The sequence below is a fragment of the Sorghum bicolor genome, chromosome 1, assembly GCF_000003195.3.
Source record: "Sorghum bicolor cultivar BTx623 chromosome 1, Sorghum_bicolor_NCBIv3, whole genome shotgun sequence".
Lineage (NCBI taxonomy): Eukaryota > Viridiplantae > Streptophyta > Magnoliopsida > Poales > Poaceae > Sorghum > Sorghum bicolor.
Window position 1 is genome coordinate 62,960,074 of NC_012870.2, and position 136,714 is coordinate 63,096,787.

General features: G+C 41.1%; 11 protein-coding genes and 1 long non-coding RNA gene across 23 annotated transcripts; 1 reads left to right on the top strand and 11 right to left on the bottom strand.

The window, feature by feature from the left end:
* LOC8077061 (SPX domain-containing protein 5) lies at positions 8,415 to 9,767 on the bottom strand. The gene has a single exon (XM_002467662.2). The coding sequence runs from the start codon at positions 9,557 to 9,559 to the stop codon at positions 8,750 to 8,752; it is 810 nt and encodes a 269-aa protein (XP_002467707.1). The 5' UTR covers positions 9,560 to 9,767; the 3' UTR covers positions 8,415 to 8,749.
* LOC8077062 (probable nucleoredoxin 1-1) lies at positions 22,559 to 28,285 on the bottom strand. The gene is made up of 3 exons (XM_021453940.1): positions 28,193 to 28,285; positions 23,490 to 24,470; positions 22,559 to 23,372 (listed from the first exon to the last, which is right to left on the bottom strand). Exons 1-3 carry the CDS (start codon positions 28,283 to 28,285, stop codon positions 22,686 to 22,688), a joined length of 1,761 nt encoding a protein of 586 aa, XP_021309615.1. The 3' UTR covers positions 22,559 to 22,685.
* LOC8080431 (probable nucleoredoxin 1-1) lies at positions 29,886 to 33,882 on the bottom strand. The gene is made up of 4 exons (XM_002467664.2): positions 33,605 to 33,882; positions 31,834 to 32,319; positions 31,254 to 31,742; positions 29,886 to 30,799 (listed from the first exon to the last, which is right to left on the bottom strand). Exons 1-4 carry the CDS (start codon positions 33,716 to 33,718, stop codon positions 30,134 to 30,136), a joined length of 1,755 nt encoding a protein of 584 aa, XP_002467709.1. The 5' UTR covers positions 33,719 to 33,882; the 3' UTR covers positions 29,886 to 30,133.
* On the bottom strand, positions 37,320 to 39,850 carry LOC110432374 (probable protein phosphatase 2C 33; the record flags this gene model as incomplete). The annotated part of the gene is made up of 3 exons (XM_021452642.1): positions 37,320 to 38,222; positions 39,394 to 39,626; positions 39,725 to 39,850. Coding segments are annotated over 3 exons (378 nt in total), but the record flags the coding sequence as incomplete, so codon positions are not given.
* Positions 39,901 to 41,233, bottom strand: LOC8077065. The gene is made up of 4 exons (XM_002467666.2): positions 40,918 to 41,233; positions 40,602 to 40,823; positions 40,338 to 40,506; positions 39,901 to 40,258 (listed from the first exon to the last, which is right to left on the bottom strand). The coding sequence occupies exons 1-4, from the start codon at positions 41,231 to 41,233 to the stop codon at positions 39,916 to 39,918; spliced, it is 1,050 nt and encodes a 349-aa protein (XP_002467711.2). The 3' UTR covers positions 39,901 to 39,915.
* Positions 46,159 to 50,792, top strand: LOC110431316. 6 transcript variants are annotated; one of them, XR_002448798.1, is made up of 3 exons: positions 46,159 to 46,648; positions 46,797 to 47,499; positions 47,656 to 50,792. It is a non-coding gene; the product is annotated as an uncharacterized LOC110431316 (long non-coding RNA). The 6 variants fall into 6 exon arrangements; XR_002448800.1 differs by having other exon boundaries at positions 46,159 to 46,609; XR_002448806.1 differs by having other exon boundaries at positions 46,160 to 46,882; positions 47,370 to 47,499.
* Positions 52,261 to 55,117, bottom strand: LOC8077066 (glutamic acid-rich protein). Of its 4 annotated transcripts, XM_021450312.1 has the most exons (3): positions 53,479 to 55,117; positions 53,008 to 53,180; positions 52,810 to 52,942 (listed from the first exon to the last, which is right to left on the bottom strand). In XM_021450312.1, exon 1 carries the CDS (start codon positions 54,812 to 54,814, stop codon positions 54,191 to 54,193), a length of 624 nt encoding a protein of 207 aa, XP_021305987.1. In that variant the 5' UTR covers positions 54,815 to 55,117; the 3' UTR covers positions 52,810 to 52,942; positions 53,008 to 53,180; positions 53,479 to 54,190. The 4 variants fall into 4 exon arrangements, with proteins under 4 accessions (XP_021305983.1, XP_021305992.1, XP_021305987.1 ...); XM_021450308.1 differs by having other exon boundaries at positions 52,261 to 53,180; positions 54,014 to 55,117; XM_021450317.1 differs by having other exon boundaries at positions 52,261 to 53,180; positions 54,011 to 55,117.
* On the bottom strand, positions 56,494 to 65,208 carry LOC8077067 (ubiquinone biosynthesis protein COQ9, mitochondrial). The gene is made up of 6 exons (XM_002467668.2): positions 64,740 to 65,208; positions 64,516 to 64,623; positions 57,923 to 58,090; positions 57,669 to 57,840; positions 57,078 to 57,151; positions 56,494 to 56,953 (listed from the first exon to the last, which is right to left on the bottom strand). The coding sequence occupies exons 1-6, from the start codon at positions 65,076 to 65,078 to the stop codon at positions 56,864 to 56,866; spliced, it is 951 nt and encodes a 316-aa protein (XP_002467713.1). The 5' UTR covers positions 65,079 to 65,208; the 3' UTR covers positions 56,494 to 56,863.
* On the bottom strand, positions 69,015 to 74,027 carry LOC110431804 (3beta-hydroxysteroid-dehydrogenase/decarboxylase-like). Its single transcript, XM_021451421.1, has 12 exons — positions 73,620 to 74,027; positions 72,437 to 72,526; positions 72,107 to 72,240; positions 71,848 to 72,018; positions 71,508 to 71,630; positions 71,326 to 71,405; positions 70,549 to 70,747; positions 70,322 to 70,418; positions 70,039 to 70,213; positions 69,745 to 69,901; positions 69,536 to 69,602; positions 69,015 to 69,443 (listed from the first exon to the last, which is right to left on the bottom strand). Exons 1-12 carry the CDS (start codon positions 73,858 to 73,860, stop codon positions 69,313 to 69,315), a joined length of 1,665 nt encoding a protein of 554 aa, XP_021307096.1. The 5' UTR covers positions 73,861 to 74,027; the 3' UTR covers positions 69,015 to 69,312.
* Positions 79,482 to 90,576, bottom strand: LOC8077068 (3beta-hydroxysteroid-dehydrogenase/decarboxylase). Its single transcript, XM_021452651.1, has 8 exons — positions 90,312 to 90,576; positions 82,839 to 82,928; positions 82,549 to 82,682; positions 82,120 to 82,278; positions 80,954 to 81,076; positions 80,795 to 80,874; positions 79,659 to 79,866; positions 79,482 to 79,550 (listed from the first exon to the last, which is right to left on the bottom strand). Exons 1-8 carry the CDS (start codon positions 90,574 to 90,576, stop codon positions 79,482 to 79,484), a joined length of 1,128 nt encoding a protein of 375 aa, XP_021308326.1.
* LOC8077069 (3beta-hydroxysteroid-dehydrogenase/decarboxylase) lies at positions 103,430 to 111,728 on the bottom strand. Of its 2 annotated transcripts, XR_002454037.1 has the most exons (10): positions 111,433 to 111,728; positions 111,114 to 111,203; positions 110,819 to 110,952; positions 110,390 to 110,548; positions 106,168 to 106,290; positions 106,009 to 106,088; positions 104,944 to 105,151; positions 104,766 to 104,836; positions 104,060 to 104,139; positions 103,430 to 103,626 (listed from the first exon to the last, which is right to left on the bottom strand). XR_002454037.1 is itself a non-coding variant. In XM_002467670.2 (9 exons), the coding sequence occupies exons 1-8, from the start codon at positions 111,689 to 111,691 to the stop codon at positions 104,768 to 104,770; spliced, it is 1,122 nt and encodes a 373-aa protein (XP_002467715.2). In that variant the 5' UTR covers positions 111,692 to 111,728; the 3' UTR covers positions 103,643 to 104,139; positions 104,766 to 104,767. The 2 variants fall into 2 exon arrangements, 1 of the variants encoding a protein (XP_002467715.2); XM_002467670.2 differs by lacking the exon at positions 103,430 to 103,626 and having other exon boundaries at positions 103,643 to 104,139.
* Positions 130,500 to 135,247, bottom strand: LOC8077070 (3beta-hydroxysteroid-dehydrogenase/decarboxylase). 3 transcript variants are annotated; one of them, XM_021461727.1, is made up of 9 exons: positions 134,944 to 135,247; positions 134,625 to 134,714; positions 134,342 to 134,475; positions 133,908 to 134,069; positions 132,736 to 132,858; positions 132,579 to 132,658; positions 131,539 to 131,746; positions 131,366 to 131,423; positions 130,500 to 130,742 (listed from the first exon to the last, which is right to left on the bottom strand). In XM_021461727.1, the coding sequence occupies exons 1-8, from the start codon at positions 135,200 to 135,202 to the stop codon at positions 131,367 to 131,369; spliced, it is 1,113 nt and encodes a 370-aa protein (XP_021317402.1). In that variant the 5' UTR covers positions 135,203 to 135,247; the 3' UTR covers positions 130,500 to 130,742; position 131,366. The 3 variants fall into 3 exon arrangements, with proteins under 3 accessions (XP_021317402.1, XP_021317397.1, XP_021317413.1); XM_021461722.1 differs by having other exon boundaries at positions 131,366 to 131,435; XM_021461738.1 differs by lacking the exon at positions 132,736 to 132,858 and having other exon boundaries at positions 131,366 to 131,435.

Here is a 136,714-nt window from a genome sequence, read left to right on the forward strand (position 1 = left end):
AATCCAATCATTTCTGGCCTTCCATATCGTCCAACACATTATAACAACGATCTCCATTGAGAAAGGTAAACGCAGTTGGGATCTTAGGGAATGTATGATTTGAAAAGGATCTAACTCATGGTCGATCTGAGGACTGAGCCAGCCCCAACATTGAGCAGCAAAGGGACATTCCAAAAAAAGATGCAAGGGAGGATTCATCCACTGATCTTGTGCATAAGACGCAGTTGTAATCCTGAAGCACCATACGCTTTCTTCTCATGAGTTCCCTTGTGCTTAGCCTGTCTTTGATCAACACCCAGAAAAAACACCTTGTGTTTGCTCTGACAAGAGGATTTCCATAACAATTTATGTGCTGGGTGTATGTCTCCATGTCCCTTCAACTGCCTATACACTCTCTTAACTGAAAAGGTGAACGACAACACCACAAGCTCGACCAAGCAAGCAACTTTTAACAATTCGGGGACATGAGATTCTAATAATCATCTAACAATCCATCTGCCACCAAGTTACAGTAGATCATCAATCACTAAAACACCAAAATATCTATTGGATATTTTGACAAATTGATTATCTTTACCATGAAACTACCCCACGTACGCCCAAGCCAAGCCTACATTCTAGTGATTAAGGGCAAGCAAGAGCTAGAAATCATCTAGTTAGGGATGGTAGCGGGTTGAGTAGGGTGCGGGTGGAGTAAATACCTGCCCTTGCCAAATTGTTAATGGGTAACACCCGTACTCACACCCGCAGGAATTTGCAGTTAATTTGGATTACCTTCAAAATAGATGGAATCCCTTGCACTTCAAGCACCAACCAGTGAAGCAACGTATATGCACCCACATCTATGAGTAGAATTTTATAGCCGCATCGATCTCCTCCCCCTCTATTTAGGGGGGAGTTGGATGCTTTTTTTAGTGATCACCAATTAATGGGGATGGGATAGAAAAACTGGTGAAGCCAATTCCACCAATATGACAGTTAGTTGGATTGGGGATAAGGGAGCTGCTCTAAAGCTGGCCTTGTTTAGATGCAAAAAGTTTTTGAATTTTGACATTGTAGCATTTTCGTTTTTATTTGACAAACATTGTCTAATCATAGAGTAACTAGGTTTAAAAGATTCGTCTCGTGATTTACAGATAAACTGTGCAATTAGTTATTCTTTTAATCTATATTTAATACTTCATGCATGTACCGCAAGATTCGATGTGACGAGAAATTTTGTAAAGTTTTTGGTTTTTGGGTGTATGCCTAAGGCCTTGTTTAGTTCCAAAAATTTTACAAAATTTTTCAGATTCCCCGTCACATCAAATCTTTAAACGTATGCATAGAGTATTAAATATAGACGAAATAAAAACTAATTGCACAGTTTGATCGGAATTGATGAGACGAATCTTTTGAGCCTAGTTAGTTCATGATTGGACAATATTTATCAAATACAAACGAAAGTGCTACTGTTTCTATTTTGCAAAAATTTTTGGAACTAAACAAGGCCTAAGCTATCTGCCCGCAATTGTCAGGTGGCGCCAGAGGGTAGTGCAGTGGAGCGAGATCAATTGGCCGCATATGCTCTATGTAATTCGCTGCTTTACAGAAAAAAGGAATACAGGATAAGATGGGCTCACTGGTAGTTATATATAACTAATCAATCAGGAGACGCCACTGTCTTTCTTACACTATCCATCTGTGTCAACAAGAGAGAAAAAAACGGGTAATCGCCTCGGCACGGCATAAACATAAGCATATGCCCCGCCGTCTTTGTTGGCGACTTGACCATGCATGCTTTTGCGTTTAACATAACACCTCGCCTTTTCATTTGGTGAACCTAATAATGAGACGGGATCTCATCTCTAAAGCGCTTCTGAGAACGTGCTTACTAGTCAGTAGATAGACTGCATATATTGCTGAAGGTGACTTGTGGTGACCATGCATGGCACAAGCACAAAGATCTGAAAGATATTATTTTCAGTTCAAGCAAGTAGGATTTCAGATGTTAAATATGTTTTGGAGGATCATAGCATCCGATTACATATGTATTGTTAGAATCATCAACTGTTGTCTTTATTTCTAATGGGCTACCTACTCTTCAAGAGTATGTATAGTCCACCCTCAAATGTTTTATGTTTAGCAATATAAATAATGCATACACTAATAACTTTATTCTCTACTATGTCGTATCACTACGCCACAATGGATTTTTAGAGGCGGCTCCACGGCATACCAAACTATTGCTAGAAATGGTGGATTTTTGTAGGGGTAGTTGGTTAGCCTTCCTTACAAATCTGATTTGCAGGAGTGGCCAGTAATTTGTAGGGGCAAGAAATCACGATTCCGGATCAAAAATGGGCAAAAAGTAGAGAAAAAATAATCTGGGAGGCTCCCACTGGTCAGCCACCGCTACAAATCATTTTCTAGAAGTCACAGTATTTTTCGTGCAAAAATCACGCGCATCCTCCTCTACCACTGCACCTTACACTCACTTATGTCTATATTAGATTTTGGTTCCCCACATATTATCCTAACCTAAGTTTAAATTGATTGTTCGAGACACTAAACGAATTCAAATAAAAACATTACCAACTACAAAGTTTTATAACTTTTTGAGATCTAGAAATTTTATTTCAGCAGTTTCTTCTTCTGAGGTCCTTTATAAAATTTAAATTTCAAATTTGATAAATTCAAACATAGTTTTTCTTAGTAAGATGAGTTCAAATAAAAAAGTTGTCAACTAGAAAGTTTTATAACTTTGTGAGATCTACAACTTTTGTTTTAGTGATTTCTTCATCTGAGGTCATTTAAAAAATTCAAATTTCAAATTTTAGAAATTCACTCATAGTTTTTCTTGACAAAATAATTTCAAATAAAAATATTGTCAACTACAAAGTTCTATAACTTTTCTAGATCTACAACTACTATTTTGATTGTTTCTCCATCTAGGTCATTTGAAACATTCAAATTTGAGAAATTCAAACTTAATTTTCCTTGACAAAATTATCTCAAATGAAAAAATTGTCAACTACAAAGTTGTATAACTTTCCGGGATCTACATCTTTTACTTTAGTCATCTTTTTATGTGACTATGTTTGAATAATTCAAAATTTGAATTTTAAAAAAATGTTAACTTGAAACAACATTTTGAAAGAGTAAACGATTTCAGCTAAAGCAGTTATCAACAACATAGTTGTAGAACTCATCAAGATGTACAACTTTTATTTTGGTTATTTCTTCATCTGACAAAATGGTAGTAACATTGTTCACAAATTTTACATACCTCTCATACGGTTTCATAAACTACAAGAGGTGTAAATTTTGTGAACAATGTTATTATCATTTTGTCGGATAAAGTAATGACGAAATAAATGTTGTACATCTTGATGAGTTCTATAACTTTTATGTTCATGACTTTTCAGTTGTAATCATTTGCTGCTCCAAAATATTGTTTGAAATTGCCATTTTTTGAAATTCAAATTTTCAATTGATAAAAAAAGTTACATGAAAAGTTGACTAAAATAATAGCTGTAAGAACACAATAAATTGATAGAGCATGGTTTAAAAATTATAGGAAAAAAATCATTAGATTTGAAGTTAGTATGAGGAAGAAATACTATTTATAAGTTTTATACAGAGATTACAAAGAGAAATCAGTGTTCTTCAATGATCTAAAAATTTAATTCCAACAATATTTTGATGCAGTAAATGATTTTAAATGAGAAAAGTTGTAAATAGCAAAGTAGTAATACTTTTCAAGATCGATAACTTTTATTTTGGTCATTTAACAAAAATCGAATGTTAATGCTTATTTTTTTTTACCGTAAAGGCGGTTCATAACATCAGCAAGCCCCTACAAATGGATTTGTAGGGGGGCGGCTCATTTGGACACCATTTGTAGGGACGGTTTGCCCCTATAAAGAAAGGGAGCGTTGCTATAAATTTTTTCAATAGTGGTGTATCATGACTTGAGATTTTAATCTTAGGATACAAAGCGTACTCATAGTCTATCCCCAGCATGTCTGCCCTCAGGAGATCAATCTGTCCATCATCTTCGATGACATGGGTTCATGCCGCAAAGCAAAAGCATGCATGTTGATCCACCACCCAATGCAAGAGAGTGTTTTTATTGTTAGTTGATGGGGTTTGTTCTACTCTTTCTCTGTCATTATTAGTTGCTTCAGGAGCGACTGAGTGAGGGGCTGAGAAGCCTGCATACAAGCTACATCAGGAACTGGAAGGTGATGGACATGTTGCCTCTCTCGTATTGACGACGACCGACAACACGCTCTGTCTGCATTTGGTACCACCACCAAAAGCAACCACTGTCCTTTTCTAGGAGTAGCGCTCAAAACCACATGCTCTACCTACCTTTTTCCCCAGTTCAGTTTCGGCATTTCGCGAGGAATATCCATCCAGGCCGTGTTTAGTTCCGAAAAATTTTGGAAAATGGACACCGTAGTATTTTCGTTTGTATTTGACAAATATTGTCCAATCATGGACTAACTAGGCTCAAAAGATTTGTCTCGTCAATTTCGACCAAACTGTGCAATTAGTTTTTATTTTCGTCTATATTTAATACTCCATGCATGCGTCTAAAGATTCGATGTGACGGAGAATGTGAAAAATTTTGCAAAATTTTCTGGGAAGTAAACAAGGCCCCAGTGCCCATTATCAGAGCAGCAGCGATGCCCACATCGCCATCTCACCGTCTCTCTCTCTCTCTGTGTCCACGTCTGTTGTTCTGTTAGGCACCTTTCTGAAAGAATATTCTTGTCATCTTCCATACGAGAAAAAAAGCCATGAAAACCAAAGGAAGGAACTGCAACTGCTGATATACACGCATGTCTCGATCTGGCATCCATGGACTTGTTAGACATAGCTCAACTTTACGAGTAACTTTTTAGATAAAGCTAAGCTGTTTTGAAAAAAAATGTTTGATAAAATAGCTTCACTAACTGCTTTATGCATAGATGAGAGAGAAATGAAGAAGAGAGTTAAAATAAACTACTTTTTTTAGTTTCATCCTAACTCATGTCTTTGTGATAAAAGAAGAAAAACAACTTCATCCATGAAGCTATTTTAGAAATAAGTATTTGGTAAAAAAAAAAACTCACAACAATGTACCAAACAGGTCCTATATATATCTTTTGAACAAATTAAACGCCACCTTGTTTGTTGAGAGTTCACCAGTATGGCAGCATGCATGAATTTCTTCTTGTTCAAACATACCTACCACCACGTACGTACGGTATATTCGTTCTGTGTGGATGGAGCGGATCCTCTACTCTTATTAGTGACGCGCTGCCTGCCTGCCTATACTTACACGCATAACCATCGTTTGGGATAGAATATTTGTCATCAGGCACTAGTTACTGAAGAAATGGCGGGTTGACTTATCGGAAATAGCGTGACCACTTCAACAGTGGTGTCGTCGTTCAAAGTTTTTTTTTTTTTTGTTTCGTCACCACTCGATGCCTGTCGGCTGTCGTCGTCCTCCAACCTCCTTGCACTTGCACTGCCACCTTTTGACTCGTCTGGAGCCCAAGTTGAACGATTTCTTCTTTCCCAAAACGCACTAGGGCCTTAGTTTAGTTTCGAAAAGTGAAAAGTTTTCGGTACTGTAGCACTTTTGTTTGTTTGTGACAAATATTATCCAATCATGGACTAACTAGGATCAAAAAATCCGTCTCGTGATTTACAGCTAAACTGTATAATTAGTTTTTGTTTTTGTCTATATTTAATGTTTCATACATGTGTCACAAGATTCGATGTGACGGAGAATCTTGAAAACTTTTTGGTTTTTAGGGTGAACTAAACAAGGCCAGATCTAGTGGCGGAGGATGTATTAAACTTGAGGTGTGGCGGATCAAAAGCTTGCTACGATTCCATCTGCCAATGGTCGTAGTTAGAGATACCAGACAGATGTTGTATACCACTATTGACTAGGCCTACTATTGTCTTGCTTTGATAATCTAGAGACCTTTTCTATAAGTAGCAAAATAGAAATTGAAAGAAAAATAAGTAGTAAAAGGTACATGTATTACTAGAAGTCGTTCTAGAGAATCGAAGGACCGATCTGAACCAAAAGAAGTCGTTCTAGCCTCTAACGTGTTAACTTTGGACGATGCTACCTCTCGCGCTTTGGCTCCCGCGCCGCACGTTAATAGCCCGCAAACGATCTCTTCGCTTCTCCATGCAAAATCTGCAAAATCCACGTATAGGTCCAAAAAATAGTGTGGCCGAGGGGTTGAAACACCATGCAAAATCCATGTATAGGTCCAAAAAATAATGTGGCCGAGGGGTTGAAACATGGGACATCTAGCCTCAAGTTGTGCAGTGCTTACCACTTGGACTACAAAGAATCATTGTATAGAAAACACCTGTGTAGGTCTATTTAATACGGGCAAAGAAAGAAAACTTCCCTAATTAATCACTCTTGGTATATACAATGCTGTACTAAACGACTTCTAATTGCGATATGACGGAGTACTGTACATACCAGCATTATGCACCACGACATTAGTCCTTGCTAGCACCACCAGTCACAGTGTCGATTTTTAGAGACAGGTGCCTAAATTATCAGAGACAGAAAGTAACGGTACGTGCTGCCTCTGGGAATGGAGAGGCGTGCTCATAGAAAATACTCTGTCTTAACCATTATCAAAGACGGACATGTTACTCATTAATAGAGACAGTGTGTTCCAGTTTCTGTTGATACTATTCCATTAAGGCCTTGTTTAGTTCACCCCAAAAATTAAAAAAATTCAAGATTCCTCGACACAGCACATGACTGAAGCATTAAATATAGACGAAAAGAAAAACTAATTGTATGTAAATTACAAGACGAATCTTTTAAGCCTAGTTACTCCATGATTGGACAATGTTTGTCAAATAAAAACGAAAGTACTACAACGTCAAAATCCAAAAACTTTTCGGAACTAAACAAGGCCCATAAATGGTCATGTTAAAGTCTACCTCGTATAACAAATTAACATACTAGCTAGGCTCAAGTTGACCTGCTGGATATCTGATTGCAGTTTTGCTATTAGCTCTTTGTTAAGCCTAACTGTCTACTTTTATTTTTCCAACACCAGAAATCCATGAGATGTGTTGCTCAAGTCATGTCAAGGCCACAAGGCTGCAGTATTTGTTGCCTGAAGGACAGAGACACAATCACACACGTTTCTTTGCTCACAATTTTTATATATGTTTTCTTGTTCTTCCTGAAAGTAACCAAATCAAGTACATATTTTTTTTGACAAATAATCAAGTACATATTTGAATCAGCTAGCGCAGAACAGCTGTGAACATCCAAGATGCCATTAGGTGACTGCTTATGGAAGAGAATGGAAATAATCATAGAGGATTTGATCAGGGAGCGCGAGCGTCTTTGATCTGCCAGCAGCTTGGTCTTAATTTGCCGGTAAAATTACACAGCAAGATCTCTTGCTTGTTAGGCCAGTCTTGATGCAGTGTTTCATCTCCCGGTTTCCAAGATGTGAAACTTTAGCATGAAATAGATCTCTTTCTCAATGTATAATTTCATTGCACGAATTCATAGATTATTTATCTATTTTGGGTCCCACCAATATCTCACATCCTTTACTTTCCCGTTCGTGCGCCGGAGCGAGCAAAACAGAGGACGGTGGCTCGTAGCCGGCGGCCTGCTCACGACGGCATAGGCGGACTCGCTCGCGCCATGGCAACCTTCCGTATGGAATCGAATACTGTATGTATGCACTCTAGTGTACTAGTATACGCGGCGGACGGCCTCGCCCACCGCGGACAGGCCCTGCAGTCTCGCCTGTACCTAGCGGCTCCTAGGACCGCAAGAACAATGGAGGAGCCCTCGTCAGGGCCCGTGCGCGGCGGAGCTGCGACCGAGGCCAACGGCACCCGCGCCCGGCATCTCTTCTCACACCCGCGCCCAGCATCGCTCCTGCAGCGCACGGCCGAGCCAGCGGTGGGGCTCCCGCTCGCGCGCGCTCTTGCAGCCTGGCGGATCTCTGGTGCCCGCCGATGGAGTCACGGTGGGCGGACGGGTAGACTCGCAGCGATGGACGATGCGCCGGCGGCGGCCGAGCCGCGCCCGCGCTGGCAAGGGACGGCTGCGCTCTATGTCGTGCCGACTCTGTCTACGCGAACCACACCACCGTGAAACGCGACGAGGGCCTCAGTGCAGATTTCATTCAGTTTCACGGTGTTGGACGAAGTCGTGTCGTAGGGATGAAACGATCTCCTTCTCTCTCCTCTTCGTTTCATGCAAAAACATCCAAATTGCTGATGTGGTGGCCTAATTAATGTGCATGACACCTCCATGAAACCCCCATTGAGACTGGCCTTACAGTACATATATAGTACTCTACATTATTTACTCCTACTAGTCCTAGTACTAATTATTATTACTAGGTAAAAAGATGGCAAAATAAGACCAGAAAGGACACCTCATCAAAATAAAAAAATAAAAAAAAACTACAGACTGATAATTACACATCAGCCGCATTGCAGTACCACTGCGGCATGAATTTCGATCGTGACAGAAAAGGAAAAGGAATCAAAATTCAAAACGGTAGCCTGCAGTTAATTTAATTTACACCAGAGTAGTAATTATTAGTGTGGTGCGTTCTTGCATACACTTTGCACAGTGTAGTTCTGCAGTGGCATGGACCATGGTGATGGCCATGGCGAGGACCGACCGACAGGTACTCAGGATGAGCACAGCAAGCTGGAAAGCAACAAGTGAGAGGAGCCCGGCAGGCAGTCACTGCGTGGGGATGAGGGGCGACGCCGTCGGCGTGTTCCTGACGGACTCGACGAGCCAGTCTGACTCCGGCAGCGGCTGCATGGGCGGCAGCGAGAAGTGCCCGACGGTGGAGCTCCCGCTGCGGACCTCCTGCATGGTGAGCAGCGCGGCGACGGTGTTGCGGAAGATGCTCTGCTCGGCGACGGCGACCGCGTGGCGCCGCTCGTGGAGGAGGTCCCTGCTGGCGGCGGAGACGGCGGCGGGCGGGAACGGGAAGACGGCCTCCATCATGGCCTCGCAGTCCCTGACGAGCTCGGAGACGAGGTCGGTGTTGGTGAAGAAGGGCTGGCGCAGGACGCCGGCGATGACGGGGAGGCGGAGCCCGAGCACGCCGCCCGTGCGCTTGTCGAACTTCTTGAGGATCTTGGCGAGCCCCGTGTAGTTGACGCTGCTGTAGTTGAGCAGCAGCACCATCTCGCCGTGGAAGTCCACCACCTCGCGCTGGATGCCGCGCGCCATGGTGGCGTCGGAGGCCGAGGCCCGGCGGATGCGCTCCTGGAGCTCCCTCTGCCGGATGACGAACTCCTCCTCCCGCTCCAGGAAGAAGGCGTTGAACTTGTCGATCTCGGCGTCCAGGAGCGTCAGGAAGTCGGCCTCCGCGGCCCGGGACGACGATGGCGATGGAGAAGCCGATGCCGCCGCCGCCGCCGGGGAGGAGGAGGAGACGGCGTTGACGCGGCGCTTGAGCTCCTTGTAGTTGAGGAAGTGGCTCCGCCACTCCGGCAGGCTCTCCTCGATCTGCTTCTTGAGCCGCTTGCCGAACTTCATCGGTCGGTCCGGTCTTGCTAAAAGAACTTGTTTGATCGAGATCGTGGCAGTAGATCAATTTGATCTCTCTCTAATCTTTGTTTGTGTGTAATCGAATGAGAATGAGAGGAGGGTGAATCAGCAGCGACGGCGAGGTTAATATAGGGAGGGGGAGGTGGGTGTTGGTTGGAGCAGCAGCAGCAGAGGAGGGAGGAGGAGGGAAGGCGAGAAGCGAATATGTGGGAGCATATGCGATGCGTTGCGTGTAATAAGGGGAGGATCACATCAAACTTTGGAGATCGGGTGTGGGGTGCTAGCTGCCCACTCTGCTAATCTGCTGGGGACACCAACGGCTTCCGGATATAACTCTTATTCTATTATTAATGAGATTAAGCTTGTTTACTTGAGTTATCAGTCGAATCAACCAGCCTTTCAACAGTATTTTTCTCTAAAAAAATCAACTAACAATGCTTTTTACCACGACTTATGAGCCAAACGAACAAGACTGTATCATACTTATTTGCTCCTGCACACCAGTATTTTTTATCCTCTCTATCGATTTCACCGGTGCTTTTAATTTGCCCTATTAGTTGTACCATTCTCTAACTCTCTCTCATATTTTTTTCTCCTTTTGGTGTAAAGATAAAGAAAAACATTCTACTAAATGGAACTGTTGTTGTTTAGGGTCTTTGGAATACAGGACATCTAAAACACAAACAATGAAAACACAGGTAGGATGTATAAAAGCTTATAATGAATTATTTGGATACATCACATGAAAAACATAAGAATTAGAAGAGACATATGGACACAAAGGAATTTGTCCAAGATGTTGGACCTGAAAGAGCATCTAGGCCCCTAGTGATTTCGGTGATTAATGACATTATTGATTACTATGACTAACGTGTGTTTTGCAGAGGCAAAGTCATAGGTAAGGTCATGGTATATAGGTACTCGATGGACAGGGACGTACATGCCTACTTAATAGTTGAAATCGTTTTCGGTTTTCAAAGGATGGATGGACATCGTCAAGACTAGACTAGGTCTAAGTGCCATATGGTGAAGAAGGGCACTTAGAGTAGTTTAGGACTTTGTTTTCCTTTGACCGTACTATTAAGAGGGGCTTTGATCTAGTAGCTTGACTTAGGCAAGGCTTTAGGTTTAGGTGTGGTGCACACTTGGTAAACCTAGCACTAGGCAGCTCAGAGATAGTCCTTAGATCGAGAGAAACCAACTTCGTTTTGGAGCGATCGCGTTTCGACGAAGTTTGGGTGCCCAAAGGGGCACCGGACGCTCTGTGAGTGCGTCCGGTGAGGTCCTTAGCCGTTAGAACAGTGCCGTGCTTAGGGTTAGGCAGCGGACGCACCGGGTAGCGTCCGGTCCCTTACCCAGGAAGGTTGCAAGCCTTCCCTGAGCACCGGACGCACCGGGTAGCGTCCGGTCCCATGCGCAGAGAGCATGTAAAGTTTTCCCGAGCACCGGACGGTGCACCGGACGCTGAGAGTTAGCGTCCGGTGACCTGTCAGAGAAAAGTGCAGCTAGCCGTTATGTCACACCGGACGCTCGGTGCAGTGCGTCCGGTGCAACATAATGTGCGTCCGGTGACCCCGTTTTCAGTGGAAAACGGTTGGCCGACCTTTGGACTTGGTGGATAGTATTTATACTCCTCCACCTCGTCCATGAGATCTCTCTTGCCCATTTGAACATCAGAGAACCCTGTTGTGGAGCAAGAGAGTTGCAAGAGCTTAAAGAGGATTGAGTTTTGAGTGAATTCTTGAGAGAATCCTCCTCTAGTGAGTTCCAAGAGTCAAGTGTGCATCCACCACTCTCTAGAGCCTTGTTTGGGTCAAGTGAGAGTTCTTTGCTTGTTACTCTTGGTGATCGCCATCACCTAGACGGTTCGGTGGTGATTGGAGGCACGAAGATCACCCGGAGTTCTTGTGGGTGGCTCGTGTCAAGCTTGTGAGCGGTTTTGGGCGATTCACCGCGACGGAGTGTCGAAGAATCAGCCCGTAGAGAGCACTTGGTCCTTGCGCGGACCAAGGTGGAGCAAGACCCTTGCGCGGGTGCTTCAACGAGGACTAGTGGAGAGTGGCGACTCTCCGATACCTCGGCAAAACATCGCCGAGCACTTTCTTCCACTACTCCTTTACTTTCTAGCATTTACTTTGCGCTTTTACATTCTTAGAATTGCCATGCTAGAATAGGATTGGAACTAGGTTGCAAAACTTTCATCCGGTAGCTCTCTAAGTCACACTAGGCACAAGGGGTTGAATTGGAGCTTATAGGTTGCTTAAATTTTTAGAGAAGCCCAATTCACCCCCCCTCTTGGGCATCTTGATCCTTTCAATTGGTATCAAAGCCTAGTGCTCATTATTTAGGCTTCACCGCCTAGAGAAAGATGTCTAACGGGGATGGACCGCCACCCATGTTCGATGGGGATGACTTCCCGTATTGGAAAATACGGATGGAGTCATACCTTGAGGCATGCGATGTAAAGTGCCTAAAAGCCGCGACCGAAGGGTTTGCCCCTCCGGAAAGAGACAGCGCTCTTACTCCACAAGAGCAAGAAAACGAGAAGTGAAATGCAAAGGCCAAAAACCACATCTTTAGAGGTCTTTGCAAAGAGGTGTTCAACCGTGTTCGGAGCCACAAAACTGCCAATGAACTTTGGAAGGAACTTTGTGCGCTCCATGAGGGAACTAAGAGTGAATGCGAGGAACGCTATCACCTAGTGATGAACAAGCTTAATACATTTGAAATGCTTCCTAAAGAAAATGCTAATGAAATGTATTCTCGCTTGAATGTCATTGTAGAGGAGCTAAATGGACTTGGGCTTACACAAATGAGTACGACGGATGTAGCAAGGAAGATACTATGTGTGCTTCCCATTGAGAAATATGGGCACATAGTAACCGTGCTTCATCAAGGCGATCTTTCCACCGCTACACCAACCACCATATTGGGGAAGATCAATGCTCATGAGATGTACATGCACATGAACCCTCAAGATGGCTCCTCGTCGGCCAAGAAAGAAAAGAAGGACTTGGCTCTCAGAGCTTCTCACAAGGGCAAAGCCAAGAAGATTGAAGTTGAGTCATCCACTTCAAGTGATGATGATACATCTATTGCCCTCTTGGTGAGAAGAACCACCAAGATGTTGAAGAAGCTCAACAAGAATGGAGTCAACTTTGACTCCAAGAAGAAGAAGTTCTTCACAAGTAGCAAGAGGAAGCCCATCTCCGAGATGGATTGCTACAATTGTGGTGAGCTTGGTCCTCTTGCTCATCAATGTCCAAAGCCCAAGAAGGACAAGTATAAGAAGAAGAACAAAGAGCAAGATGACTCAAGTGATGATGAGAAAAATGAAAAGAAGCAATACAAGAAGAAAGGTGGCAAGAAGAAGGAGCACTACAAGAAGAAGAATGGCAAGGCTTATATTGTTGGTGATTGGCTCACCGACATTGAAAGCTCAAGTGGTGACTCCTCCGGCAATGAAAGTGATGATGAGAAGGTTGCCGCTATCGCCATCGATGCTCCATCACCATCATCTTCACCACCATCTACATCCTCTACACACCTATGCCTTATGGCCAAAGGTGACCGGAAGGTACAAAGTGAGGATGAGAGTAGTGGAAGTGATAGTGAATATGAATCACCCTCTTATGATGAACTTGTAAAATTGCTAAACAAATACACAAAAGTCATAAGAAAGACTAGAAGTGAAAATGAAAAGCTTGAACTTGAAAATGATACACTTCTAGCAAAGCTTAACTCTAGTGATGAGCTTAGAGAACAAAATGAGATCATGACCACTAAGCTCAAGGAGCTCAAACTCTCTCTAAAAGAGCTCAAAGAAAAACACGATAAACTTGAGAGTGTTCATGATGAGCTTATCACTAGATATAGAGCAATGAAAGAAGAACTAACAACTCTAAAAGCAAACTATGACAACCTTGAGATTGCTTATAAACTTGCAATTGATGAAACACATGTTGCTACTAACAATGTTGCTAAGCTTGATGTAGCCACATCTTGTGATGACTTACTTGTGGAGAGCACAAGCAAATGTGTTGATTGCAAGGGCAAGAAAGTGGTAGTGGCCGAGAGTTATGAGGACACTATCAAGCTCAAGAATGAAATTGTCATGCTCAAGAAAGAGTTGCAAGAACAAGCCAAGCACAAGACCATTGTGATTGAGTCACTTGATCAAGACAAGAAGCTTGCATATGAGAACAAGTTGCTCAAGGAAGAAAATCAATATCTCAAGCTTGGTTTGATGTATGACAAGCAAGAAGAATATGAGACATTCATCTTGGATGAGTTAGCTAGCAACAATGACCCAATCATCAAGATGCTAACTCAAGAGAACAACAAGCTCAAGAAAGAGAAGGAACACCTAACCATGGGGTTAGCAAAGTTCACAAAGGGGAAGGACCTTCAAAGTGAGCTTTTTATGAACACCGTCATGAAGATGGACAAGAGTGGGATTGGCTATAAGGCTCATCAAACAAAGCTCATCAAGTCTCTAGTCACTCATGATCAAGCAAGCAAGCCCAAGCCAAAAAGATGTTTTGAGTGTGGTCAAGAAGGACACTTTGCTCATGAGTGTAAGGCACCACTACCACCACCCTTGCCCAAGCATGCAAGACCATTTGCCTTCAATGCTCATTACATTGTAAGGAAAGACAAGTGTGGCAAGGTCAAGGTTAGCTTCATGGGGCCACCAAACAAGCAAAGGCCAAAGAAGATTTGGGTGCCAAAGCAACTAGTAGAGAAGGTCAAGGGCCCTAAGCAAATGTGGGTCCCTAAATCTCAAGCTTGATCTCTTGTGTGTAGGTGAACTACAAGACCAGTGGATCACATTGGGTAATTGATAGTGGTTGCACTCAACATATGACCGAAGATCCCCGGATGTTCACCTCTCTTGATGAAGATGTTGACAACCAAGAGAAGATCACATTTGGTGACAATTCAAAAGGGAAAGTCAAGGGACTAGGAAAGGTTGCTATATCAAATGACAACTCCATCACCAATGTGCTCTATGTGCAATCTTTGAGTTTCAATTTGCTCTCGGTTGGACAATTATGTGACCTTGGATTTGAATGCCTATTCAAGAAGAAGGAAGTAATTGTGACCAAGGAAGATGACAATGAAGTGATATTCAAAGGCTTCCGGCACAACAACTTATATGTGGTTGACTTCTCATCCAATGAAGTTAATGTCAAGACTTGCTTATTCACCAAGACTTCACTTGGGTGGTTGTGGCATAGAAGGTTAGCACATGTTGGAATGGGCACACTCAAGAAGTTGATGAAGAAAGAATTGATTAGAGGCTTGAAGGATGTGACATTTGAAAAGGACAAGCTTTGTAGTGCATGTCAAGCGGGCAAACAAGTTGCAAACACTCATCCAACCAAAGCCTATCTCTCTACTTCAAGAGTGCTTGAGCTACTTCACATGGATTTGTTTGGACCAACCACATATGCTAGTCTTGGAGGCAACAAATATTGCTTGGTCATAGTTGATGATTTCTCCCGGTACACTTGGACATTCTTCTTGCAAGACAAGGCCGAAGTTGCATCAATATTCAAGAAGTTTGCAAAGAATGCCCAAAATCAATTTGATGTGAAGATCAAGAAAATAAGAAGTGACAATGGCAAAGAGTTTGATAACACCAACATTGAAGAATATTGTGATGAAGTGGGAATCAAGCATGAGTTCTCCTCAACATACACACCACAACAAAATGGGGTTGTAGAAAGAAAGAACCGGACATTGATCACCTTGGCAAGAACAATGCTAGATGAGTACAACACTTCGGAGAAGATGTGGGCCGAGGCAATCAACACGGCATGCTATGCTTCAAACCGGCTCTTTCCTCACAAGTTCCTAGAGAAGACACCATATGAGTTGCTCAATGGGAAGAAGCCCGATGTCTCATTCTTTAGAGTGTTTGGATGCAAGTGCTACATTTACAAGAAGCGCCAACACTTGTGAAAATTCCAAAGAAGATGTGACATTGGCTACTTGGTTGGCTATTCATCAAAGTCCAAAGCATATAGGGTCTCTAACCATGCTACAAACATGGTTGAAGAAACATTTGATGTTGAATTTGATGAAACTAATGGCTCCCAAGGAGCAAGTGATAATCTTGATGATGTAGGTGGTGAACCATTGAGGGATGCCATGAAGAACATGCCCGTGGGAGACATCAAGCCTAAAGAAGATGATGATGATGTGCAAGTCATTGAGCCACCATCCACCTCACAAGGTCCACAAGATGAAGACAAGGATGTGAGAGATGCTCATGAAGACACCCAAGTCACTCATGAGCAAGCAGTGGCACAAGCACAAGATGTTGATGCTCCCTAACCAACCCCTCAAGTGGCACCAAGAAGAACATCACATCTCCTCCAAGATCACTCTCAAGATCTCATCATCGGGAGTCCATCACGTGGTGTAACTACTCGTTCTAGACATGATTTATTTATTGAACATCACGCTTTTGTGTCTCTTGAAGATGAACCAAAGACTATAGAGGAAGCTCTTCGTGATGCGGATTGGATCATGGCCATGCAAGAGGAGTTGAACAACTTCTCTCGCAACCAAGTATGGACACTTGAAGAGCGACCCAAAGATGCAAGAGTGATTGGAACAAAGTGGGTCTTCCGGAACAAGAAGGATGATCAAGGCAAAGTGGTGCGCAACAAGGCAAGACTTGTGGCAAAAGGCTTTTCACAAGTGGAAGGTCTTGACTTCGGTGAAACCTTTGCACCGGTGGCAAGACTTGAAGCAATCCGTATCCTACTTGCATATGCATCTAGTCATAACATCAAGTTATTTCAAATGGATGTGAAAAGTGCCTTTTTAAATGGTTATATTAATGAGCTTGTCTATGTTGAGCAACCCCCCGGTTTTGAAGACCCTAGGTACCCCAAGCATGTCTACCGGTTGTCCAAGGCTCTCTATGGTCTCAAGCAAGCTCCTAGAGCTTGGTATGAGAGGCTTAGGGACTTCCTCATTGAGAAGGGCTTCAAGATTGGGAAAGTTGACACAACACTCTTCACCAAGAAAATGAATGGGGAAATCTTCATTTGCCAAGTTTATGTTGATGATATTATTTTTGGCTCTACTAATGAAGATTTTTGCAAGGAATTTGGTAATTTGATGTCCAAGGAGTTTGAGATGTCCATGATTGGCGAGCTATCCTTCTTCTTTGGATTTCAAGTCAAGCAAATGAAGGAAGGGGTCTTCATCTCTCAAGAGAAGTACACTCAAGATCTTCTCAAGAGGTTCAAGATGATGGATTGCAAGCCAATCAAGACTCCCATGGCATCAAATGGGCATCTCGACTTGGATGAGGGAGGTAACCCTATTGACAAGACTCTCTATCGCTCCATGATAGGAAGTATATCTCGCTCCATGATCAGCCCCGAGCTTCCAGAAAGCCAGCCCCGCGCGCCGAGACTGACGCCAATCGAAAAGGCGCAACGGGCGTGGGACTGGCTTCAGCAGTTCGTGAAGGACGCCGGGGAGTTTGCTGGTGCGTATGTCCTCAGCATGTTGCGCGCCCACTACCCCCTAGTCGACTTGTTCAGGCTAGAGAAGGGGTACCCCAAGGAAGTCGGCCCGCAGGAGGCGGACGAGCTTCGGGCTAGTCTGCTAGACTTGTCGTCGACAGTGATCGGCGACATCAATCTATGCGGGGCGGCCACTCCCCCCGACCAGCCGGGTTCGGACAGGTCAGCCAGGGAGTTGTCGGGGGCGTCCCTTGCCGGAGATGGGCGGTCGACGCCTGCGGTCTCGACCAGCCAGGCGCCGGTGGCCCCGACCCCTTCGTCCGGGCAGCAAGGCCAGGCGGGTGATCAGCCCGAGCAGTAGGCCTAGTAGAATAGTCTGTAGGAGTAGACTAGTGGCCGCCCTTCAGGGTGTTTTATTGTAAACTTTGTATGTAAAGTTTGTAATAAAGTTTGATTTTGTCATGACCATGATTTTGAGTGCTGTAAAGTTATCTGAGTGATGTATCACTGTGTTTGATTGGTAGTCGTTAAGAATTTCCGTCGCAGAGGACATTGTTGTTCTCGTCGAAAGCTCTGCGTGTAAACAAAGTATAGCCAAAAAGAAAAACTTTTATTATTGCAAATTACTAGAAACTTACAAACAAAAGTTATTGGAACTTATGGATAAAAACGGCGCAGTTTGTCTATGTGCCAAGAGTTAGGCACGCGTGTCCCGTCTGGATGCGCCAATCTGTAGGATGTGGGACGTGTGACTTCGGCGACCACAAAGGGTCCTTCCCAGGGAGTGGACAGTTTGTGCATTCCTTCCTGGTTTGTTTTCCACCGGAGTACCAGATCGCCGACCACGAAAGAACGGTCCTTGACGTTCCTGTTGTGGTACCGTCTGATGGCTGCAAGATACCTTGCTGTTCGAAGGCATGAATTTAGACGCTTTTCTTCTATGCAGTTGATTTCGAGCTCCCTAGTGTTGTCGGCCATTGACTGGTCAAAGTTTTCAATTCTTGAAGACCCGAAGGTTATATCAGACGGCAGCACTGCCTCGGTGCCGTAAACCATGAAGTAGGGTGACACCCCGGTGTTCCGACTAGCCTGTGTTCGGAGACCCCAGACCACGGCCGGCAACTCTTTCATCCATCGACCAGGTGCTCTGCCTCGGTTCTTGTTGTAGTCTTCTTGATAGTCCCGCCGCCCGTTGGGGCGCTTGACTGTATTCACTTCGTGATCATGGTCGCGGAGGCGCTTTCCTCTGAAATCGTCGCGATTGTCGCGCCGCCTATCCCAACCTTCCCTGTGATCGCGGTTATCGGGGCGACGGTGGTTCCTGTTGTCGAAGCGACCGCGACTATCATCTCGTCGAGGAGGCTGGTCGGGACCTCTCGCATCGTCCCAGATGAGTTTTTCTGCGGCGTCGGCGTCGGCGTAATTTTTAGCCGTGGCGAGGAGTTCGGCCATCGTTGTTGGCCTTTTGCGCAACAGCTTGTTTCTCAGTGCTTCATGGAAGCGCAGCCCCTTGATGAAAGCAGATATGGCCTTGTCATGGGAAATCTTCGGGATCTTAAGGCGCATATCCTAGAATCGTCGGATGTAATCGCGCAGAGGCTCGTTTTTCCTGTCCCTTATCCTTTCGAGATCGTACTTGTTCCCGGGCTGCTCGCATGTGGCGATGAAGTTGTCGATGAAAGCCTGGCGTAGCTCTTCCCAAGAATCGAAAGAGTCCTCGGGGAGGCCAAGGAGCCACTGGTGACCAGCTTGGTCGAGGACTACTGGGAAGTAGTTGGCCATGACGTGCTCGTCTCCTGCTGCTGATCGGACGGCGATCTCATAAAGAGTGATCCAGTTTTCTGGATTTTCCTTGCCGTCGTATTTTTTGAGTTTTTCGAGCTTGAAATTGCGGGGCCATACGACCTGGCGGAGGTGTGAAGAAAACTGCCTCAGGCCCGGGGGGCCGTGTGTTGCATCGTATTCAATACGACGCAGGTTTTCGTGGACTGCTCTCTCCGTGGCGCGCCTGTTGATGCGGTCTCGGGCGTCTTTAGGAGGGATGTTGTATCGAAGATCCCTGTGCTGGTTTACTTCCTGACCACGCCCATGATTCTGCTCGCGACGACCGCCAGCATCTCGACCGTCATCGACACGCCGTGAGTCTTTTCGATGATTGTTGGGGGAACGGTTGCGATGGTGCCCGCTAGGCTGTGGTGAGGTCCGGCTGCGGTGGGTCTGGTCGGAGGAGGCCTCTGTATAGGAGACGGCTTGGACTCTTTTGAGCAGAGTGGCTGTTTGTCCCATCGCGGCGATCAGATGTGCTCGAACGCTGGATCGGACGCCCTGGCACTCGGGAGTATCAGAGAGTCGATCTAAATTGGCCATGGCGACAGCCACATTGGCGCTTGGCGTTTTGTAGACTGGCTGATCCCCGACCATGTCGAAAGCGTCGCTGAGATTATGTGGCGGGAGTTGGCGTTCCTCATCCGCGCGTCGTCGGGCGCGGTCGGCGTTGCGCTGCTCACGGAGCTGCCTCTGCTCGTCTGTTTCTCCATCAACGGCCGGCTCGTCGGCGCTGACGTTGAAAACGATGTCTCCTCGTCGGGGTGGGAAGACCGGGAAACGAGAGAAACCCGGAGGATATGGAGGCAAATCCAGGTCGTAGTCCTCGTCCTCGGAGTTTATGACTTCAGTGGGAACGGAACCAGTGCTCGAATTTGTGCTGGAAGCCTGGTCGTCCCGTAGTTCTCGGACCGTCACCATGTTGACGTAGTGACGAGCTGGTCGACCGTTCCACTTTGGCAGCCAACCCGCCTCGTTGAAAAGGGATTGGACATGCCGTGAGTAGAGAGAGGCCGAGTTGTTCAGACCGCAAGGATACCTTTCCTCCGGATCAGCCTTGATCTTGACGGACCGTCCCGAGGGGGTGGAGGTTATCGTCAGAGTTGTGCCCAGCTGTTCGTGTGTGACGACACGAGTTGGCCGGTAGGAGTTGAAAAAATCCGTTGGTGCGGCTTGATCAGGTCGACGCAAGATCCCATCTACTAGTCGGGAAGCTTCGAGAAGCTTAGAATCAGCGCGATCAAGTGCTCGGAGAAGATCCGAGCCGTCGATCTTCTTTCCCTTGTAGCGTGGGAGCGGTGGTCGGGTGCTCGGTGCCAGCATCCGTGTGGTCGGAACCGACGCCACCATCATCCCAGATTGGATCTGGGTTCCTTCTGAAACCGTGGTCGCGAGACCGCCGCCGTGCGTCGTCCACGTGATCTGGCCGACGGTGAGCGTGAGGCCTTCAGGCACGGCCGCGGAAGCTGGAACGACGACCATCTTGTTCGCCGGAGAAGTTGTACGCACACCCCATACCTGGCGCGCCACTGTCGACGAAAGCTAGTCGGCAGTCTACCTTGGGGTATACCCACGGTAGTAGTTTATCGGTAGACGGTGCGCAAACTACGAACTCGATGGTGACGCAAGACACGGACAAGCTTTTTATCCAGGTTCGGCCGCCGAATTGGCGTAATACCTACGTCCTGCGTCTGGTTGTACTGATTTGTGTTGAGAGAATAATGTGTCCTAGAGGGGTCCCTTGCCTCTCCTTATATAGTCCGGAGGGCAGGGTTACAGATCTGGAAACTAATCCTAGTCGGTTACAATTGCCATAGATAGTTCGATATCAATTCCTATTCTAACCGACTAGAATCCTGCTTGATCTCCACGTCTTGTTTCCTTGCGCGAAACTCCGAGCTGTCGGATCAAGCCTTGAACTTGTCTCGTAATGGGCCAAGCCTCCTGGCCCAAGTCTAGCCGTAAGGGTATAGGGGTTTATACCCCCACACCTTGGAAACCGATTGGTTTCCATGCCTGCTAACACATTGGCCGCCACGGCGCCATACGTCTCCGCTCCATCAAAAGCTCCGAAGTGCTTCACTTCTATAGCAATTTTCAATTTGGTTACCAATGAAGCTGTAAGGCAAGTCTCAATGGGGGTTTCACCAGGATATCATGCATATTTATTAGAGCGTCATGTCAGCAAAATTACATATTTTGCATGAAACGAAGAGGAGAGAGAAGGAAGTAGTTTCACCATGGTGAAACTCCACGGGCGTTGTTTCCCACGCGGTGAAACGGGATAAAATCCCAACTGAGGGCCAAATCGTTTCACCATCTTGCATGTGATCCAATCATTTTGCAGCAATTAAATGCTTTGCTTAGTCTTGGAAACAACAAAGTGAAATGCTCCATTGCTGGAGTTATTTCATAGATGGTTTCATTTCAATTTCGATGACGTGTTGCTATGTGAAACCGTGCAATGACACTGTCCATTGAGATGCTCCATTTCATGTCAGTTTTAGGGCGCTCACAATGCAAGACTCTATCACAGAGTCCAAGACACTTAATTACATATTATTTATGGTATTTTGTTGATGTGGCAGCATATTTATTGAAGAAAGAGTTAGAAAAAATAAGACTCCAAGTCTTATTTAGACTCCAAGTCCACATTGTTCGAGGTAATAAATAACTTTAGACTCTATGATAGAGTCCGCATTGTGAGTGCCCTTATTGCAGCATTTGTCACCTTGTAGTGCATGTTAAGAAGATAAAAATTGTACTGTACAAGGTTTTCATGTGAGTTTTATTCCCATTTAATAGGATAACACATCAACAAAAAATGATGACATGGCATAGAAATTATGAGGGTAATATTTGTAATACCAGGTTGGAAATAGATAGTGTTGATTTGGAACTTCAAATAAATGTTTAATGTTGGTTTAAGATATGATGACTTGAGGATGGTTGGATAGGGCGAACATAGCAAAGAAAATGTTTCAAGGAACTAAGCAAAGGTGAAGGGCATTGGAGTAGGGCTAGAGGTGGTACACATCGTCGAAGTAGTACCGAGACGCCGCAGGTGCACACGTCGGTGTCATGTGACGGGTCCCGCCTTCCAGGAGGCTGCCGCTGGAGCTGTAGAGAAGGGGCCCGAGGATGGCTAACCACCGGTTGGCAGACCGCGATCCACGAGCGAGGCTGCAACCGGATCCTTTAGCATCGGTTCCTCCGGAACTACGGTGTGTGTGGCGTTCAGGTACGAGTACACAACTTTATATTCATAACGGAAAATTGCGTATACAGACTAAGAGCCCGTTTGGATCCATGAAATTTAATTTATTCTAATAATTATAATTTAGGTATAAATTAATTAAGCTAATATAGTTGTATATGGAATATATTTATATATTTATTATTAGGTATATAAGGGACATACTTATATGTTGTGTTTCTATTATATGGAAGTGAAGTGAGTTGAAGAATGTGCTATAAATTAGATATAATAATAATATATAGAATCCATTTCTATCTTGCACCATATTATGAAAATAGTGTTATTTGTGAGTTTGGAAAAATTATGAAATATTAAATTCTAAGTCAAAATAGTCTAATTCATTACCTACAAAATAAAGGGATCCAAACGGATTGTAAGACAAATTTAACACATGCCATCTCAATTGCACCCAAATAAGCCATCGTATGTATGTATTAACTAATGTACATATGACTATAATATCTTGTCACACCACACATCATCCTGGTAAAAACAAATTCTAAACCGCTCGCACGACGACTCAGGGCAGGGAAAAACAACTCTAGGCCTTTCTGCAGACACCTCCCTCGCACACATACGCAGCCGCCTGCAGGAGTTGCTCGATACCCGCCTCGGCTTCTTCTTCCTCCTCCTCCTTCCCGAGCGCGCACTTAGGGTGAAGATCGAAGTCGCACCGATCGCACCTGTACGACCACAAGCTGCCCAGCCCTTCGCACTCGTCGCAGGTGTAGGTGACGGCAGCGTCACGCCGCGTGAGGGCAAGCTCGTGCAGCTCATGCAGCTCGTGCCTCATCACCTTCCCAGGCCACGCCCTGGCCTCCTCGTCCAGCTTCCTCCCCAGCTCCTCCAGCACCTCCTCGGTGAACGGGAACGCGTCGGCGCCGTGCGCCACGATGTGGGACTGGGCGTCCGTGGTGAGCGTCGCGCCGGAACTGCCGACGGCGACGAGCGAAGGGATCGCCCGGATTCTGAACTTGTTCATCAGTGTCTGCTTCCGTTCGTCCTCCAAGGGGAGAGCGAGCCATGGCATGCCGGAGAAGTACTCGTCGTAGGCGCTCTGGTCCTTGTCGACGGAGACGAAGACGATCTCCAAGTCGTCGCCGCCGCTTCTCTCCTTCATCTTGCCGTACTCCTTGACCAGCGTCGGCAGGAAAGCTCGGCATGGCGCGCACCATTCCGCTGAGAAGTAGAGCATGACAGTCTTGCCGACAAGATCTGCCACAGGAACCTGTAATAACCATCTTAATTTCAGTCTCTTATCATCCCAAAAGAAAAAAAACATCACAAAATTAATTAGAGAAGTCGTTAAACCCATCAAAAGTTCATTAGAAACAAGCATACGTGCCTTTGCTCCATCTTTTCCGACAACATAGTCCAAATCTCCACTGACAAGAAGAGACTCCAAGGTCTGCGTGGCAGCTTTGGCCTTAGACCTCCTGATCAAAACCTCCATCTTATCCTCATCATCGAAAGGGAACCCTTCCCAAGCATCCACTCCATGCTCTTCAACCACATCGGCGATGTTGCTGTTCATCGTTTTGCCATCAGGCCCAACCAGGACAAGCGTGGGAAGCGCCCTGAGGTCAAAGTACCTCACGAGCTTCTCGCACATGCTGTCGCCATGAGGAATCGCGAGCCAAGGCATGCTCGCGAAGCTCTCCTGGAACACCGACTCGTCGCAGCGGAAGTAGACAGCCACGACCTCAAATCTCACTCCAATTTCTTTCAGTTTCTCGTAGACCTCAGCGAGCTTCGCGGTGAACTCGCCCATCGGCCTCGCCAGGAAGCACAGGGCGACGTGCTTCCCTTCGAGCTCGGAAATGGGCACCCGGTCGCCGTTGCTCGAGATCAGGTGGTCACGAGTGGGCGTGCCAAGGATGCTGTGGATCGTCTGGCTGGCCTTGTCTGCTCGCTCCTGCGCCTCCAGCTCGCCGATCCTCGCCGGCGTGAACGGGGAGGCCCCTGCACCGTACTCGCTGATGAATTTGACGCCCTCCTTCGTGTAGATCTCGCCTGTCTCTGCGCCGAGGACGACGAGGTTCGGGATGCCGTTCACCTTGAACCGGCTCATGAGGCGCTTGATGGATTCCGAGTCGGAGAACGGCACCGCCAGCCATGGCATCTTGGCGAAGTAGGCGTCGAATGACTCCTCGTCCCTGTCGCGTGAGACAAAGACGACCTCGAGGAGACTCTTCTTGCTCTGCTGCTGAAGCTCCAGTTCTTGGTATGTTTGAATGAGCTTGGGTGTGAAGAGCCTGCATGGTGGGCACCATGAGGCGGAGAAGTAGAGCGCCACGGTGTTTGCCTCGATGCTGCAAATCTTCACCTGCAGGATGATGAGCAAAGGAATAAGGTGCGAAGGTTGAGGGGAACAAGAACAAGTCGATCGATTATATTCATGAACATGCAACTTTTTCTTCCTCGATCTCTTTTCTCATTACTGTATATCTTATCGAGAGCTATAATTTTAATATAAAAATCATCTTTGTAGGTTTTTTTTTGAAAGAAACTAGAGAGGTTTACACCCTACAGTAATCATCTTTGTAGCTGTATGAAAAATTACGGCCTTCTTTTATTTTTTAAAAAGGTACTGTATGAAACAAGTAAATAGTTGCCCTGGCTGATCATGGGGGACTTTAATCTCATTTACAAAGCTGATGACAAAAGCAACCTCAACCTCAATCGGAGACTGATGGGGAAATTTAGGTCAGCGCTGGATGATTGCGAGCTGCTTGAGATCTGTCTCCAAAATAGAAGATTCACATGGTCAAATGAAAGGGAGCACCCGACGATGGTCCGCCTGGATAGGGCCTTCTGCAACTCTGAATGGGAGCTCATCTTCCCAAACCTTGCTCTACTTGCACTGTCCACTGGAGTTTCGGATCACACCCCAATACTGCTCACCCGTCAGGACAGAATGCCAAGGAAGGCAAGTTTCAGGTTCGAGGACCATTGGCTGCGCACAGATGGTTTTATGGAAGTTGTTCTACAGGCTTGGTCCAAACAACAGTTCGGATCTGCTCTCAGTGTGATCAGGAAGAAGCTAACTGAGACAGCAAGGGCGCTGCGTAAGTGGAGCAAACCGCTCTTCAGCAATGCGCGAATGCAACTGCACATAGCGAATGAAATTATCATGCGCCTCGAGGTGGCGCAGGAAATAAGGCCACTCTCTGACTCTGAATTTGCTCTTAGAAATGAACTCAAACTGAGATCACTTGGCCTTGCAGCACTTGAACGTTCCAGAAGAAGGCAGGCATCTAGGTTCATTTGGCTCAAGGCGGGGGATGCGTGCACTAAGTTTTTTCACCTCAAGATGAACGCCAGAAAAAGGTATAAATATATTGCCTCTCTTAGGCGAAATGATGGAACCACAGCATGGAACCACAACGAAAAAGAAACACTGTTGTATGACTACTTTTCGGGTATCATGGGGATGAAAATGCAGCGATCTAGGACCTTTAACTGGAACCGTCTTGACATGAGCAGAATTCAGGAACTGCAGGGGCTCGAGCTTGATAGGGCCTTCAGTGAGGAGGAATTAGAGCACGCAGTGAAGTGCTTGCCGAATGACAAGGCTCCTGGGCCAGATGGGTTCACAAATAATTTCTACAAACGCTGCTGGCCAATCATCAAGCTAGATGTGCTGAGCGCTTTTCACAGTTTCCACATTCAGCACTGCGGCGCTTTAGAGCATATAAATGGTGCCCAACTGGTACTCCTTGCGAAGGCAGAGGTTGTTGTGACCCCAAAAGATTTTAGACCTATTAGCCTCATCCACTCCTTTGGCAAGCTCCTCTCAAAAGTTCTAGCACTAAGGCTGGGGATTTACATTGATGGGCTGATTGCCTCAGCCCAAAGTGCTTTCATCAAGAAGCGCTGTATACAGGATAACTATGTATACGTCCGCGGCCTGGCTAGACATTACCATCGAACAAAGACCCCTGCATGTCTCCTCAAATTGGACATTAGCAAGGCTTTCGACACAGTGTCATGGGAATATCTGCTGGAGATGTTGGCACAAAGAGGGTTTAGTAATAGATGGTCTGACTGGCTATCAGCCATTTTCAGATCATCATCTTCAACTGTGCTATTGAATGGATGCTCAGGCCCTAACATTGATCATCGTAGAGGCCTCCGCCAGGGGGACCCGCTATCACCCTACCTGTTCATTCTAGCCATGGATGTTCTAAACCGGATCTTCGACATTGCAACTGAGGATGGTTTCCTTAGTCCATTAAAAGGACGCCAAGCAAAACTTAGGTTGTCACTGTATGCAGACGATGCTGTGATCTTCACTAACCCTAAAAAGAAAGATATCGCCTGTATTATGCAGATCATGGAAGCTTTTGGAGACGCCACTGGTCTGCGAATCAACATGACCAAAAGCACGGTGGCCACAATCAGATGCACAGGTGTCGATCTTGACGAGGTACTCAGAGAATTCCCAAGTGTTAGGGTGAACTTCCCAGTTCAGTACTTGGGATTGCCGCTAAATCTGGGGAGGTTGCGTATGGTGCATATACAGTATATCCAAGACAGGGCAAAGAACAAAGTCGCTGGCTGGCAGGGTAAAATGATCACGGTGGCAGGTAGAAAGGAGCTAATAAAATCAGTGGTCACCTCCTTACCAGTATACTTATTCACTGCAATCAAACCACCGAAGAAATTCTTCAAAGACATGGATAAGCTCTGTCGTCGCTTCCTCTGGGCTGGTGATGGCCAGTTAACTAGGGGGAAATGTAAGGTAGCCTAGTCTAGGGTCTGTTCTCCAACTGTGAATGGCGGTCTGGGCATCAAACATTTGGAGTTCTTTAGCAGATCCCTACGTCTACGTTGGCTGTGGTATGCCTGGGATGCTACAGATCGGCCATGGAAGGAGCTGCAACTTCCTGTTGATGGAGGTGACAGAAATCTTTTCTATGCAGCGACCAGGGTTGAACTGGGCAATGGCTGCAGGGCATCCTTCTGGCACTCGCGGTGGCTAGATGGTGATGCCCCTGCTGCCCTGTTCCCTGAACTGTTTAAGCACAGCAAAAGAAAAAACCGATTGGTAGTGGATGCACTAACAAACAACGTCTGGGTCAGAGATGTTGATCACAACATGAGTCAGCAAGTCATTGCGGAATACCTGCATCTTTCGGACAGACTGCAAAATGTTGCTCTAGCACCTACGCAGGAAGACAAAATAATCTGGGTTCATTCTGCTAATGGCCAATACTCCGCACGATCAGCATACAAGATGCAATTTGAAGGTTTGGGCAACTGTAATATGGCTGGTTTTACATGGGAGACCAAAGCTCCTCCAAAATGCAGGTTCTTCACCTGGCTTCTTCTACAAAATAGAATCTGGACAGCAGCAAGGCTACAAATTAGGCAGTGGCCGAATGAGTATTTCTGCCAACTTTGTATCCGGAACCTGGAGACGGCCTTCCATCTGTTCGTGGAATGCCCGGTTGTGAGATCAATCTGGGACAGAGTGGCTATCTGGGTGAGATCGTCGAATCTTGCACCAGTAAACTGGGGCCGTGCAAATAACATGAAAGATTGGCTACTCCAGCTAATCAATAGCTTACCACCAGCAGCTACGCAAGGCTTGAGATCCTTAATTATGTTGGTACTCTGGGAGGTGTGGCGGGAAAGGAATGCTAGAGTGTTCAGGAAGGAATGTCGGCAAGTTCAGAGGATAATGGCTGGGATATATGATGAAGCCAAGATGTGGGCTTACGCAGGAATCAAGGGGCTGCAGATGATCTTGCCGCAGTTAGATGAACTCCAACTCCATAGCGAGGCGCTGGGCCTTGAGGCAAATGGCCTGCAGAATGTAGTTTTTTTCCAGTCTGTAAATTAGTGTTTATGTAATCTAGGGGTGGCCAGGTTACTCGCTTCCCGAGGACCGGCAAATGGAGTGGGCGCAGCTAGCACTGTCAGCAACTATGTAAATGTAAATGTAACTATTTGCTCCCTGTTCTTATAAATGAAAGCATCTTTCGAAAAAAGAAATATGCAGGGAAAAAAAACAAGAAATTCCTCCCGGATATTTGGGCTAACCTGCTCGCCGGAGTTGCGGACGAGGAAGTCCCGATCGCCGGTGCCGAGGATGGCCCCGATGCCACCGCGCCTGGTGATCGCCCGCTCCGCCATACGCCGCGCGTACAGCTCGATCGATCAATGCAACTCGATCGTGTGCTAGGCTGCTAGCTAGGGGTTCGGAGTTGGAAGAGAGGAGGGCCAATAGGAGGCGACAGCAAGTTTGTATACGACCAAAGTGATGCCAGCGTGCCGCGGCGGTCTCCGCCCAGTGACTTGGCGTCCGGGTAGCTGACAATTGCCGGCCATTCCATTCCAAACACCAGCTAAAGGCTGTCAATGTTACAAACTATTAATTAATTTCTATCTATATTATGTATACAAACTATGGCCCCAATAGATAGTTTTTATACAGTAATTTTTTATCCAATCACATTCATTCTATCTCTATTCTCAACCAATCATATTACTACACTGTTCATGTTGCCTGATAAACCATGGCAGAAAGTACTGTTGGCTTATTTATTGTGAGAAAAAACCATTGTTGAATAGGTGGCAAATTCGGCTGATAAGCTCAAGCGTGTCTTGAATCCCATGTAGACATGGTTTCTAACTTGGATCCGGTTTCTATGATTTTTTTTTCTCTCTTCTATAACTATCTTATCACATCAGCAAAATACTTAAGTGACACTATAATTAATATCTATAAAAACTATAATAATTTCTACATTGAAAATATTCTAACATACCGAGGCACACAAAAAGATGAAGCTGACAACCACACGATTCCTCGATCCTCCAAAGCCAAGGGTTTATTTATTATTCCTATGACCTTGTTTAATTCCTTTGGTGAAAATTTTTTGGTTACACTAGGACTTTTATTTGTATTTGATAATTATTGTCTAACTATGAATTAACTAGACTTAAAAGATTTATCTCGTAAATTACAGATTAATTATGTAATTAGTTATTTTTTATCTAAATTTAATGCTCTATGCATGTGCCACAAAATTTAATATATTGAAAAATTTTGATTTTTTTTGAATTTTAAGTGCAACTAAATAAGGCCTATGTATATGATGCACCACCTCGCTCGAAAAGTCTGGAAGCAACTTGTGTTCTCAGAGCAGAGCAGGAGTCTGAGTGGCCCAGACAAGGTCTCGTGTTCCCCTTCGTACCCTCCCCTAGTGGGCTGCAAAGGTTTACATTACAGACCCAGTCTGGCCCACTCACTCTTCCGATTGGGCCTAGTGCGAGTACTCCTCCTGGGCTGTGGCTTGGCCAGGGCGCTGCCTGGATGTGGACTGTGTTCTGTGGAGTGGTAACAAACATGCCATCAATCCATAGTTAGGAGCAGCAACTAGTCACAAATCGCAACAGAAGTGCAGTTTTATATCCCTGCCATGCCAAAGAACCAAACAAAACCGCGTTTCAAGTTGTTCCCCCAAATTTTTACATTCACACAATGGCTGACAGCTTCGACAAACAACCGACCATGCATGCATATCACCAGATGTGGATCTATAATCTGAACCTGGCAAGGATGCAGAAGACCTTCACAGAACAAGTCAAACAATGCGATTTGGAATACTAACACCACCAAACTACTCACCTCATCCTTGACCATGCTTCGGAACAAAGACAATCATGTGGATCCAAAACCAAAACAATGTCTAGCATGCAAGATTGCAGAAATGCAAGGGAAAAATAAAAATTGCCACCAACATCACATTTTTAAAAGCAGAAATACCATGTAGCAAAACCATTACTTTGATCTAATACTCACATAGTTCTGCATACACATACGCTCTTAAGAGTTCAGGGTACAACTACTATTTATTAACACACAAACATCAGCAGCTCAAAAACCTCGGCTCCAAGCACAACCATCTCACGATTATTGTCATCCCTCACACCATTCAGATAGCACCGGAAACGCAAAGGCAACTCAGTAGAACAAATCTAGACCTTCCTGCACACGCCTTCCTCGCACACATACCCAGCAGGGGCTTCCTCAGTGGACTTGCCTTCCTCCTCTTCACCCTTCTTTTCCTCCGCCAACGCGCACTTGGGGTGCAGATCAAAGTCACACTCATCGCACCTGTAGGACCATGTGCTGCCCATCTCTTCACACCCGTCGCAGCCGTACGTACCACGGCGCAGCAGGACGAGTTCATGCTCGTCATGCAGCTCATGCTTCAGCTTCTGAGGCCACCCCTTTGCCATCTCGTCCAGCTTCTTCTGCAGCTCCTCGAGTCTCTCCTCAGTGAATGGGAAAGCATCAGCACCGTGGATCATCAGCTGGGCCTTTGCGTCCCTGCTGACTGTCTGCCCAGTAGGACCGATGGCGACAAGTGAAGGGATCCCGCGGATTTTGAAGGTCTTCTTCAGGGATACCTTCCTTTCATCTTCCAAGGGTAGAGCAAGCCATGGCATTTGAGAGAAAAAATCATCGAATGAGCTCTGATCCCTGTCACTGGAGATGAAGACGATCTCAAAATCACTGTTCTTCTCTTTGATCTTGTTGTATTCCTTGACAAGTGTGGGCAGGAAGGCACGGCATGGTCCACACCATTTTGCTGAGAAGTAGAGGAGGACAGTCTTCCCAACAAGTTCTGATACAGGAACCTGAGATATACATTAAGTACACTTTAATTTCTCATGATAATCAGACTTGTATAATTAAAACCATCAAAAGTGCATAAAATCTGTAAGCTATACAATCTTTACTAAAGCAGACAGTAAAATAAAAGGACAGTGTTAAACAATATATCCGTTACCAATTGGCAAAACTCTGTTTACTTGATAAATATCTTTGTCATCTATCACTTCCTAAAGTTAGCATGAGGACCATTATTTAAGGTCACATTGGTTAATTTTAAACTTTGATATTATTTCTTAAACAAGAGAGTCATTTATCCATGATGAAGTATAGATAACAACACAGCTATCTTCTTAAATAAACTTGCTACTTTTTTTAGATAGAGGAAAATAAACTTACTACTTGATACAGTGATTGTCTTTTGCAATGACAGAAGAGGACTTTCATATATATAAGAAGTCAAGCAACAGTAGTGCATACCTTTGCTCCACCTTTTCCAATGACAAAGTCCAAATCACCACTGATTAGAAGGGACTCCAAGGTCTGAGATGCAGCTTTAGCCTTTGCCTTCTCAGCAAGAATTTCCAGCTTCTCAGCACTGAATGGGAAGCCCTCCCATGCCTCAAAACCATGCTCATCAATTATGTCCGCAACATTGCTGTTCAGTGTCTTCCCATCAGGGCCAATCAGAACTAGTGTAGGAAGAGACCTAAGCTCAAAGTAACGAACCAGCTTCTCACACTTCTGGTCACCTTGAGGAATTGCAAGCCAAGGCATCTTTGCAAAACTCTCATTAAATGCTGACTCTTCACTGTCCAAGGATACAGCTACAACTTCAAATTTCTCCCCCACTTCTTTGAGTTTCTCATAGATCTTAGCAAGCGAATCAGTGAATTCAATGACTGGTCCATAGCCATCCACCACAAAGCACAGACCAACATACTTCCCCTCAAGCTCAGAGATGGGTACCTGGGTATAGATAACAACAATCAAAACAAGTAAGCATTTGCAAAGACAGTTAAACAATCGAAGGTCATGAGATGTTGCATCGAGCAGTTACCTTGTCTCCCTTGTTTGAAATGAGATAGTCTCGAGTAGATGTGCCAAGCACGCTTTGAATAGTTTGATTCTCCTTTTCTGCCTTTTCCTGTTCCTTCAGTTCATTGATCCTATCTGGTGTGAAAGGGTAAGCCTCCACGCCATACTCACTCACAAATTCAACACCATCTTCAGTGTAAACTTCACCAGTTTTTGCATCAAGGATGACCAGGTGTGGGATACCAGAGACCTTGAACCGGGCATCAAGGGCCGCACGGCCTTCGGTGTCAGAAAAAGGGACAGCCAACCATGGCATCTTTGCAAAGTATTCATTGAATCCTTCCTCATTCTGATCAGCCGAAGCAAAGATGACCTCGAAGCTCTTGCCCTGTTCAGCCAGTTCTTTGTACACTTCAATAAGCTTGGGCGTGAACCTCCTGCATGGCGGGCACCATGAGGCCGAGAAGTAGATGGCCACAGGGCTCGCCTCGATGCTGCTGATCTTCACCTGCAGGATTAAAAAATAAAGAAGGCACAGAGATGTTCAGCAACCAAATTCTGGTTGAGAATAGCAAGATGGCTGCAATCATTCACCAAATGTAAATTTGCTTTTATTATGTTTATAAGAAAAAGTTCAAACTTAAGCTTTCTAATAAAGCTGGGCTGGGCCTTTGATCTTTTGCTGGGTGAACGTTTAATAAAGCTTTCTAAAAAGTTCAAACTTATTTTGTTTATAAGTTGCATGCATGTTTCAGAACTACAACCTTTCAGATGTCTGAACTTTTGCTAAAGGTAACCTTTTCTGTCAGTGAAACCTGTATATGCAGATGCGGTTATGGAATCAAACTAGGCAACTATGGCTTCAGAATTAATAATGATCCAAAGTTCCAAACAATATCCCGACACCCTACCTCCCTCTCTTCCCAACCCACAAATATTGCAGTACAGATGGTGGTAACACTCCAGGGCTATTCCAGAATTCAAGTATCCCACCAAGCCACCCCTAGATAATAAGATGTTCAAAAAGAAAACACAAGGATCCTATATAACACAAAAGCAGCGTTACTCATAAACTAGTTTTGCACCCTTGATGAAAATTTCCAAAACTCGATAGCAGAAAAAATTGAAGTAAACCTGAAGTAAACTAGTTTTGGACCCTTAATGAAAATTTCCAAAACTCGGTAGCACAAAAGTAGCGTTACTCATAAACTAGTTTTGCACCCTTAATGCACTTGATGAAAAATTACAAATATATGGGGTGAATTTGTTGGGTGAACGTTGGGGGTACTGCGGCTGCTTCAACTTTATATATCTAGATCACGGCTCGCCCCATGTGCACAGGGATTAAAAACTGGTAATCGACCCTGCCAATTGGCACCCACTACCCAGAGGTATTAGATACTCCCTCCCTCCCATCCCTAAAGGAGTACTAGGCCTACACAGTGAAGTCGAAGAAGCTAAAGTAGTAAACCCCCTTCCCTGTGTCCCTCCCTTGCTCATCAATATCATCTACCACCTACTGGTAATGGTAATACTAGTTGATAGATAACTGCAGCAGGGGAGCCGACCCACAAAAACCCCCATCCATATCCGCGTATTCCATAACCGGATCGTCTATCTATCCTAATCAAAAATTAAAGCCACACGACGACAAGAGAAGACGCAATCGGGGCCAGCAGCATCGCGAGATATGGCGAATCTGCACATCTACCGCGCGGGCCGGGAGTGGTAAAAAGGATGGGAACCTCGAGACAAATTGAAGACGAGTGCGCGGGGCGGAGGCTGTGACTGACCTGCTCACCGGAGTTGCGGACGAGGAAGTCCCGCTCGGCGGTGGCGAGGATGTCCCCGATGCCGCCGCCGCCGGCTGCTGCTGCGGGCGCGGCCTCCGCCTCCGCCTCCGCCATCCGCTGGAGCGTGCGAGAGAAAGCAAGCAGAGCAGGCGAGAGCGGACGGAGTGGAGTGGTGGGCGCGGGTGGTGGTGGTGGTTTGACGGTTGATGGACGGGAACGGGAACTGGCTCTGGGGCTCTCTGGGCTCTGGCCGCGGCTTCCTACGCCGGCGCCCCGTCCCGTCGGCGGTTTATATAGGCGCGCACGCACGCGGAACGGGTGCGGCGCGCGCGGGGGATGCGGGGCCTGGTCTCTCCTCCGTCTCAGGGCTTTGGCTGGCCGGCTGCTTTGCTTGCTTCGCTTGCAAGATTTTGTTGCTACCTGCTACCACCGCACATCCACACCACACTGTGTGTGACCGTGGCCTTTACAAGGGAAGGTGCTGCGAATCTTCGCAGCAGGGATAAATTTATTTATAAAATCCACATGCTCCTCCGAGTAAATTAACATCTTATTTGCTTGATAGTCATTCAGCAGTGTTTTTTTTATAATAAATCAGCCAACAGTACTTAGATATATAGTTCATCTTATAATTTTGAACTGGGGGAAAGGTAAGCATGAAACACGTTTGGGAGGGTTTTTTTTTTCAATCATGACCTATTTGACAATACTCCTATAAGAGGTTTTAGACTGAGACAAGATAAGCTCCGCCGAACTTTTTTTCTTTTTGAGAGAATGGATTCTATGTGTAATTCTGTGAAGTGGTTCTTTAAAAGTAGGTGACTCGGAACTAAAAAGAAGATTCTTCTAGTTCATTGCATGCACATATTACTCTATGCATATAGAGCTTTTATTATGCTAGAGAATAATACCACTTAGTCAAAGACTATTCACTTCTCTCAAAGAATCACTTTTCATATAGAATCAAGAGCAGAATGAGCTTTAGAAAATAGGACCGCAATTTTTTGACAAGATAAAACCATCAAATAAGGATGGTATGACAAATGAGATAGGTTTAAGGTGGTACAGCAAGGTGGTAGGCCAACACGATATGGGTACTTAGAGAACCACCAATAAGCACCGAGGAGGGAAGGGGAGCTAGGGTGCCTCATGATGCAATTTGATTAGTCGTCCTATGGGGCAGGAGGAGGAAGAAGGATGACAAACCATTGCATCCAATCTAATTTGTGACATTTATCAATAGAAGATAGAAAGACAAGGGAAACTTATGTCCAGAGGATATAACCTTCAGTAGAAAACTTACTCCCGCACACGCAGGATCTGGCCGCTCAGCGCGCAGACCATCTCCATTGTCCTATGAATCTGTCGTGGGCATCAGATCCTACGCGCGCCCACACCTGCTAACTTACCCATCGTCACCTCTGTCGGAGAAGCACGCACCGCCCACGCCCACCCTGCGCACATGCCCTGACCGTGCTTATGCCCACGCTGAGAAGACGACAATAGCTAGGGTTCCGGCAGCCCGTGCCACCCCCTTAGAAGGGGTTGGGGGAGGTCGGCCGGCTAAGCGGTGGGGACGGCGGAGGGTAGATTTAGGGTCCTAGCGGTGATGAATGCGGTCGGGCTAGGTCGAGGCAGAGGAACAAGGAGGTTGCAGTGGGCGTGCTAGGGTTTCGTTGGAGCTCCGGCAAAACCCTAGCGCCATAGGGGTACGATGGGCGGCGAGATGGAAGGCTTCCATCTGTGAAGAAGGGGGAGAACGCCAGATCTGGAGGGGTGCGAGGGCGGCAGAGGCAACGTCACCAGAGCTAAGCACAAACGAAGAGGCGGAAGTTGGGGAAAACCCAGGAGAGGAGGCGGGGATGTGGAGGAGGAAGATGAAGGAGGCATGCGGGTGGAAGTGTGCTCGCCTATATATACACGTGGACCGTAGTGGTTCCCAAACTTTAGTACATAATTGGAAAATCTAGGTGGCTCATGTAATGCGCCTAATCACGTCAAAATGGGAAGGAAACCCTATTCTAGATGTTCACAATTTAACTCGTGGACTGTAATATCTTTTCATTCATGTTACAACAGCATAATGCCTAATGGATTGTGGCAATTTAAATTTTAGCTCAGGTTGATTTTATTTGATACTCTTGGAAAATGGATTGGCTATTCATATGTCTCCATCTTTGTCGCTTGCTCCCAAGCGATCCGTGGTGTAAGCAAATAAATCATGTTTTTTTTGACGAATCTGGAGGGACCTGGGTCCCTACAGAGATTTAATTTAAAGCAAAGAAAACAAAGTTACATCAAACAAAGAGAGAAGAGATGGGAAGGGAAGAGAAGAGCAGGGGGAAGCTAAGGAACCTTGAAAGACAGAAAGAAAAGAACACAAGAACAAATTACAAGAGTTGCTGAATCCATAAAAGGTAGGGCTGAGATAGGGCAGGCTTGATCCTGTATTGAAGGACAGAAATCTCTTTTAGGAAGATTCTGCAACAACTTGCCGGCGTTGGCTGGACCCCATTGAAAATGAGCTCGTTTCTAGAGACCCAGATAGCCCAGCTCATAAGGATAATGGCTTCCATGGCAAAAGGTGAGTTCAGTTGACGCCAAAATTGAGAGATGACCTCAGGAATGGTGCTCTGAAGAGGAACTTCGATTCCAATCTTGTCCCAGCAAGCCAGAGCAAAGCTGCAATCGAGAAAGAGGTGTCGTGCAGTTTCCTCCAGTAGAGAGTTGCATATAACACAATCAAAAGAATCTAGCTGCATGTTTTTTCTTTTCAAGTTATTTCTAGTATTAAGCCTGTCCTTTAGCAATAACCAGAAGAAGACCTTATGCTTGGGCTGACATTTGCTTTTCCAAAGCCATTTGAATGCTTCGTGAGCGTTACTCTGACCCACTAAACTCTTATAAACATTCCTTGAAGAGAAGGAGCTAGAGCCCCAGCTGTAATGCCAAGTGTCCCTTTCATTATTCAATTCCACCAGGTTTGTCAATTGCTGAACAGAAGCCATTTGGATGAAGGCAGTTTGCGATAGGGGGAGTTGAAATAGCAGATGGAACTCCTCAATTTCGAAGGCTTTCTTCACTGAGATGAGTTTATTGCTGGCAAAAGAAAAAAGCTCTGGGAAGGCTGAGCTTAGGGGCTGAGAGAAATAAATCATGTTTCTTAAGTAGTGCTGATAGATGCAGCAAGCTAGGTAGCTAGAAACATTTTTCTGGCATTTCGTATCCAATTGAAACCTTTTTTTGGCTTTTCGTATCCAATCCAATTGAAACCTAGCTTAATGTTTGTTTTTTGGCTAAACACTAGGATCGAGTACTATTTATGTAATCCCCGTGAGGCGTGACACTAACACCCCAAGCACTTCTGGTCCGTGAAGGCATCGCAACGCTCGTTGTCGTTGTATGTTGATCTTGATCGGCGTCAAGTCAAAGTCTTCGCTTGCAACTACTCCTACTTTAATGTAACTAACTAACTAAATAAATAAATAGCATACAAATAAACGCGCAGTGCCGACTCCGATCCGATGAGCATTTTCTTGGCTTTCACACAGTACCGTCCTTGTCCTTTGTCATAATACTACTAGGTGAGTGCCCGTGCGTTGCGACGGGATAACACTCATGTATACATGATGATATATTCAACTGTTGCCACACAAAATCAATTAAAAAAATATTCTATTAAACTTTATGGGGGGTCTTCTGTTGTATAGCACCATACACATGTATTTGTTCAAATAAAAATATAGCATCACTTGTCTGATTCCATGATATCATAGTAATTGTACAAGAGACCCAATGAACATTGTAAACAAGTTCTGCTACATCAAACCGAACAACATTGTGAATTTGTCATAATATAACTACTTATAATGAACAACATCACTTGCCCGTCTAATAATTATTACCTAAAAAGTATACAACTGATTATATGTATTCTAAGATGATTTACAATTACAATTATAATATAACTACTGGTTATGATATACTAATAATCTTTTATATAACTGGAGAGAAATGCTTCATCCATGATTAGCTAGTCGTGGCACCTGTAGTAAATTGGAATAAGAAACTTTTTCTTTGATACCAGCAGTGTCATCCAGAAATTATATCATGTGTCCTTTGCTTTACTACAAGTAAGAGAACAAATTGCTTCAAACCTAGCCAAATTATTATGAATAAAAACAAGTGAAAAACCATGTTTGGAACTAAAGTAAACTCATAGGCTGAGACGACACAGACATGTCTGTGCTGCTAGACACCATGCCAGTATAGTTGGCAGTTAGTGGCTCTCGGGAGCAGTTGGATAGGATGCCACACAGTTCAATCATGTCAAAATCCTATCAAAACCGAATGCTAAAATGGAAGTGTACCTGACATGTGCATAATGCATGAAAATAGAAGATCATTAACAAAATCAGTCACAAGATCAAAAGAGTTGGAATTCCCATACCTTGAATCCCATCATAGATGCTCCTGGATGGCAGGATCAAGGCCACCTCCTCGATAATATGGGCTCTCGCATCACTTGCACATGGTGTTTTCCATCATGTATGCAGAATCTTGAGCACCTCACAAAGCCATTTGAGAACTTGTAGTTTTCTAAGGATCACCTTGGATCCTGAACTTTGGGCAGCAACATTTGAGTTTGTAAGTCTTAATCTTAATTCTAGCAATTATGGACTCTAGCAAGTTGCTGACCAGACCATCTTGATGTTAAAAAATCTATAGCTAACAATGAGGACAACTATATATACATAAATAAGATATGGTATAAAAAAGCCTTAGTATTAAAACCATCACATTATACTTTAATGTGATTGATAAGACACTATAAAATTGGCTGATCTTGTACTGCATAGTAAACATAAGAAACCTATTTCTATTCATGTAGAGCTATGGCCTGGAGATCAGCTTCTTATCATAGTTAGGACTGACCATGTGTGCTAAAAGGAAGTCTTTGTATAGAATTTATGCGTAGTATCAGCAGGAGAAGTATCTTTAGATGATTATAGTAAGTTTCCAATATTAACGAAAGAATATATCCATTGTTAAATTTTCAAACACCAATCTTATTTTTGAAATAACAGTGTGAATATGCGACTTCAATTTTACCACAATCAAAACATGGATTTTATTCAGTATGCTTCCATAGGTTTGCTAGGTCCATGATACTTTGTGGAGATATCAGTTATCAGCTACCATAAGCAAATAGTATATTACACATTACATATACACTTGGGCAAACAGTATATTGTAAAGCTGATTCAAAAATCAAAGAATGTACATTATTAATCCTGTATACATGTAGAGGAGGGGAAAAGTGGGGGAAGGAAGATAACTTGTACTCCTAAGATTGATACCCATCTCATGGTAGCACGCCATCAGCTAAACACTCTCGTCATTTATACAGAATACAGGTAAAACACCATCAGTGCTCTAGTTTATGAAAAAATTTGGCTGTTTGAAAGGTCTAGGTTAACCCTTTTTTTCACTAAAATAGCTCTGACATCACAAATAAAATTAACATCAACAAAAGCTTCATTGAGCATATATACAAGAGAATGCAAGTTGGTATGGGAAAACGCTTAAAGGCAAAGACCCCTGAAATAAAACAGCCTATCTAGATATGCTAAACTAACAAGGCTCTTAAAGTAGCCTGCTTTATATATATTATAATCCAATATGAAAACGAGCTCTGTGAGTAGCACGAAGAAAATGATACTTATCATCTATGACAAAGAAATTAACACAAAGACGAATGCAGTGGAGCATTGGAACAGCAAGCGTACCTTTCTTCTAACATTGCAGAGCTTTCTTCAAATAACTCCTCCACACAACCAATGGAGGCAGACTTTCCTCCAAGCTTTCCAACTGAAGTATGCGACCTTCTATGAAAAAGTGACTTCAACTTGTTCTGATTTTTCTTTGGAGACAATTGCGGTGTTGTCAAATGATCAGATGGGATGATGTCAACTACGACACAGGTGGTGTCATCCTTTAGCCTGCTTGTTTTCAGAGCTTGCTGCATGGACATAACAATGGACAATGAAATTAGAAACTGAGCCAACCTTAGCTGCACCATTCGGGGCCTCAAAGTAGTACAACTAAATTCTGAATTACCTTAACAACAAGCTTGGCTGCCAGTTCTGCAGGCAATCCTCTGCATGCTTGTGCAGCTGCTTCATTGGATAACGCATACCATATGCCATCTGATGCTATTATCAGCCTTCCTCCGGTGTTGGATAGCTGAAATTACAAAAATCACAAAGAAGCAACTTTGACAACTCAGCATAACATGCGTCACAGAAAAATTAAAGTGCAGATCCCTGCATTTCGTAATTTATATCAACCTTTTCTTGCTTGACATGTGGAATGGGCACAATGAACTCCCCAACATCCATGTCCCCAATGGATCTTGAAAGGCACAAGCCACCAGGCCAGCACCAGAGAGGACCGACCTTGAGCCGGCCTACTTCCCCACCGCTAGCCGTGACGCGCTCCCGCTCCTCTGCATTCTCCTCCAGGCTGTGGTCCATGGTCAGCAGCTGCAACTCGCCGCCCTGCGTGTCCAGGATGCAGCGCGAGTCGCCCACCCCACTGTGACCGTGAACCCATCGATGACCACCAGTGTCGCCGTGGTTCCAGACACTTCCCCTGAAAGAGGTAGTGGCGTTGAGCTCCAATCTCGACTGCAAACGATACTGTACGTGATCAGGGTGGTAGTAGCACTGACCCTTGCGCTGGAAATTGATGTCGGCCTTGACAAAGCCAGCGACGAGCGCGCGCGGCAGCGCCTACAGCCAGTCTTCGCGGCCAATGTTCGGCGGCAGCGCGCTCATGACGTGCTCGAGCAGATGCTCCTTGCAGACCGCCGCCAACACGCCGTTGTGGCCATCGAACACCTGGTGCGCCAGATCCAAGCAGTGGAGAGACGTCAGATCAGGGCGCGGCAGCAAGAGAGAGCAGCAGCGGAGAGGGAGGGGTGGGCGGTACGTACGTCGAAGACGGAGAAGGCGGATGCGGGGTCCCTGGGGACGCGGAGGCAGTCGGGCTTGACGAGTAAGTAGTCCTCGCCACGCGTGGCGAAGCAGGTTACCACGAGCTCCGGCGAGGGCAGGATCCAGTGAGGGCGAAGGCTCCGGCGAGGGCAAGGTCGACTGGGAGTGGATGCGCGATGGGGCTGTGGCCAGATGCGCCGGATCGAGGGGATCGCGCTGGACTGCTTACCAGTGGAGTGAAGGAACGTCGCAGCAGGGTGTTGGAGCCGGATGTTTGGCGGCGCAGCATAGGGATGTCGGAGCCACGTCCTCGACTCTGCGTCCGTGTAGGCCGCTTGGGGCTAGCGGCGGCGTCGGAGCAGGTACGGCGTTGGAGCGAGGGAAGCGTGCAGGGGTTGCTGGCGGCGTGCAGATGAGACTGTGGCGACGACATAGGGGGTAACGACCCCCACGATATGGGCGCCGGCGTGTAGGAGCTGGTGGCGTCAGCGTGCAGGACAAGGGCTGGCGGCGGCGGCGGCGTGTGGTCGTGGGGAGGTTGGGCACGGGAGTTTTGTTTTGACGAGGAGGCTTCCCACGTTGCGGCGTAATTAGAGGGAGGCAGGCCGATGGAGAGATATGACGATATCATTTGAGTTTTTTTAGTTGTAGAGATATTATAACCTTAACCAGAATAAGGTGTTGTTTAGTTTCTAAAAAATTTTAAGATTTTCTGTCACATTAAATCTTTAAACATATATATGAAGCATTAAATATAGATAAAAGAAATAACTAATTGCACATTTTACCTCTAATTTGTGAGACGAATTGAGCCTAGTTAATCCATGATTGGACAATAATTATCAAATACAAACGAAAGTGCGACATTAGTTAAAGCCAAAATTTCCCCTAACTAAAGAAGGCCTAACCTGTGAGGCAAGCCAAAACCAACTTCTTGTTGGAAATATTTTTTCTATCAGCCAGCAGTAATTTTCTCACATAATAAATCAGTGACAAACAGTACTTTTAGACAAGCAAACAAACTCAAGATGTGTGTCCCTATCTTAGTGACGTGTCTGTTGTACGTGGAGTTTTTCTCAACCCCAGTCATCACGCCAGCCAGGCAGCCACTTTTCGTTCCTACAATTAATTTTTTTAATCTATATTTAATACTATATGCATGTGTCTAAGGCTTTATTTAGATCATCTAAAAACCAAAAAATTTTCAAGATTCTCCGTCACATCGAATCTTGCAGCACATGTATGGAGCATTAAATATAGATAAAAACAAAAATTAATTGCACACTGTAATTTGTGAGATGAATCTTATGAGACTAGTTACTCTATGATTGGACAGTGTTTATCAAATACAAACGAAAGTGCTACAGTAGCATTTCCTAAAAAAAATTGGCAACTAAACAAGGCCTAAATATTAGATGGAATATGACGTAAACTTTTATGGAGGAACTGAACAAGGCCGTGCATAGGATGGGAGCCTCCATCAATCACTTATGTAAGGTTTAATCAGAGATATATGTAGTGGAAAAAGGTCTAAAGCGCCACGAATTATATTTTATTTGTGAGTGGAGGGGTAAAATGCTATGACAATGTAACTTTTGGCTTACAACCGCTGGTTGATGCTGCTCCCCCTCATTGCAAAAAGAATATAAATACTTACTAGAAAACTAAAGCGCGGCGTTGCCGCGCTTATCCATGATTTTTTCTTATATGTGTTAATTTTCTTCTTTTTATCATTTAGTGGAATTTGAGAATATTAAATTCATCGCTTTACTAAGAAAAATATGATAGTATTTAATACATGTGCATGTTCAGCTTAATATCTTAGTTTCCACGAAAAAAAATTAAAAGGTACAAACTTGTATTGTTCTTTTGGCTCGAGGCTCCATATATTTAACTATTTGTTGTATAATTGAGACATCTATTTGTTAATGCTATTTAGAGGACCTATTGGTTTTGAGTTAGGAGCTATACTTGCTCATATCGAGTGGGTGAAGCTAATATAAAAATCTATCGTGTCGTGCGTTGACATATTGATACTAACTCCATTCCAAATTATAAGTTATTCTAAAAACCTTAAAGAATCAAAGCATCTTAAATTTAATTAAATTTATATAAAAAAATATTAATATTTATGAGTATCATTAAGTTTTTTATTGATTATATTTTCATAGTATATCTACTTAATCTCATAAATTTGTATAATTTTTTCTATAATTTTTTCTATAATTTTGGTTAAACTTAAAATATTTTAACTCTCCAAAATTCTTGGAATATCTTGTAATTTAGGATGGAGTATTTAGAACTGACTTATTTTTATTCGATGTTATATGGTTATCCTAGTAACGTTGTTCATCGAAATGATATTAAGATGGAGATGAAGAATTACAAACGGTCTACCAACATTTTGAGCAAAGTAGATTATAGCATAGAGGTAAAGCAAACCTTTTTTGTCATATTTGAATCATATATTAACTAATCTAAATAATATTATCAGTTTCATCAATTTTTTTGGTTAGTTCTACACTTTGTGAAAATAAGTTATTTTTTGTGCACTCTCGTATAAGCTTTTTTTTTTAGATACGAAACTTTTAACCAGTGTACCATATCTAGATCTAGTATTGGACGGGCGAGATTTATTGTCTGTATATGTGTATTTTTCTAAAGGAAAATGACCGTATTGTAGGTTTGCCATATGGTGATGTCATGTCAGGGCTCTCGGCCGGTGCATGCTCCACGCCGTGCCTGCACGGCTGCGCGCTCGCCCGTGCGGGTGTGTACGCCGGGGAGTAGCAAAGCATAGGGGCGCCCACAGCCTGCCTCGGCAGTGCCCGGGACCAGGGGTAAACGGAAGGCTCTGGAACCTTGTGGACGTGGCCTGAAGAGCTGGATTTTTTTTTATTAAGAAAAGGGTGCCTGAAGAGCTGGATACGTGGCAGAATATTAAGCTAGATCCTTTAGTGCAGATTTCGTCTATTAAAAGATTTGGCATCATTATTAGTATATTTTTTGTGTATATTATTGGTTAAATTTGAGAGGGACCGACGTACTGACTCTATAAAAAGTCTTGAGGTAAGAAACTCGATTCCGGCTCTTCCCAATTCGATTCAATTCCTTCTACATTATCTACAGTCGGGTTTAGACTAATTAAAATTATGACCACTTGATGCATGTCCGAGTCATCACCACGTGCGTGCGACGTGAAAGCGGCCGGTAATGTCGATCATCATACGTCGTGGCCTCCCGCTAAGCACAAGCAGAAGAAAAGAAAGAAACAAACAAAGGCAGGACTAGCTAGTCAATGCCAAAACAAACCTTATTCTGCTAAAGAAAACCCTGGTTGAAAGAAAGGCGAAAATCCTGATATCAATTTGCATTGCAATATGATCCGGATCTTTCCGAGCACGGACTACTGTCCATCTGGTGCAGAGATCTCCTTTGATTTGCTGTAAAAGAATTGGGATATATAAAACAATTATCTGCATGAAGGAGCAAATTTGAGCATATATTGCGAACTGATCATTTACAGTGGAACGATCTAATTTTAAGTTCTCGACTTGATACATGTGCTCGTATTTTTCTGGATTTATTTTAAGATTTCACGGCATTATGCTTATAACCTCGTCAACAGCAAAGCGTCCGTGGTGACTTTGTGAATTTTAAGATCTGCCGGCTCAATTATTTGGAGGTGCTCATAGAAATATGATTTGTATGTGTGTTCTTAGGAATGAGTATTTACGCGTTGTGAATATCTGCGTCGTAAAGCATATATTATTAGGAAGACAACACTCAATTGTATGAACTTGGTTTCGCAAAAAAAAAAAAAGAGCATATATATTATTAGGAAGACAACACTCGATTGTATGAACTTGGTTTAGAGATTAAGAACTTGTTGGCCTATTGACGGTCACAGATAAATGGTCGACTAATTATGGTGGTCATGTTGATTCATCGTTGATCATCACCGTCTATAAAAGTCAAGTCGTCTCTAGCTTGCAAACAAATCGTTCGTGCCAAAATAAACGCGCAGCTGGCACCACGAATTGGAAGGCACGCGTCACCGACGTGTTCCCCACTGACGGTACGTAGCAGCATGCAGTCCTGTGACTGTGATCGTCTGTCTCCTAGTGATGATTAACTCGTTTTGCCTCGAATAATCATTGACTTTGATTCATGCATGCCAAGCACATATCACTGCAGGCCGCAGCGCATGTGGACGCTGCTCACCTTGTCAGGCCGGCAACCACGGGCCGGAGGCTACAAACAGAGAGGTGGCGATGGATTATACAATCCAAATTTAAACGAAGAAGGTCGATTAAAATTCGAAAGAAAAAAATATAAAATCTAATTCAAATCTAATTCCAAATGACTATCCCTCCATCCATAAATAAATACATGTCTTGTTTCCTGTTAGGAATCAAACTTAGTTATGAAAAGTAGTCCCAAACTTTGAATTGGCAAACAATTAGTTCCTAAGAACTTAATAAGAAGTGACTTAACCATGAGACTAGGGTCTTGTTTAGTTCCCAAAAATTTTGCAAAATTTTTCAGATTTCCCGTCATATCGAATCTTTAGATGTATGCATGAAGTATTAAATATAGATAAAAATAAAAACTAATTGCACAGTTTGGTCGAAATGGACGAGACGAATCTTTTGAGCCTAGTTAGTCTATGATTGGACAATATTTGTCAAATACAAACGAAATTGCTACAGTGCTCATTTTGCCAAAAATTTTGGAACTAAACAAGGCCTAGACTAAAAGCAAATCGGATGATATGCAAGATGAGTAGAATTTGACCTAACTTGAGGAGCCTATCTTCTAGTCTAGACACCCTATATGCATGTACAAACCCTAACTCTCTTCTCTCTCTCCTTGATGCCACCAAGTGCTTGAACCCGGCGTCCGAGAGCCATGCATGTACAATGCATAGGCTCTTATAGGATAGCAGAGAGAGAGAGAGAAGAAAACACCATGTCAAATAAGCCCCTACAAAAAACTTAATCTACAACGTAAAACATATTTTAGAGGCAATTGACGGTTTTGCGTGTGAAGCTCTTGGTGCGTTGCTTCGCAGATCGTCGTGTCCAATCTCAGGCGCGTGACTCAAATTCCACATGTTTGCATATGCGGTCATCAATATAAATTGTTGTATACGCTTGTATTTGAGATTTAGAGCTATATACAAAGCGTGGGTACAATATGGATGAAGAATAGCTTTTGGTATAAGTATTTGTATTTTAGAGTGCTTATATAACATGAGGATATATTTTTTTTAACCTAACATGATGAAGTGCTTATATAACTGAAAGTGGCATAGGACAACCAGATGGAAGCGAACAACGTGGATAAATTACAGTTATACCAGGCATACTCTAGTGCCTTCAGTGCTTTCAAATTTACCTCTACAAACGGCGGGAGCTCCCCCTGAATTCTGTGATTGGTTTACCTCAGCGCCGTATCACTTCCTCCCCCTCCCATTGGTCAATCTGTACTGATTCTCTTCGCTTAGTCATCATTGGGCCACGTCGCCAGAAAAACACTGGCCACATCTTCTTCACCCCAAATATCCCACGCCTCTCCCCCTCCCTCCTTCTCTCGCCCCCGGCGTCTCCAGGCGGCAGCGGCCATGGCGATAGCGACCTCCGTGAAGGCGGCCCTCTTTTCCCGTCTCTTAACTTCCCCTCTCTCCTTCCGACCTCTTAAGAAGCCCGACCTCTGCAGAAGCGAACAGGGCGACGACACAGGCAGCACCCGCCGGCGCGGGCGGAGCCCGACAACACCCTCCATTCCCCCCTCAACGCGCGAGCGGGCCCCTGCGCCACGGGTGCCGCGGCCGGCGCGCGAGCTCCTACCGTGGCCAGGCGCCTTGCGCGGCGGCGTGGCGCCCAGGCAAGGCCAGACCCTAGCGTGGTGGTGCGGCGGAGTGGCACCCAGGCGAGGCCTCCCCCACACGCGGCTGCAACCCGGCGCAGCGGCCACAGCCGCGGCCACGCCCCCACGGCTCCTTGTGTGCTTGCTTCTATTTCCTTGAAGTTTTTCATTTGGTGTTAGTTTTACTCTCACCAACAGATCGGTTCTACCTCAAGCAAACCACTAATATGGCAGATACTTCACATTAATTTTGCGTTGTTTACAATTCTGCTATTTATTTGCTCGTGTGCCTACTAATTAAAATTATTTTTACCATTTTACAGGAAGTCAGGAACTCAACACACTATAGTAAAGATGGGCAGTAATCATGAATTGAACAAAGAACTTATACTCTGCAGTTATTAAACTGGTATATCATATCTCCCTTTGCTTTCTTAATTTATTGTTTGTGTTGTTTTGCCCCTATCATTTCCAAGCCAAACTAATTTTGGTATTTGAATAATTCATGATGTTTAGAGCTGCACTATTTACTTGCTTGTGTGCTAGCGAATAGAATTTATTTTTCAGCATTTCACAAGAGCTGAGTAAGGTACCCTTGTATCAAGTTCTGAAAAAAATAGGTGTTGTGTTCTGAAAAATTAGGTGCTGTGTGCAAGTTCATCCATGTAAGTCAGGGAGAGTCCTGGCTTAACAAATTTGCCAGTTTGTTTTAGTGCTCTTTATGGTCACTATTTCAAATCAAGGACGTTGCACATGCAATCAACTAATTTGTTTTACCGTGAATTTAACAAGCTGCCATTTGTATCATGTGCTATTCAATTGTGATTAGCAGGTTTGTAACTAATATATTTAGATCTGAAATATGGTTTCGGGTGACATGGAAAACAATGTACAAGTCCTTCAGGTGTGGAGACAAATTGGCTCCTATCCAAGAGGATATAAGCATCTTAGCAAGCAGAGTAGGTTCCAACTGGTACAAGAAAATGGATAACATGTGAGAGAGCAAGATACCCCAACAGCTAGATGGTGATGCCCTATTCAATCCAGTCACTCAAAATACTTAATTTGTTTTTATAGAAATGCATATCTCATGTGTTTGGTTTGACACTCTAAATTTTCCATTGCTTTATAACAAACAATAAACAGTGCCTAATTATTCTATATTTCCATCTCATTTACCAGATCTGTCCATCCCACCTTGCTGCTGGATCCCTCCCCTCACCAGATCTCTGTGTAATGCTAGATGTGAGGCTTCCCTTACTTCATCTTCATTGTGGTATGAGTAACCCATCTGTTTTGGTAGGTTTCCTTGGTCTATTATTGTTTATGCATTTTAGCTTTTCTGGTCTCAGATTCCTTTTTCATGATTTTCTGCTAAGTGTATCGATTTATGAGCGATTTGTGAGAAAATATACTCTGATAGCATTCGGGCAATATTGCGTATAGAAACAGTTCGTACTACTCTTGCAGCACCTGTCCAATCCATGTTTACCATATCTCAGGTCATATTATTAGCAGGTTGATAGCTTCTCTTCTTTATTTTTCCAAGCACTCTATTCCCTTATTTAATATTCTTTCAAACAAATTTTCTCCTTATAACCTATGCTTGCCTGCGAACTGCTGCTCTTCCTTCCCTCCTCTCCCCTTCTGTATTTCTTGGAAAAGGGAAAGTAGAACAGTTTGAGAAGCTATTTATATATAAAATGAAATAATATAAATCTATAGGCAAATTTGTCTTAATCTTGGTTTATTTATGCCATAACTCATTTTTTTAATATTTCCATGGCTGAGTTCCATCCCCTCTATATCAGTCTTAATCTCCAAAATGCCTCATTTACCTGACTTATTTTTTGCACCTTATGAATGTTGAACCTGACTGCCCTTTGGTCTAAATCTATTTTATTTTCCTCCTACATTGCCCTTTGGTCTAAATCTACTTTATTTTCCTCCTGCACTGAATACTATTTTACATACTCAGATAAGAGGCACCAATGATAATTCTTACTAACCATGGGGGTTCGGGAAGATAAATGCTCCAATAGTGGAGCTGACAACGATGTCTTACTCTACAACCTCTCTGGGTCAAGTTTGTGATTGTTTCATGCCCCCTATTCTTATGTGGTTTGAGTTTAAGACTGGCTTGCTCCGACAGCTCAAAAGAAATGATCTGCTAATAGGCCAGGTGACAACTATTTATAATCTCAAATCAAAGTAAGAACTATTATTGTGCTTTATTCCAAATCCCAAAGGGGGAATTTGTGGGTTGCCTTGGATCTTTGCTTTGGATTTTCTACGCAATCCATTCAGTATCTTTGCTCTGAATTTTGGAGTTTGGCCGGTCTCAGTACTAGTTACTAAATTCATGATGTCACGGTAAGCCACCACAATGAATATTCATAGTTTAACTACGTTTTTGTATGCATATAAAAAATGTTTATTCCTACAAAGTGCTAAGTAGAGTCAGTTCTACATGATCAATCGGTATAAATAATATTTATTCTTGCAATGTTTTATCCTTGCACTGGTATTGATAACTAATTAGTGTTCAGTATACCAGATGAAGGTTCACTCTGATGATTCACATTCATCAGTAACATTTTGGTTTTGTTACAATACTTTGCTATCTAATTGGTTTGCCTTTTATTTTTTGTAGGGTTCTCTTCGAACAAGACAATAGATTATTGTTCAGCTGACATGTCTGTGAGTTCAGATATCTGGAAACTGAAGTTGTGCTTCAGTTTGTTTCCTGGTGTCTTAGAATTTAGGATTTACACCAGGCATCCATTTTTTCTCTTTGCACATATGCCTTATTGGCCTTCACAAATTAGCTAGATACATTCATTATCTATTTCGATTCCAACTTTCACTATTAATTTATATGTTCAACTTTTTTTAGTATCTGCAGTCAATACAGTTATTCTTGATCGGTAAATATGTTCGTTCAAGTTATTTTCCTTGAACTCCTAGGTTTTAAAGATAATTTTTTTGTTGCCATTTTATTGGGATATCTATCCATTGTGAATGGTCCTCACCATGCTATTATTTGAATCAAATTGTTGCCACCCAGTTGTGAATGAATGTGCAATTGTGTACCTTTTTAAAGCTCCATCTGTTCTGCCCGCTTTTACATTACTAATAGCATATCACTATCACATTACTACAATCATATCTGTGAGGTTATCATTGTTACATGACCTGCTCGCTACCTTGTGCTTGTATACAAGTCATAATTGTCAGTTTAAAGCATATTTCAGCCACACCAGAAGTCATATTGATGGATTGACAACACAAATAGTATGAATCTTAAGGTGTTTAGGTATAACTGATTTGCCAATCCTTCCATTCAGTTTTATTTTTTTGTTTTGGAGGTCAGCTAATTAGCACATAGCAGCCATCAGTTTGAACATCCATCTTTTGTACTGTTATACTAAATGAAATTATCACGGGAGGTAGCAAGATGAGACACTATATGATTTTTTAACTTCCCAATTATGTGCTTGGAAGAGATGGCTACTCACAATGCTGAAAACTGTGTATGGATTCAGTGTCATTTGAAAGTCTATACAGATGAGGAGAAACATTTTGATGCTATAACTGGCCTGAAGTATGTAGCTAAAATAGGGTCTCATTCGAGAGTGAAAATTTGTGATAACATTACAATCAAGTTCTATTGTTTTTAGATCGAGATCTCCTAGATTTAGAATTAAGATTGCATGTATGAAAGCCATTTACGTGGGTTGATCCCTAGTACTGCATAACTTGATTTTTGCTTTAAGTGTCGAAGTTTTTTTTATTGCAGTTGTGATACAAATAGTCTTTGTGGCGCTAATTTATGGTTCCTTGATCTCCATGCAACCAAAGCATAGGAGAACCATGGTGACATGATTATTCACTGTGAGGGCACCCTTGACTCTCCAAACCCAATCCCAAACCGATAAATAATTGCAACTGGATTTGATCTGCTATTCCTGTATTTGGTTCCTGTTTTTTTTAATAATTTGTGATTTTGAAAGTATTTTAGTGTTGCGGAAAAGGTCTAATTGCAAGCAGCACTGAAAATTTAAATTTGGTCTCCATATACTACACACTTGGTACCAGTCTACCACCGTACTTTGTACCAAGAAACTTTTCTTCGCTATCGTTTATTAATTCCTTATGTTCTTAGGAGAGCCACCCGCTGTTTCCTTACCATGTCTGCCCTATGTACTCCCAGCCTTAAAAGGAATGCCAGGCTACTACTAAGAAAAAATTATCACTCCACCTGATTTTTGTATATTACATCGTAGCTTCAGTTACATGTAACCTACTATAGTTGTGTAGTACTGTAATGTCACTGACTATGTAATTGTTTACTTAACTAATCCGTTCATTTTTCTTCAAAGAACAACATACGGAATTTCCGATGTGAACTACTATATATCCACCATATTTTCTCCATCTTCAAGATCCTCCTTATGTCTGCCTATGCGCGCGATGGCGCGTGCCCTGCACTAGTTGTCAATCATAGGTAGGAACCAAGGATCGGGGATGTGTGCTCTTTTTATTGAGAAGCGAATGATATTTTCAGCTGCAGCCGTGTTGGCGGCAGCAGCGGCACGAAAACGCCCAATTCCCAACCGGAACTTGTGCTTTTAAATCTGTACCATAATATACAGGTGTTTCGCATATACTCTCTTCATCCCAAATTATAAAACGTTTGACTTTTTTAACCTTAAGTTTGACCACTCGTCTTATTCAAAAAAATATGCAAATATAGTCAAATTTAATTCATACTTGAAGAACTTTTATTAATAAACTAAGTCACAACAAAAGAAATAATATTTTGCATAGTCAAACTTAATATTAAAAAAATCAAACATCTTATAATTTGGAATGGATTAAGTACAAGTCTAGCAGGTGTTTCAGCCTCTATTTCAAGTTCGCATCAGCAGCACAATTTTCAAGAGGAGTATCAGTAGCGGCCACAAATGCAACAGGTGTAAATCACCACTACCATCAAAAACCAAAAGAGAAACAGCACCAAAGCCACAGGAGACGCAGCATCAGCAGTTCAGCACATTTGAAATCAACAAGGGCCGCAGGAGCCGGAAGAAATATGGAAAACCCTGAAAAAAAAAAAAGAAGGCAAAACAAGAATCGCAAGAGGAAACAGCGCAGGCAGAAACTGCAGCAATAGAAGAAACGCCCAAGGACGCCCAAGGCTACCTCCGTATGTCAGGCCAGGAATTAGCAAATGAACACCTTGTTGCGAAAAGAACTGTCAACATATAACAAATGAACACAAAACCACTTACAGATCCAACCAATACCAGGCTATTTCATATAACTTTTATGCTTCACCGTAGTTTCGCTCAGCGATCGATGCAGAACGCCAGAACTTCTACACTATCTGGGATAGGACGGAGGATGAAGGGCAACCCATATACTGAGGTGATCTGCGGTACAAATGGTCTTCCTTGAGCTACAGGCCAACCTGGCTAGGCAGGGTAATTCTGAACTCCAGGCATAGCGGCCTAAGGTGGACGCCCAAAGTTTTGGATCTGAGGCTCTGAGCTAAATTCAGAGCCAGAGGAACAATAGGTGTCAGTAGCTTAAGGGTATGGCAGTTTCATATGCTGCTGCTGCTCTGTCACTTGCGCCTTATTTTCTTGTTGATGCAGCAGATGTTGCTTTCCATGAATTCACAGTCATGTGCCATGCAAGTGCGCTAGTGCAGTAAGTGTATGTGCTTTCTTCCTTACTTCATTGTAAATGTGAAAAGGAAACAAAAGACAGAAAGAAATATGGTTGACAAGAAAGCAGATTTATTGGATCAATATACATTTATATCTACAACAGAACCTGTTCCAAAATCTGTAGTAAAACCACAATGCTCTGTAACTTAGAAAGTTATGATTAAGGTGATCACTGAAACAACCCGGTTTCTATATCCACCAGGATGTGCATCCTGGCTTTCATCGTATACGGAGTGAAACAGAGCCATCATCGTCTCGATCCGCAGTTCCCCACCCACGCCTGCCGCATCACAGCACCTCTCTCCCTCCCTCACCATGGATCCTGCTCTCCCACCTCCTCCACTGCCCTCAACCACAGACGGCACTAACCACTCCGAGCATAATGCCCCAATGCCCCTGCCTCCATGCTTGCCCTACCACTGCCACCACCGTCTCGTGTTTCCGCCCACCACCAGGCCGGCGACCTACCTGCAACCCTCAGCCATACCTCTATAGATGGAGGCCGCCAAGATCCCCAAAAACAAAACCTCGTACCCCAACCTGAAACTATAACCTGCCAGAGTTATTGGAGATCACCGGACATGGAAAAGAATGAGCTTAGTATCCCGGAGCAGGTATGCATTCCCACCCTAAAAAATCTGTCAACAGATGAATAGCGGACTCAAATTTCTCTCCGTCAGAACAAATCTTGACGTTACAGCATAATGTCCTGGATGTCCAGGGTTTGTGCTACCCTGGGTGGCATATAATTCCTGTCAGTGAAATACTTGATTTTAGAGTCACAAGGTCTAGTTCATACCAAGGACTTGTGTGTTTCATTCTTTCTAAATATCTCCACAAAAGTCTGCTTGGCCTTCCCAATGTATCTCTTCAGAAAAGAAAATAGAGGATACTTGTCCTCCAAATTTAAAATTTGTACGAAATGAAAAACTTTGAGATGCTGCCCATTTCCAATCATATAGTCAATTAAATCTGCAGAAAAGAGGAAACATTAATAAGAAGGCGAATCCTTGCATTGTGACTGAGGTATAGGCATGGAGATGAGTGCCTACATTTCTGTCAAAATCAAACTGAAAATATAAAGAAGATTGAGGCCAATGTATTAAGTCTAGCTGTGTATGAAAACAGTGAGAAAAGTAATAATGGCTAAGCAATAAACATTCAAAAATGCATTACAGCTACAGACCAGACAATCAACTGATGTACATACTTGATATACTAAGCAAACTAGAGTCTATCCAAATTCACAAGTATATCCATATAAACTTACCACTTGGGTTGATATCAGTTACCATGTGAGATGCAATAATGAACAGATTTGTCTTTTTGGTCACAGGATTCAGACTCTTTCACAGATTGTATTGACAAATGACAGGCTAGCAGCAAAGGAAGGCATGTAAGCACACCTTCAGGGAACAGTCTCATGAGTTATGAAGGCACAACACCAAAGAACTGCATGGCGAACATAATTGGTGGTGCTTTCTTGAGTAACTTTAGGTTCTCAAGTCTTGGGTGTCCCACATTAGTGACAACTGACAACTATATTTTTCAATACCATCATTTGATGCATATTGTATATGTTCTACACTGATCTTAGATGCTTACATTGACTATTGAACATAGTGAAAGACAAAATATCCATTGGGAATCGACAAAAACCTCCCCTAGCAGGCTTGCACATCCACGTACATGTCCAACAATAAGCATTCCTCATGTTAACGAAATTTAGGAATTCAAAAACTAACTTCTTTGACATTTGATGTGAAAGTCAGGGCCAAAGGATCAGAATGGTTGAGGCCTACCACCTGGTGGTGACCGAGATGCTGCTGCCAATGCTGTCTTCCACCTGCAGGAAGCCCTCTAAGCTGTTTCTTTAGTCATCTTTTCGACCATCTCCTCATATTCAGTATCCTGCTCCTCTCGATCCCCCTGCGCATACCCATCAAGCTCCTCCTCCCCTTCAGCCTCTTTGCCCTGCCCTGTTAGAGACCTTGGTAGTCACTCACCGCCTCTTCGTCGGCATCCCGCTTGCGCTTGTTATCACCGCTGCCCTCTTTATCTTCCTTGGCTTGATTGCCAATGTTGTTGCCGTCAGCCTCCATCATCTGCTTGTCGTCGTCTTCCTTCTCTTCTTCCTCCACCACCACCTCTTCTTCTTCTTCTTCTTCTTCTTCTTCTTCTTCTTCCACCACCTCCTCTTCCTCTTCTTCCTCCACCTCTTCTTCTTCTTCTTCTTCTTCTTCTTCTTCTTCTTCTTCTTCTTCCTCCTCCTCCACAACCTCCTCTTCCTCTTCTTCCTCCACCTCTTCTTCTTCTTCTTCCTCCACCTCTTCTTCTTCCACGTCGTTAGCCCCTTCCTTATTCTTACTAGTGCTGGCTGGGCGCGCGGCCTCGAGCGCCCGGAGCTGGCGGAACCGGCGCGAGATGGAGGATTGGACGGAGGAGACGTGCGCGTCGAGGTCCTCCCACGTGAAGGGGAGCGGGTAGGGCGAGCAGGCGGCGAGGCTGACGAAGGCCTCGCGCAGGGCGTCCTTCTTGGCAGGGAGCTCGGCGATGGCCGCCTCAAGGTCCTCCGTCGGCGTCATCGCCGGCGCCGCCGTCCCCATGGCTGGATCGGCAACCGGCGGCGAGGGGGAGTGAGGAAATTTTACACTTTACAGCGTCGAAGGCTCCACCCTAGCGCAGCAGCCGTCGATGAGGCATCAGCTGCAGGCGACGTCAGCGCGGCAGCGCTTTGGGCCTTCTTGCCCGCCGGAATTGGATCTATATTGTTGTCTGCTCGCTTTGATCCCCCACGATTTTGCTCTTCTTTTTCAGGAAATTTATATTTAGCTATATACTTTTGTTATTTGCTTTGATTAAAGGATGCTCAAAACACACACAAATACACCTCTAAACGCAAGTAAACTTACATCTATGAAACCACGCAAGCACTACTACAACGGATTATGAAATTGACAAAGTCACCATAAATATTTCATTGTCAACGGGAACATTATTGTCTACCATGAAAGCACGTTGAATTATGAGCAAATATATCCAGTTAACAAGATGTGCGGCTTGTCTGTGTGATCACTTGAGTGACACGGCTGCGGCTCCAACCGGACAATGAACCACTAGCACCCGGACAAGACAATGAACAACTAGCGCTGGACAACCATCTAGCGAAGTTATTTAGACAATGAATAACTCGAAGTCTTGGTTAACGTTTTCACTCTAGGAATGACAGTCATGGTGTGAGCGCGGGTGGTACATTGCACCTACAGTTCTCATTGAATCCAAGATGAACAAGAATCGGATACAAGTGTAATATCACACATGTGCATGCCTATTTGGACCAAAATATAAGGGGCAATTTATGTAATTAAATATCCACGTCTAGTTACTACCACATGTTTGGTACTTAGGTCATCCACAATGGTTATCAAATAGCTAGCTAGGAGAAATTCTATTGACTCTCAATAGCACTTTACAAATAGCTAGCAAGATGACGTATAAAAATAATAAAAAAGTAGCACTCTCATTGGCTATCGAAGAGAGAGATCAAATAGCTAGCGACTTTCTAATATTTAGAGACTCCTAAATAACTAATCTAGCACGATCTTCTAAAAATAACTCTCTCATAATACTCTCCATAATAGCTAGCGACTTCCTAATAGCTAGCGACTTTCAAACTTGCTATTTGCAAATTGCCATTGAGAGCCAATAACATTCTTCTTAGAGATCAAATAGCTAGCGATTTGAACACCATTGCGGACGCCCTTAGGGCACTCCCAATGCAAGACTCTATCACAGAGTCCAAGACAATTAATTACATATTATTTATGGTATTTTGCTGATGTGGCACCTATGTTACACGGATACTCCAAGAGAGGTGACGTATCCGTATCCGATACTCGTCGGATACGCGGATACGAATACTTGGATACACCATTTTAGTGGATTTTCTTTTGAGAAAGTGTGTATCCGCGTATCCGATACGTATTGTATCCGATACTCGTACCCGTACTCGTATAACGTAGTGTGGCACCATATTTATTGAAGAAAGAGGTAGAAAAAATAAGACTCCAAGTCTTATTTAGACTCCAAGTCCACATTGTTCAAGTTAATAAATAGCTTTAGACTCCATGATAGAGTGTACATTGTGAGTGCCCTTATAGATCTCGAGTTTTTAGTCTATTTCATTCAAGAGCTTGTACAACTACATGGTACTTATATTTGTTAATAATTGATGTGTGATAGTAAAGATGAAAAATAATTACTTGCTTTCATCTTTCTATTCCGATGATGCAATCATGATGATATATTACTTGGTGCAACAACACATATCCGAAACTCACAAACACGGATGTAAGATTTCACTTACAGGGTGTTGCGAGAGGGCAAGCGTTATAAAATAAAATTTCACTTAAAATGTTGTGTTTAGCGTTGATGTCGCTCACCAGCGCCAGACATGCATGTGGACTGAGCCTGCGCGATCTGAGCACTCATTTGAAAAACCTGCAGCTAAACATCACCACCAGCAAACACATCTTCACTTTCTACCCTAACGTGATGCATCTCAACCACATCACCATTTGCTTTATTATAGACATACGCCAGTTGGTGAACGGGAAAATGTGCTTCATCCACTACGTGTTTGGGAAAGAAAAACTTCATCCACTACGTTTCTGGAAGACCCTGTTGAGAACACCCTGCACGGTGCCGCCCATGCCTGCTCCCACGGCTTCAGCCAGGTATGCGGCCTGAGGAAAAATGGTTTCAGTTAAACAGGTTAAATACTGTACTTGGTACAAAGAATGAGGACACGTAACATGGTGAAACTGCTCATGAATGTGATGATGCGATTTGAGCTCACAATATGCTTACCTCTTGGAATGTTTTCTGAAGATCAAGAGCATCCTTTATTCTGCGGTTCACAAACGTCCAAGTATCGCGGAACTCTGCCAAGTGCCAGAAGTGGGAACGCTACATTAACATGTAAACGCTAGTACACAATCATATAAACAGCAGTACATCTTGACAGTCTAGAATCTCATAATACTTTGAATTGATATTATTTTTACTGTAGTAGAATGTGGTCAAACAAACACCAAACAAGACAAGAAACCATATTATTAATTGCATCTTGTGCTTTTTCAAGACTGAACTAGCAAAAGATCTGTATTTCAGTTTAGGACTGCTTTTCCTCTGTGCTTTAGTTGTATAATAATAACAAAAACAACTAAAGAACAGCGAAAAAAGTGACGCGGCAAAAGCAACAGAGAAACAGTGAAAAGGCCAGGCAGCATCCGGTGCGCCCCCATCTGCGTTCTGAACCACTTTCATTCAACTAGTTTACCAGAAACACTTTCATTTCAATCCTTGCTGTCAAGTTGTTGCAGAGGTAAAATTACTGAAGTCAATTTTAAAATGAAACAAGAATTGGAAACCAACATAGAGCTATTGAGAAGTGCAAACCTGGAGAATTGTCTGTCAACATATACACCTCTGAGGTTGAGTAGATACCACCAAGCACTGTACGTTTCACATACCAATCAATATCTGATCCAGAATCTCCAGCAGCATGCCATATCTCATCGACCAGGACAGCTCGCTGCTTCAAGCTTGTTGAGACGTTTGCTGGTTGAGCCTGGCAAACAGGATATAGCTGCTATTAGAACTATGCAACTGAACTAAACTCCAAGTCCCAAACAAAGAAGACTATAGCACACCTGGATACTCAGTGCTTGAGGCCACTTAGATATATAAGGTGCCTGCATTTCCAGCCTCATCCGGACAAGTTTTGAGAGTCTCTCACTCAGTATCAAGTTCTTCAACTGCTCTCCTTCTCCAGCATCAATTCGATCGATCAGTTGTTGGAGGCAGTCATCCATGAAAAACTACATATAAATACAAGACTATAATCAATATGAGCACATTCAAACAGAGAAAATCATAAGTACTGCTATGAACCTTAGTTCATATCGGGAATAGGGAGGATAACCATTGCCAAGAGGAAGACCGGGCAAAGTCGGCGTGGAGGGAGACTAGAATATTTGGGGGTAACTGGATTGTTTGTTGTTCATTGCTTGATTCATCTCAACCGAGTACCAGATACATATAGGAGGCTGGCTCCTTGATTCTAGCCCTGCCTTAACTTCTAATCTCTCAACCAACTTTTAAACACTATTGATTACAGCCGCATGTGCCTCCTTGAGCTCTTGCACGGCCTTGAGGCTGGCTCCTTGATTCTAGCCCTACCTTAACTTCTAATCTCTCAGCCAACTCTTAAACACTATTGATTACAGCCGCCTATGCCTCCTTGGGCTCTTGCACACCCTTGGGAGCTCCCCTGGCGGCATCTCATGCTCTGGGCTGGCGGCTATACTACCGCCCCCACATGACAAGTACCGTCACTTTCGAGGATGTTTCTAATAAATTTTTCCCAAGGACAGCAGTGATTTGTTTTATTCGCTCAATGGTGTAAAAAGAGTTTGATCTGGTTCTGCAATGTTATTGATTCTTGTGAACTTTGGGATATCCAATTATTTATGAAGATTTTAACCCATCTCTAAAGGAAAATCAGGCATCTTACATTCATTCCCTGATATCCATCGTAGAGGTCAAGTGATTTGGGAAGATGCATTAAACATTTAGATGCATTAAACATTTAGAAGAATGGTCGAACAACATCAGTTCAAAGTTTGTAATCTCTTTATAATGAGTTGTGATCAATGAACTCTGGTTCTCATCTCCTTCCTCTGTTATCTCATCTCCTTTCTCTGTTATCCCCTCCCTTGCTGTTATCTCTACCACCGTCACCATGGGTACGAAGTCTGACAGTCGAGTGGCCAGCAACATCTCACACCTATCCCGATCCGGTCACTGCCTAACAACTGTATGAGAGCCAGGTTCAAGTTGTCATGGATGTTAGGCAGTGGCCGCATAGGGTAGGTGTGAGAGGTTACCGGCCGCTCGGTCGCCGACTTCCTGCCTGTGGTGACGGTGGTAGAGACAACAGTGAGAAGGAAAGGAGATGAGAACTAGAGTTGGCTGCAATTGCTTGATTCATTCATTGATGACTGATTATATCATTATAAAGAGATTACAAACTCTCCTAGCCTCTCATTTGCTAATTGACTTCTTCCTTATTGCTAAATCAAGCGCCTGCATGGTCTCCATGCACGTTCTGCGCTTAATTCCTGAGCTTGGCCTCTCCTTGTCATGTAGCCCCTATTCATGCGCCTATAACTATTCCCTACCATGACATCTCTCCCTTGAAGACCGAGGTAAGCTCGCTGACGCCAAAGACACGCTTTCGTCCTGGTGAACGATCACGAGGAGGATCATCTGCGCGGGAAGATGGAAGGCTTCGTACCCCGCTACTTCAAGATGGATTTCCCCAATACGACGGGAAGGACAATCCCCTACCATGGCTCGATCGATGCGTTCTCATCTTCTTTCTTTGTTATCTCATCTCCTTTCTCTGTTATCCCCTCACTTGCCGTTATCTCTACCACCGTCACCAGAACTAGAGTTGGCTGCAATTGCTTTCAAACTAGTCGACACCACGTGGCTTTGCTTGAGTGGAGGTGTTTGCAAATTGCGCTCTAATACTGTGTTCCTAAATTCATTGCACGATCTATTTGGTGATCGAGGATCAGCATTGTCATCTGAACCAGCAACATATTTTTTAGACGGTGTAGTAGACAAACCCTGAACATAAATATTCTACCTTACCACTAAGTCATCAAGAGATGACATTGGTTCAGCCAAAAGACCAAGGCATTTGCATTTTATTTCTGAAGCAACACATGGCCTAACAACAATCAGTGAGTTATATAATGATGAACTTTTCTCCCATACCATGCTTTACAAAAGTTGTTCTTCTAACGAATTTAGGTGCCTTTTCAATTCTCTTAGGAGGGTCTCTTCATGTCTCACAAAGTTCACAATTATTATTTTGCTCAAATCAAATGCAGTTAGACCAGTATTGTCAATAACATCAGGAAACATCATGATGCCTGTCATATGTCGCCAATATTATCTCCACTGAACATGCCAGAAATCCCTTGATGACCGAGGTAAGCTCGCTGATGCCAGAGGTGACCGTCTTGAAGGCCTCCTGAGCTTCCTTGCGCAGGGTGTCTTCCTGAGCCGCTAGGAGCTGCTTGATCTCGTCGGTGTTGGCGGAACCAATGGCAGGATCGGAGGCTCTAGATACTAAGTTGTACTATAGGGTATTAGAGGCAATATACAGAGCTGAATTATAAAACAGCAATGTAAATAATCTTACTCCATTGCTGTCAAATGAGCATTTTCACTGATGTTTGAAGATGAGCTAATATTGGCAACACATAAGACAGGCATCATGATGTTTCCTGCTATTCTTGAGAGTACTGATCTAACCGGATTTCATTTGAGCAAAATAATTGAGAACTTTGTGAGACATGAAGAGACCCTCCCAAGAGAATTGAAAAAGCACCTAAATTCGTTAGAAGAACAGCTTTTGGAAAGCATGACATGGGAGAAAGGTTCATTATTATATAACTCACTGATTGTTGTCAGGCCATGTGTTGCTTCACAAATAAAATGCCTTGGTGTTTTGGCTGAACCAATGCCATCTTCTTGATGACTTAGTGGCAAGACAAAATATTTATGTTCAGGGTTTGCATGCTACACCATCTAAAAAACTTGCTGCTGGTCTAGATGACAATGCTGATCCTCGATCACCAAATAGATCATGCAATACATCTAGGAACACAGTAGTAGAGCACAATCACAATTTGCAGACACCTCCACCCAAGCAAAGCCAGATGGTGTCGACTAGTTTGAAAGCAACTGATACCCAAGTTGTCATGGCTGTTAGGCAGTGACCGGATGGGGTAGGTGTGAGAGGTTGCCGGCCGCTCGACCGCCGACTTCCTGCCCGTGGTGATGGTGGTAGAGATAATAGCACAGGAGGGGATAACAGAAAAAGGAGATGAGATAACAGAGAAAGAAGATGAGAACTAGAGTTGGCTACAATTGCTTGATTCATTCATTGATCGTGACTGATTTAAAGAGATCACAAACTCTCCTAGCCTCTCATTTGCTAATGGACTTATTCCGTATTGCTAAATCAGGCGCCTGCATGATCTCCATGCATGTTCCTACGCTTAATTCCTGAGCTGCTTGCCATCTAGCCCCTATTCCTGCACCTATAACTATTCCCTACCATGACATCTGTACAAGGCAACAAAAAAGGAACATCGAAAGATAAGCAATGATTTTCTTTTTGAACATGCATAATGACAGAACTGACCAGAGAAGGTTTGAGTTTTTAGTTTTTTACTGAATCAAATTAATCACCATCACATTCAAGATGACTTGAAGTTACTGACAACAATTTTTTTACAGTAATTCACCCATAGAAGTATTAGAACTTGTAAACTTAGCCCATCCCTCCATGATCTTGCCATGCAACTAAATATAGCTTTCCCCTTTTCAGTCTCCCTTTTCTTTTTCTTATTCCTCACTGTTTGGCTTTCTTCCATCTCTTTGTTTCTCATTTACCTCCCAGCTCAATAAAAGAAAAAAATAAATACAAGAAACAGATGCAAGGTGTTTATCATCTATGCAGAACTTGAGCATAGAACAGTAGCCTAAATCAGTGTGGAATGCATTGCCAACAAATAAAGCAAAAAGTGAATTGTCATGTATTTTTCTTCTCTAACACGCAGGAGACCTGTGTATCTTTGTATTATAGGGAAAAGAAATGGCCCATACAAGCACCCCTCTTACTAGGAGGGGTGGGTTACAACAATGACAAACTTTTTTTTGGAGCACACTGTCATGACTGGCTAGGACCAAGGCATTGTCATGACTCACAGTAAGTGTGAGCACACTGTAGCTGACACGGAATGATTGAAGCCGACACAGGTGGTAGTAGCATCTGGGCACTCCAGTGACATATGTTTGTTCAATGTGATGATCGTTACAGCAGAGGACCATGACAAATGGAAGCAGAGATAGTTGTCTAGGAAGAACTACAGAGACATCCTGGGCCATAATTATCCTGTACTCCTGCTTGCTATAGTTAAGCAGGGCAGGGCATCAGAGCATACTCAAACCGACTATTTTTTTTAGGAAAAAACTTTTTCTATTTTCTAGTTTCCCATCAAGTCCACCAAGCACACAACTGGCAACTAAACACCATCTTTTTATCCGTTAATTTTTCAAGTTCCATTACATGAACCCATCAGTAAAACATCTGAGCAATCTTCGAACCCTTTTTTTCCATGTGGCAACCACTTAGGTTGCGTTTGGATCCACCTGGATTGCAGAAGTTAGCTTCTAAAAGCTAGTTTCCTATAAGCTGGATTATAAAAGCTGAAATGAGAGGCTGTTTGGATTCATAACTTGTAAAACCTGGCTTATAGCACTGTACTGTACAGAGTAAATTACCAAAATGCCCTTAGTTCTAAGAGCTGGCTGCAATGAGTTAGCCAAAAAGGGGCATATTGGTCAAGTTCAATCCAGAAGCTGATAGAAGCTGGGTGTCTTCAGCTTGCTAGATTGTACAATCTAGAGATGTGTGGATTGTATAAGCTGCTTACAAGCTGGAGCTGTTTGGATCCCTAACCTAAGTAGATTCTGGAAGCTATAGGTTCCAAAATTTGGAAGTATCCAAACAGACCATTATTGAACAGGCTACATAGCTAGCATGCACTTTTATTTTTTCTAGGCCTTGTTTAGATCCAAAAACTTTTTGGATTTTGACACTGTAGCACTTTCGTTTTTATTTGACAAACATTATCCAATCATGGAGCAACTAGGCTTAAAAGACTCGTCTCGTGATTTACAAGTAAACTGTGCAATTAGTTATCTTTTTTATTTATATTTAATGTTCTATGCATGTGCCGTAAGATTCGATGTGATGGGGAATCTTGTAAAGTTTTGGGTTGTATGTATGCAAATAAAATGTCTTAGCTAGTTAAAGGAACTGCACTATTTGATATGTAAATGGTTCTAGAAGTAACATGGTAGATAACAGTGGAACATGGAAGAAGCCATGCCCACTAACAGGATATATGTCAAAGTGACCACTGAGTATTGAATAACAGGGTTCAGTGATCATGAGCTACCATGCAGAAGTAGTTTCCCAAATGTTGCAATGACAAGAAAAACTAGAAACCATATAGTTTTAAAAAAAGTCAGACACTCAGACCTAAATAGCTACTTGTATAAGCAATTGGGCTTGATGTAGGTATGCTCTGCCCAATAATCCTTATAAAGCATTTGCACTATCTTTAGCAAATGGAAAGACATATGAATTGTTAAGACAATGCAGTTAAAGAAAATAAGCATCAGCCTATAGCCCACAAGCTTTGGTGAGATCCATCACATATAGTCCTTTCGAGGAGACAGGGTATCTAGATAAATAGTTGCCCATACGGACGGAGATCTTTAAACTTAATGTTGCAGATCAAGTAAACGTTGGGTGCTGGAGGGCAACACAGGCTAGACTTTGTGGAGCAAGTTTGAATGTTAATACAGCAGATTATCACATAACTGTGCAATGAATCCATGGTTTCAACAGATGGACAAAATCTAGCATATCATACACTTCTAAAAAAAGGACAGTCATGACTTATGCTTTCATTATAACAAAATAAATAGAATCCACCATCTGGCCAAACTTAGATAAACACAAGGAATACGACCATACCAAGTTGGCTAAATTCAATAGAAGCCATGTCAGATAAGCATTACTGCATTAGCCATTAGTTATGACATGAGTATCAGTCGCTGATTCCAAGCACTGGGACTGCAGAGGGATTTTTTTTTTCTGTGAACTAAAGCACTCCCTCTGTTCCAAAATGGATGTTGTCTAGGACATAATACGATCTCAAATGTTCACATTAACAATTGTTCTTTATTTAAGCTGTAAAATAATAAAAATAGAAGCATATGTTTCAAAGTGACGTTTATCTAGGAACTGTGGGGGTGATACTCTTTCCTGGATTGTTACTAGCCTTGACACAGGTGCACAAAATGAAAGCACACAGCACAGGACAAGCGTGGGAGCATGTATATTTGAGGTGGATCATTCATCAGATGAGTGCACACAACAATAATCGTTACCGCCAGTAATGAGAATGGTCATATTAGCTTTCAGCGCGAGGAATCCATACCTTAAATGAAACATGCATCGTCTTTATATCTGCACTGCGATGTAACATGGCCAAATATTCTTTTCTTTTTTCTTAGGGAGATTAGTTTGGCCACCTCACAGAATCGAAAAGCTCACAACGCAAATCATCCGATTGAGAAGCAGTGATACCTCGACAAGGGCGGCCTCCTTCCTTGGGAATGCACCCACGATGGCAGGAGAAACGCCAACGTCCCTCGCCCCCGCGACCATGGCCGACTCGCTCCACCCCATGCGCGGCTACAGCATACACAGCCATACAGGAAGAGTAAAAATCTCTTTCATATATGCTAAATTAAATACTAAGACACGCAAAAATGGAAGTAGATTTGGAGGAGCGGGGTTCGAATCGCAACCACGTGGAGCAGCGACGCGCGGAGGACTTTCTCCTGTTCCTCCTCGTAGCCCGCACCACCCTGGCGCCGCGCCCCCGCGGAGGCTCCAGGCGACGACCTGTGGGCGCCGCCTCCTGCACCGGCGGTGGTGGAGGAAGACGAGGTGCCCGCGCCCTCCGACGTGGGCGGCTCGACGACGGGCTCCAGCGGCGGCGGCGGGAGCGGCGGAGGCGGTCCCGCGTCGGCCGAGAAGCGGCGGGGAGCCATCGCGGAGGCGGGGGCGGAGGCGAAGGGGACGGGGATACGGCGCACCGCGGCGGCGCGGGAGAGGAGGCGGCGCGCGGCGAGGGAGGAGGCCATTGTGGTGGGGGCAGGGAGGTGCCCGGCGGCGCCTCGGTTCGGAAACCGGACTTCGGAGAGTGTGAGGAGGGAGGGATGGGGCGGACGGACGGTGGTGATTGACTTGGTCAGGTCGCCGATGCCCGATGAAGAAGAGAGGCGGCAGCCTGCGGCCCCCGGGGCATTTCGTGGCGCTTCCTCACAAGCCACGTATCGTGCGGCTCGGGCAACACGTGGATCGCTCAGCAGCGCCGTTCGGTTACAGCCGTGCACGGCTCAGGCCTCGTCTGAGTTCCTGTTTTAGACTTTTAGTTCGCAAAAATTTCAGATTTATCTGCCGTAGCATTTTTATTTTTATTTAGTAATTATTATTTAATTATAAATTAACTATATTTAAAAGATTTATCTTGTAAATTATAGATAAATTGTATAATTAACTATTTTTTATCTATATTTAATACTTTATGTATGTACCGTAAAATTTGATGTAACAGAAAATTAAAAAAAAAATTGAAAAACAAGGCCTGAGTTTACTTCGGATTCCTTATCGTCACATATCTGAACACACGAACACACGTATAAATATTAGATATAGACTTAAAAACAACTAATTATATAGATTATAACTATCTATAAAAATTAATTATGTATAATTTATTTTATATTATTATTTGAATATTTGATGTAATACCTTATGTTATACTCGATGTCACACTCTAAAAAATTATACTATAAATTTAAAGGTGATCTGAATTTGTAGAGGGAAAAAGTCTACATAACCCCCCAAACTATTAAGGTGGACTACTTCACCCTCCGAACTATAAAACCGGATATTCTACCCCCTGAACTTTGAAAACCGGTCAAATAACCCCCTAGAGTGGTTTTGGATGGTATTTTTGTCTTTTTTCTTTTTTATTTATTTCCACTAAATCTTTGAAAAATCATAATAAATTATAGAAAATCATAAAATGAAAATTTCAATTTTGTTGGACTTCTGATGAGTAGATCTACAAGCGAATATATAATATGGTATACTTTAGTATAAATTTTTTGTTATAGCTTTAAATCTATGTTTTTCTGTAATTAAATCGAATAATTGATATATGCAGTTCCTATACTCCAATTGTGGTGAAATTTTTATGGTGAGCTCATTATTGTATGCTTGAACTATGGTAAAACCTTCGTACCTAGTGGATCACGTATAACTTAGTTCTCAATTTATTTAGCTTTATTTTTGTTAAATCTATGCTTTATCTATAACTAAGTTATACGTGATCCAATGAGTATGAAATTTTTACCATAGTTCAAGCATATAATAATGAGCCCACCATAAAAATTTTACCACAATTGGACCACAGGAACTGCATATATGAATTATTCAAACTAATTACAGTAAAACATAGATTTAAGGTTACAGCAAAAACTTTGTACTAAAGTATACCATATTATATATTCATTGTGTAGATCAACTCATCAGGGGTCTGACAAAATTAAAATTTTCATTTTATGATTTTTTTATGATTTTTTATGATTTTTCAAAGATTCAGCAAAAATAAATAAAAAAGAAAAAGACAAAACCACCCTCCAAAACCACTCGAGGGGGTTATTTGACCGGTTTTAAAAGTTCAGAGGGTAAAATATCTGGTTTAATAGTTCGGGGGTTAAGTAGTCCACTTAGATAGTTTGGAGGGGTTACGTAGACTTTTTTTCATTTGTAGAGGTAGGGTAGATACTGTTTGCCAGGAGGTTGGAGAAGGGCCGGCTGCACGTGGACAACAACTTCCATGTTCTGGACCGGTTGAGTATTTTGTCTATATATAATTGCAATTTTTATCTTAATGTAAAAAAATCTAATAAACTTTCATTATCATTTTACTTTTACGTAATGTATTTTCTTATCAAATCTTTCCTACTCACTGCCAAAATAAAATTAACTTCCAGACATCTTGTTTGATCGTCAATCTTATTCAAAATATTTGTATAAATATTATCTATTTGATTATAACTTATTTTATCATTAGAGATATACTTTAATAATAATTTATTTATTTTATAATTAATAAAAAAATGAATAAGACGATTAGTCAAATAAAATATTTAAAACTAAAAATATCCTCATTACATGTTTCATTAAAAAAAATATCTGCGTCATCGTATCCTATAGTCTCAAATTTTTATAACAAGAGTGTCACATATTACAAATGTAAACAAGTGTGTGTCTAAGGCTAAACAAAAAAACTCGAAGCTCACTAGGTCGCTCGGCTCGTGGCTGGCTCGGTTCAGCTCGGCTCCCCAAGATTTTAGCTCGTTAGCTATAAGGAGCCAACTCAAGTCAGCTTGCGAGCCGATCGCGAGCCAAACGAGCTACAATATTAGAGAAAAATCATCATAACTTTATATTAGTTTTATATTACTTCATGTCTTACACTTTATAAATAGTTGATATGTTAGCTCATATGAATATTTTGTTGGACTTAAGACTATTGGATATATTATTATTATATTATTACTATTTTAAACTTTAGATAAATATAAATATTGTATTTTATATACTTTTTATACCTGGCTCGCGAATTTAACGAACCACCTCAAGTTTTTAACGAGTCGAGCTAGAATGACTTTTTGGCTTGTTAAGACAATGAGCCGAGTTAGGTATTATCCTAATAAGTCAAAACGAGCCGAGCCGCTAACTAGCTCTTATCCAGCCTTATGTGTGTCGCACGTGCACGTCTAGGAGTTTAAGTAAAATCCACTATAGATTTCTGAACTTGTCTATGCTCTCAAATAGATATTTTGCCGAGTTCTTAAACTTGATAAATGTACATCTCGCTTGTTCATTTGAGCCACTGCCACTGGGTCCCATATATCGCTGGATGGTCCGATAAGTGCGCTATTTCTATCATTCAGTGGCTCCAACTCCCATGTTACATGTCTCTATTATTTACAAGATGGTTTAGCGACCTTTCCTTACCGCCAGTGGATGATCCGATGATAATGATACTGTGTGGCCATGCCTAGACCTGTACAACCTTTTATCTATTAGACTATTACCATATGATTGGGTGAGCTCTTTTTCTCCTCGATGAATGATTCGATGATACTCTGCACATAGTTTTCTATTTACTGCCAGCTCCCTAGACTACTGGACGATTCCATGATCTCTTTGTTTCACTGGTTCTTTTACTGTTCTTGTGTGATTTGACTAGTTTTGTGTTCAAAGTGTCTATAAGATGGTAGTTTATGTGGTTTGCTCTATGGACTTCTCACCACTGATCCCTTGCATCATAGGATTTAAATAAACATGTTTAATACATCTTGACATATATGTTGATCTTATTGATTTTGTTGTCATCTCAATCATCAGAACTATAAAAGAATATGGCATTAAACCCATATTGCTACAGCGTCTTAATCGCCGCTGAAGTGCTGGCGCAGGGGGAGTGGAGCTCGAGCCATAAGACTGGGGCAACACGATCCAAGAAAATGACTAGGAGGTGGCATCGACCAAGTGGAGGAATAGAAACATGGACCTAGCCTCTCACTGTTACATGAAGCTACCTCCGAGTACTCAGGCCTTGTTTAGTTCACCCCAAAACAAAAAAAAACTTTTTAAAATTTTCTGTCATATCAAATCTTGCGGCACATGCATAGAACATTATAGATGAAAACAAAAACTAATTGCACAGTTTACCTATAAATCGCAAGACTTCATGAGCATCTAAATTCAGTACTAAATAGCATTGGATCTCATCTTCAGTACATTGGATCTCAGATAGTATAAGCCAAGCTTACCAAACTTTCATGATCATCTAGAAAAACCGTGAATTCATGCCACATTACTGTACTTGTGGCATGACACTAATAAACAAGAAAATCTGACGTTTCAGACAACTGCAGGTCCAAAATCTTGTCTGAAATGTCAGCTTTTGCTGGCCAGGGGACTTTTGCAACAAATACTTATTCAAGAATGCACTCATCCATCCGGGGTACTTAAGATGCATTCGGCATTTTCATATGTCAAACAAGAACCTCTCGGAGGGGAAAGGGAAAAATAATGTACAGTTTCATATTGTTCATCAACTACCTAGAGGAAAAGAGTCCAAAAAGTTGCATATGGGCAGCTAGGCAATTCTACAACATCATCAAAAGAATACATAAAAAAAAATGTAGGTCAACGAAAACCAGAAAGAGCTGGAGCTGAAGATAATATTACTAAACAAAGCAACTGGCCGTCTACAAGATCCGCCACCTACGTTTATTTTTGGCTAGATGATTTCTTAGCAGAACCAATGTTCAGAATAATGGTGCACGCGTCGCCCACCATACTGTCGATGCTGTCCTCCCATTTTTCATATGCTTTGAAGCCTGTGAAAACCAGAGCAGTACCTGTCGTTGACATGAATTTCTCACACAATCAGTCATGGGTTCATGCTGCTTATATTGCAGGGTCTAAGGGAAGAGTGATAGTTTTTCATTACCTATTTTAAATGCAGCATGAGAAGACATGGAACTAAGGATGCTGACAACCAGCAGAGAGAGTGAAACCTGGCAAAAACGAAGGACAATGATATTTTAACATAAAAAGTACACGAACAATCACTATGCTTCACACGACATTTGGAAATTGACCTGGGAAGCATGTCACAAAAATTCTAATCTAAAGAAACAGAAGCAAGGCTTAACATGCCTTGAGAAACAATAGCCAATCATTTCCTCTGCAAAGAGATCTTAGCGAACTGACTAAAGAGTTCCAACATGAAGTAGTGGAATGAGCAATATGATGAGCCTGTGCCTGTGTGATGTGAAAATTAGAGGCCTCAAGTTTCTCAATCTTGTGACCAAACCTGCAAAAGTATTATCAAATATAGTAAATTCGAACACTCAACAAAATGCAATGATGGAAAAAAAAGATCAAAATGGCAGTTAACCATTTGATAGCAGGTAAATTCAACAAATGAAAAGGGGTAATAAAGGACTGTACAGATTTGATGGTAGAATGCCATGAATGAATAAGAACAGAGCAGTCAGTGACAAAAGCTTTGCCATCGCTGTGATGAAGGTATAACCACATGTAAATAAATGGTAGTAGATAACAGCCAACAGTAGAAGCACTGTCACAGTTTGCTTCGCATCTTCCCAAAGTACTGTTTTTGCAACTGCATATTAATAGATAAATTGGTAAGCATTTCAAATGTGGAAGTACAAAAGTACTATGAATATACAGGGTGTATATGGGCACAAGGGGCAAAAACATAGATTCATACGATTTCCATTCCCAAGGAAAATTGAAGCCTTTGATATACTCCTCTGATTCTGAGCTTGTAGATGGGAGTACGACTCTACTGTTCTCTTCAGTCCATCCTTAAATTAAAATAGGCCATCAATTACATATTACAATGTAGTATCAAAATAATTGATCCAACCCCATCAAACACAAGATACATCATGTCAAGAAAGATCACTAATGAAATTAAAGGATATAGATAAGAACCTTAAGGGACACAAGAGGTTCATAACCAAGCTGGTCCTTTGCTCTTGAGCAGCTGAATGTCCTGTTACATGAGAGCAGCCTGATCCTTGAAGGGGTCAGCTGAGGAACTTTCATTCCATACTTAGCAAATTTCTGGTAAGTCCATTCTACAACATGAGCCACTGGCATCATAACAGAGACTGGTATTTTTATTGAAGGCCTGTAATGAAGTTCAAACACATTAGTACACTGGTTTCTGCCCTGCTGATATAGACATGAAACAGGTTCGGACTCCCCATCCTCACTTTTTTCATAGGCTGTACCATGTAGGTTAATGTGTAATATGGTTGAGCACAGTAAAGTTAAGTGCAGAAGGTAAACATCTGATATCAGAAACAGCTAAACTGGCTTCAGTAGCATATGTAATCATGAGACCAAGCAATCTATACACGAGCTTAGAGAATGGCTAAAAATGATTTATCTCTCCATATCTTAATAAATAAATAAATTCTTAGAGTTTGGAAATAATGCCATGTTTTAAATGGGGAAGAAAGGAAAGAAAATCATCTCGACACAGTCAAAAGTTAGCACTCAATTAAGCTTAATATGAAACTCAAATAAATATTACGAATAATCCCAACCTACAGGAGGAATTCAGTGAACATGAGATAATAATACTTCATGAGCTTTCTAGTTATGTGGAAAGTTATTTGTCATAGATTTGGCTGGTAAGAGGTAACAAATGTCTAAGTATACATACATTATTCTACATATAAGGTCATTGTGAAACATGAATACCTTTCATATCCAAGACCTTCTAATATCAATGACATGAACTCCCAGAATTTTATAGGCTCCATATTTGTTATGAAATAAGTCTAGAAAAGCAATATCAAATAGGATTAGTGAATCTTGAAAGTAAGATGCTGAGCAAAAGATCCAAAGTTCCCCAGCAATTTATATGTAAGTGAAATTCATACTTTTCCAGCGGCTATCTTTGCACCATCTTCAGATGATAGAGTTTTCTCTGCACAAACATGACCATATGCCACATTTTCCACATAGGTGAAATCATAGTAGTTGTTCCCATCACCAATAATGTACTGCATAGGAAGCCGATAATGTCATATGAAGCTTTTCTAAAATATGAAGGGCTAAAAATGTAGCTCACCAATATTTTTTTTTCTCAAATATGATTTCAGCAACTAATTAAAACAAATGGTACTCTCAATCTATATACGAGAGTTGTCAATATGCACGTGTGATCATCAACATTTACCAAACTAGCATACTTAAGCCCATGTATGTAGCTATTCTTACTTTGGATTTCCCTGCCCTTGCAGCAGCAACCAAAGATGGAACCATGAGCTTATCACCAGGGCCAAAAATGCTACTTGGGCGTATACAGCACGTAAGAAGCCCTTCCCTACCATTAGCCCTCATCACAATTCTTTCTGCATCTGCTTTTGTTTCTGAATATGAATCATTAAACTGGAGTAAGAAAACATCATGTCAGAAAAGATAGAAACAATCACAAGCCATTGACAAATCAAAAGAATGGAATGCATACGAAACAGACCTTATCTGGGTAAGGCATTGATTCATCTGCATTAAAAATTCCATGAACTCCATCAAACACGACACTAGGTGAACTAGTGTAGATGAGTCTCTTCACCTTGCAACGGATACAAGCATCAATAACATTCTTTGTTCCTGTGCAATGTCACATACAATGATACAAATCATTGCAATAAACAAGGTTTACTTGTTAATTTTTAGTGATATAGTGATATATAATGGCAATAAGAATCATGGTCAATCTGGTGTCATCTCATAAACAAAACTAAGTGTTGGCAGTAATTATGAAGTAGGAACCAGAGCTGGCTACACACAAGTTAGCAGTACCAACCCTCAACATTGACTGCATAATGAAGGTGGAAGTTGTTGATGGATGAATCTGGAGCAGCCATATGGAAAACTACTTCTGCCCCTTCAAAAGCTGCAGATAAAAAACACATGCAATGGAATAAGCACAAAGACTGCATGCATCAATTGATCAATTGAGTACTGCAAATAATATCTATTTCATATTAGAACCAACTCATATAGTTTAGACTTATAGACTAGCATCGGGATAAAGTTGAGTGATTTCACAATGTTGCAAAAGATTGACATTCTTGAGAACTGCGAAGACAATTGCAACTAAGATGGAGAGCTCTGAAAGTAAAACAATTGAACAAAAAGAGGTTAACTCCATCACATATGTACTTATGTCAAGTTTCAAAAGTTCAGGAGGCCATATATCATTGAAAGTAATTATACATTTATAACATTTAACTTACTGGTATGGTTCAACATCATACTGAGCCGGTTCAAAAGTTCCCCTTATTAGCAGTAGATATGTTCAATTAGACAATTGTATGACAGAGAAACAATTTGATATGTTTTTCATATCAGTATATGACATCGAATTATATCCTAATAGGCTAAGGAGGATTAATGCCAATGATTAAGAAACTTCAAATCCTTAGCTGAAATATCAGAAACTGAATCTTGGTTTTGTACCACCACTTACCTCCACATCACACAGGTGAACCTTCTGGATTATCTCATTGGTTTCAGCAGTGAACCCTTTGTGGATTAATTCAATAGTTTCAACAGGATCAAGATCAACATGGGAGCATTATCTGGGACGAATAAAAATGCTAGGCCACTATACAAGCTACACAGAACTCATACCCAGCAATGTATACAATGTGAAGCTAGTAGGAAGTTCCAAAAAATGGGATGATCACTATAGTATCTAACGCAAGTATGTACCTAGGCGTTCACTTAAAAGTAGCCAAATCATATGGAACTAAGTGAAGATTATACACAGCAGATCCTAGCAATATTGCGAACCAAATTATGTGTCCCCAATGTCCAGCGTCACTAGTTCATCTGATTCCTTAAGCAGCCCCCAAGAGCCAATAGAAGGGATCTTTGGATCCCACACCCACACGAAACGAAAGGGTACCCCTGCCGCATCGCCTTCAGATCCTACCCTGGCTAACAATCTAAGAAGGGGTAAAAAAAAATGGGAGACCACACACCTCTGGCGACCTGGGCCTTGTCGCGGAGGTCGGCGGAGGCGTAGACAGCCTGGCCTTCGCGGAGAGCAGCACCCAGGAAACCCTCTTCTTCTTCGCGGTCGAGCGTGATGGCGGGGGGCAGGTCGGCCACGCGCACCCGCCACTCGCCGGAGCGGAGCAGCATCGTCACCAGGTGCCTCGCGGCGAACCCGCGGCCGCCAGTGACCACGCACCACCTCCCATCGCCTCCAGCGGCCTCCATCTCCCTTCCCGCCGTCGCCGTCGCCGTCGCTCGAATTCGAGGCGGATACAACGAGGCAGACACACCGGTGCGCGGCGTGCCGGAGTCCGGGGGTGGGGTGGTGGCCTGTCTGGGGAGGCCTCTGCCCGCGATCCGATCTGTGGCTTTTTCGGCGTCCGAGCCTCACTCCAGTGGGTCCGGTTTGTCAGTGATTGGTTCATATTTTATTTCTCCCCCATTGGCCATTGGGAAGGAGCCAACCGAGCATTGCGAGATTTTTGTTAATGCTTGTTACGGGTTATATTCTATGTTTTTTTATTGTTATTTTATTTTTTTTTCTATATTTTTTTCATTTCTTTTCAGTTTTCATTTTTTTGATTTTATTTTATTTCCTGTCCTTTCTTTATTTTATTTTTTTAATTTTACCTTTTATTTTCTTTTTCTTTTGGTTTTAGTTTTATTGTTCTTCCTTGCTTCAGTTTGTTTTTTTTCTTTTCAGGTTTTGTATGTTTCTTCATTCTTATTTTATATTTTAATTTCTTTTAATCTTATTTTTATCCTTATTTAAATTATTCATTTATTTAATTTGCTCTATGCACTTTTTATCATTTGTTAATCATGTTTGTTTTTATATTTTTCTTCTTAGTAATTTTATTTTTTATTTTTATTTTCTATATATATGCGATGTTATGTAGTATATATTTAATGTTCTATGTTGTGTTATGTCATGTTTACGTAGTATACATGTGATGTTTTATGATGTTTTTTATGGTGTTCACTTAGTATACATGTAATCTATAATGGATGTGATGTTCTATAATGTATTTAATGACGTTCTATGATATATTTAGTGATGTTAATGTTCTATAAATATATTTACGATATTTGAAAAGTAACCCTTTGACATTATTTGAAATTTTTCTCTATTTTGTGTTTTTATTTTTTTTCTTATGCTTTTTACTCTAGATTTTATTATTATTTTTATCTATGTCATGTATTTATATATTTTTATGTATATTGTAATATCAGTTTCATAAACCTAAAACCAAAATACTATTCTTCTAAATCGATAATTTTGTTACAAAGACAGAACATTGTTTGTTGAATCTAGAATATTGTCTCTACTTAATAAAAGAAAATATTTTATCTTTATAAGATAAATATTTATTAATAAAATTTTATCTAAATATAACCATGTGTGATCTTGTTTTGAAGGATTTGTTATAATAAATTTAATGGTGCAATCAGAATTTAATTTATATTTTTGGTTTATGAGTTATGACTTTTTTAATTCGCTAAAACAATTTTGCATGCAAAGGTGAGTGGGGCCTAAGTTGATGGGATAGTGTAGTAAAAAAGACCACCAAAGGAATGAGAGTTGTGGACGGGTCCTCTTCATAATTTTTAGTTGTAGAGATAAATATTTATTAATAAAATTTTATCTAAATATATTCATGTGTGATCTTGTTTTTAAAGGATTTGTTATAAGAAATTTAATGGTGCAATCAAAATTTAATTTATATATTCGGTTTAAGAGTTATGATTTTTTTAATTCGCTAAAACAATTTTGTATGCATAGGTGAGTGAGATCTGAGTTGATGGGATAGCCTATCATGGTATAGTAAAAAAGGGAGTTGTGGCTTCACCATAGATGTGGTAGATGGGTCCTCTTCATAATTTTTAGTTGTAGAGATAAAAGTTTTACGACTCACTAAAAAAAGTTAAGCTTTTATAGATGTCACTGTTTTAAATTCTTTTGCCCTTCATACTATTTCTGTTAGATTTGGTTTTAACTGTATCAAACCGCTAATGTAAAAAAAGTCAAAAATGCCCTAATACTGAATATGTAGTTAATTTTTTTGAGCATCTTAGTAACCTTAAATAAAAAAACTCAGAACTACAAAATTGTTGATCTCGACAATATCCGTAAGTTTTGTATAAAGATTATTTTCATTAAATTCCATACAAAAAATATATGATTTGATATGTTAATATGTCTTAGAACAAAAAATTATACAAAATCAAATAAAAATATTTTTATATAAATATTGTAGATCTCGATGAGATCTACGACTTTCTAATTTTGAGTTTTTTCATTTAAGATCGTTAAGATGCTCAAAAAAATAATTGGATATTTATATATGAGGGTATTTTTAACTTTTTATATCTGCAGTGTAACACCGTTAGAGTCAAATCTGATGGAAGTGGTATAGAGGGTAAAAAAGTTTGGAGCAGTGGCACCTATAGAAGCTTAACCTTTTTAATGGCTTGCAGAAATTACCAAGAACTTAATTTTTTTAATAGTTTGTATGTAATTACCAATTTTTATAATAACATACGTATAAAAGCCTCGTCTAAAGCGCTGCAGCACTACCACTCCTGCTACCGTTGAACGTTTTGGTGCCACTTCCTTTTGGAATCTTCTAGGTCTAGTTGTAAATTTTTTTTATAAAATGAATATTGTAGCATTTTCGTTTGTATTTAACAAATATTATCCAACCATGGACTAACTAGGTTCAAAAGATTCGTCTTACAAATTACAGTCAAATTATACAATTAGTTATATTTTAATCTATATTTAATGCTTGAAAAAAGTCTACACAATCCCCACAAACTATCTAGGGTAGAATACTTCATCCCCAATCTATAAAACTGGATATTCTATCCCCTGAACTTTCAAAACCTGTCAAATAAACCCCTATAGTGGTTTTAGAGGGTGATTTTGTCTTTTCTTTTTCATTTATTTCCGCTAAATCTTTAAAAAATTATAATAAATCACAAAAAAACCATAAAATAAAAAATCAATTATGTTGGACTCCTCATGAGTAGATCTACACAATGAATATATAATATGGTATACTTTAGTACAAAGTTTTTGTTGTAGCTTTAAATCTATATTTTTTTATAATTAATTCAAATAATTCATATATGTAGTTCCTATGGTCCAATTATAGTAAAACTTTTATGGTGGCCTCATTATTATATGTTTGAACTATGATAAAAATTTCATATTCATTGGATCATGTATAACTTAGTTATAGATAAAGCATAGATTTAACAAGAATAAAGCTAAATAAATCTATAACTAAGTTATACGTGATCCAATGGGTACGAAACTTTTAACATAGTTCAAGCATACAATAATGAGCCAGCATAAAAATTTTACCACAATTGAACCATATGAACTATATATATATGAATTATTCTTATTAATTATAGAAAAACATAGATTTAAAGCTACAACAAAAACTTTGTACTAAAGTATACCATATTTTATATTCATTGTGTAGATCAACTCATCATAAGTCCAACAAAATTGAATTTTTCATTTTATGATTTTTCTATGATTTATTATGATATTTCAAAGATTCAGTGGAAATAAATAAAAAAGGAAAAGACAAAACCACCCTCTAAAACCACTCTAGCGGGTTATTTGATCAGTTTTAAAGGGATAGAATATCCGGTTTTATAGTTTGAAGGATGAAGTATTCCACCCTAGTTTGGGAGGTTATGTAGACTTTTTCCTTTAATGCTTCATGCATGTGTCACAAGATTCGATGTGATGGGAAATCTGAAAATTTTTGCAAAATTTATCACGAAATAAACACGGCCCTACTCCATCCTTTTGAAATTTAAACCACTCTAACTTTTATATGTATACTTTGATTTTTTTACATTGAATTTGTTTTTTATCTAGATATACGTAATATTTACATATATAGCAATTTTTTTTAAAAAAAGTTAAAGCAACTTATAATTTAGAATAGAGAGAATATGTATTTAGATATATATTATGTCTATATGTATAGTAAAAACTATTCTCTACTTTACAAATTATAAGACGTTTTTTCTATATATATAGCTTTTGGCTTTGCTATGCACTTAGATATACACAACTTAATTTAGTATGGAGGTTTGTCCCATCCTTCCATGTGGAATTGTATGCCTCTGCAGAGTTTCGAAAGCCTAGAATCATTCGAGACGGATATATCTGGTTGTTCTTTCTTTCTATACCCATGGTAGCTGATATGGATACTATGATGTTATTGGTATTAATATGTTTTTACTATACTTAGAGCATGACATATCATACTAATGTATTTCATTGCTTCTCCACACTTGTACACATACCTACTAATTCCCTTGTGCATCCACCAAATATGATATGTTGGAATTAAGTCCTGCGAGTATGAAATGTACTCACGGTGCTGCCACTAAGTTGTTTGCAGGTGCTGCAACCGGTGGATCTGAGATAGTCCTCTGATCATCGCTGCATTGTAGTCCTTGGATCAAGCGGACCCAAGGTAGTCTACAAGTTATCTCAGATAGGTGCACGAGCGAGTTAGCGAAGTGCTAATCGAGAAGGAAAAGTTAAATTACAATAATGTAACTCGTGTAGTTTCTTGTAACGATAGCACAGTTGATTGAGTACAATGTTGGATGTTGTACGCGAGCTGGTTTGCCATACGGGGTGTTTCGTGTCACTCAACCGTTAAAAAAATCCTACAGGGGCCATCACAGTGTGTCCCACTCCTACGACGTTGGCAGCGCCGATAGTAGTAAATTAAATAATAGAACAAAGGGTACAACTCTATGTGTAGAGCGCAAATAAATGATAATAAAATAAATATTAATGGGTGAAGACTATTTAAAATAGGAATAATGTAAGATAATATTTGTATTAAAACTTTCAAATTCAAGTGGTTTGACATATTCTTAGGAACTTGCAATACAACAACTTTTAGTTACTTATTATCAAATCAAAGCATTATTAGTAGTTATGATGACGTTAACTTCACATTTCACATGATGAGAGGAACATAAAAGAAAATACAATATCATCTACATTGCAGATTACATAAACACATGTCTAACCATTAGAGCATTGTAGTTGATCCTTACACAGAACTAATTTACAGTCCATTACATAGCTTTCCTTAATATGATGAAGAATATGGACCCAAGATTTTTATTAATGGAGACATCATCACTTCTGGCTTTAGCTTATGACATTTTGTGTAGAATTGGCTTACATCACAACTGTAAGAAAAATGACATGTCAACAAATCCACGACATCGTAACTCAGATAGAGTGAGAATCAATACAATCATAACTGTAACATTATAATATTGCACACAAAGTTATGATAAGATATGTATACGGTTATGCATCCTACATACATGATGTGTTGCTCAGCCGTTAGCCCTGATTTATTTTGTCTGAATACATAGTTTTATTCTAAAAATTCTTAGTTCTTGGTAATTTTTATAATATTTTAGGGCAACACTCTTTTAAGATCATGCATATCAAACTTGAACCATAGATATCTTGGTCAATACTACAATAAGGAGTTGAAAATTATTATTCATCATACAAATTTTCTAGTAATAGTGTAATATTTTCTATGTAGAATCAAAACAACCTAATTTATTGTAATTTTGTACTTAGCTCTCTGATCTCATAAGCACACATTTGTATTCATTAATTTGTGCTTCGTATAGTCATGTTGTCATATGACATTGTTAGAAAAATATTGACAACATATATATTATAGATTGTAGATCTAGTAGGATGTACTTGATACATCATGTATGACAAATAATGAGAGTACATGGGCAATTGATGTAAAAAATTCATACCTTTACTCTCTCTTAGAAAAATCTTTATTCCTCATTTCAATATACACTTTCACTGCTTTCTTTAAACCATCCTAGACCATAAGTCAAAAAATAAAAGTGTATGCACATTTCAAATAAAAATGAGTTACATGAATAGAGAAAAATATGAAGATAATAGAAAAAGAGTTTAAGTTTAGAACCTTTAGTGTCACAATAGGTTTGTAGCCAAGTTCTTCGATAGCTTTGTTACAACTAGATGTTCTATTGAGTGTTATGTATTTAATCCTCGCCGGTGTTAGCATTTGAGGCTGGCGAATTCCAAAATTAGAGAAAACAAACATATATGCCCACTCTATTAAATAGCTTGCTGGCTTGATAAAAACTGTAGGTATCCTTATCTTGGGTATTCTAAAAAAACATTCAACATAAATATTAGCAATGAGAATTATTTTGTATCATCTCTACTAAGTATGAAAAATATATAATCAAATGAAACAAATAAAGTATGTATCGCAACCTAGACAAGCTATAATAATAATAATAATAATAATAATAATAATAATAATAATAATAATAATAATAATAATAATAATAATAATAATAATAATAATAATAATAATAATAATAATAATAATAATAATAATAATAATAATAATAATAATAATAATAATAATAAATCAATTACATGGTGAAAATTATAAATGAATAAAATAGTTCCAAATTGAACCCCTTTTCTACATTAAATTTATAAAGTACACTACACAAAAAATCAATAGTTCTAATGAAGAATTGATGAAAGTAAATATTATAGAGATGTATAATTGAACAAAAGTATTGCACCATAAATACAGAAACTAGAATCATGGATAATATTTTAGAGACTTAAGTATATATTATCATAGGGAAGAATTTTCTTTGTAATATATAGGTATGTATCTCCATATTTTTTTGTAGGGAAGTAAACAATATCAGTTAATAACAACAATCATTCAAATATGAAATGCGTTAACTTTTTAAATGCCAATATTGTAAATCAAGGCCTTCAATAAGTTATTTGGTTATGTGTAGCTTAAATTTTTCATAGGTGTTAAATAGTACCATTATAGTAATGTTCTATGTCTAGTGCGCTATCAAAATTAATACAATTAAACTACAATTTTCCAAGAGGATTACAACTTGGGCATCCATTGCAATACATAAGAAATGTACTATAAAATGAGACAAAACAAAAATAGATGAAATTAATTTAGGTGCACATTGAATAGCTACATTGTAAACTATACTGTGAAAGAAAGTGCTCTATTGAGGTATAAGCATATATCCATAGAATGAACACCTTTTGTATCCAAGTTCTTGTTGAACAAGATATGTGAAGTCCCACATATTCATTGGCTCCATATTAGTTATAAAGTATGCCTAGAAAATTCAAATATATGTCATGAGGTAATTACTTATAGATGAAATATGTGTTTCCAATTCAATAGTAAGAACATACTTTTCCACCACTGGTTTTTGCACCCTCCATAGTAGCAAGAGTCTTATCAGCACAAAGATGACCATGTACAACATTTTCAACATACACAAAATCATCACAATTCTTCCCATCACCAATGGTAACCTGTAGCATATTATGCTAGTTAGATTGTTTATAGAAATATTGATTAGTCCTAAACATTTCTATTGGTTCCTTTATTGGCTCTAGAGTAGTTAAACATTGTTAATGATGCCATTGATATTTGTGATAGTTTTGTATTATTTTGCTTGATTTGGTATTATTATAGGTAGTACTATTACTGACATTGTTTCAAAAGTATAGCTCATGGAAATTTAGTCTTTGTTTTGTCAAGAGAAATAAGATATGAACTAAACTCCGAAGAGTTTATTTTGTAACGATTTGAGCCATTTTTGCATGAAAATTGTTGTTATATTTTGTACTCTCTTGGTCCCGCAAAGAGTTTATGTATAGCAATAATCCTTTAGCTGATTAGTTGTAAAACTCAAGAATACATAGGGAATAAATATGGTTTTAATATGGATTAAATATTTTTCTATGATTAATAGGACACATTAAAAGAAGGCCAAAAGTTGACTTTCTGATTGTTTCTTAGATGGGTAATTGGATGTTATGGATACATACAGCTTGCATCGAATGTACTACATTTGACTACTCATACACATTATATAATTTCACGTTTGGATCACAAAATTACACTTGTCACAAGGTTTAAGAAAGAAAAAGATCCGCTACAGTACATAGCCACATTATTGAGCCATGACTAAATCATTTTTTCTTATGTTTTTTCTGTTCTCTTTTCCTTGTTCCACTCTCCCATGACTGAGGCTTGCCCAGCACAGCCGCCACCTCTCTCTATTAAGGCAAATGAGAAAATAAGCAGCACAGGGGAGAAGAAGAAAGAGGATCTAGGGCTTGCTTGCTCATCATGCATGCACGTTCCTCTCAAAAAAATGAGTGTCCTCTGTCCTCTCCTATCTCCATTTTCTTATTGATTTTATATAACTCATGCAAGGTTGTGGAGGCATCACTTAGTAGTGCCAATGATAAATATAGCTATAATTTGTTTATAATAAAAAATGGTTCTATAATTTATTTATATTTGACAGTTCTATAATTAATATTAACCATAGCATAGAGTCCCTTACATGTGTCCATCCATGATGATCCAAAAATGGTATTACTTTGTCACCTGGGCCAAATATTGCACCAGGACGTAAGCAACATGTTAGAAGGTCATTAATGCAATTGGTCTTGATGACTAACTTCTCTGCTTCTGCCTTTGTTTGTGCATATGCATCAGGAAACTGCCAATAAAAAAGTGTATGGTCAAAAATCTATACATGAATTTACACTGTACTTTATTTTATTTGTGACCAGAAAATATCTAAGCAAAATAGTGCAAGCGAGATGCCAAATTAATCCGCTCCATCAAACATTGGTAACTTTCTCGTCTTGTGAATCATAGCTATAGCAGAAGAGAAAAGATGCAGCCTAGGTAGTATAAAACATTAAGTGCGTGACTGATTATTAATATCTAAGATATCATAATATGCATATAATGCTTATGTAGTAACCTTATCTGGGTATGGCAATGACTCATTTACATCAAAAAGTCCATGAACGCCGTCAAACACAACACCACTAGAACTGGTGTGTATGAGCCTTTTCACCTTGCATATCTTGCAAGCATCAATTACATTCTTCGTTCCTGTGTTGGTATAGCATATCAATAATAGATTATTTTTGCGAATAAGTAAATAGATAATTAGTACATTTAATTAGTTCTCCTTTATGCTATTTCTGTGAATGACAATATACTTTCTCCTACTGTCCTTGGCAGGATTATTCTTGTGTAAATACTCACCCTCCACGTTAACCTTATAGTGAAGTTGCAAGTCATTTTTGCTAGGATCCGCAGCAGCAGTGTGGAAAACAACATCTACCCCTTCAAAGGCTGAATACAAGAAACCAATTATATATTGAGATTAATTATACATTGTCTTATTATTTACACCGCTTGATCATATTATATTGCATATATGAAGCAGAGAATTAATATAGCAATGGTTGTTTGTCAGTCGGTCGGGCATGGCTATTAACTATAGTTCCAAGTCACCCCGAATATATATAGTACTCCGTAGATCCTTATTAATTATTAATCAGTACTAGCATCAAGTATTTCAATTATCACCTTTGGTAAGCTGCTCTAGGTTGCAGAAGCCATTATGGTACCTTGTCTGGCAAAACGGCTTCACATGATCAGGAGAAAAAAAATGAGAGGACCATATTACCCTTCTCTTTCTATTATTGTTTTTCTCCATCCTAAACAATCTTCTTTCTTCCCCAATCCACTATATATGCTATCTCTCCTTTCGCCAACGTGCCCTCCACCACGGTCCTCCCCTGGCTGCCATGCTCCCTTCTTCACAGCCCTCACGGCAGCCGGCACGCGCACCCTTCCTTTGGTGCCACGAGCCAACCCAGCCCTCGTGCCCAGCAGCACCATGGTCTTCCGGCACCCTGCACCACGGCCTCCCCACAACCTTCCCCTCCCCTGTGGTCGTGCGCCGTCCCACGAGCCTCTCGTCACGTGCCCATGCAGCGAGCCCTGATGGACGCACGCGCCCCCACCGTGAGCATCCGTCACGCTATCTCTCTGGGTGGCTGCACGTGCTCGTGCTGTGAGCCTAGGCAGCCGCATGCCCCGGCGGCTATGTGCCTGCGAGTCGTGCGCTATGAGCCCTGGCAGCCGTGCATGCCCGTACGTGAGGGGCAAAGCAGGTATCTCTCCTCTTAGGTTCCACATGGGCGAGGTGAAGCCACTATTTTTTCTATTTCCTACCCCAAAGTTTTGTGAGAGCATATTTTTAGGGGCTTCACTAAAGGAGCAATTTTATTTTACTCCTTTAACAGAAAATGACGCCCTTTGGCAGCATCAGACATCAACTAAATGACTGGATGGTCTAGTGCTATCTCTTAGTGAGCAGCAGACAAGTGATGAGGCCATGTGACCATTGAGAAGTGGTGGTCGATACAACGGATTAGATAACTCAGTAGTGTTGACTGGCTTGATAGTTTTGCCACTCGAGAGGGAAGATGATACTCTTGGTAGATCTTGAACTTCGGTCGCTCAAGATTTGTAACCCTCAGTGGGTGCAACAACATGGATTAAAGGGTGTCCCAACACCTTGAAACTACACGAAAACAATCCAGTTGTTTTGTGTTCCTTTACTTCTTGCATTTGTTTTCTTTATGTTCTTGGGTGTCTGAAGTAGTTGAATGACAACCTTGGATTGTCCTTGTGATATATAGTGTGGTTAGTAATTGGTATGCTTTACATTTTGCAACTAAGGACTTTTGTTAGTGTATTGCTTTGTAAGGACATTGCTTATCGTGAAGGATTTAATAACTCATCGTATTAGTGTCTTTTTGTTTTTTGGGGGTTACCCATGCAATTGGATTGAAGTAGTACATATATTAGGTTAAAGTTTATATTTTAATTTTTAGCCTAATTTACTCGATCTCTAGGGTCATTTTATCTTTACACAAGAAGCCTGTTGGGCAACATCATTGGATCTTGTGGCAAGAGAGTTGTAAGAAACTATGGCTGACATGTATGTTGGTGTGTACGGGTGGGAACGAGCTAGATAAAGACATGATTGATCAAAAAGAATGAGAGATGGACCGGTGAAAGTGGGAAGTGTAGAGAAGGAGAAGTGGTGCTCTTTTGCTTATGAGTTCCTCCCTGATTTCTGTTATATCTGTGGTCGCATTGGCCATATTGATAGACTGTGCTCTATCAGACTGGAAAAAGGGGAGACTCCACAGTTCTCAAGGAGCTTGCGCTTTATACCTGAGAAGAAGAGAGGGGAAGGACAGGAGGAAAGATGGTCCTCTGGTGCCAAACATCAGGGTCCTTGGCTCAGTGGTAGCTCAGGTAGTAGGGGTCTAGTTGGGGCTCGAGGCGATAGATGGGGCTCTTCAGGGTCAGGTAGTGATGGTCGGACTTGGAAGAAGAGTATGGATAATAAAATTTTAGATAAGGGAGAAGAGTCTGCAAGTCCAACCAAGTCACAACTGGAGCCTCCCGGTATAAAATCTTTGGCTAAGAACACTTTGTTGTTGCAGCAGAAAGATACTGAGTTGGTAGCTGTAGTAGATGGTGAGAAAGGTGCTGGGGAGTATGAGAAGAAAGGTGGGAGAAATGGTAAATTTAAACGGCTGGACAAAAGCAGGCCAGTAAAGGGAGAGGGCAGGAAGGGGGAGGTTTTGGAGAAAAAGAGGAAGATGGATCTGGATGAGGAGCCAAAGGAGTCTGGTGTGAAGAAAGTGAAGGGGACAGAGGTGTCTGAGACGCATCAAAACACTATTGTGGGGCCGGCGGACCGGTCCTGCGGGACCCAATGAAGCTAATCGCTTGGAACTGTCGGGGTCTGGGCAACCGCCCGGCAGTTCGTAGTCTTCTGGAGCTCCAGAAGACGGAGGGAGCAGATATTCTTTTCTTGTCAGAGACGAAGTTAGACAAGCGGAGAATGGAGCGTTTCAGGTGGTCGTTGGGTTTAAGCAACATGGTGGTGTGTAAGTGTGGTGGAAAAGGCGGGGGTATTGCTGTGTTTTGGCGGAGGGGGGTAAATGTGGTTCTGAGGAATTATTCCAATAATCACATTGATGTTGATATTTTTCAAGATGATGGTTTTAAATGGCGTTTTACTGGTGTCTATGGTTTTCCACAAACCGAAGATAGGCATAAGACTTGGACTTTGTTGAGGGATTTACATGCACAGGAGAATTTGCCATGGTTGTGTGCAGGGGATTTTAATGAAATATTGTTTCAACATGAAAAGGAGGGGGGCAGTCTAAAGCCACAATCACAGATGGATCGATTCAGGGAGGCCATTGTGGATTGTGATCTTCAAGATTTGGGTTTTGAAGGAGACGTGTTTACTTGGAGAAACAATCATCATAAAGTGGATGGCTATGTACGGGAACGCCTCGACCGAGCATTGGCAAACATGGACTGGAGAGCCAAATTTCCTTTGGTCCAGGTTCGGAATGGTGATCCGCGACATTCAGATCATCGTCCAGTCATTATCCTGACTGAAAGAAAATTTCCTTGTCCAATTCAAGGCAGTAAGCCTTTCTTTTTTGAAGCTGGTTGGTTTGAGGAGGAGAGGTGTGCTGAAGTGGTGAAGGAAGGGTGGGAGCAAGGTGTGGTTGAGGGCCTCACTTCGGTGGCCCAGCTAGTTGGTAGGGTGGCAAACAATCTTTCCTGCTGGAACACAAATGTCCTAGGGGGTTGGGAGAAGAAGAGGAAGAAATTAAAAAAGGAGTTAGAGGGTTGTCGACGTCAGCCTGTCTCGGCGGAAGGGGTGTCGAAGGAAGCACTGCTCAGATTTCAGTTGGATAAGGTGGAAGAACAAATTGATATCTACTGGAAACAAAGGTCGCATGCTCGGTGGTTAGAGAAGGGAGATAGGAACACTAGTTTCTTTCATGCAGTGTGTTCGGAGAGGAAGCGGAGAAATAGTATAGGGCCTCTCAATAATGGTGTTGGGGGTTGGGTGGAGAATGAAGTAGAGAAGCAGGATTTTATTACTAACTATTTCATGCAGCTGTTTACGTCAAACATTAATACTGATGGCCAAGAAATTTTACGTGCTGTCCAACCAAGGGTGACACAGCATATGAATGAGAATCTCATGGAGGACTTTACAGAAGAGGAGATCAAAGGGGCTTTGGACAACATTGGTGATTTCAAAGCTCCAGGCCCTGATGGCATGGCTGCTGTCTTCTACAAACATTTCTGGAACATAGTGGGAGGAAAGATTACTGATGAGGTCTTGAATTTTCTTCGAGGGGGAGTAATGCCGCAGCATTGGAATGAGACAATTATATCCCTAATCCCCAAAGTGCCACGCCCAGACAAGGTGACTGATCTTAGGCCTATAAGTCTTTGCAATGTCTTATATAAGATTATTTCCAAGGTGCTAGCAAATCGTTTGAAAAAGATTTTGCCAGTGATAATATCAGAGAACCAAAGCGCTTTTGTTCCTGGCCGTCTTATTAGTGACAACATCCTGATTGCCTATGAGCTCACACATTATTTAAAGAACAAGAAGAAAGGCTCAGAAGGTTGGGCAGCCATTAAACTTGATATGAGTAAAGCATATGATCGTGTGGAGTGGCCGTTCTTACAAGCAATGATGGTTAAAATGGGTTTTTGTCATGAATGGATTTCTCTGATTATGAATTGTGTGACTTCAGTGTCCTACCGGGTGAAGGTAAATGGTAACATTGGTAAAAGTTTTATACCGGAACGGGGTTTAAGGCAGGGGGATCCACTCTCCCCATACCTATTTCTTTTATGTGCGGAAGGATTTAGTTCATTACTGAGTGCAGCTGAAGATGCTGGGCAGATTAAGGGAGTGCAGATATGTCCCAATGCTCCAAGTATATCCCATCTTTTATTTGCTGATGACTCCCTTTTGCTTGTGCGGGCAACTCGGGATAATGCTGTGCAAATTCAGAGGATATTATCTGTGTATGAGCAAGTGTCTGGCCAAACTATTAATAAAGATAAGTCAGCTATCCTTTTCAGCGGCAACACCCCAGAAGCTGATCGCTTGGCAGTGAGGGACACCCTACAGATTGCGACAGAGGCTTTCAGTGATAGGTATTTGGGACTACCGGTCCATGTTGGGATGTCCAGGACTGGCACTTTTAGTTACTTGAAGGATCGAATTTGGAAAAGAATATTGGGATGGAAGGAGAAGATGCTTTCCAAGGCAGGAAAAGAAATACTAATAAAAGCGATAGCACAAGCTATTCCAACATATGCTATGGGATGTTTTGATCTCACCAAAGGACTTTGTGATAAGATAAGCTCCATGATTGCAAGATTCTGGTGGAGCCAGCAAGATAATGAACATAAGATGCATTGGCTTAGTTGGGATAAATTGACAACAGCAAAGGAGGATGGAGGCCTTGGTTTTAGAGATATTCATGGATTCAATATGGCCATGCTTGCAAAGCAGGCTTGGAGACTGTTAACGCATCCTGAGTCATTATGTGCAAGGGTACTCGGTGCAAAGTATTTTCCAGGTGGGGATATTCTGCGAGCTGGACCAAAGAGAAACATGTCATACACCTGGCGAAGTATATTATCAGGACTAAGCTTACTGAAAAACGGTATTATTTGGAGGGTAGGAGATGGAGCTAGTATTCGAATTTGGGAAGATGAGTGGCTCCCAAGGGATCACAACCGTCGGCCTTTTACACCAAAAGGCCAAATTCTGCTTTCACGTGTACAGGAGCTCATTGATCCTGTCACTGGGTCGTGGGACGAAGTGCTTATCAGAGAAACCTTCTGGGAGGAAGATGCAAAAGAAATTTTGTGTATCCCGGTGCATGAAGGGATGAATGATATTGTGGCTTGGCATTACAATAAGAATGGACAATTCTCTGTGAGGTCAGCATATAAAGTTTTTATGGAAAAAAGAAGAAATGAGCCAAGGGGAGGTGGATCCACCTCAGGGACAGTCATCTGCACTACTGACTCTTTCTGGAAACGCCTTTGGAATCTTAGCTGTCCAAAAAAGATAGTGCATTTCTTGTGGCGTATGGGGCATAATAGCTTGGCTCTTCGTGTAAACCTGAAACGCCGTGGGATGAAGATGGAAACAAGCTGCGTCATGTGTGGTCGCTTTGACGAAGATGGAGCGCATCTATTCTTTAAGTGCAAATATGTACGTGCTATTTGGGCGGAGCTGCAGATTGAGCCAATACGTCAAAATTTGGCAAATGCTATGTCAGCAAGGGAAGTGATAGAATTGGTGTTGGACCTGAATCCTGCGACACAGAAGCAAGTCATTACCCTACTATATCTATGGTGGTCTGAACGCTGTGGAGTAAGGGAAGGTGAGAAGCGGCGTGATGGAGTCTGTCTGGCGCAACTGGTCCATACATATGCAACTGAATGGTCATCCTTGAAGCAAGCAAAAGTACTGGAAGATCGGTCTCAACCCAGGAGGTCTTGGATGCCGCCGCCGGAAGACACTGTCACTGTGATGGGGCTTTTAATCTAAACAATCGATTAGGCGGATGGGGCTTTTTGATACGTACCTGGGATGGAGGTGTCATCGCCTCGGGTTATGGGAAGCTTGATAACGTTGGAGAAGCTTTTCATACGGAGATCATTGCCTGCTTGCAAGCTTTGAATCGGGCAGCTGATTTGGGAATCCAAAAGGTGATTTTGGAAACGGATGCAGTCATGGTTGTGCATGCAGTAAACTCCTCTGATTTTGATCTTTGCTCTGCGGGAGGCCTCATCTGGGAGTTAAAGGATATGCTAATCAACAACTTTACCTCATATGTAGTTGTTCATAACCCTCGCTCTTGTAATTCGGCTGCTCATAGCCTAGCTGCCCAAGGGGTTTTTTTGATTTCGGGTGCTACTCCGGTTCAGGATAGCATTCCAAGATGTACTCGTATTTTGGTCGCCAATGATTTGGCGTCTGTCAATAAGTAATGGAGAGATCTTCCATGTCAAAAAAAAAAAAACATCTAGTGATAGGCTTACGAGAGGGAGATGACCCGTTGTTGCCATGATGACTTTGGAGCAGCCGGTACGGTGTTGTAGTATTGGGGTGGAGAGAAGCACCAATAGTCATGCCTTGGGATCTAACAGGGGCAGCTCCACAAATGGGATCTGTCCGCTGACCACCGTGAGCACGAGCTAGGCAGCCCCCACCGGCCGCCATGGGCGCGAGCTGGCCAGCCTGCATCGGCTGAGGGGACACTGCCCGAGCGCGCGGGATGCAGCCGCCACATAGCCGGCTGAGGGGGAGCTCTGGAGGGCAAGAGGAGGGAAGGAGAGGAGACGTACAAGAGGAGAGAGGAAGGTGCTGCAGCTACCATTTTAACCTGGAGCAGCCCCCATCGTATGCTGGGTCCGCTACTGGTGGCATGCACAGGCTGAAATTAAAGATGAACACACCAAGTTGGCAGCAGTGGCCCAAAGTGTCGAAGAAGGAAGAACTGACTTTCGGAGCGGTGGTGAAACAAAACAAGAAAAATGGAGGGGCGACACCGGCGGAAAGATGAACATTGCATTGGTAGCAAGTTGATGGACGAGCTACTAGCTAGTCTATGTTTAACTAGTGTCTTTCTCTTTTTTTTAGTTTTGTTGTTGGTAATAAGGTGACGCAGCGCGCGCGCAGAACAAATTAAATGACATTTAATCTGTTATTATCACGGGTAAGAGCATATATACTATATATCTTTGGTTCGTTCAGAAAACAAAACACAAAAAAGGAAATGGATCTTTCTTTAGCATCACCTGCAGTAAGCTGCTTTAGGTTGCAGACATCCACGGAGGCATAGACGGCTCGGCCGTCGCCGAGGGCACCCCGGAGGAGGTCCTCCGTCTCGCCGGGGCCGAGCACCAAGGAGGGCGCGAGGTCGGTAACACGAACATGCCACTCACCGGAGCGGAGCAACGCGGCCACCAGGTGCCTGGCCATGAATCCCCGGCCGCCGGTCACCGCGCACCACCTGGTCGCCTTCGCCTCTCGTCGGCCATCGTCAGCACGCGGCGACCCCATTTTTTGCTTAGAGGAGTACACAATACAGTCGCACGTTAGAGCTGTGTGTATGTGTGCAGTGTCCACAACATATATATAGCTCTCTTCCAGGTGTTACGTGTATGTGCATATCATATATATAGCCTGGCCGAGTTTCGAAAAAAAAAACACTGGACGAGGACGACCAAAATTTAAAATCAATTGCTTGATATGGTGCATTAACATAATGCATATATACTACTACTACTACTCCTGTTTAGACCTATACGACGAGTGTGGCTTGGCTCCGGCATCTTCTAAAAGGCATCTCGAGCGAAAGGCTCTCCGCATCAGGGCGAGTTGGTTCTTATCTGATGATGTAACGTGCATGGTTGGTTGGTGTCTACCGATTTGGCGCCCAGCATTCCATTTTCAACAGAATGGAATGCTTTAATTTTCCGCAAACAATTATACATATACATACATGAAAAAAGAGAGAGAAAATGTTACATGCATGAATCCGCTAAAATCCAACGTCCCCAAGAAAAACTTGGTAGCACCAGCCAAGAAGCCCGGCCGGCCTATAATTATAACTAAAGGTGCGGCCGCTCAACCAAGAAGTAATAACACATACATATATGTTGCACATTTGGCATCATCCCGTGCATTATATTGAAGGGGCAATCATTCTCATGCTTCTAGATCATCCAAGCACCCACGAAAAAAAACATGCGAACCCAAATCCTCAATCTCTCCCTAATGAGTATAATTTTCTAAACGGGCCAAGCTCGCTGGGCCAACACGGGCACGAGACGATTTAGCCCGGTACGAAAATGGCCCGGCCCAGCGTCTCCCTTGTAGCACCCGGTTTTAAGAACAAAACCAGATACACACCATATGTGAGCCCAGGATGTCAAATCTCACATATAGCTACAAATAAGGGTAATATCAATAGTCAATGCTTATTATATAACGTACTTAGTATAAAAGATATAACCTTAGACAGCAAACAGCGGAAAGACACTCCGTTCTTCAGGCGAAAGCTCCAAATCCACAAGGACAACTAACTGGTTGAGCACAAGCCTAAACTCTTCTCCAAACTAGCAATCTGGTACCCATCTGGGATTTTTATCCAAATAAAATGTAAAGGCAAGCGTAAGTACATCTCGTACTTAGCAAGAATAACATGGTGTTCATGAGGCTCAAAGGCTAGACACTGGTTGAACTGCATGTAGCTTTTAGTTGTCACAATTTTAGCATATGAGTAACATCAAGTTGTCAAGTCCCGGAGTAAACTCATGATCAAGTAAAGTGAATAAAAGAATAGCATAAACAACATATTAACAATAATAACATTAATGATTTGCCATTAGTGATCATTTATTCTGTATTGGTCTAAGGCCGCTCGTGACCGTGAGCATGACTAATATATCAGTTTTACACTCTACAGAGGTTGTACACTTTCACTGTGAGTCATGATTTACCCTTTCGCCCGAGGCCCGTCGACCTCTTAGCCCACTACCAAGGAAGACGGTTCACTATGAAGCCTTTCAAAGGTTCGTCTAACAAGTTAGGGTCGCTTGGTTTCGTTAGTCAGTCCGTGTGATCCACCCGCAGGAATCCACGGTCTGCTATTCCCCATTTGCGCCACACGGGTAACCTCTAACAAGCTAGAAAAGGTCCTCATACTGAGCTAAAGCCAGAGCCATGTAGCCCTCACAGTTGTACTGTATGTCCCGAATGGTCATATACAGATAAGTCCTTATGAAGAGAAACGAGAGCACCATAGGATAGCCCAATGCTCTAGCCCTCTTTTCCAAAGTTGCTAAAAAGTCATCTTTTAATGTTTATTGCATATTCCATTAATCAAATTACAAGATCATGGTTTAGTGGAGCACTAGCATAAGCTACCCAATGCAAAACCATAGGTGACAAGGTATAAGATCAATGCTAGGAAATCCTTAACAAGAAGACACATGCAATATGAATTGTGTGATTAAAGTTGTAAGGAAACAAGGATGATCCCATGCTATACTTGCCTTAAAACTCCAATCCTTCTTTTAGTTCCAAACCTTCCACAAACTGCTTCTTGATCACCACGTAAAAGCTCACAGTCTAAACTCAGTCATCACATCAACAGCAATCATCCAGAGGCAATCATACAAAGCAAACAAACCTATAATTAGAACAATACACCAACAGTAGAAAATAAAGATGAAAAGTTTATAAAATAAATCTACGTTGCACTACGATCACACAAACATAAAGATCACGAAAATCGGAGCTAAAACGAAAAAGATATAAATTTTCTAAGATTTTATTTAGAAAAGTAATTAATTAAATAGGATGACAAAAATAAAAAGTTGTAAATTTGTAAAACAGTGAGACTAACATGTAGATCTTATGATTACGAATCTAACGCAATTTGAATGTATCAAATCGGAGTTAAAACGAATATTTTATGAGCTAAAAAAATTTAGTGGCAAACTTGTAATTATAGAAAACGTATTTTTAATCTAAACCAAGCTGTTTACGTTTTGCAAACTGAAAGGCAAAGTGATTGGGCCTCACGTTGGTGGACAGGGAGCAGTTTCACCGGCAGCGACGCTTTCTTGGAGCTACAGCAACGCCGGAGCAGCCGACCGCTCGTAGATGTCGTGTATAGACGAGACGACGGCGATCACATTGTAGAAGAGAAAAAAATAATTTTACTTTACTATCTTAGGAATTCTCAAATTAGAGACTTGCCATATGGTAGTCTTTGGTGTGCTTTGCCTAAGGGGTTGGTACACATATATAGGAAGAAAAACTTCCCACCTCCACGTCAACTAGCGATATGGTACTAATTGATTTGCAACCTTTATCTTTACTAATAGGCCTAATTAATTATTAAAGCCTATTAGTAAATGAAGACATGGGCCTTGAGCGTTGGAGAAAAATGAGAGATTTATTATTTTCGGAATTAATTAATTTCATGGATAAAATAATTCTAGAGAAATCCAGAATTATTATTTAAGCCATGAAAAATACTCCGAAAGCTCCAAAAATTCAAGGAAAATTCTTAGAGACATTATGGAATATGAGGAACCCAGATAAAGTATTTGGAGCTCATGATGAGATAATTTGGAGTACCTAAAAATTAGATTATGCTCACGGACAAGTGGAAACAAATTTCAGAAAAAGCTAGAAAAATTTCCAATAAGATTGTAGATATTGTTTGATGAACGAGGAACTGAAATGAGTGAGTTGGATGACAAAGAAAAGATTTTAGGAAGTTCCTAATAAAAACTTGAGCTGAGAAACAAGAATTTTGGTTGTAGATAAAGATAAAGATGTATTGACCAAGGAAGATCGTTCTACTAAACACAATTTTAAAAACTTTGTTTAGTCTCAACACACAAAGAAGCAACAAACAAACATCACATAAAACATATGTACCAGCATGTATGCACAACAATATTGCTAAGCCTTATGATAAATTTTAATTTAAAAAAATATTATTATTCCTACATTTTCATGAACACAAAAATACATAATTAAAATTTTTAAACTATATTTCAAAAGAAGCAAATTTTAGGGTGTTACAATTCTATCCCCCTTAAGATGAATCTCGTCCTCGAGATTTGGTTGGTGCTTACTCAAACCACTGCATGTATGTTTTTCCTTAGATCCTTTTCTCTTTTCCAAGTAGCCTCTTCTTCGGTAATACCGATTCCGCTGAACTTTACACATCTTGACTACTCGACGTCATGTAACCCTTTCTACTATTTCCAAAATTTTTACCGGATATTCTTCATAAGTGAGATCCCCTTTAACAGTCAGTTCTTCTAACGATATCTGCTCTTCTGGCACCCGCAAGTACTTTTTAAGTTGAGACACATGGAAGACATCATAGACTCCTCCTAAACTTTCAGGAAGCTCTATTTGGTAAGCCACTTCATTCCATATTTCTAACATCTTGAAAGGTCCGACATACCTTGGTGCTAACTTTCCTTTCATATTAAACCTCCACACACTTCTCATAGGTGACACCTCCAAATACACGTAGTTTCCCACTTCAGAACTAATTCTCATCTCAGGTGTCAACATAACTCTCCTGTCGAGTCTATGCCACCCTTAAGTTATCTCTGATCACTCTCACTTGCTGTTCTGCATCACTTAGAACCTCTAGCCCAAACACTAGTATTCTTACGTTTGATTCCAAAACAACGGGGTTCTACACTTCCATCCATAGAAATCTTCAAAAGGTGCCTACTGAAGGCTCTTCTGCTAACTGTTGTTCTAAGAAAACCCAGCTTGTACCATACTGCGATGCACAAGCTCTCCATACTTCCTCCAAAATCTGATTAGTTCTTAATCTGCCCAATAGTCTGAGGGTGATAGGCTGTACTAAGTTTTAGCTTGATTCCCAAAGATATATGAACTTATTGCCAGAAGTGAGGCATAAACTGGGTACCTTGATCAGAAACTTTCTTTTTAGGGACCTCAGGCAAACACTCTATCTTTTCCACATACAATTCCACCAACTTTGGTCCATTATAATTAGTCTTAACCAGGATAAGATGAGTGCCTTTAGGCAACCGATCTACTCTCACCCATACAGAATCACAACCTCCCTAAGTACGTGGCAATCCCACTATGAAGTCCATACCAACTTCTTCCCACTTCCACTCGGGGATTTTCATCGGTTGCAATAATTCAGCAAGTCTCTGGTGCTCTACTTTAACTCTCTGGCATGTATCTCATAAAGCAACATACTCAGGTTAAGTTGCTCCACTCTTACACACAACTCTTGAGTCTTCCAACATAACTTCTAATTAATCTTTGTTGTTCCTCTTATTCCCGAGTGAGTAATTAGTAGAGCTCATTTGACAGTGCTAGTGACATCACTCTAGTTCAACACTCAACTCCTCAAATTTTAGTGTCATTCGAATTCCTCTAGCACACTCTTTATGCTTTGAGCATTCGCAAAGGCTTTTTCTCCTTCAAGTGATAACATTTTTCCTAGTCATAACTCTTGATTCACTCAAATCCATCGACAATGTGACCAGCTCAAATCCAACTTCCTAAATTGTCAAGTAACCAATTTCACTAACTTGAGCCAGGATAGATGATTATAATCATGGGATATCTCCAGAGGCAACTTCTCACTTCATGGTAAATTGAAAGGGCATTAACCTATAATATCAAGGTACTACCCCCCTTAAGAAAAATAAACTAGGGGGCACAAAAGCTTGCTCCATCTTCCAAGTGATTATCTCATCATAGGATCTCCTAATACCCGAAAGAAACTCATGAAGAAATCTAAAATTCTTCATGAAACAAAAATCTACAGCTTAGTAAAACAACTCTAACTCATACTCCATCAATCCGATATACTTATGGCCACACCGTTGAAAAGCTGACAAAATCCTCTATGACTCTTGTATAGAATACTTTCTCCGGTTCTATCACTAAGTTTGAGTAAAACAGCCAAACATAATATCCATCCCGGCAATGTCTCAGCATAGATGCAGTAACTTACAGAAGGCATATCTTGAGCTACTTGAATCATATGGTGACCATCCTTATATTGTTGAAAGATTAAGAAATCCTCCACAACATTTTCCCAGATTTAGAATTTAATTTGGCTGAAAATAGGAAATACCAGGACTGTCCAGACTTTGAAATAGAACATAAACATCCAAGTGTAAATGTCATATATCAGGTTCTACTTATCCAAATAAGTTCCAGCTTACACCGTTGGAAAGTTTAGCAAACTGTCTACAACTTTTCTATAGAAAACTTTTCCAAATTCTATAGTTACATTTGTCTCAATTAGTAAGCAACCGAAACTGGTCCAGGTTCCTAACAGCACAGTTGTATCACCTTGTGATTTTCATACTCCAGTTCCAGAATAGCTATAGGGGTGATTCTTGAGGTCAGACAAAGATCTTGAAATGTACCATTGTCTAGAATTTTCTTGTGGTTTTTGATTGCCACGAGCAGAGGTGAGGATAGATTGCTCCGAAGTGATAGGATATAGAGAACTGAAGATAACCAAAACCAAGCTATTAATTTCATTAATCCTTATGGCTTAGATCTATAAGCTAAATGAAGTTTTGGAATAATCCACAAAATCATTGCAATCATTACAAAGATCCAAAGCATGCATAGGCATAATAATAAACCAATTGAGCATTGAAGGTTCACACTCACTCAACTTGCGATACTATCGTTCTCTTCATAGTAAGGGTAAAGATCCTAAAACTCCTCTTTTGATTATACAAGCAGGTGGTAAGAGAGGATTCTAAAAATATACCAAATCAAGGAGTGAAGATAAGAACAACGATTTTTAAAATAAGCAACAAGGTAGGAAGGAATAGCAAGGGTAGAGATATAGTATAGAGGAAAATACCAAGGTTTATAGGGCAAGGGTGTAATAACAATTTCAAAACCTTAAGATGATCAATTACTATCTAGGCTTGTGTCCTACAGTCAGCATTGTTTTGATACCATTTTGTAGCACCCGGTTTTAAGAACAAAACCAGATACACACCATATGCGAGCCCAAGAAGTCAAATCTCACATATAGCCACAAATAAGGGTAATATCAATAGACAATGCTTATTATATAACGTACTTAGTATAAAAGATATAACCTTAGACAGCAAACAGCGGAAAGACACTCCGTTCTTCAGGGCAAGAGCTCCAAATCCACAGGGACAACTAACTGGTTGAGCACAAGCCTAAACTCTTCTCCAAACTAGCAATCTGGTACCTATCCGAGATTTTTATCCAAATAAAATGTAAAGACAAGCGTATGTACATCTCGTACTCAACAATAATAACATAGGGTTCATGAGGCTCAAAGGCTAGACACTGGTTGTAATACTCCAAAACAGTTTTGTATGTCAGAAAGCGTAAAATGGTAAATACATAATTAGGAGTTCTAACGAGTGGCAAACAAATAATTTGTTTATGTCGCTTGAATGGATAATCAGAGACCATAAATGTGTAGAGATCATCGAATGCTTTCAGTTGCACTACTCTTATGCATTGTTTGGAATTTGGGTTATGGAGATATAAATTTTAGAAGTTTTAAGAAAAACAAATAAACAGGAAACATGTACTGTAGCGCGACGCCACAGTGCCGCGCCGCTACAGTACCCATGGTGACCTTTTATATCCCCTTCCAAGGCCTTCAGGTGCCATCCATAGCTGTTCATATTCAAGGAAAAGAAAGGAAGAGTGGGGAGAAGAGAAAAGAAAGGAGAGAAGGGAGGAGGTGGGAGAAACTAGGGTTTCGCCCATGGATTACGGATCACTGCCGTTTTCGTTCCTCATCTAAAATCATCGGGGTAAGATCCTTCTTTTCCCTTTTGTTTTTGTGGGAAATCGATGCTAGGGTTTGGCAATTCTCTTGGATTAGTTGACGAGTTAGGGTTCTAATCTCGAAATTAGGCCCTGCTGTTTTTTCCAGATTGTGCAGTTATAAGTTGTATGCTGTTTTGGGCTATGTTTATATATCTAAAAATCATAGGTAAATTATATTCAAGCAGCATACTTCAATATCTTTCTTTTGGCGTAATGATCACTCTTGTAGCCCTTATGGTCTAAGAGATATGGTCGTTGTTTGTTGATGCATTTGTGCTGTCAGAAATCAGGACACAGTTAGATACATTCAGTTTTATGTTATCATGCGTCCATAATCTCATGGTATGAACTTGTTTGTAATTTCATAAGCTTTCCAAATTGTTAAATATCATATATTGTCGACCATTATAGCTCCAGTTATGTGCGTTTTTGTCAGCTGTTGTTGTTCTGCTGTCTGAAAAGTGTAGTTGGATTCTTGACTCGTTATGAGTATCTTTCAGTCCTTAAAATCCAAATCTTATAACATGAAAGTTGTAGAATATTAGTTAAGTTTTCTATATTCATAAATATCACCATTTTTGGATAAGCATAACTCCACTTATGAATTTTAGAAGCTTACTATCTTGTTTTTGTCGTCAGAAAAGTTTAGTTAAGTTCAGAGATTGTTTATGCTATCTTGAAGATCTCATATGCCAGACTGCTTTATATAAAAGTTGTAGATAATAGAGTTTTATATCTTCTATAGAAATTTCATAATTTTTGAACATGTAACCTATTCACACTAAAAATGTAAAGTAGGATTGCTGCTGTTAATTGGTTGTTTGGTCGCTGTTTTGAGGGTTTTCCAGTGATGAAAATCTGGACAGTTTTGGATCTATGCAGTTTTTGACCCTGTTAAAGAAATAATTAGGTCTTTTATTATTAACAAAAGTTCTAGGATTTTTGTTAATCTTTCTATATTGGTAAAGTTTGTAATTTTTGAATAAGCATATCTCTAGTTATGAAATTTTGAAGTTTGATGTTCTGCTTTGAAAATCAGAAATATTCAGTTGTGTTCTATGGTTAATTATACCATCTTGCAGACCTCTGATGCAAAACCTTTCAGTACAAAAGTTGTATATAACAGAGTTTTACATGATCTGATAAATTATGGTAATTTTTGGATGAGTATTCTAAAGTATATGAAAATGAGAAGAGTTGGTGCTGCTGTCTTGATCGGTAGCGCAAACGGTAGAGGCTTGAATGTCGGGTTTGGGGCGCTTTAGTGCGTATTTGTTCTTACTCTTGCTTGTATGTTGGTGTATGTACTGAGTATTATTTGTGATCAGGTGGTAGCACTTCAGAACGTCGCTAGTGCTTTTGTTCTCCTTCGGTAAAGAGGCAAGTGAATGTAGTGGTGGTTTGCTACCGTTTTGGCTTGTTATTTTCATCACCTACAACTTATTGTCTGTAAGAATATCATACCACTAATATCCAAAACTGCTGACCTTGGTTTATTCAATCATATTTAATTGTGGTCTTATTTATTTATTGATGGTGATGTTATTATTCCATATTGCTATATGTGGTTAGCCCACAACGGTGGAGATGAAGTTGAAGTATCATTGGTGGTGTATGTAATTTCATTGCAGCATGCCAAGTGCATTGCATCATTCATTTGCATTGGAAGTTATGTCGTCGACCTAAGGTCACGACCGTACCGGTACAACATCATGGGATGCAGCTCCACATCTTGTTGGGTGTGCAGGCAGGAGACATATGCATTGCATTCATATGCATTCATGAGAAGTATATTATTGAAGGGATCTTATCTATGTTACTATGAAGCTCTCTATTGTTGGCTATGTTTCAAATTGGAAGACCGTTACTTTTATTTGATATCATGTCAGCTGGGAACAACATATTAAATTGATGTTAATTGAACTTGTGGTTTAAATAGCTTGTCAAAACAAGTTCGCTTGCTGAGATATTTCATCTCACCCTTGCTTTACTCAATCTAGGTACTTGATGCTTGCTTGGAAGGGAAGGGAATTAGCTGCACATCACACACTTATTCATTTAGAGACCTTATGTTTTAATAAATAATAACTTGGTTTGCTCGTTGGTTTTGAAGGCGATTGTTTAAAGTGTGGATGTTAAACTTGATTCCTGTTGAAGTAACTCATTTGTGTTAGGATGTTCATTAATCCTAGTTTGTTATTTTAGTTATTTATATATTTTATTCTTCCACTTGCTATAAATACAAAGGAGATGCTGCCAAATTATTTGTTAGTTGTGTGCAGCTGTTGTTTGTGTAGTTTAGTAGCATTCCGGTGTATTTGTGGTTTCCGGGGTGTTACACTGGTTCAACTGCTTGTAGCTTTTAGTTGTCACAATTTTAGCATATGAGTAGCATCAAGTTGTCAAGTCCCAAAGTAAACTCATGATCAAGTAAAATGAATAAAGAATAGCATAAACAATACATTAACAATAATAACATTAATAATTTGCCATTAATGATTGTTTATTCTGTATTGGTCCGCCGCTCGTGACCGTGAGCACGGCAGATATATCAGTTTTACACTCTATAGAGGTTGTACACTTTCACTGTGAGTTGTGATTTACCCTTTCGTCCGAGGTCATGAGTCTCTTAACCCCCTTCTTAGGGAGGCCGATAGGGTTCAATATGAAGCCTTTTAAAGGTTCGTCTAACAAGTTAGGGCCGCTTGGTTTTATTAGTAAGTCCGTGTGATCCACCCGCAGGAATCCATGGTCTGCTATTCCCCATTTGCACCACATGGGTAACCTCTAACAAGCTAGAAAAGGTCCTCATACTGAGCTAAAGCCAGAGCAATGGAGCCCTCACAGTTGTACTGTAAGTCCTGGATGGTCATATACAGATAAGTTCTTATAGAGAGAAACTAGAGCACCATAGAATAGCCCAATGCTCCAGCCCTCTTTACCAAAGTTGCTATAAGTCCTCTTTTAATGTTTATTGCATATTCCATTAATCAAATTACAAGATCATGGTTTTAGTGGAGCACTAGCATAGTCTACTCAATGCAAAACCATAGGTGACAATGTATAAGATCAAAACTAGGAAATCCTTAGCAAGGAGACACATGCAATATGAATGGTGTGATTAAAGTTATTAGGAAACAAGGATGATCCCATGCTATACTTGCCTTGAAACTCAGATCCTTCTTTTAGTTCCAAACCTTCCACAAACTGCTTCTTGATCACCACGTAAAAGCTCACCGACTAAACTCAGTCATCACATCAACAACAATCATCCAGAGGCAAACATACAAAGCAAACAAACCTATAATTAGAACAATACACCAACAGTAGCAAAAAAAAGTTTATAAAACAAATCTACATCGCACTATGATCACACAAACGTAAAGATCACGAAAATCGGAGCTATAACGAAGAAGTTATGATTTTCCTAAGATTTTCTTTAGAAAAAGTAATTAATTAAATAGGATCACAAAAATAAAAAGTTGTAAACTTGTAAAACAGTGAGACTAACATATAGATCTTGTGAATACGATTCTAACGCAATTTGAGTGGGTCAAAACGGAGTTAAACGAATATTTTATGAGCAATATAAAACCAGTGGCAAACTTGTAATTTTCTGAAAACGTACTTTGAAACTGAGTAATGAGTTTACGTCTTCAAAATCGGAAAGCGTATTTTTAGAAGTGCGTTTTGGACTGCGGGTTATATATTTAAAAAGTGCAGGGTTTCTTTAGCAAAAACTGCCCCGAAGGGGTAAGTTCTAATCAGAGCCGTTGATCAAGATTTGGACGGTCCAGAACAGATCGGGGAGGGAGAGAGGAGAGTGGCCGGTCGGAGTGGGAGGGGATCACGGCGGCGCCATGGCCGAACCTCGCCGGCGTTAGTCAATCCGGCGATTTAGAGCACGATTCATGGAATCAAAGGCACAGGGAGATAGAGTAGCTTACTGCGGACTCACCAAAGTCAAAATCAAGACCGAGATACACTCAGGGCGAGGTCGCGACGCGAAACAACGGTGGACAGAACCTGCAAAGGTTCGGGATAAGAAAGAGACCAAACCAAAGCACAAAGGAGAGGAAGAGAGCACTCAGCGACTTCGCAATGATGGCACGAAGCTCGGTGGAGGGCTTACGGAGACGGAGACACGATGAAACAGAAGATCGATATCGATAGCGATCTTGGCGGCCGCTGCGTCTTGGCTAGGGCAGAGAATTGCGCTAAGATTGGGGATAGGGAGGTGGCGAGATCTTTTGGCGACTATTTGTGGGGGCCCTCGGCCGTGCGGAGCTAGCCAACACGGAGAAATCCTGCGGCCGTTGACCAAGTCGGTGAGGAGTCTCACTCGGGCGGTGCGGCAGAGTCCAAGCCGGTCACGGCTTGAGGTTGAAGACGCCAGCTGATAGATGGGCCCGAAGAGTCACTGAGATAGGGAGTGGGGTCCGGTGTTCAGCGAGAGAAAAGAGAAGGAGAGGGAGGTGCGTTGGGCCGAGCTGCTGCTGGTCTGGTCTGGTTGGTAGAGGAGTTGGGCCGAGCGGGGGGTGGAAAGAGCTAGGCCTTCGGGCCGAAGACCAGGTATGGAGAGCTTTTCTCTCCTTTCATTTTCTGTTTTCCTTTTCTTTTAAAAAAACAAAACCTATTTCAAAATATTTTCAAAACCAAATTTGAATTCCTTTTAAACTCTAGTCAAACCACTCATCACAATAAATCGAATGCAAAGGCATACATGCTCCAACATGTTGTTAATTCCTATGGTGAATTTTAATCTAAAGAAAAAATATTATTTTTCCTATATTTCATGGGCACAAAAATACACAATTAAATCAAATTCTCCTAATTTGAAAACTTGAAATTTTTAGGGTGTTACAGGACACCTGAGCCACCACAGCTCACCAGGGATCCTCTGCCGCCACCACTCGTCTAATGAGCATAAATTTGTTTCCACTTGAAGGGGAATATATCCAATATAGGTCAAATATAGGGCATCCCCATAGAAAATTTAATACTATAACAATTTCAAAGTCATGTCAACACAACAAGGCATTAAGCGTAATGGTAAAGACCGTGTATTCCTTCCTTTGGGTTCTCGGTTTGACTCCCATGCGTTGAGGATTTTTTAAAAAATTTATTAGACCCGGATGGCATAAAAGGTATAAGTGACACGCCAGCCATGGTCCCACGGGTTAGACGGAGATGTGTAATGGTCCCACAGGAACAGGTGACACATGAGCCTTTATGTCCCATAGGTAGTATGGTCCCATAGGTAAACATGACATGATGGTGATGGAGCAAAAGGTGCCATGGGTCCCACACGTCAGACACAAGACATGTAAGCGATCGGGTTTCACAAGTCAGATGGAGATAGAGCAGGTGTCATCGGGTCTCACAAGTCGGATGGAAAAGGGTCCACCAGCACAAGTGACGCGCAAGCTGTTAGTACCCATAGGTCGAATTGGGATGGAGAAAGGCCCCATAGGTACATGACAGGCTAGCCATTCGGTCCCACATATCGGATGGAGAGGGCCCCACAAGTACACGTTGCATGGAAAAAGATCGAGCAGAGACTTTTATAACGAATCGCAAGCGCCTTGGATGAGTAATGTTGACGCCAAAAATCAACACACAAGAAGGTATCAAATTTGGCATTCAACAAATAACTATAGGTCCCACATGTACATATCGGATAGAGAAGGGTCCCATCACATGGAGAAAGAACCAAGCGGAAACTCCTGTGACAAACTGCAAGTGTCACAAATGAGTAAGTGTAAGTCCCACAGGTACACGTCAGATGGAGAAAGTACCATGTGAAGATCTATGACAAAGCTGTTTGTTACAAATTGAATATTATTTGTTATAGATGTGTAATTAGTTATGTGATGTTTACCCTGTTTGTCACAGTTTTAAAGGAGATCATCAAAGATGAGTGATCTATGACGAAACCCTACGCTCTTCTATGATGGTTTTTGTGATGATGTTTGTTTTTGTCATTGAAATGGATGGTCGCAGGATCGTCACTGCTTATCAATAACAAAACAAAAAAAATTCTTCATGCAAAGTGATTTTCTATGATGGTTTCAGATACGTCATTAAGAAATTCATCATAAAAGTAGAGATTTCTACTAGTGTTATAGTCCATTACATAGCTTTCCTTAATATGATAAATAATACAAACCCAAGATTTTTATTAATGGAGATATCATCACCACTGGCTTTGGCTTATGACATTTTGTGTAGAGTCGTCTTACATCACAACTGTAAGAAAAATGAGATGTCAACAAATCCATGACCGTGTAACTCAGATAGAGCAAGAATCAATACAATCATAACTATAATATTATAATATTGCACGTAAAGCTATGATAAGATATGCATACTGTTATGCATACTACATACATGATGTGTTGCTCACCCATCAGCCCTAATTTATTTTTTCTAAATACAGTTCTAATTCTTAAAAAAATCTTAGTTCTTAGTAAAGTAGTGGAGCTGATGCTATCTTCATAATTTTTATAATATTTTAGGGTAGCACTATTTTAAGATCATGCATATCAAACTTAAACCATAGATATCTTGGTCGCTACTATAATAAGGAGTTGAAAATTATTATTCATCATACAAATTTTCTAGTAATAGTGTAATATTTTCTAGGTAGAATAAAAACAACCTAATTTATTATAATTTTGTACTTAGCTCTCTGCTCTCATAAGCACATATTTGTATTCATTAATTTGTGCTTTGTATAGTTGTGTTGTCATCTAACATTGTTAGAAAATATTGACAACATATATATTATAGATTGTAAATCTTATAGGATGTATACATCAAGGCTGACAAAAAATGAGAGTACATGGAAAATTGATGTAAAAATTCATACATACCTTTACTCTCTCTTAGAAAAATCTTTATTCCTCATCTGAATATACAATTTCACTGCTTTCTTTAAACCATCCTAGATCATAAGTCAAAAATTAAAAGTGTATGAACATTTCAAATAAAAATGAGTTACATGAACAGAGAAAACTATGAAGATAATAGAAAAAGAGTTTAAGTTAGAACCTGTAGTGTCACAATAGGTTTGTAGCCAAGTTCTTCAACAGCTTTGTTACAAATAAATGTTCTATTGAGTGTTGTGTATCTAATCCTTGCTGGTGTTAGTATTTGAGGCTGGTGAATTCCAAAATTAGAGAAAACAAACCTATATGCCCACTCTATTACATAGCTTGCTGGCTTGATAAAAACTGTAGGTATCCTTATCTTGGGCATTCTAAAAAAACATTCAACATATATATTAGTAATGAGAATTTTTTTGTATCATTTCTACTAAGTATGAAAAATATATAATCAAATGAAACAAAATAAAATATGTATCATGACCAAGACAAGCTATTATATGTATCATAATAATAGTGAAAAAACTAAGAAGCAAATCAATTACATGGTGAAAGTTATAAATGCATAAAAATAACCTCTTCTCTACATTATATTTATAAAGTACACTTCACAAAAAATCAATAGTTCTAATAAAGAATTGATGAAAAAGAAGTAAATATTATAGAGATGTATAATTGAACAAAAGTATTGCACCATAAATATAGAAACTAGAATCATGGGTAATATTTTTTAGACTTAAGGATATATTATCATAGGGAACGACAATTGTTTTTGTAATATATAGGTATGTATCCCATATTTTTTTGTAGGGAAGTAAACAATATCAGTTAATAACAACAATCATTCAAATATGAAATGCATTAACTTTAAATGCCAATATTGTAAATCAAGGCCTTCATAAGTAATTTGTTTATGTGTAGCTTAAATTTTTCAAAGGTGTTAAATAGTACCATTATAAGTAATGTTCTATGTCCCGTGCACTGTCAAAATTAATACAATTAAATCTCTTCGGAGACATCCGATAAAATTAATACAATTAAAATACAATTTTCAAGAGGATTACAACTTAACTTAGGCATCCAATGCAATACATAGAAATGTACTATAAAATGGGACAAAATAAAAATAGATGAAATTAATTTAGGTGCACATTGACTAGCTATTTTGTAAACTATACTATGAAAGAAAGTGCTCTATTGAGGTATAAGCATATATCCATAGAATGAACACCTTTTGTATCCAAGTTCTTGTTGAACAAGATATGTGAAGTCCCACATATTCATTGGCTCCATATTAGTTATAAAATATGCCTAGAAAATTCAAATATATGTCATGGGGTAACTAATTATACATGAAATACGTGTTTCCAATTCAATAGTAAGAACATACTTTTCCTCCACTGGTTCTTGCACCCTCAATAGTAGCAAGAGTCTTATCAGCACAAAGATGACCATGTACAACATTTTCAACATACACAAAATCATCACAATTTTTCCCATCACCAATAGTAACCTGTAGCATATTATGCTAGTTAGATTGTTTATAGAAATATTGATGAGTCCTAAACCTTTCTATTGGTTCTTTTATTGGCTCTAGACTAGTTAAATATTCTTAATGATGCCATTGATAGCTATGATAGTTTTGTATTATTTTGCTTGATTTGGTATTATTATAGGTAGTACTATTACTGGTATTTATCGCTCATGGAAATTTAGGCCTTGTTTTGTAAAGAGAAATAAGATATGACCTAAACTCAAAGAGTTTATTTTGCAATTAATGATTTGAGCCATGTTTGCATGAAAATTGTTGTTATATTTTGTACTCTCTTGGTCCACAAAGAGTTTATGTATAGCAATTATTTAGCTAATTAGTTGTAAAACTCATGAATACGTAAGGAATAAATATGGTTTTAATAGGGGTTAAATAATTTTTCTATAATTGATAGGACACATTAAAAGAAGGCCAAAAGTTGACTTTCTGAATGTTTCTTAGATGGATAATTGGATGTTATGGATACGTAGAGCTCACATCAAATGTATTACATTTGACTACACATTATACAACTTTAAGTTTGGATGACATAATTACACTTGTCACAAGGTTTAAGAAAGAAAAAGATCTGCTACAGTACATAGCCACATCATTGAGCCATGACTGAGTCATTTTTTCTTATGTTTTTCTTTTCTATTTTCCTTGTTCCTCTCTCCCATGACTGAGGCATGCCCAACACAGCTGCCACCTCTCTGTATTAAGGTAAAGGAGAAAATAAGCAACAGAGGGGAGAAGAAGAAAGAGGATTTAGGGCTTGCTTGCTCAAATGCATGCACGTTCCTCTCAAAAAATGAGTCTCCTCTGTCCTCTCCTATCTTCATTTTCTTATTGATTTTATATAACTCAGTATCCCAAATTTGATTTTGAAATAATAGGGTTAAATTTGATTTATTTAAGTATTTTTGTGAGCATTATTTAGCACATAAATATTTTTTTTTTGAAAATAAGATCAATCATAAGGTTACAAACATGTTTATGCATTCATGCTGGAGCATATTTTATGTTGTGTTGTTTGCTTTTGATTTGAATTCTATTTGATTCAAATCCTATTTGAAAATTTAGTTTGGAAATAAATTAGAAAAAAGGGGCAGAACTTGTTTTGGCCCGAAGGCCCCTAACCCCCTTCCCAGCCGAGACCCAGCTCGTGGCCTAGCAGAGTCGGCCAGCCGCACGCCTTCCTTCTTCCGCTTGTAGTCCCTAATGTCGTGTCCCGCTTGTCAGCGTCAACTCTCTCCCTTCTCCTCACGTCGTGGCCGAGGTGGATACTGGGAGTTTCCAATCCCGATTTCTACGGGATTTGGTCATCCCGTGCTCCTATAAAGCCTCAACTCTTTCCCCCGCGACCTCCTTTTCCATCTACGCAACTAATCCGAGCCCTAGCCATGACATCGTTGCGTTTTGGATTTCGCCGACGATTTAGCTCAAACCATCGTCGCAAAGCTCGCTTTCCTCTCCTCCTTGGCTTGAACTGAGCGTATAGGTTAGTTCGTGGTGAGCTTCCCGAACCCTGGTATTTTTCTTTTGTTTTTAGGAGCTCAGTTTTACCTACTCGGTGAGCTCCGGTGAGCCTCATCCATGGCGCCGCCGTCGGAGACCCAATTCCGGCCACCGGCGGTTACCTCCCCTCCCCAGTTTTATTACTGGCCGTCGGATCTCAAATCTACATGCCAGATTAGAAGTTACCCCTTCAGAGTAACGTTTGTTAAAGAGTCCTTAAACTTTTCTATAACTAGGTGAATTCCCCGCGCGTTGCTGCGGGATTTTCTTAAAAATAAATCATTATATACATAGTATTACTATATGATATTTAGTCTATTATGTACGTGTATACATATGAATTTGACTTGCATGTATTTTATTGTATTAGATCTAGTAAAAGTTTGCTAAGCTAATAGAACAAAAACTAATATGTGGTTACATTATCGAGGAATTAATTGGTGATGAAACAAGTGTATGTACATGACTTGTATATTAATAGATTAAAGATTTAAAGTATTTCACATGATATAGATGACATGGTCATTTTTTTAATTAATATGGGATGACATGGACTTAGTGGGAAATGATGTGGATACCTTGCATGAAGAGATAGAATATTTAGTGGGTCACTTAGTGGGGAATGATGTGGACACCTTGCATGAAGAGAGAATTCATCTAGTGGGGTTTAGCTTTATAAGAGTTATAGATAGAACCCCCATCCCTTGACATATTCATAAAATACGTTTTCTATTTTTGAAAACGTAAATAACTTGGCTTAAGTTAAAAATACGTTTTCTGGTATTTTACAGTTTTACCACTGATTTAAATTGCTTATAAAATACTCATTTTAACTCTGTTTTGACACATTCAAATTGCGTTAGATTCGTCTTCTCGAGATCTACATGTTAGTATCACTGCTTTTTTAGTTTACAACTTTTTATTTTCGTGGTACTATTTAATTAATTATATTTCTATAGGAATCTTAGAAAATCTATAACTTCACCGTTATAATTCCGATTTTCGATCTTTATGTCTGTGTGATAGTAGCGCTGCGTAGAATGTTTTTATAAACTTTTATATTTGTTTTGTTATTATTAGTGTACTGTTCTAATTATAGTTTGTTTGCTTTGTGTATGATTGCCTCTAAATGTTTGTGTGTTGTTGATTGATGATCGAGTATAGACGGTGAGCAGTACATTGGTGATCAGGGCCAATCTTTTGACGATCAGTAGGAATCATAGGAAAGCTTTGATCAAGACAAGTATAACTTGAGATTATCCTTGTTACCTCTACACATTTAATACATATATCGTATGCATGTGTCCACTTTGACAACCCTAGTGAGATCATAGATGATTGTTATCTTGAATTCCTTGATACCTATTTGGATATGCATTTAGGTAGTTCTTGCTAGTGCTTGATTTAATCCATGATCTTGTAAGATGATTAATTACTATGCAATGAACGTTAAAAGATGACTCATAACTATATGAGATCTTATACATACGTGATCACCCGAGATAGATAGTGCAACCATGAGAGCTATTATGGCTCTGGCTTTAGCTCAGTACGGTAAGGGCGCTAGAGGGGCTTGCCGACATGGGTATAGTGCGACCTTTGTCATTATGTGTATAGGCTGCGAGTCATTGTGCCATTTGAAAGGAGGGCTCTACATCTGCTCGTCAATTGGAAACCTTGCGGCCCTAACTTGTTAGACAAACTTTTAAAAGCTTCATAGTGAACCCTACCGACCTTCCTTAGTAGTGGGTTAAGAGGCTGATCACCTCAGGCAAAAGGCTAAATCATGACTTGTGGGTAAAGATGTATAACCTCTGCAGAGTGTTTAAACTGGTATACTAGCTGTGCTCACGGACACAAGCAGCCTTGGGGACATCTACATTAAAGATGATGACACTTATTATGTCATTATGATCATTTATTTATCATTTATGCTTTGAATTAATTATGCTTACATTGATGATGTGGTTTTGGAATAAATTATGCTACCTTGATATTTGCTATTTAATGATGAACATGTTATATACATATAAAAGCTAAATACAGTCAAACCAGTGTCAGCTAATTGAGCCTCATGAACCCCTGGTTATACTTGTTAAATACGATATGTGCTCACTCTTGCTATTTCATAACACCTCAGGATATGCAAATGAAGATGACTAGAATGAGGATTAACGTTATGAGTACTAGGTTTGGAGTCAACCAATCGACATTTGTCCTTGTGCGGTGCTTCCGTCGAAAGTTTCTTTAGTAGAACTATCTTTATTATTTAAGACTATGTGATGAATATTTATCCGTTATGTAATAAACATTATGATGGTACTATTTGAGATTTGTCAAATTATGTGTGCGACTATTTCTAGGGTGCACATGAGTCTTTTATACACTCTATTTCGTCCTTGAAATTTGGGTGTAACAAACTCATGCAAGGTTGCGAGGGCATCGGTTAGTAGTGTGAATGATAAATATAGCTATAATTTGTTTATAATTAAAAATGGTTGTATAATTTGTTTTTCCTTGATAGTTCTGTAATGAATATTAACCATAGCATAGAGTCCCTTACATGTGTCCATCCATGACGATCCAAAAATGGTATTATTTTGTCACCTGGGCCAAATATTGAACCAGGACGTAAGCAACACGTTAGAAGATCATTAATGCAATTGGCCTTGATGACTAACTTCTCTGCCCCTGCCTTTGTTTGTGCATATGCATCAGGAAACTGCCAATAAAAAAGTGTGCCGTCAAAAATCTATACATGACTTTACACTGTACTTTATTTTATTTGTGACCAGAAAATATTCTAAGAAAAATAGTGCAGGCGAGATGCCAAAATTAGTCCGCTCCATCAAACAATGGTAACTTTCTCGTCTTGTGAATCATAGCTAGCTGAAGAGAAAAGATGCAGCCTAGGTAGTATAAAACATTAAGTGTGTGACTGATTATTAATATCTAAGATATCATAATATGCATATAATGCTTATGTAGTAACCTTATCTGGGTATGGCAATGACTCATTTACATCAAAAAGTCCATGAATGCCGTCAAACACAACACCACTAGAACTGGTGTGTATAAGTCTTTTCACCTTGCATATCTTGCAAGCATCAATTACATTCTTCGTTCCTGTGTTGGTATAGCAAATCAATAATAGATAATTTTTGTTGGCAAATAAGTAAATAGATAACTAGTACATTTAATTAGTTCTCCTTTTTATGCTATTTCTGTGAATGACAACATATTTTCTCCTACTGTCCTTGTCACGATTATTCTCGTGTAATACTCACCCTCCACGTTAACCTTGTGGTGAAGTTGCAAGTCATTTTTGCTAGGATCCGCAGCGGCTGTGTGGAAAACAACATCTACCCCTTCAAAGGCTGAATACAACATATTGAGCTTAATTAATTATACATTATATTATTATTATACAACTTGATCGTATTATATTGCATATATATGAAGCAGAGAATTAACATAGCAATTAATGGTTGTTTGTCAGTCTGTCGGGCGTGTGGCTATAGTTCCAAGACACCCGAATATATATAGTACTCCGTAGTTACTAGATCTATATTAATTAGTACTAACATCAAGTATTTCAATTATCACCTTTTGTAAGCTGCTCTAGGTTGCAGACATCCACTGACGCATAGACGGCCCGGCCATCACGGAGAGCATCGCCCAAGAGCCCTTCCATCTCGCCAGGGCCGAGCACAACGGTAGAGGCGAGGTCAGTGACCCGGACGCGCCACTCACCGGAGCGGAGCAAGGCGGCCACCAGGTGCCTCGCCATGAATCCCCGGCCGCCCGTCACCGCACACCACCTCGCCTCGCTCTCGCTGCCATCGTGACGCTCCGACGACCCCATCTATTCTATACTCTAGTACGCGGCGGCACTCGTGGTATTGCCGTATTGGTTGTGTGTTTTCACGCTTCAGCCCTGCGCATGTATTTATAGCTAGTAGGCAGCACACGTACTGATCTACAGTTATTTGTACATGGTGAACTAATCCTGGTTACATTTAATCAGTCAAATTGCTGGCCAATACACGACAAGGTCAACATCAAACCCCTTGTCGAAACCGTACACCAATGGTGGGTCCCACATTCAAGCTCTACCTATAGGAAGGCATTTCCGTAGCTTATAAAAAAAAATACAGCACTAAGGTCTTATTTGATAGGCCTTCACTTTATGAGTGAAGCTATTTTTCTAGGCTTTAGCTCCACAAACGGCACTCGCGGTACAGCTGAAGCTGTAATGGTACCATGTTTGGCAAAATAACTTCATATGATTAGGAAAAAATGAAATGACCATATTATCCTTCTCTTTCTATTATTGTTTTTTCTACATTCCAAGCAATCTTCTTTCTCCCCTAATCCGCTGTGCTATCTCTCTCGTGGCCAGCGCGCCCTCCACAGTGGTCCTCCCCCGGTTGCCACGTTTCCTCCCTCGCAGCCCTCCCTGGCAGCCACCACACCCCTCCCTTGGCACCGCAAGCCAACCTTGCCCTCGCGCCAATCAACGCCATAGCATTCCTGCATCAGCACCACGACCTGCCCATGCCCCACCACTCCCCTATGGGCACATGCCCGTGCCACGAGCCCTATCAGTAGCGCACCAATGGACACACATTACCATGTTATGAGCCTCGACGGCTATGCCAATGGCCACACGGTCCCGTGACATGAGCCTTGACAGCCACACGTCGGTGGCTGCATGTGTCCGTGCCACGAGCATCCGTCGTGCTATCTCTCCCAATGGCCGCTCGCGCCCGTGCCGTGAGCCTAGGTAGCCATGCATGCCCGTACATGAGGGCAAAGCGATATCTCTCCTCTCAGGATGCACGTGGGTGAGGTGAAGCCACTATTTTTTTCTCCTTTCCACCCCAAAGCTCTATAAAAGCATGTTTTCAGGGATTTCACCAAAGGAGTAATTTTATTTTACTCTGTTTGGCAAAAAAAAAAACAGCTCCAAACATCTTCAGAAATTGATAGACTGCTAAACAGGGCCTAAAAAATAGAGAGAATTCTCTAGTTGCCCCGAAACATAAAATAGTACCTTAGTTGCCATAAAAAATTATAGCATCCCTTGGCATTAATTTGTTTTTTTTATTCCTTCCTCGCCATCACTGTGAACAGCAGCTATACATTCAGTTAGACTGGATGGGAAAAGACAGTTTTTACCACTCTCTTGAATTTTCTCTAACAATCCTCAGACTATACACAAGGAGGAGGCATCCGGTCGGTGAGGCCCAAGGTGAGGCGATAGGTGGCGCCGTCGAGGCGTTGGTAGGTGGCACGGTCCGGTCGGTGGCAAAGTCGAGGAGGCGTTTGGTGGTGGCATGCGCATGGCAAAGTCGAGGAGGAATCAAAATTACACATTGAAGGCAACCAAGAGAGCTATAATTTTTTATGGCTGCTAAGGATCTATTATAAGTTTCGATCGATGGCAACAAGGGAACTCTCTCTAAATTTTTCATTTGGCTCCTTGTAGCTACAAACACGAGATATAATCCACATGTATTTTAGGTGAACTAAAAAAATCTGATCCATGATAGCTAGACAACTCTCGGTATTCCAGCTTAAGAACAAGATCTTCTCCAGATCAGAACCTCCAAACCCCTACCCCACCTATACACAGCGGCACGGTAGCTCTGAGAGATGAGCTAGAGCCACAGACAAGTGTTTTGGATGTAGGGCAGACGAGAGAGTTTTTTTCCTCCTATTCACTGTGGCCGAAGTCACAAATAAAGATTTGAGTCCCTGAGGACTTGAACTCTGATTCAGATGAACAATTAACTAATTTTCACCTGAGTTTAGTCCAATACTTTTTTGGCGTGCAAGTCTACATAGATCGATTAAATACCGTCAATACGCCGGCAGGTGCAGATTTAAAGCAAGTCATCGTGTTGTTATCTTTTGTAACGTGTAAACATTGTGTAACAGTCTTTTAGGTACGCTGTTGACAACAATGGTTATCAAAGAGTCCTGAACATCCGTACGAAGAATGGTTCGCCGGTACAGGCGCCTATACATAATATGTTGAATCTGAAGAACAGATATGTGTAATCAATTGAGTTGTAGGGGGACACTATCAATATCAATTCAGTTGTAGGAAAGGTTTATCAAACTGCTACTATATATGCCATGTATTAAATATAAGCATTTTCACGAACGATTTTGCAACTGTCCATGAAAATCTATTTATAGGTACAATTTTATTATGTCAACCGCCTTTACAAATATGTTTACAATTGAAAAATATTACTAAACTGTACCAAAAAAATTAGAAGTATTTTCACTTGCATAAAGGCTATTGCATGTCTGTAGTGTCGCAAGCATATCAAACTGGCATTTTTTTTTGCATCTGATGATAATTAATCACTTATAACCAAGCATAAGATGGCATCCATGTGTATTAACTCCTATATGAGTCTTGATTGAATATTTTTGCTATAAAATTATCTCAACAAAAAATGTTTCAACTACAAAGCTTTGTATCTTGTCGAACACTACAACTTATTTGATATAGGGCACGGTTCTATCTGAGGTTACATGGAAATTCAAAAAATTGAAGTTCAAATTCCAAGAACTTTGTAATACCCTAAAATTTGTATTTCATGTAATAGGAATAAATTGGATCTATTCAAGTATTTTTGTGAGCATTTATTTAGTAAATAAATAATTTTTCTTGAAATTAAAATTCATCATAAGTTTAGGAACATGTTTTTGCATTCATGTTGGTCATTATTTTATTGTGTTGTGTGGTTTTGTTCAAATGCAGTTTTGAATTCAAATTCTACTGAAAATGGTTTGAAAATAAATGAAATAAATGGAAGAAGGAGATCACCCTCGTCCTGCTCCGTCAGCCCACCCGCGCGCATCTCGGCCCAGGAGCAGCCCAGCTGGGCAGCCGCTCTCCTCTCTTCCTCTCGCTGACAATTGGCCCCATCACTCAGCTCGTTGCCATCCTGGCCCTGCGCGTCATCCACCCCTTTCTCCTCCTTCCTCTCGTCGTGTTCGAGCGGGACTCGAACCAGGACCCCGCCATCTCGGGATCTTCGGGATTTCTTTGCCCACGCGTTAACCGAGCGCCCTATAAGTCTCTTGGTAACCGCCTGAGCCCTCCCTTTTCCATCTATGGTCGTCTCGAGCCTTTTCTCCCCGAGTTGGATCTCACCGAGCATAGAGAACTTCCCCCACCACCGCCCACATCCTCTACGTTCTCTCGGCCCGAGCAAATCACCTAGACGAGTTAGAGGTAAGTTCCTGTCACACCTAGCCCAATTTGAAATTTGGCCCGTGGTGGCCCACGTGCATATTATAAGATAATTGTAGAAAATTTAGTCCCACCATCCTCGGCATAATCCTTTTGCATCCTTCTATCCTCCTCTCTGGCCGGCCACCCTCTAATTGGGATGAGGGTTCGATTCAGCAGGTGGTGTGCCTGATCTTAGGTGGATGAGATGGTCGAACCTCAACTGCAGCCACCAGCAGTTTGGTGTCGCTTTAAAAATCATGCACATCACTTTTGGTGCCTGTTCTGCTCATGTCCATGATCACCGTGTGCTCGCGCTCGGCCCGTGGCTGACCATGGCCTCTCCATCTCCTTGTGAACTGGCGCACGTACCGTTGTCGCTGGCGGTCGATCGAAGCTATGGCATGTCCTCCGCATGCACTGAGCCCCTGCACCACGCATGAAGTCGAGCCAAGTTCACAGTAGAGCCGACGACTCGACGTGGAAGAACTCGCGCCGGCCCCTCCATTCCATCTACCAACTCACCGAGTCATTTGGCTGACGCTGTTGTCACCTCGCGCTTTGTCCTCGTTCTTAATGATGCTGCAGCTCTCTTGTCGTTTGTGCCTTGGCCTTGCGTGATGAGCCATGTGCGCGATCCCTGTTTCTCGTGCGGATGCCAGCCAGTCTCAAGGCTCCACCATCTTAGCGTCTTGCACGTGGACAGGCCGTCTCGGTGCTCCTCTGCCTTAACCAGCTACAGGCTAGTTTCATGGTGAGTCCCTTATGCTCCTCCATAATCTCTATCGCCCCGAGAGTCTGTAGGGTCGCCAGAACAACTGCGTCGCCACTCGCCACCCGCCACTGTAGCATTCCAGAGGGTTTCTCTCCATGGGTTATCTCTCTACCAGTCATCACCGCGGCGTGAACTCTAGTTGGCGTTCGGCCTCGCGGTGAGGTCACCGGAGCTCGCGGGTGGCCGGCATGATCAGCATTGCCGCTGGGTGACTCGCCGTCTCGAGCAGGGGGGTGTCGAGGGCCAGTTCGATGAGAAGATGAACTCTTTGGGGGTTCCTAGTGTAAAGATTGTCTCTGGTATAATAGTGCTCTTCGGTGTTATGTGAATTTGTATTGGTTCAGGGACCCTTCTACAAAAACGCAAACCGTGTACACGGGCTCCCCGTCGTGGATCCCTGGCTGGGCCGGCCCATCACGTGGCCGCGTCACGTTGGGCTATAGGCCAAATTTGCTGCTGACGGCCCCCCTTTGTTCTCCAAATGCTTTTCTAATTTAGTTTCCGCAGTAAACTTGTAAATTCAAGATAAAATTGTATAGTTGTCCAAAAATAGTGAAACTAATTTTATTAGTTTTCTAAAATCGTGATATATCTAATGGTATGGTTGGTTCACATAGTTTTATAAGGTTTTCAGGGATGCTTAAATTAGTTGAGATGCTTAAAATGGATAACTTATGAACTTTTAGGAAATTTCATGATAATCTATGTTAGCAAAAAATCCAGAAAATTCTACACTAGGTTTATGGTACTAATATACACTCTCTGTAATTTTTGTAGCATATAATAATTAATTCGTCATGGTAAGTTAATTAACTTGCTATGCTATATGACTTTGATAGAAGTCGAGTGATTATGTGTCACTCACGAGAGATAGAAAAATTTATATTAATGTTGTTATCACATTATATTTGGATAATAACTAGAGACCGAGTGAAACATATTTGGATTTGGACTGTGGACTTGAGCGAGGCTCTGGTTGCACGTGTTTCGCCTGAGTCATTTGAGGACCGTCCGTTGCTGTGGATGGTAGTCAGGTCATAGACTTATTATCGTGAGCACATACTTGCTTATGGGAGCAGGAAGACTCATTACTCTCTTATCCTAGGTTCCGGCTCCTTCCAGACCGACTGATTGGAGGTAGGGATAGGTGGAGGTCTAAGCACCGTAGTAAGGCCGCGCCTTATGTGTGGGGGCTTAGGGTCCAAGTTTGGATGGGGACGTGGACCCCTCGACAGGAGTGGAGTGGGTTGGTCTTGTTTGTACCTGGGGTGCAGGAGAGGCATGTGTTTCGGGGTACCCAGCTAGCATACATTGGTTCACGAATCACCGTTGTTATCAATGGTCCGACTTGGCTATGGTCTAGCACCGTAGTAAGAATTGGAACTTGGAAGATGGTAAAATAGTTCTGATTGCTCAACCCTTGCTTGGAATAGCATAGATGCTTACAAAGAATGGTTTATTAATGAATCATGATTGCTAATAAAATGAACTTTAAGGATGCACTCTTAGTAATGCTTCTGCTATGCAAGTAACCCACAAGCCAGAAAGCCTTGCATAATCCTTGGAGTCTTTTATTTTTCTCCTAACGGGTAAGTCTTGCAGAGTACAACTGAGTACTCAGGGTTTGTTCTACCCTGTTGTAGGTGACAGGTGTTGCTGAGCTAACTTTGTGTGTGCAGGTTCCTCCAAGTGGGCTTAGTGAGGAATCTCCCTCACGAAGCGAGTTTAGAATTTTAATGTCATCAACCTTCACCAAAAAATGTTTTACCAAGGAAAAGACTTACACTCTACTATCATTTCATGCAAATAAATGATCACCGTGTTAATACTTAACTTGTCATTAAATGAGCTATTATTTTTGCTCATGTAATACTCTGATATTGTAATACAAGTGATGTAAGAAATGATTAAGAATGTTGTAAGCTTGTTCTCTCATTTATGTTCTTGCAAGGAAAATGTGGTTAATCGAGTTCTCCCACTAGGTGTGCTCAATGGAATCGAATGGTTTAATGGTTTTGTTGGAGTACTTAGTGTGTAGTGGAAGACAAGTACTCTTGGGAGGTCATTAAATTAGGCGGTTCTGCACACAGACATAGGACGTAGGTATTACGCCCTCATGGCGGCCAAAGCTAGATAAATCTTTTCTATTTGTCATTCGAGGAAAGCTCATATGTGTTCTCCACTATCTCTATTATCATTTTGTATCCCTGTATTAAGAATTGGTTAACTTGCACAATATTACTACCTATGATCGTATCAAAATCTTAATCAATGCCTTCCTTTGGGAAAATACAAATAATGATACTCAAATACTCACTAGGTGAAATGCTAAAAATGATAGCTCCGTGTGCTTGTAGATTAATATCTAAAAAGGTTAAGGAACTATCAAGGTCAATACTAGTGATATCGCTATACTCTAGCGGTGTTACAACGTAGAAACCAATAAGGGCATTTATGGCGTAGTTGCTGGGGATACGCTCTCTGCCCAGCCTTAGTGACTATGTTAAGAAATGCCAACATAGAGCTGGTCAACTGTTGACACTTGCTAACACCACTTGAATACTAGGTTGTCATCCCCAGCATGGCACTAGAGTGTACTATGGTATTTATGCGCACACAGATAAATCCGCAAGCGCACGGATACCGTTGTAGCTTTTACCCGGTTAAAGGTTTTATCGTATCCACAGGGAAACGGGAGAACCAACTACGCTCTAACTTAACCAAGATAGATAGATAGGTATAAATAAGAAAGATGGTAGAACTGAATAAGAACAATATTAAAGGTAAAATGATAATGGGGAATATAGAGTAGAGCAATCTAATATATGGGCAATAATAGGAGAATAGAGAGGATAACTAGGGTTTCTCTACTTCAAAGAGGTATGTCTGTCTGTGGCGTACCATAAGTATAAAACAACACAGAGGATGCTTATACCTAAGGTCGAGGAATCCTACCAGTCCTGCTAACGGGAGGTGTACTACAGAGGACCATCGTAGCTGTCACCTACGTGGCCTACCACACGTTCCGGCTAACAGGGGATATCAACAAGTAATCTAGGTATAAGCACCACGCTTACACCTATACTACAACTCTCACCTAAGCGTCCTATAGATTAAAGTACTCAAAAGAGTTATGAACCAGAACATACATAGATATTAATTGCATAATAAAATAGAAGTAGATTACAAGAGTCATCCCATGAGCAAGCTTGATTAGAGCTTGATCATGGCGAAGTACAACCAGAGGAAGAACCGACAGGCCGGTCTCTCCTCCAATCCTCCCTCGCTCTCCATCTCACTACTATCTAGATCTACTCTAGTTTAGAGAAGAGAGGAGAGCTCTCATCTCCAAACCCTAGCTTTTGCTCTGTCTATGAATAATGAATAGGGATTCAGAGGTGTCTTCTCCAGGGGCCAGGGGGCCAGCTTATATAGCCCTTCCAAATGAATGTGGACCGTCGGATCAAACCGACCTTAATCGCACAGTTTTCCTTGATCCTCAAAGGTGGTGGAGCATAATCCTCGAGGCGGAGCCTGATTGGTGGAAAAAGTAGGGCGGGCGCCCTGCCCCCGGGCCCGCTCGGCCTCCCGTTCGTTCCCGTGGCTTCTAGACTCTTCTAGATGATAGAAAATTGGCACACACATTAATATCTCTATGTAAACCCGACGTATGGGCCTTTCCTCCATATTTCCTCATAACCCCTGTAGAAATAGACAAACACCAAAACTCATAGAATTCTGTCAGATAAAACCCTAAGTCTAGGTGTTGGTTGCATTTAGATCCTTTTCTTTGTTTATTTGATAATTAAATTTGATACTTCAACCAAGGATGGCGTGGTAGGTCCCTTCAAGGTCATTGATGATAAGTCAATGCGGAAGTGGTTGGAGTGCTAAACTGGACCGGTAGTGTGATCTGACCTAGTGTTGAGAGGTCTACCGTGGGAGCACTCCCCTAAAAGGTGTGTTGTATGGCTCAAGGTTCTCTAGCTTGAGGCCTAACTTAGTTAGGGCATTGCAGAAAAGGATGTCAAGGGCACTTTCACTATTGATGAGTACCTTCTCGAACCGAACATTACTAATGATTGGATCCAACACAAGGGGGAAACAACCTAGTCTCACGAACTTCGCCCACTGGTTAGCTCTACTGAACATGGTCTCTTGGTGTGACCAGGCCAAAAACTTGGGGTCAACTTGTTGGGAATATGCTCTAGAGGTAATCATAAAGATGATGATATTACAATTGTATCCATGACATATATTATGAGTTCAATGAATATCCATTATAGACAAACTTGCATTGATTGATAATTATATGAATTGTTTGTGAAACTCTTTTACTTGTATGGTTATTCTAAAGTTGTCCCTGATAAGAGTTCGTGTGAAGACACATATGAATAATAGATTAGCACATGTATTAGTTGATGACTATGTTTCACAAGTCATAGACATAGAGTGTCAAACTAATAATGTGGGCACATGTATGACATGGGGCTAGACTGACCCAACATGAGATATTCTTATTATAACTTTATGCATCATGTACATTATGTCCTTAGACCTGAGATTGTCGTATGTTCTCAAGATGTGAAACAACCTACTTAGGGACTATTAAACGCTACTCCGTAACTTTGTAGTTATAAAGGTGGTCTTCGGGTTTGTCGGGAAACATGCTGTGAGATATAGATAATCAAGATGGAACTTGCCTCCCTCTATGTGAGAGAGATATTATTGGATCACTCAAGTGATTGGATCAACAAATACATGGTCGTGTGTAACACCCTAAACTTCCCTTCTTTAAAATAGTTGAAATTCGATTTATTGAGTCAATTTTGTGAGCATTAAAATATAGGAAAAATAAATAAATTTTCAGAAATTAAAATTTACTATAAGTTTAGAGACACGTTGATGCATTCATGTTACAGCACATTATTTATGTGATGTGTGGTTTTGTACAAAAGAGATTTGATTCAAATTCAAATTGAAAATGAGTTTGAAAAATAAAAAGGAAATCTTCTCCCCCTCCCTCTTTTGGCCTTTTGGCCCAGCCCATCCCATGGCCCAGCCGACTTCCCCCTCCTTTTCCCTCTTCTCTCTCACTGCTAGGTGGAGCCCACTATCAGCTCTCCCTTCTCCCACCTCCAGCAACTGCACATAGCATGGATGCCGCAACTGCCGAGCCGTACCCGCCTGCTCCCACGTTCTCCATTCCCCCCACGCCTTGCTCCCATTTGGATGCGCCAAAACCCGAGCTGCCCCCCACTCTCATTTTGCTCTTTCCCGCCTCAGTTTCCACATGCGAGCACCAGAGGAACGTCACCAGAGACCACCACGATCCACCATGTTCAACGCGACAAACCAACCCTCGCCTCTGTTCTTCATCTTGGCAAGCTCGTGAACTTCCCCTCGTTCTCCTCGATCTTCTCCTGCGTTTATTGGTGCCCTCCTAAGCCCTGGCCACGCACGCTGGCAGGTGCATGGCCGTCGACCATGGCGTGGGCCGCATAGGCTCACCCCCGGCCGCTTAGAGGGCAGGGATGAACTCGCCCGCACTCCCTCTCTCTCCTAGTGTCCTTGGCTTTGAGAATCATGCATCGTAGCACCCTAACTGCTCGCTCCAGCAAGCTTCATGTCGGAGGCCATGGTGCACCGCCACCTCCTCCTTGTTCCGGCCACCGCCGTTTCCTCTCTCTCCCCCATCTCTAATCACGACTTTCCATCGTCCGATCGACGGCCAGAAACGTCCCGTACCCCTTCGCGGCTCAAATTGCTAAAGAGATCCCTAGTTTTCCACATATCTCGCTCGCAGTCCTCGGCCAAGGGGGATTTCAAGGATTTTTCTGATTTATTTAAATTCATTTATTCTTTGTAGTATCTACAAAACTACCACTGCACTATTTTGTTTATAAAATCATCGTTTTAGCTCCGATTTGATCCATTCCACTTGCGTTAGTTTTGTAATTTCATAAGCTTTGCATTGGTGCCACTTTTGTATAGGTTTTACACTATTGGTTTTCCTAGAATAATACAAGTCCATATATAGCCTTTGAAGTCTCGTTCAATGCATAGTTTTCGCGCCGTAAGTCCATTTTCCATGAATTTCACATTGACATGATCGTTGCAGCGAGTAGATGATTATGGAAAATCTTTTAATTACATTTATTTACTGCTAGTGTACTGTTCTAACTTTAGGAATGTTTTGCTTGCATGTCTGCCATTGGAATGTGTGTTATTGTGATGTGTTGATCGATTCTAGCAGTGAGGAGTTCTACAGGAATCCGGAGTTCTACGAGGACCAGCAGGATTGTGTGAACCAAGGCAAGTATAGCATGGGCTTACCTTGATGTCCTACTCACTTTAAACATTTTATACTACATGTGTCTAATTTTGTCAACTATACGGACATCCTAGTTGTTGATGACAATACCTTGATACATAAGGGTTTTATTGCATATAGGTAGAAATGCTAGTGCACTAACCTTACATATATGATCTATACTTCAGTTACAGAACCATGGATTAACTGATAAAACATGATTATGATAAATAGAACCTAGGGCTATGGTACAAATGACTGTTGGTCATGTTGACCTAGACTCTCTATAAGGACTTATGTGTCGGCAAAAGCTGGGGATTTATAGTGCAACCAGGAGAGTCATATGGCTCTAACTTTGGCTTAGTAGTAGAATCTCTTCTAACTCATTAGATGGTACCCAAAAGGGCACAAGAGGGGCTTGCCACTTTGGGTGTAGGGTTGTCCCTATTTTTATGAGTATAGCCATGATGGATATGTGCTGTAGAAAAGGGGAGTTTTCGACATCTGCCCGTCGAGGAAACCTCATCATGGCCCTAACTGGTTAGAACAAGCCTATGGAAGGCTTCATAGTGTACCCTGTCCGCTCACCTTGGAAGTGTTTGTGGGTCGATGGACCTCACACATATAGGCAATGAAAGTGCACCACCTCTAGAGAGTGTAAAACTATTATAACATCCGTGCTCATAGTCACAAGTGTCCCGAAAAACACACAAAATAATTGGTTACTTAAAATGATGTTGTACATGATGATTCATGATTATGTTATAATGTGACTTAATGATTCACTATGGTTCTGTCAACTGATCATATGGGTTATTTGGGAGCTTAAGCATAACTTAATATTGATTAATGTTAAAATAGTGAGCAACTAAAATGCTAATGCAGTAAACCTAGTCTAGCCTTTTGAGCTTCATGAATCCTCATGCCATGCTTGTGGAGTACGAGATGTACTCACACTTGTTTATATTTCTTTTTGGATAAAAATCTCAGATGGGTAACAAGTGATGGTAGCTATGAGGACTACCGAGAAGACTTTTAGGCTTGTGCTTCACTAGTCAACCTTCCCTGTGTGAAGGCCCGAGAGAGAGAGAGAGAGTTATCTTAATTTATATTTCATTGTTGTACTAGACTATGTGTTGTATGACTGTTTGTTGTAAGCACTGTAATGACGATACCATCTTTCTTATCAACAAAGATTACTGGTGCACCCCATAGTGAAGAACTAGGACGAATGAACCCTTTATCTTGCAATTCCTTTATTTGTTTCTTAAGTTCTTCTAACTCATTAACCCCCATTCTATATGGCCTTTTAGCTATAGGTGCAGTACCAGGTAGTAATTCAATAATAAATTCAATGTCTCGGTCAGGTGGCATACCTGACAATTCATCTGGAAAAACATCTAGGAATTCATTCACTACACGGTCCTGAGGATCAACATCATCATCTAGCTGATTCACTGTAGCTATGGGTGGTGCTTATACTGTTACATCAACACTGATCCGCTCCCCTTTTGGTGTTGTCACAACTACCATTTTCTCTTTGCACTTAATCTCTATAGTATATTTCTTCATCCAATCCAAACCCAAGATCATATCTATGCCTAAAGTTCTTATAACCATAGGACTAATAGGGAAATCTACCCCCCTTAAAGAAAGATTTGCTGAGGGGCAACAATAAGAAACTGGTATTGTCCCACCTAGTGAATTTACTAGCATAGGGGTTTTCATGGCAACTAGTGGAATGCTATGAACTCTAAAAAATGCTTGTGAAATAAATGTATGTGAGGCTCCAGAATCAAATAAAACTGCAGCGGGGATAGAGTTGATGCTGAACGTACCCATCATAATTTTTGGTCCCTTCTGAACTGTTTCTGCAGCCACATTATTCACCGTTGCCGCATAAGAAGTAGCCTTCTGATTGCTATTCTACTAGTTGAACTTCTCTGGGCAATCATATGACATATGTCCCTCCTTCCCACAGCGGAAGCACCTCATAGGGGTATTAGGAGCACTTCTCTTGATGGGGGTGGCATTTGGATTTTCTGAGTGGGGTGTCTGCTGACCATTCTGCTGTTGATTAGGATTACGCTGCTGGAATGGAGGGCGCTGATTCCCATTCCGTGGAGGGTTCTGGAAATGCTGAGGCTACTGGTTGCAGTTCCACTGACTAACTGGCCCCTGGAACCTCTGCTGAAAACCATGCTGAGAATTGAAACACTGGCAGTTATTACTTCCAGAACCTTGTGCTGAGAATCTCAGAGCTGGCGGTGTCTAATGCTGTGAGTTCTGCTTCCATGGTTGACTTCATTAAGATAGCCTGCTTACAAGACTTTCATGAAACAGCGCCACCTCCAAGCAGAAACACATATCCACTTGTGGCCTTTAACACATCAGCATCGGATATCCAATTTGCATCACAATAACCCTCTAATACCTTCGGGTATCCGGTATAGTGAATGTCATAGCTCACAGTACCTTTCAGATAGCGCATCACTCTCTCAAGAGCTTGCCAATGAATATCTCCCGGATTTGACACAAACCGGCTAAGTTTGCTCACTGCAAATGAGATATCAGGCCTCGTGGCATTTGCAAGGTACATCAATGAGCCTATAATTTGGGAGAATCTTAGTTGATCCCGTGGTATTCTTTGATTTTTCCTCAATAGCACACTAGGATCATAAGGCGTAGGAGCAGATTGACAGTCACTGTATCCAAAGTGACTTAAAATCTTTTCCACATAGTGGGATTGCACAAGTGTAATCCCGCCATTACCTTCTCTTGAAAGCTTAATGTTTAGAATAACATCAGCTTCTCCCAAATCTTTTGATCTCAAAGTTATTAGACAAAAAGTCTTTAACTTCCTTGTTCACATCAAGGCTTGTCCCAAGGATCAGTATGTCATCCACGTACAGACAAAGGATCACACCTTCACCCCCACCAAACCGATAGTACACACATTTGTCACCTTCATTAACAACAAAGCCGACAGAAGTTAAAGTTCTGTCAAACTTCTCATGCCATTGTTTTGGAGCTTGTTTTAGGCCATATAGGGATTTTAATAACTTACACACCTTGCCCTTTTGACCACTTGTTACAAATCCATCAGGCTGATCCATATAGATCTCTTCTTCTAACTCTCCATTTAGGAAAGCTGTCTTCACATCCATCTGATGAATGAGAAGACCATGAGAGTCAGCCAAAGATAGTAACACTCGAATTGTGGTCAAGCGGACAACATGTGAATAAGTATCAAAGAAATCTTCCCCTTCTCTTTGGGTATAACCCTTAGCCACAAGCCTAGCCTTGTACCTCTAAATTGTACCATCAGGCCTAAACTTTTTCTTGAACACTCATTTACACCCTATAGGTTTATACCCATAAGGCCGTCAACCACTTCCCAAGTTCTATTAGACATTATTGAATCCATCTCATTCCTTATTGCTTCCTTCCATAAGTCAGCATCAGGAGAGGAAAATGCCTCTTTAATGGTTGTTGGGGTATCATCCACGAGGTACACAATATAGTCATCTCCAAAAGACTTCACTTTTCGTTGTCTTTTGCTCGTTCGAGTGACTACATTATCATCCTCCTCAGGATAATGAACATGGGGTTCCTCAGATTGTTCTATCGGAATAAATTGCTCATGGGAATTTATAGACTCATGACTAGAAATATTAGGTGTACTTTTCATAGGGAACTCAGTTTCAAAGAATGTTGCATCTCTTGATTCTATTATAGTACCAAACATACATATCTGGTACTCCAGAATTTATAATTAAAAACCTATACCCTATGCTGTGAGTAGCATAACCAAGGAAAATACAATCAACTGTCTTAGGTCCGAGTTTGCGTTTCTTGTTTATTGGCACTTTCACTTTAGCCAAATAACCCCAAGTACGCAAATAGAAGACATTTATTCTTTTCTTTTCCCATTCCTCAAATGGTATGATTTCTTTATTCTTTGTAGGAACTCTATTCAGGACATGACATGCTGTCAATATCGCCTCACCCCACCATTCCTTAGATAGTCCCGAAATCTCTAACATGGCGTTAACCATCTCAGTTAGAGTACGGTTCTTTCTTTCAGCAATCTCATTGGACTGTGGTGAGTATGGCGGTGTCCTCTCATGAATAATTCCATATTCTACGCAGAAATCAGAAAAATCACTTGAAAAATATTCTCCACCACGATCGGACCTTAAGCGTTTAATTTTTCTCTCAAGTTAATTTTCTACTTCAGCTTTATAGGTTTTAAAATATTGTAATGCTTCATCCTTTGTTTTAAGAAAATACACATGACAAAATCTAGTACAATCGTCTATAAGTGTAATGAAGTATCGTTTACCACCTTTAGTCAACTCACCATTCATCTCGCATAGATCGGAATGGATTAATTCTAATGGTGCCAAGTTTCTCGCCTCCGCAGCCTTGTGAGGCTTGCGAGGTTGCTTGGATTCCACACATACATGGCACTTAGAACCTTTGACTAAATAAATTTCGGGGTTAAATTCATATTTGCTAGCCGCGTTAAATAACCATAATTAACATGACAAAATCGCGAATGCCAAATACTCGACTCATTCGAAATAACAGTATGGTTTACGATTTTATTACACACAGCATGCATAGATAAGCGGAACAAGCCTCCGCAATCATAACCTTTACCAATAAAAGTTCCAAACTTTGAAAGTATAACTTTATTGGCCTCAAAGACTATTTTGTAGCCATCTCTGCAAAGCTGTGAGCCGCTAACTAGATTCTTTTTGATGGAGGGGACATGCTGCACGTTCTTCATCAGCACCGTCTTTCCCGAAGTGAATTTCAGAATGACCGTACCAACACCAAGAACACGTGCATGAGAGCCGTTCCCCATCAGTAAGGCTCCAGTGTCGCCGACCTGATAAGAAGAAAACAAAGAGATGTCACCACATACATGAACATTAGCCCCAGTATCCATCCACCACTCAGGTGAATGACATACTGAAAGAACAATGGATAAATAATTACCATACCCAGATGTTCCTCCTTCAGCCTCGCTAATGACCATGTTCACTGACTTTTTCTCTTCTCATTTGAATTTGCGGTCTGTACAAGCACTTGCCCAGTGGTCATCGCTACCGCAAACAAAGCAGCCTCCATCTGCCTTTTTCTTCTTAAAAGTTGCAGTTTGCTTTGGCTTCAGATTTGTCCCTTGCTTGTTCTCTTGCTTGTTCTTTTTCTTATTACGGAATGCGAATTGCTTTTTCTTTTGTACCACATTAGCACTAGAAGACTCAACGCCTTTTCCATATGTATCTTTTGCTCTCGCTTCTCCTCAACATCAAGAGTTCCCATGAGTTCGGCAAGACCAAACTCTTTCCTCTGATGTTTTAGAGAAGTAGCAAAATCCTTCCAAGAAGGTGGCAGCTTAGCGATTATACTGCCGGCCACAAACTTTTCAGGCAACACACAAGAGAATTGTTCTAGTACCTTAGCTAGTGCCTGTATCTCATGTGATGTGCTTGTTCAATCACAGAACGGTTATCCATCATTTTGTAATCAAACAGTTGCTCTATGAGGTACAGCTCGCTACCAGCATCAGAAACCCTGAACTTGGCCTCAAGCGCATCCCATAATTCCTTAACAGTGGTGCAAATGATATAGTTATCGACATACTTTTTGTCGAGCGCACTAATCACGGCGCCTCTGAAGAGGTTATCAGCAGCTAGGAATGTTTGCTCCTCCTCATCAGGAGTAAACTGTTCCGGCTTCCCCTTCGCGGCGTGATAGCAACTCATAGCAGTCAACCACAATATCATTCTCGCGCGCCACCGCTTATAGTTTGAACCATCAAATGGATCCGGTTTTAACGCAGCAGCAAAACCACTATCAGAAAAATGCCTAATATGAGGTTTTTGGATTGTTAGAAAATTAGACATTTTAATGTTTGATTTAATCCAGAAAATTACGCATAATATTGTGGTGGCATAGATGTGCATGTGTGCAATTTTATCACTACTCAGATTAGAGATAAATATTGCAAATACTACTGTAGACATACTGAAAATAAAAGACAATCGATTAGGATTGTACCCCGAGGAGGGACCAGTGCCGAAGGCACCGGCGGCTCCATTCACACTAGTTGACATAGTGTGTTGCGTGAAGTAGCGGACTACAGTCGATCCAACCGTCCACCACGAAGAAGACGATCCTGCTCTCCAGGAAACGTCTGGTTAATGGCAATTATCACATTTAATTGCCATAAACCGAGTCAATCAATTTGCACAACGGTCAGATCCCGTTTTCCTCATTTCCTTATTCACCACGCGTATGCCACCGTTTTCCTCATTTCCTTATTCACCACGCGTATGCCACGTCACGTCTAGTCTGATCCTCGTGTGTCAAGCCAAGCACGCCACGCCAGGGCTCGGCGGCGGCGGCGCGCGCGTGTGGCACCCCTTATCCCTTCCTCAACTTCTCCATAGGAGCTAACAAAGACTACCTATTTATGTTGACTTAACACATGGTGAATCATCAATACGGTACTAAACCGTTTTCATTATAACATTAATTATGGGCTTTTGAATTAATTATAAAATATAATTATGGGGTAAAGCCCCATTATATTTAACACGGCCATGGGGCAGTGCGCCGGGCCCGTGACGACCAAAGGCATTGGCCGGCCCTACTCGACCTGCACCCGTGGCGCAGCCAAGCCAGCAGCTGCCCTGCACGGCAGTGGCGCGAGGGGGCTGGGCGCGGGTCTGGCTGGGGCACGAACGGGGGCGTGAGTAGGTCCCGCTGCTGAGTTTAACCGAGATGGTGGCAGTCCATAGAGATTGCCGAAAAATAAAGAAAAAAAAGAGCCATAGATCTAGTATGATAGGAGTGACGGCTGGGAAAAGCGGTCGTACGTGTATCAAGGGCTATGCCGACATATATATAGTATATATATAGTGTTAGGGTTCGAGGTTGGATGAAAAATGAGATATTTTATTATTTTCGGATTTAATTAATTTTATGAATAAAAATAATTCCAGAAAGTCCAGAATTGATATTACTCCGAAGACTCTAAAAATTAGCAGAAATTTCTTAGAGACATTTTAGAACATAAGGAAGCCAAATAAAGTATTTATAGCTCATGAAAAGATATCTAAGAGCATCTAAAAATTAGATTATGCTCGTACAAAAGCGAGAAAGAATTCCAGAAAAAGGCAGAAAAAATTCTGAGAAGTTTTAATAGATCGGTTGATGGAAGACGAACTCAAAAGAATGCTTTAGAGTAGAATAAGAGGATATGAAAAACTTTAAATGAAAATATTAAGATCAAGAAAGAATTGATTATAGAAAAAGATAGAGATACGCCGGATACATATTAACGACTTAATAAGCGCGCTCTAAACCTGTACCCACTTACAACGCAAAGTCAAACAACAAACAAGCATCACGTCACATCACATCAAGCAGAAACCCATCAAATAAAATTTAGAAAAAAATTAAAGAATGATATATTTTATATAACTAATTGATGCTATTTTAAACTAACATTAGAAATTTTATCCAAATATCATAATATTATTTTAATTTGTGTTTTCTATGCACAACCCAAAATTGAAACTTTTGGGGTGTGACAACTGCTACTACGCGCATGAGTACACCGAGTAGCTTCCGCTGCACCTGCGCGTCTAGTGGTAATCCTGTGGTCTGTAACTAGCAATTGATTCTGTTTTATGAGGTCAAAATTTTTATTTTCTAGCTAGCGTAGCGTCCTCATAATTCTTCAGTACTTACACTCTTGTTCTTGCTTTTTACTTGAAAAAAATCATGGGAAAGAGATGGTAATGCTTTTGTTGAGTATCGCAAGGATTACTAGGCTTGTGATCAATCAGTCGATGTTTGTGGGCTATGGAGGTGCCCAATGGAGCTATTTTATCATTTACGCTTGAGACTTTGATACTTATGTAATGAATTATGAAATGTGATGTAATAAAGCACTACGCTCGGTATTCTTTTATTATTTGTCTCTATATGTGTGTGATTATTTCCTAGGCACACATATGTTTTTGTACTCGGTTTTGTCTCTTGAAACTCGTATGACATATATTTTCATCACAATTAGTGTATCACCTTCATTTCATTAATGTATCTCTGTGTGTAGGGCACAAATAAATTATAGTAAAATTGATATGGATGGGTGAAGACTAGTCAAAATAGAAAAATGTAAGATAATATTTGTTTTAAAACTTTAAAATTCAAGTAGTTTGACATATTCTTAGGAATCCACAATACAACAAGTTTTGGTTACTTATTATCAAATCAACATATTATTAGTAGTTATGATGACAATAACTTCACATTTCACATGATGAGAGGAACATAAAAGAAAATACAATATCATCTGCATTGAAGATTGCATAAACACATGCCTAACCATTAGAGCATTGTAGTTGATCCTTACTAGAACTAATTTACAGTCCATTACATAGCTTTCCTTAATATGACAAAGAATACAAATATGCGATTTTATTAATGGAGACATCATCACCTCTGGCTTTGGCTCATGACATTTTGTGTAGAGTTGTCTTACATCACAACTGTGAGAAAAATGAGATGTCAACAAATTCATGACACTATAACTCAAATAGAGTGAGAATCAATACAATCATAACTATATCTTTATAGTATTACACACAAAGCTATGATAAGATATGCATACAGTTATGCATCCTACATACATGATTTGTTGCTCACCAGTCAGCCCTGATTTATTTTTTCTAAATACAAGTTCTATTCTAGAAAAAATCTTAGTTCTTGGTAGATCAGTGGAGCTGATGTTGTCTTCATAATTTTTATAATATTTTAGGGTATCACTCTTTTGATCATGCATATCAACTTTGAACCATAGATATCTTGGTCACTACTATAATAAGGAGTTGAAAATTATTATTCATCAACAAATTTTCTAGTAATAGTGTAATATTTTCTAGGTAGAATCAACAACCCAATTTATTATAATTTTGTAGTTAGCTCTCTGCTCTCATAAGCATGGATTTGAACTCATTAATTTGTGCTTTGAATAGTCGTGTTGTCATCTAACATTGTTAGAAAAATATTAACAACATATATATTATAGATTGTAGATCTAGTAGGATATACTTTATACATCAAGGATGACAAATAATAAGAGTACATGGACAATTAATGTAAAAATTCATACCTTACTCTTTCTTAGAAAAATCTTTATTCCTCAATTGAATATACAATTTTACTGCTTTCTTTAAACCATCCTAGACCATAAGTCAAAAATTAAAAGTGTACAAAGATTCCAAATAAAATTGGGTTACACGAATAGAGAAAACTATGAAGATAATAGGAGTTTAAGTTTCAAACCTGCAGTGTCACAATAGGTTTGTAGCCAAGTTCTTCAACAGCTTTGTTACAACTATATGTTCTATTGAGTGTTATGTATCTAATCCTTGTCGGTGTTAGCACCTGAGGCTGGGAAATTCCAAAATGAGAGAAAACAACCCTATATGCCCAGTCTATTAAATAGCTTGCTGGCTTGATAATAATTGTAGGTATCCTTATCTTGGACATTCTGTTTTAACATACATTCAACATATATATTATCAATGAGAATTGTTTAGTATCATTTTTCTACTAAGTATGAAAAATATCATAGTCAAATGAAACAAAATAGAATATTGTCACAACCAAGACAAGCTATTATCCATCATAATAATAATGAAAAATCTAAGAAGAAAATCAATTACTTGGTGAAAATTATAAATGCGTAAAATAGTTCCAAATTGAACCCCTTCTCTACATTATATTTATAAAGTATACTTCATAGAAAATCAATAGTTCTAATGAAGAGTTAGTGAAAAAGAAGTAATTATTATAAAGACGTATAATTGAACAAAAGTATTGCACCATAAATATAGAAATTAGAATCATGGATAATATTTTAGAGACATAAGTATATATTATCATAGGGGAACTACAATTTTTTTGTAATGTATAGTTATGTATCTCCATATTTTTTTAGGGAAGTAAACAATATTAGTTGATAACAACAATCACTCAAATATGAATGTATTAACTTCAAATGCCAATATTATAAATCAAGGCCTGCAATAAGTAATTTGGTTATGTGTAACTTAAATTGTTCATAGGTGTTAAATAGTACCATTATAAGCAATGTTCTATGTCCTGGGCACTCAAAATTAATACAATTAAACTATAATTTTCCAAGAGGATTACAACTTAACTTAGACATCCAATGCAATATATAGGAAATGTACTATAAAATGGGACAAAACAAAAATAGATGAAATGAATTTAGGTGCACAATGAATAGCTATTTTGTAACTGTACTGTGAATTAAAGTGCTCCATTGAGGTATAAGCATATATCCATAAAATGAACACCTTTTGTATCCAAGCTCTTCTTGAACAGTGTCTAGGAAGTCCCACATATTCATTGGCTCCATATTAGTTATAAAGTATGCCTAAAAATTCAAATATATGTCATGATGTAATGACTTATAGATGAAATATGTGTTTCCATTCTACAGTAAGAACATACTTTTCCTCCACTAGTTCTTGCACCTTCAATAGTAGCAAGAGTCTTATTAGCACAAAGATGACCATGTACAACATTTTCAACATACACAAAATCCTCACAATTCTTCCCATCACCAAATGTAACCTGTAGCATATTATGCTAGTTAGATTGTTTATAGAAATAATGACTAGTCCTAAACCTTTCTATTAGTTCTTTTATTGGCTCTAGACGGGTTAAACATTCTTAATGATGCCATTGATAGATGTGATAGTTTTGTAATATTTTTGCTTGATTTGGTATTATTATAGGCAGTACTATTATTGGTACGGTTTCAAAAGTATCACTATAGCCTAGAAATTACTAACATTACATGGAAATTTAGGCCTTGTTTTGTCAAGAGAAATAAGATATGAGCTAAACTCCAAATAATTTATTTTGTAGTGATTTGGGCCACGTTTGCATGAAATTGTTGTTATTTTTTGTAATCTCTCGGTACCACAAAGAGTTTATGTATAGCAATTCTTTAGCTGATTGATTAGAGTTGTAACACTCACGAATACATAAGGAATAAATATGGTTTCAATATGGATTAAATAATTTTTCTATGATTGATAGGACACATTAAAAGAAGGCCAAAAGTTGATTTTTTTTCATTGTTTCTTAGATGGATAATTGGATGCTATGGATACATAGAGCTCACATCAAATGCATTACGTTTGACTACTCATGCATTACACAATTTCAAGTTTGGATCACAAAATTACACTTGCCACAAGGTTTAAGAAAGAAAAAGATCTGCTATAGTACATAGCCACATATTGAGCCATGACTAAGTCATTTTTTGTTATGTTTTCTCTTTTCTCTTTTCCTTTTCCCTCTCTCCCATGACTGAGGCTTGCCTAACACAGCCGCCAGTTCTCTCTATTAAGGCAAAGGAGAAAATAAGCAGCATAGGGGAGAAGAAGAATGAGGATTTAGGGCTTGCTCGCTCTCCAAAAAATGAGCATTCACTGTCCTCTCCTATCTCCATTTTGCCATTTATTTTATATAACTCATGCAAGGTTGCGGAGGCATCACTTAGTAGTGTCAATGATAAATATAGCTATTATTTGTTTATAATTAAAAATGGTTATATAATTTTTTTTCCTAGACAATTCTATAAATAATATTAACCATAGCATAGAGTCTCTTACACGACGCATCCATGCATAACGATCCAGATTTGGTATCACTATGTCACCTAGGCCAAATATGGCACCAGGACGTAAGCAACACGTTAGAAGGCCATTAGTGCAATTGGCCTTGATGACTAACTTCTCTGCTTCTGCCTTTGTTTGTGCATATGCATCAGAAAACTGCCAATAAAAAAGTATATGGTCAAAAATATACACATGACTTTAAACTGTACTTTATTTAATTTGTGTGACCAGAAAATATTCTAAGCAAAATAGTACAGGCAAGATGCCAAAATTAAACCGCTCCATCAAATGATGGTAACTTTCTTGTCTCTTGAATCATAGCTAACATAAGAGAAAAGATGCAGCGTACGTAGTATAAAACGTTAAGTGTGTGACTGATTATTAATATCCAAGATATCATAATATGCATATAATGCTTATGTAGTAACCTTATCTGGGTATGGCAATGACTCATTTACATCAAAAAGTCCATGAATGCCATCAAACACAACACAACAAGAACTGGTGTGTATAAGCCTTTTGACCTTGCATATCCTGCAAGCATCAATTACATTCTTCGTTCCTGTGTTGGTATAGCATATCAGTAAATAGATAATATTTTTTAGCGAATAAGTAAATAGATATATAATTAGCTCCTTTATGCTACTTCTGTGAATGACAACATATTTTCTCCTACTGTCCTTGGCAGGAGTATTCTCGTGTAATACTCACCCTCCACGTTAACCTTGTGGTGAAGTTGCAAGTCATTTTTGCTAGGATCCGCAGCGGCTGTGTGGAAAACAACATCTACCCCTTCAAAGGCTGAATACAACATATTGAGCCTAATTAATTATACATTATATTATTATTATACAACTTGATCGTATTATATTGCATATATATGAAGCAGAGAATTAACATAGCAATTAATGGTTGTTTGTCAGTCTGTCGGGCGTGTGGCTATAGTTCCAAGACACCCGAATATATATAGTACTCCGTAGTTACTAGATCTATATTAATTAGTACTAACATCAAGTATTTCAATTATCACCTTTTGTAAGCTGCTCTAGGTTGCAGACATCCACTGACGCATAGACGGCCCGGCCATCACGGAGAGCATCGCCCAAGAGCCCTTCCATCTCGCCAGGGCCGAGCACAACGGTAGAGGCGAGGTCAGTGACCCGGACGCGCCACTCACCGGAGCGGAGCAAGGCGGCCACCAGGTGCCTCGCCATGAATCCCCGGCCGCCGGTCACCGCACACCACCTCGCCTCGCTCTCGCTGCCACCGTGACGCTCCGACGACCCCATCTATTCTATACTCTAGTACGCGGCGGCACGGGTGGTATTGCCGTATTGGTTGTGTGTTTTCACGCATCAGCCCTGCGCATGTACTTATAGCTAGGCGAGCATCCATCGTGCTCTCTCTCCTGGTTACATTTAATCAGTCAAATTGCTAGGCAGCACACTGATGTGAACTAATACTGGTTACATTTAATCAGTCAAATTGCTGATGCTGGCCAATACACGACAAGTTCAACAACAAACCCCTTGTCGAAACCAGTACACCAATGTTGGGTCCCGCGTTCAAGCTCTGCCGATAGGAAGGCATTTCCGCAGGTTGTCAAAAAAAAACAATAAGGTCTCGTTTGACATGGCTTTACTTCATCAGTGAAGTTATTTTTTGGCTTTAGCTCCACGAATGGTTCTCGCGGTGAAGCTGAAGCCACTATGGCACTCTGTTTGGCAAAACAGCTTTGTATGATTGGGAAAAAACAAAAACATCATATTACCCTTCTCTTTCTATTATAGTTTTTTTCTATCCCAAGATATCTTCTTTCTTCCCCAATCCGCTACACTATCTCTCTCCTGACCAGCGCGCCCTCCACTGCGGTCCTCCCCCGGCTACCACCTCCGTCCCTTGCATCTCTTAGCGGTGGCCGGTGCGCCCCGCCCTTGGCGCCACGAGCCAACCTTGCCCTCGCGCCCATCAGTGCCATGGCCTTCCCGTGCCCGCACCACGGCCTCCCCACACCCCACCCCTCCCCTCTGGCCGCGTGCCCGTGCTGTGAACCCCGTTAGTCACGCACCGGTGGACACGTGCGCCCGAGTCACAAACCTAGACGACCGCGTGCCAATGGCCACATGGGCCCATGCCACGAGCCCTGACAGCCACACACCAGTGGCTGCATGCGCCCTTGCCGCGAGCATCCATCATGCTATCTCTCCTGGTGGCCGCACGCACCCGTGCCACGAGCCTAGGCAGCCGAGCAGGCCTAGTGATTGTGCCTCGGTAGCCGTGCGCCCACGCTGTGAGCCCTGGCAGCCATGCACGCCCGTATGTGAGGGCAAAGCATGTATCTCTCCTCTTGGGTTGCATGTGGGCGAGGTGAAGCCAGGTGATGCTACTATTTTTTTCTTCCCGTCCAAAGCTCTACGAGAGCATGTTTTAGAGGCTTCATTAAAGGAGTCGTTTTATTTTATCTAATTTGGCATAAAATGACTCCAAACAGCTTCGGAAGCCGGTGGACTGCCAAACGAGACCTAAAAAATAGAGAGAATTCTCTAGTTGCCACCAAGACTTAAAATAGTGCCTTAGTTGCCATAAAAAATTATAGCATCCCTTAGCATCAATTTGTATTTTTTGATTCTTTCCTTGCCATCACATAGCAGGTACATTGGATTAGATGTGAAATGACAGTTGTACCACTCTCAATCCTCGAACCATATGCAAGGAGGCGGCATCCGGTCAGTGGGGCCCAAGATGAGGCGATAGGTGGTGGCGTTGAGGCGTTGGTCGGTGGAAAGTCAAGGGGGCATTCG

Coding starts and splice junctions, on each gene's coding strand:
- LOC8077065 (XM_002467666.2), bottom strand. CDS start 41,233: ATGATATCGTCATATCTCTCCATCGGCCTGCCTCCCTCTAATTACGCC. Junction 40,507..40,601: donor CCGCCTTCTCCGTCTTCGAC/GTACGTACCGCC, acceptor CTGGCGCACCAG/GTGTTCGATGGCCACAACGG. Junction 40,259..40,337: donor CATCAATTTCCAGCGCAAGG/GTCAGTGCTACT, acceptor TACCTCTTTCAG/GGGAAGTGTCTGGAACCACG.
- LOC8077069 (XM_002467670.2), bottom strand. CDS start 111,691: ATGGGGTCGTCGGAGCGTCACGATGGCAGCGAGAGCGAGGCGAGGTGG. Junction 106,291..110,389: donor ATCGTCATGGATGGACACAT/GTAAGGGACTCT, acceptor AATATGCTACAG/GTTACTATTGGTGATGGGAA. Junction 105,152..106,008: donor CAAGAACTTGGATACAAAAG/GTGTTCATTCTA, acceptor ATGTTTTTTTAG/AATGCCCAAGATAAGGATAC.
- LOC8077061 (XM_002467662.2), bottom strand. CDS start 9,559: ATGAAGTTCGGCAAGCGGCTCAAGAAGCAGATCGAGGAGAGCCTGCCG.
- LOC8077062 (XM_021453940.1), bottom strand. CDS start 28,285: ATGGCGGAGCGGGCGATCACCAGGCGCGGTGGCATCGGGGCCATCCTC. Junction 24,471..28,192: donor TCCGCAACTCCGGCGAGCAG/GTTAGCCCAAAT, acceptor ATCATCCTGCAG/GTGAAGATTTGCAGCATCGA. Junction 23,373..23,489: donor TCGGAAAAGATGGAGCAAAG/GCACGTATGCTT, acceptor TGGTTATTACAG/GTTCCTGTGGCAGATCTTGT.
- LOC8077066 (XM_021450308.1), bottom strand. CDS start 54,814: ATGGGGACGGCGGCGCCGGCGATGACGCCGACGGAGGACCTTGAGGCG.
- LOC110431804 (XM_021451421.1), bottom strand. CDS start 73,860: ATGGAGGCCGCTGGAGGCGATGGGAGGTGGTGCGTGGTCACTGGCGGC. Junction 72,241..72,436: donor TTATGCAGTCAATGTTGAGG/GTTGGTACTGCT, acceptor GACATTGCACAG/GAACAAAGAATGTTATTGAT. Junction 69,902..70,038: donor GGCATTCTACCATCAAATCT/GTACAGTCCTTT, acceptor ATACTTTTGCAG/GTTTGGTCACAAGATTGAGA.
- LOC8080431 (XM_002467664.2), bottom strand. CDS start 33,718: ATGGCGGAGGCGGAGGCGGAGGCCGCGCCCGCAGCAGCAGCCGGCGGC. Junction 32,320..33,604: donor TCCGCAACTCCGGTGAGCAG/GTCAGTCACAGC, acceptor TTAATCCTGCAG/GTGAAGATCAGCAGCATCGA. Junction 30,800..31,253: donor TTGGAAAAGGTGGAGCAAAG/GTATGCACTACT, acceptor TGTATATCTCAG/GTTCCTGTATCAGAACTTGT.
- LOC8077067 (XM_002467668.2), bottom strand. CDS start 65,078: ATGGCCTCCTCCCTCGCCGCGCGCCGCCTCCTCTCCCGCGCCGCCGCG. Junction 58,091..64,515: donor AGGAGGCCGCCCTTGTCGAG/GTATCACTGCTT, acceptor ATTTATATGTAG/TTTTTCATGGATGACTGCCT. Junction 56,954..57,077: donor TTCAGAAAACATTCCAAGAG/GTAAGCATATTG, acceptor ATTTTTCCTCAG/GCCGCATACCTGGCTGAAGC.
- LOC8077070 (XM_021461722.1), bottom strand. CDS start 135,202: ATGGGGTCGTCGGAGCGTCACGGTGGCAGCGAGAGCGAGGCGAGGTGG. Junction 132,859..133,907: donor GTTATGCATGGATGCGTCGT/GTAAGAGACTCT, acceptor AATATGCTACAG/GTTACATTTGGTGATGGGAA. Junction 132,659..132,735: donor CAAGAACTAGTGGAGGAAAA/GTATGTTCTTAC, acceptor TTGAATTTTTAG/GCATACTTTATAACTAATAT.
- LOC8077068 (XM_021452651.1), bottom strand. CDS start 90,576: ATGGGGTCGCCGCGTGCTGACGATGGCCGACGAGAGGCGAAGGCGACC. Junction 82,929..90,311: donor CCTAAAGCAGCTTACTGCAG/GTGATGCTAAAG, acceptor TCTTGTATTCAG/CCTTTGAAGGGGTAGATGTT. Junction 82,279..82,548: donor CATTGCCATACCCAGATAAG/GTTACTACATAA, acceptor TTTTATTGGCAG/TTTCCTGATGCATATGCACA.